The sequence below is a fragment of the Ovis canadensis genome, chromosome 12 (assembly GCF_042477335.2).
Source record: "Ovis canadensis isolate MfBH-ARS-UI-01 breed Bighorn chromosome 12, ARS-UI_OviCan_v2, whole genome shotgun sequence".
Lineage (NCBI taxonomy): Eukaryota > Metazoa > Chordata > Mammalia > Artiodactyla > Bovidae > Ovis > Ovis canadensis.
The window spans coordinates 54,648,911-54,792,106 of NC_091256.1; the positions used below are offsets into that span (position 1 = coordinate 54,648,911).

The following is a 143,196-nucleotide window of genomic DNA, read 5'->3' on the forward strand; positions in this document are numbered from 1 at the left end:
CCCAAATTCAGGTCCATTGAGTTGGTGATACTGGATATACTGGGGGGAAAAAACCCATTCTTGAACATGCAAAAGGTAGGTGGGCCATAATGACCTGAATGTAGGTGGGTCTTGATGAACCCCAGTGTAGGCGGGCCGTGACGACCCTGATGAAGGCGGGCCGTAATGACCCCAATGTAGGTGGATTGTAATGACCCCAAAGGCCGGGCCCAGCACAGCCCTTTGGCATCCTCATCTGGGTAGCTCTGAGGCTTCTACTGAAGACTTCTTGGAACTAAAACAGGGTGGATCAAGGAAAAAGGGAGAAGACTACAAAGATGGAGAAGGCTACAATCTGAAATTGGGCTGCCTGGGTTTAACTTTTCAGCTCCACAAGCTGGGCAACCTTGGGCAAGTGCTCCAACCTCTCTGAGCCTCAAGTTCCTCATCTGTTGACATGGGGATGATGACTGTTCAATCCTACTGATTTGCTTTAGGGATTAAATGAGGATGCCACCACTTAAAAAAGTTCAGCACTTAAGAGCCACAGTGGCCATGTATGTGTAGTTTAATGGTCTGAGGAGGAGGGAGGGAGGGAGAGAGGGAGGGAGGCAGGGAGGGCTTCTTGAGGATGTGTCTCCTCTCCAGGGGTGGAATGCAGCCATGCAAATTCTGACACCCATCCCCCACTGCAAACTCAGCACTCTCCCAGAGAACAGCTGCCTTGGGGTGTCCATGACCCAGCTCTGTGGCCGCCTCTCGCCCCGTCAAGCTCACTAATGGCGACAGAGAGGCCTCCACTGGAAGCTCCCAGGTGATGCTGAAGCTGAGGCTGCTCAAAGCCAGCCATGGTTTTGTCTGCCTCTGCTGAAATCCCCCAGTGCCCCCACCTCATCCCCCATGCCGCTCCCCCCACAATGTGCCGGCTCCAGCAGTGGCGGTGGGTCTGCCATGCCTCTGTGCTCTCTGGGGCCAGGGGGCCAGGACAGATACGTCCGGAGAAGTTCCTTGGGAAAGCAACTTCAATCTGGGGTGAATCTGGTCTGCTTGTCACATATGAAGATACAAAAGGAGGAAAGGGGAAATGGAAAAAAGGGAAATTGGTCCAATAACTATTTAATGGGCTGATCCAGGATGGCAATCAGGGCAGAGGGAGGAAGAAGCCAGATGGAGGCACTGGCTTTGCCCAGCAAGCTTGTCAGCCATACTTCAGAATCAAGTGAGCCCAGGATGGGCCAGTGAAGCTGGACCAGGGCCTCAGTACCTAGCAGGAGTGAGGGCTGCACATGCCTGTTTCATGCGCTCGCCTCTGCAGGGCTGCACTGCGACTCCAGACAGAACACGCTCAGAAAGGTATTTCCTCTGCAAGCTGGACCTTCCATAAAATCACAGCAGCAGCATGTCACCTTCACAGGCGACATGGGGAGCAGGGGACGTGTCCCCCACACTTCAGTGTCAAGGAAGGCAGCCTCGTCACAGCTATGGGGGCACAAGACCACAGACCCAGGCATGGGGACCCCTCCCTGGTGCCCAGCTGGGGCAGCCAGCCCCGGGGCAGCGCCGTCCTGTAACCAGAGGAGGACCTTGTTCCCCCCAACCCACCCAACACACTGCGTGTTTCTAAGGCTGTCCCAAGTTTCCGTTCCCATATCAAAAGCACCTCTTTTCTGCTGAGGCGGCAAGACCTGCCAACAAAACAAGCCTCTGGGACCCACGTTTCTGTAACACGCCTTCCCTTGAAAAGCACTTCAATGAATCATTGAGGTTAAGTAGTATCGGCAGCTGGGTTGGTGGAAGAAATCCTTGTGAAAGTCAGACAGAGGTGCTTGGGCAGGGGTCCCCCTGTGTCCTGCCCACCCCCCAGGTACCCCAATCTTGACTGACAGCACCTCCTCTCCAGGCCCCCAAACGGAAAACCAGACATGCCTGAGATCCTGCACACGGAGCCAGATGATTCCTTCCTTGGGAAGTGATCCTTTTAGCAGCGAAGGAGCCAGTCACCCTGAGTGCCCTGCATCTGGTCATGACCCCCACCCCTCGACCCCACCTGGGGAGCCCATGGGTCTGCCGCTGAGGCATTGCCTGGGAGCTGGTTGGAAATGCAGAGTCTTGGGCCTGGCCCCAGCCGACTGCCTCTGAGCAGCCCTATCACAGGTGATCTCTGTGCCCAGGTGGGTGGGGGCTGTGGCCTGGGTCCTCAAGGCAGAGGTTGGCAGGAAACACATCAGAAAGAAAGAAAACAGAGGCTCATCCAGCCCATTCCAGGAAGCCAGTCCTGAAACATAACGGACTCCCAAGAAAACAAATCTAGAAGCTGACAAGTTAACAGAAGTCACAGGCAGAGCCTGGCAGGGCCCTGTCCTCGCTAGACCCACAAGGGCGAGGGGTGCACGCAACAGGCTATGGATTCCTTGGCCCCCGATGTTCTAGAAGCCCTTGGCTGATCGGGGTCTTGGGAAGCCCAAGGCGGTGGCAACACCTCTTCCAGGCCCTCCTCTGCGTCCCAGCTCTCTCTGCTCCTCCAGATAGCCCCGATTCCCCAACTAGCCAAGCCAGCCCGCAGCCTTCAGGAGCCTCATGCTTTCTTGCAGCCACACCTGCAGCCCTTGCTTTCACTTCAAACAACCCCCACCCGACCCGAATCCAGGCCATCCGAGATCAATCCTGGCCCTCTCGGCCCCGGAGCTGTCCCTGGCTGGCCTCCACGACCTGGGCTATTTCACAGCAGGTCTCCATCTCCCTGCAAAAATCTCCCCCAGAACTAGCTCAGGACCCTGGATCCTGCCGGAATCTAGAATGAAGGTCATCCCTGGCCCCTAGCAGCACCCTGGCCCAGGTCCACAACCCTGGCCACGACCCACTCCCACACAGCCCGCCCGCCAGTATTGGCCTCATGGTCTCTCGGACACGTACCGGAGGATTGGCAGAGTTCTGGAATGTTTCGGGCCAGTGCCCAGAGAGGGGGGAGCTCCAGGAGGGAAGCCCTCGATCCCCGGGCTGGGGGAGACGGAAGTGGAGTGCAGGCAGCTCGCTGGTGCCCCAGGAGCAGGGTGCCTCCCTGCCAGTGGCCGGGCCCTGCGGGTCCCCAGGCCTCCCTCGCCCGGCTGGATCAGCCCTGGCCAGAGTGAGCTCCACCGTCACCAAGGGGAAGCGGCCCTTGGTTACCACTGGCTGGGAGAACACAGAAGGCAAAACAAACACTGGACTGGCTCCTCACTGCTGGGAACAATTACAAGGTAATCGGCCAGTTTTTAAAAGCCCTCCAGAAGGGAGGCTGCTGGCCCAAGGGGAGGCTGGTTTGTAAGCCATTCCCTCCCTCTTGCTGCTGCTGCGTCCTCCTCAAGACCCAGGGACCCTCTCTCCACGCCGCACAGGGACCCCAAGCAGAGCAAGGCTGGAGTCTCAGAGGAAGCAGGGCACACAGTCCCAGGTGGGCAGCGCGCCACTTCAGTGCCCAAAGCATGTTCCAGAATCCTGGCCAGCCTGCAGGGGCAGACTCGCCTCATCCCCCTTCCTAGATCCCTTCTAGAAAGCAACAACCAGCTCTCTTGTCCCCAAGCAACTTGTCATGAAACTAACAGAAACTCACCAGCAAAGAGTAAAGAGCTCATTTGCCAGGCTCCAGCTGGGGCTGATGGACTATCTGCCAGGATGGTGCCCAGACCATGGCCATCCCCCAAGGACTGTCCCCAGGGAACGGGGGTGCTTCAGGTACAGCCTGGGCACTCATCCCCAACTGTTGCCTTTCAGCAGACCTGGGACCCTCAGCCAGTCACAGACCTCCTCTGAGAAGACATCCAGGAGCTTGGGGTTTTGGTTGTGACCCCAGACTCATAAGCAGAAACCGTGGGGAGCCCCCAGTGGAGAGGGGGAGGGCTGAGTGACACCCAGCCCCATCTCCAGGTCCCCCCTGGTGGGGGCACGTGCAGGAAAAGGTTTCCCCCGCCCCCACCACGGATCCTCCATGTCCTGCAGGCACTGGTTTCAAGCTTCCCTCTCCCCTTGCTCCCTCATGGGGAAGGTGAGGCACCTTTCTGGGGCCAGATGGCTGACCTCAGATGGGGAACGTGGCGGCAGGTCCAAACGCCAGACAAACAGGGCCTGTCTCACCCTCTTGAATTCCCCTACCCCACCCCACTGGTCAGTTCTCCCATCCTGTAGAAGCCACGCTGGCCTTGGCTTCACGGACCTCCTAGGGGACAGATTTGGAGAGACAGAGAGAAAGAGAGAAGCAAAAAGAGAGACAGAGACACACAAAGACAGAGAGAGAAACAGAGAGACAAGGACAGAGACAGAGAGAAATATGAGAGGTGGAGACACAGACAAACAGAGACTCAGACAGAGAACAGAGAAAGAGAGACACAGAGACTCAGAGAGACAGAGAGAAAGCGGAGAAAGAGACAGAGAGACAAACAGAGAAAGAAGCTGGAAAGGAAGCAGAGGAATGGGAAGCAGGAGGGTGGAGGCCCCACAGCCTCAGCAGACTTGCTTTGGCCCAGGGTCCCCATCAGGAGGGCGGGGCTCAGGCTCTGAGTGGGAGCTGCACCCCCCTCCCCCGTGGTACTCAGTGGGGAACCCTTCCCCAGTAAGGCACTCAGAGGAGCGGGGCAGGGTGAGAGGTTGGGGTGCACCTCTGCCAACCTCCAGCCTCACCCTGCCCCCTCCCAAAGAGTTTCCTGTCTCCAATCCAGGGAGGTCTTGAAGCTAAAGCAAGTCAGCAACCTCACTGACCAGTTCAGCCAGTGGCCCCAGGGAGGGAGCCTGGGCTCCTACAGGTGCAAGGACCAGCCTGGGCTATGCTTTGGAAGCAGCAGCGGCAGCTTCACCAGACAGGCTGAGCACCTTGAGGAGTCCCCGCTTTTAAAAAAATCAAATCAGCACATTTGGAGGTAAAGACCTGGCTCACCTGAGTACCTGGTCACCCTGCTGCCCGGCCTAGTCTCTCTCTGCTTGTCTCAGAGGGACCCAGGGGCAAGTCCCTGCCCTCACCTGCCCCAGAGGCATAGAACTGTTCTTCAGAGGGTGCTGAGTGGTGGGAGTTAACATTGCGGTTAGAGTCTCAGACGTGGCTCTGAGATGCTGAGAACTGAAATGGAGCATTTCTGGGACAACTGGACAGAAACTCTCAGAAAGACCCCTCCACCTCTCACTTGAGTTGATGGAGAAGTTTCTTCCAGACATCCAGGTTTGACTTTGATCCTAGACAGGGAAGAGAAGGGGCCAAGCATCCCTGGGCTAAGATACCAGACCCCCACTTGGCATCCCCACCTCAACACATTCCTGGCTCCCTTTGAGGATCTGGGCATGGCAAACATGGCTGCTGTACCCACCAGGAGCCTGGTTGGCTAGGGAAGAGGCCACTCAGTGCCACTTTCTGTTTAAATATCCACAAACTGGCATTCTCCTGTAGTCTTTCTCCTCACATGGTGAAGGAAAATTTAAGCCATCAGGAAAAAGTAAAGAGCTTCTTAACACAGCCCTGCTCTTCTCTTACCACTAACGGTCCATTTGGTAAATTTGATGGTCTGTCCCACAAAGCAGAGCCTGGTGGGAGTGGCGGGGAGGCGACAGGCCAGCAAACTGCCTGGTACCCACTGCTTCCCGGCAGAGATGATGTCTTCAAAGAGCTACAGTAGAAGCAGGATGCTCAACCTCGAGGGTTGCTGAGATAGGTGGGGGTGGAGGTGGGGTGGGACTCTTAGGGACATCCCCTTTGAGAGGTTCTGACCAAAGCTGGGATTTTAATACCAAGGGTGAGCTGAGCGAGGAAGCAGACAGACACCACCCTTGCTGTGAGAGAACTCTTCCCCCATCACAAACAGAAGTGAGGAGGTGTATTTGGGACCCAAAGGGTGGTCAGGAGATTAGAATGGCATTTGGGAATTTTGAGCAGTAACTGGAGAGAGGGAGAGAGAGGGGCAGGGAACATAGTCTGGATGACAAAGACCTTGAATGTCATGACGAGATGTCTGGACTCAGGCACAGGCGCCAGACAGGGAGGCGACAGATCAGAAAGCCTGCTCCCAGGACCTCCCTGGTGGTCCGGTGGTCGGGAAGATCCCCTGGAGAAGGGATAGGCTACCCATTCCAGTGTTCTTGGCCTTCCCTGGTGGCTCAGACAGTAAAGAATCCTCCTGCAATGCGGGAGACCTGGGTTCCATCTGTGGGTTGGGAAGATCCCCTTGAGGAGGGCATGGCAACCCACTCCAGTATTCTTGCCTGGAGAATCCCATGGACAGAGGAGCCTGGTGGGCTACAGTCCATGGGGTCGCAATGAGTCGGACATGACTGAGCGAGTAAGCACACACCAGTGGTTAAGAATCTGCCTGCCAATGCAGGGGCATGGGTTTGATCCCTGGTCCAGGAAGATCCCACATGCCTTGGAGTAACTAAGTTCGTGTGGCATTATTGAGCCTGTGCTTTAGAGCCCAGGAGCTCATGGGCCACAATTACTGAGGTCCTTGCACCAGGAGAGTCCATGCTTTGCAACAAAAGAAGTCACCGCGATAAGACTGAGCACTGCAGCTGGAGAGCAGCCCCCGCTTGCCGCAGTTAGAGAAAAGCCCGCAAAGCACAAAGACCAGCACAGACAAAAATAAATAAATACAATGAAGTTTCAAAAAGAAAGCCTGCTCCTAAGTTCAGCCAGCACCCCACTGGATTTCCGGATAGAACCAGAAAACACTGGGAATGGAGAAGTGACATCCCCTCTCTCCACAGAGCAGCTACCCTTGCACAGCTTAACAAAAAGAGCTGTGGGTGCAGATGTTCCGTAAGTACTTCGGGGGAGGTAGGTGAAGAACCAGGAAGAAAGAATTAGAACATTTCTTTTATATAAACAGAAAGCTTGATGTGTGTTTACATTCTGAGAAATATCGCTTTAAATCAACACCATGAGAAAGCAACTGTAATTTTTCACCTGAAAAAATGAGATGATAAATACCTAATCTGCAAAAAGGATAATGAATATACCTGAAGAGGCCAAAAAGTTCCCAGAACATAGTCTGAGCACCTGCTCAGACAATACCTGACGTGTACATGGCCTTCATTGTGTGGGGTGCTTTTGGGCACCTTGCCTTTCACGTGTATTCAGGGTTTCAGTGGTGGCTATAATTATTACTGTTGTTGTTCAGCCACTCAGTCGTGTCCGACTCTCTGCGACCCCATGGACTGCAGCACACCAGGCTTCCCTGTCCTTCACCATCTCCCGGAGTTTGCTCAGACTCATGTCCATTGAGTCGGTGATGTCATCCAACCATCTCATCCTCTGTCAGCCCCTTCTCCTCCTGCCTCCCAGCATCAGGGTCTTATTGCTACATGACATTTGGGTAAGCAGATCTGAACTCTGAAGATCATCTTCCAGCCACTGACCGCAGAACCAGAGAACCATAACCTTCTTTTAAAGCGCAAAAGGGGGACTTCCCTGGTGGTCCAGTGGCTAAGAATCCCACTTTGCAATGCAGGGGATGCAAGTTTGATCCCTAGACAGGGAACTAACATCCCACAAACCTTGAGGGGTGGCCAAGAAAAGGAAGGAAGGAAATTTTGATACACATTGCAAAGTGGACGCATCTTGAGGACATGATACGAAGTGAAAAAAGCCAATTACAAAAAAAGACAAATACTGTGTGATTCCACTCATATGAGGTATCAAGAGTAGTCAAATTTACAGAAGGAGGAAAGGTGGGAGGCACGGGGAAAGGGAATGGGGTGTTAATATTTAATGGGGACATAGTTGCCCATTACATGAAGATGAAAAAGTTCCAAAGGTGGATGATGGTGATGGTTGTACAACAATGCACTGAATGCCACCATCAAGGGGTGTGCTCTTAAAAATGGATAAAATGGAGTAGTGTGGAAGCATGGTGATGGTTTAGTTGCTAAGTTGTGTCCAACTCTTACGACCCCAGGAGCCTGCCAGGCTCCTCTGTCCGTGGGATTCTCTAGGAAGAATACTGGAGTGGGTTGCCATTTGCTTCTCCAGGGGATCTTCCCAACCCAGGGATTGAAGCGGGTCTCCTGCACTGCAGGCAGATTCTTTACCCACTGAGCTATGAGGGAAGCACAGAAGCATATACGCTACCATATATAAAACATATAGCCAATGGAAACTTGCCGTATGACTCAGGGAACTCAAACAGGGGCTCTCTAACAACCTAGAGGGGTGGGAAAGGGTGAGAGGTGAGAAGGAGGTTCGAAAGGGAGGGGACATATATATACCTATGGCTGATTCATGTTGATGTATGAAATCAAACCAAGATTATAAAGCAATCATCCTTCAATTTAAAAAAATCTACAAACAAACAAACAAACAAATCTAAAAATGGTTAAAATGGTAAATTTTATGTACACTCTACCACAATTTAAAAAGTGCTTCATTTTACATGAAAATAAGGAAGGAAAAAAATATGAGATACAAAAAGTGATGAAAAGGGGAGTGGGTCCCTCTATTCTGACGCTACGGCAACAAATGCTGGACAAAGCTATGGTGTTTGACCACCACCTCTGGACCCACCTCATCAGCATCTCTAAGCCAACCGCCAGCCAAAGCTGTCCACACATAGACCTGCTGTCCCAGAAGTCATGCTGCAAAGTCGGCAGAGACAGAATGTCATCGTTTACTTGGCTAATGGGTTCCTTAGAACAGCCTGGCCAATCTCTCTTATTTTTCATTTGGAATAAGAAGGACTTGAATACCCGTGGGGGTGTTCATATGCTGCTTCTCACTGCAGGTGCGTCACAAACCTCATCAGGAGGCAGCGCTGGCGGGAAACAGAGGTGGACTTAAAAAGGAAAGGCCAGGCCTCAAACGGCTAAGAAGCTGGGACAGGTTGCTATCCAGGAAATGACTCATGTCTCCCTTGGTCCCTTGAGGCTGCTCGGGAACAGACACTGAATAGCACACAAGGAGATACTCGAGATTCTCAAGAGGAAGGCAGCTTCTGCTGGACTCCCCCGAGGACCCTGGGACACCTGGGGTGGCAGGTGCCCAGCACGGCCCCCAGGGGCGGCTCAGTCCACACTTACGGGTGAAGCACCACTGAAACCAAACCAGAATGGCACAGAGCTGGGTGCCAGGGCTCTTTTCCTGCAGCCGCCCATACTTCCTGTGACCTCGGTCACCCTCTGTGCACTCAGGCTGCAGAAACCAGCAAGCTGACTTCAGGCCCCAGACACTTCAGTGAACGTGCTCCTCCACATTAGGACCTCCTGATCAATACATTGAATGGCCTGAAAAAGCATCTACCTTGCAACTGCATTTGAAAACCTTGACTGTGACCTTGACCTTGAAATACTGGTTTCTGTGACAGTGTGCTCCCTGTTCTGCAAGGCTCCCACCCAACTCCTTCGCCAGTTTTTCCTCCTCTCCTTAATCACAGATGTTCCTCTCTCCATGGGCTCCTCTGCTCTCACCGCTCCAGGGAGCATCTCCCCTTGAAATTGGCGACCGCATTATTGAACAGCAACCTTACGGCAACCTTGCCCTGCATCCCACACAGCTTCCTGCCAGACTCAAACATGGCCCCCTCCCAGCCTCTACATCTCTGCCAAGTTCTGTCCTCCTTCTCCTGGTCAGTCACCCAGATTCAAACCCCTCATCTTCCTGGATTCCCCCTCTTCTTGGCTTTCCGCATTATCATCAAATGGTAGAAATCCCACCCCCCAGAGTTGCCCAAATCTGTCCCTCACTCTCATGGTTCAAGTCATCATCACCTGCAAAGTTAGTGTAGGAGTCTCCAAAATTGGTCTCCCTGCCCACAACACTTCTCTGACCCCATCAGATCTTCCTAAAACACTCATTTAGATATTAGTCTTTTTTTTTTTTAATTTTGAAAATATGTAACTCAAACATGTACCAAAGAGACACATATTTTCAGCAACTAAAATGAACCACTGTCAACAGCTTGTCACATTTGCTTCTGGTCCTTTTACTGCATAATGGTCAAATGGCCAGAGGACCTGATGAAGCAACTCAGGAACAAAAATTAAATGCAAGTGATAAGCTTATACCAAAAAAAAACACCTGACCTGTCTGGTAAACAGGGAAACAAAAAATTAACTACTAATAAGTGACCCATGACCTTGCACCCCCTGCCCCAGATTTCTACACTGTCAGTAGAGAGATGGCACCTCCTACTGATGGGCAGAGGAGGAAGTTGTGCACCAATGTGGCTCGTGGACTTCAAACCTCGCAGATTTGGGGAAATGAACTGAGGGCTTAGCCAGCAATGCTGCTCCTGGAGCGTGGGCCACAAGAATAAAATCACTTGGACAGAGGATATCTACACCGGTGCTTATTACAGAGGCACTGCCATTTCCTGCCAGTCCAAATGACTGACCAAGTGGCAGGTGGCCAACTCTGTCACATCTGTACCATGAACCATTCGTCACACAGCAATCAAAAGAACAAGGCAGAACCACACTGAAGCCTGGGGGCATCTCCACATGCATTCAGTGGGAACAACAGGGTAGACTATGAAAGGAAAGCCCATTTTAATCAGTGGTGTCCCCCGATTTTCTGATGGTCCGGTGGCTAAGACTCCATGCTCCCAATGCAGGGAGCCTGAGTTTGATTACTGGTCAGTGAACTAGATCCCACATGCTGCAACTAAGCATTTGCATGCTACAACTAAAGATCCCGCTTGCCCTAAGAACTGGTGTAGCCAAATATTTTTTAAAAACGCAAATAATGGTGTCCCCAAAGACACATACATATATGCCTAGGCAGGAAGGAAGGTATGCAGTTACTCAGGGTGTCTTACCCTTCCATTAAAGGTTTGGGTTAAAAGGTTTAAGTTAAATGAATTAGAAAAGAACAGATGTTGGCAAGGATGTGGAGAAATTAGAGCCCTTGTGTACTATTGGTGGGGACGTAAAGCAGCGCAGCCACTATGGAAAGCAGTATGGAGGTTCTAAAAACATTTCATTTCTGGGTATAGACCCAAAAGAATTGAAAGCAAGGTCTCAAACAGATATCATACACCTAAATATTCACAGCAGCATTATTCACAATAGGCAAAAGGTGGAAGCAACACAAGTGTCCATCAACTGGTGACTGGATAAACAAAACGTGTAGATCCATCTGACCTTCAAAAGGGAGGAATTCCTATCACAGGCTACAACATGGATGAACCTTGAGAACATCATGATAAGTGAAATAAGCCAGTCACAAAAAGGCATATACTGCGTGATTCCACTTGCATGAGGTAACAAGAATACCCCAAATTCACAGAGACAGGAAGTAGGATGGCAGATGACAAAGGCTGGGGGACCGGGACATAGGGAGCTGTTTGTTTCTCTAACGGAGACAGTTTCAATTTTGCAAGATGAAAAGAGTTAGGGAGCTGGATGCTGGTGATAATTGCCCAACACTGTGAATGTACTTAACACTACTGACCTAGACACATAAAAATGGTTCAGATGCTGTCATGCTAGAGCATGACTTGAAAAGACACACGCAACCCAGTGTTCACAGCAGTATTATTCACAATAGGTACGACAAGGAAACAAATGTCCATTGACAGAGGAACAGATGAAGAAAATGTGATACATAAATACAGTGGAACATTACTCAGCCATCGAAAGAATGAAACACAATGCCATTTGTAGCAACATGGATGAACCGAGAGACTATACTAAGTGAAGTGAGTCAGACCAAGACAAATATCATGTGATATCACTTATATGTGGATCTTAAAAAACGATACAAGTGACCTTATTTACAAAACAGAAACAGATTCACAGATATAGAAAACAAATTTATGGTTACCAAGAGCTGGGGGAAAATTAGGAGTTTGGATCAACAGATACACACTGCTATGCAAAATATATAAACAAAGACCTATTTATAGCACAGGGAACTATACTCAGCACCTTGTAGTGACTTATACTGGAAAAGAATTCAAGAAAGAAAGAATTGTGTGTGTATGTGTGTGTCTGTGTGCTCAGTCGTGCCCAGCTCTTTGGGATCCCATGGACTGTAGCCTGCCAGGCTTCTCTGGCCACGGAATTTTCCAGGTAAGAATACTGTAGTGGGTTGCCATTTTCTACTCCAGGGGATCTTCCCCACCCAGGGATCAAACCTGCATTTCCTGCATTGGCAGGCAGATTATTTACTACTAGTAACACCTAAGAAGCCCTAAGAAAGAATAGATGTGTTCTTTCAGATATATGGCTATATCTGAGTCACTTTGTTCTACACCTCAAAAGTAACACCACATTGTAAATCAGCTATACTTCAATTTAAATTAAAAAGGAATAAAACCAATACAGTATTGTGAAGTAAAATAAAGTAAAAATAAGAATTAAAAAATAAATTAATTAAAATAAAAAATAAAAAGGAATAAAGAAGACAAAAAAAGATGTTATGGACTGGATGTGTCCCCCCAAAACTCATATGTAGAAACCCTAACCCTTAAAGTGATGGTTTTAGGAGTTGGTTCTCTGAGAGGTGACTAGATCATGAGGGTGGAGCCCTTGTGAATATAATTAGTGCCTCTATGAAAGAAACAGGAGAGGGATGATCTTCTCTGCCACATGAGCACACAACAAGGCAGCTGTCTGCAAACCAGGAAGATAGCTCGCACCAGACACCAGCACTACCAGCTCCCTGACCTGGGGCTTCTCAGCCTCCAGAAGTGTCTGCTGTTGGGAGTCACCTTGTCTCTAGCATTCTGCTTAGACCACACATGATCACAAGGACAGACATCTGAGACGGGCACCAAAGGCTGCTCCCGCACTGACCTCAGCCCACTTTGCCACAGAACTACCTCCTCTAGGAACATTCCCTCCTTCCTCCAGCTGCTCCCTTCCCCCAGTTTGGCTCACACACGTCTCCATGCTACTCCACACCGTCCACTCACCCGGAAGGCTGTCACCACTGAACCAGGCAGACCCTCCAGAGCCCTCTGCACATTCTCCATCACCTTAAACCCCTGCGTCCATGGGCACAGTCCCTTTCCTTTCCATAATCATTAGACCTTTTTTTTAAATCTGGCTGCACCAGGTCTTAGTCGTGGCATGTGGGCTCTAGCTCTGTGACCAGGAATCGAATGCAGGCCCCCTGCATTGGGAGGGCAGAGTTTTAGCTACTGGACCACCAGGGAAGTCCGTCCTGTTATGCTTTGAAACAAGCCCTCCCTGTGTGACTGGTGCCTTAATGCAGATACCCAGGAGCTGATTAAAACCTTGTGTACCCCAAACGGTGATTCAAGACCCACTCAGCCTGTCAGGTTTCTCCTTCTGTCTGCACACCTGTTCCCAGACTATTCTGAACCACCTGTCCATCATCTGGGTCAATTTTCCTCCTTGGACTCTAAGGCATCAGGCCCAGGAAAAAACTCTACAAGCTTCAGAACATCAAAGTTTCAAGAATAAAGTCTGTAGGTGATACTACCCACAGAATGTTCTCCACACACCTTCCATCACACACATTTGCACCCAAGCCCATTGTCCTCCAAGGCCGAGGTCCAAGAGGTCTCCTGGACTCCAGCTGACTTCCAATCAGCTGTCACGCTCACCTCCTGGAACAATCTCCAGCCCACTGTCCTTTGCACCCCCTCATCTGTCCCCTCCACCAGACTCATCACCTTTCCAGAATACTCGCTGCATGCAGGGTCATTCCCCTCCAGCGCTGCGGTGAAGTCCTCTGACCATAGGGCACACACCCTCCATCCATTTGGGATCTCACCTTCGTCTTCACCTGACCCTAATACAGAACTGAACCACCTCTTGTTCCCTCATCTTGCTTTACACACTCAGGACTTTTCCAGCAACTTGCCTGGGACACTTCCCCCATTTTGCCCCATCCACCCCCCCACCCCCACCCCAGCCCTGAGAACTCTCCTGCACTCCCACAGATCTTTCTACCATTTATCAACAATTCCAGCAAATGTAGGCTCCACACATGTTGGCTCAGTGCATCTTAACCAGAGTGGTTTTACCCCCAGGGGACATTTGGCCAGGTCTGGGGACATTTTTCGTGGTCACAGCTGGGGTGACATCTCATGGGTGGAGATGTTACAAAATGCATCTGCCCATAAAGTCAACAGTGCAAGATTAAGAAACCTAGAGACAGAGCAGGCTTCGGATAGAAGAATATAGTGCATTCTTGGGACAAAGTCATCTTCTTGTGGCCAGAAGCACAACCTGGGACACCCATACCTGTGACTTCAGGTCAGGGCAAGGCCACGCCGGGAAGAAGGTGGCTGAGTAGGAAGCCAGCACCCATTCACCAGCCTCCTGTGTCACCCTGAGCAAGACATTCAGCCTCTCTGGACATTAGGTTTCCGTTAGGTCTATAAAACAGAAGGTTGAAGGAAAGCAGCTCTTCCCTAAAGTGATCTGGACAGATTCTGAAAAATTGTTTCTAAGTCTGGGGAAATATTATATTCCCTCCAAGAGAGTCAGAGAACCCATCAGCATCTTCAAGGCTCTGAGAAGTCCTGCAGGCGAAGTCCAGCTTGGCAGGTTTCAACTCTAGTGGTTCCCACCCTGGAAGAGAAGGGGATGTTCTTTACATACTTTTCCCCTCCACATCCCTAGGGACTCCAGCTTGGAGGGCCTCCAAATCTCTCTTGGCTCTGCTACTCTCGATTCTAGGATAAGCAGGGCTCTGCCTCCTCCCAAGGCCACACTTCTCTGGCTCTAAAGAAGGTGTGAAAGTGTGCTGCCAGCTGAGTGCTCTCCAGTGGGATGTCAGGGGCTGCTTACTGCTCCACTGACTCTTGGCTGGGCCACACCCTGCCCCCAAGTCTCCTGAGGGTGGGTCCAGTGGAGCAAGGTCAGAGGCGTGCTTTTTGGTGGGTAATCTTGGCTGGTTCTGAACCTCCATTGCATCTCTCCTCTTAATCTAGACCACAGTTTGACAAACAATGACTCCGTGGGCCGATCTGGCCCACTGCCTGGTTTTGTAAATAAAGTTTTATTGGCATGCAGCCACTCCCTTTGGTTTACACATTGCCTCTGGCATTCCCACTCACCTGCTGTAACAGCACAGTCAAGTAGTTCTAACAGGCCTAAATATTTACACTCTGGCCCTTAAGAGTTTTGGAACCCTTGATCTAGAACTTAAGAAGTGGTGCCACCGGGACTTCCCTGGTGGTCCAGTGGCTAAGATGCTGCTCCCCCAGTGCAAGGGGTCTGGGTTCAATCCCTGGTCAAGGACTAGATCCTGCACACCACAACTTAAGATCCCATGTACCGCAATGAAAATTGAAGATCCCGCATGCTGCAAATAATACCTGGTAGAGGAGCCAAACTTCTCCCACAAACTCCTCCAAGAGCCTGTTGTAGCAGGCCCAGGCCTCCATGTGTACCTGAATGACACACAGTGACCAAAACACAGGAAGGAGCCAAGATCCTACAGTCTGCCCACCCCACGGCCACACCCTCTGTCCCCTGCACCCGCACGTGCCCCACCACAGCCCTCCCTGGGCCCCAGTGATGCCCCCTCCCTTCACAAACCAGAGCTCATTGAATGTATCAGCCTTTTTTTGGTTATGCACCCCGTTTGCTAGCTTTAAAGCAGATATCTCCCCAAAGACATATATTGGGCACATATTAAACTCACATACCTCTGTATCAATAGATGACGTACATTATGAAACGCACACCAAAAACCCAGATATTCAACCAGAGATGATAAAAGTAAAAACAAAGTTACTAATTTCTACCTATAACCCCTGCAGACCATCTTAGAAACAGCCACTCTGGAGGCAGCTAGCTCATGGAACCCCTGGTACCCTCTACAAAGGGTGGACAAAGGGGGTGCTGCTTTCTCTGTTTTTGCTGTTTCTCTTTTTTATTTTTGGCCATGCAGGGATCTTAGTTCCCCGACTGGGGCTTGAACCCAGGCGCTCAGCAGTGAGACTGCAGAGTCCAAACCACTGGTCTGCCAGGGAGTTCCCAACAAAGAGGGCTGGGCTGGTCCGCAGCCAGCAACATCGATAAGGATGGGGAGTCATCCTGACACCCAGCCCTGAGTGTCTGCCCCAGAAGATGCATGGAAGTGGGAGGAGGGGAGGTGGAGGCCTGGGATCTAAGGACCCAGGAGCCTCGCCCACCTGGCTGCGGCAGGAAGGGAAGGATTAGGGACCCCCCCAGAGATGGCGCCAGCAGCTCCCAAGGCAGCGAACACCACAGCGCATCCAAGGGGATTTTTATGTTTTGACTCAGAGGCAACAAGTCTTTCAAATTAAACCAATGCAGACTAAACTGCAGTAAAGAGGAAAGCCCCTTCCAACAGCCAGCCGGGGGTTACCACCGCCAGGCGAGTGGGAGGGAAGACGGCTGGCTGTGGGGCTGGGGAGGTGGGGGCGGGTGGAGCAAAGGGTGACCTTGCCCTGTGGCCCCTTTCTGGAAGGTGGGCACCGCAGTTGCAGGAGAGCCCATGAGCACGGCAGCTTTGGGGTCCTCAGACTCAACCCCCAGTTCCAGGGCTGGGCCTCCCAGCCCTCATTCCCATCCTCCCAGGTCAGCCCGCCCAGCAGGAAACACTGGGCCAGAGGCAGGCAGCAACCACAGGGGAGCAACGTGGCATCTCACCTTCTTAGCCACTGTTCAGGGGGCCATTTGGACCCCACCCACTGACTTTCTTACAGGCACTTTGGGTGACTGAGCGGTGATGCTTCGTTAGCCAAGAAATCTCATGAGCACCGAAGACCCAACCAACCAAAGTCAGGGCAGAGCAAATTCAGCCCCATGGAGAGCATTCCACCAGATGGCTCCAAAGCTGCTTCTGGCCCAGCCACACTCGTGGGAACAGGCAGGGTGCAGGGTGGAGTGGGTGGGTTACTCTGACCTCACAGACCCCAGGCCCCCTGAAGCATCATCTCTGCTCCTGGGATGAGTCAGGGCGGATGAGGGGACCTGAATGTATTTTCCCTTGATTTTTTATGGAGCAAAAAAAATTCAACCACAGGGAGTTTTATGCCAGCCCAGGAAGCCAGGCCACCCAAGTGAAAAGGCGGCCTCACTGGGCAGCCGGCTGCTTTTAGAAACACACCCTGCTCATCCGCCACAAACATTAGCCGGCAGCTAAAAGAGGGAAGTGAACAAAACAGCTCTCCGGATAAGAAGAGGGCTGAGAGGATGCTGGGGGCAAAGCTAATGATAGGATCCAGCTCCGCCACCCAAACTTGTCCAGACGGCCGCGTATGGAGAGGGGCGTGGGGGCCAGCGTGACAGGCAGCCCCAGGAGGAAGCGGGAGTGGGAAGGGGCTCCCCACCCCAGCCCTGGGGGTCGGGGGTGGGGGGGCCAGGCTCTGTCTTGAGTCTGCCCAAGGCCCTGGCCACACGCCCCCTCCCAACCAGCCTCCAGCTCGGCCCAGGCTCTGCCTTCTCAAATGCTTATTTGATTGTGCGGCTTCCCAGATTAAAACCACCTGGGGGCATCCACTAGACACACAGGTCACCTCGGCAAGGTTCCCAAGTGCCCACTATGTACCGGGCACAGAGCCCCCTCAAGGAAAGGTTCAAACTCTCGCGTGCATTGTTGTTCAGTCGTCCAGTCATGTCTGACTCTTTGTGACCCCATGGACCAGGCTTCCCTGTCCTTCACTTTCTTAAAGAGGGTCAGGCATCCATATGTCTGCCCTCGACCTGTTCTGGAATCTCCCCACAACTGATGTGCAGACCCCTCATTTCTTGAGAACTCAGTTCCCAAATGCCCCAACAGCCCACTCCTACACAGCCCAAACCATCCTCAGTGTGTCCGGCCAACTGGTACCCAGAGACACGGCAGCCTGGACCACTTCTCTCCTGCACTGGCTGCTCTTTCCTGGAAATCCCAGGAGCAGCAGCAGCAGTTCGGCCACTTACTCCACCCTGAGCCCTGGGGCCCCACCGTCAAGTGTCTACACAAGCCCTCTATTCAGGGGGCAGCAGCCAGTGAGGGGCAGGGGAGGAGCTGGCTTCCAGATGGGGCTCCCGCGGCCCCCTGCCGCCCACTGGCACAGACTGGCTCACAAGGTGCCTCCTATCATAGTCCTGTCCTGGCAGCCCCCCACCCACTCGGTTTTCCAAGAAAGAATGTGTCTGGTCTGGTCCCAACAAGGCTGGCCTTCGGACACGGAGAACAGACTCGTTGTCCCCAACACAGGGACTGTCTGGACATTGTCTGGCCCAATGTCGGCTCTAAGAGGTCAAGGGTCACAGGAGTTATCATCGCAGCAACTTGTGGCTCCGAGGCGGTCACGCCCATTCCCAGGGAGCGCCTGGGCGCCGGGAGATGCTGGCTGCCTCCGCCGCAGGGAGCCACACACAAAGTTCCCTTTATGGGAATGAGGTGGGCCGGGCACTGGCAGTTTCGGCCGCAGGGAAACCCAGGTTTGGGTTTTCTCCGAGGGCACAACTGGGCCTTTGTCTTGACTTTGCCCATCCCCAGCTGGGCTGGCCTCCTTGCTGGGTACACAGTGTCCACGATCCAAGCCCTTCCAAGCCGACCCTTCCAAGACCAGGCACCTAGACACACCACAGAAGACAGCAAGGGCTGTTTCCCACTGAAACCTCCTGGAGGACCACCTGAGCCACAGAATCGCAGTGGAACCTGGCATAAAGGAGGCTGGCAAATGTGATAAAGCTAATCAGGCCACAGTTCACCAATTCTAGGAACTGGAAAGAGCCCCACAATGTGCTGGTGCCGTGCATGCAGGGGGTCCATGGCACAGCACGGTCCATCTGGAGCCCGTTCCAGCTGCATCAGATGTGCCAACTAGCTCGGAAAAGCATGAACATGTGATTGCCCAGCAGGGATCCAGTCCCCGGCTTTGGCACACAAAAATCACAAGACCTAAAAAAACTAGGAAAAAACCTAGGGACTGTGATAGAACGGAGCAACCAGGCTACCCCGAGGAGGGATTCAGGTGGCCAAGGGGAGATGGTACATCAAGCCTGCACATCATCCCCTCTTTGGGTCTGTATCCTGATTCTTCCTTCCTGCAGGAAAGAATTTCCTGAATTTCCCACTGGCTTCAGGGAGGAAGGATCCAAGAGGAGGAATGATCTGAGAGGAGGGAGGGAAGAGGCCCCAAACCAGCCCCCTGGTTTTGAGATCCTGTGATTCCGAGACCTGACAGTCTACCCCTGAGGTATGCGAGCATCGCAGCAGACAGGTACTGTCTGTCACCAGGGGGCCCCAGTATGAGTGTCAATGGTGTGGACAGCGTCCACTGTCTCGCTGAGGCCCATGAGACCTTAAGGATCGGCAGAGGCCACTTTCCAGGAATCTGGTGCCAGCGAGCCAGGGCAGCCAGGTGTGAGAAGGACACAGCCTCCTTGGAGGGTAATGAACCTGGTGTTCTCCTGTCTCTGCGATGAGCACAGCATCTGGGTTCCATGAAGCCGAAAAATTAAGCCCAAATTAAGGCCTCTGTGGCAGACAGGGTTCCAGGCCCAGGTGAAAGGAAGTGCTGTCCAGTACTGACTCTGGACACTGGTCAATGTCGAAGTGCAGATCTTCGGGGTCAACTTTGTGCCCAGGGCCACAGAGCAAGCTCATCTGAGACCCACCACGATCTCTGAGGGATGGTTCCCCAGGCCAGCCAGGGGGAGAGACGGAAAAACCCCAGCGACTGCAGAACGCACATGCCTGCGTGACCCAGGCAGAGGGGCTGGGGGCTGAGGAGGGGCCCAGTGGAGCCGCCAGCCCCCTCGGCTCCCGTTCAGCAGGCATCCAGTCAAAGCTGCCAGTCCAGCCAGGGCTCTTCATGGAGCGGAAAAGGTCGGATGCTCAGACAGAGGGTCGGGAGTGTTGGATTTCCCCTGTCCGATATGACCAAGGGAAAGAGGGCTGCTGGCCGGCGCATCCGGCAGGCGCATCCGGCGGGCGCTGGTGCTGGGCGGCAAAATCCTCGACCGCTGGAGAGGGGAGAGGCGGCCGCCCTGCCCCCACTCATTCACTGCCCCTCCACAGACAGCATCAAAGAGTGACGGCCAGACACTGTCACCACGGGGAAGGTCACATGTGGGTCAGCGCCGGCGGCACGGGAAGGGAGTGACCTATTTCCAAGGCCCATTCAGGAACCTCCCTGCAAACCCAGACGTCTGACGCAGCCAGACAACAAAGGACAGGGGGCTGGGGGAGGGCTGGAGGTGTCTGAAGGTCCAACTCGGCGCTCCCCTCCCCTCCACACGGGGGCCTCCCCCTGACCACCGGCATGGCTGGACTAGATGGCCGGACCCTGGCCACACTGGCTCTCTTGACCCTCTGAATGACTCTGCCCATGTTCACCCTCAGGGGAACCAGAGGCGGTCCTGGCCTCTCTAGAATTTGGCCCAGGAGCCCATAAGTACCTCTCTCACTGGAAATTATTCCACTTCTCACAAAGTTTTGAGAAACACTTGCCACACTGGGTCTTACTCACAGATGCCCCTTCTCACTCAGTCATCAAGTCAGGGCTTTGACATCCCACTTGCCAAAAGGTCAAGGCATGATACAAACTGGGAAAAAATAACAAATAAGCATAGGCTGACAACTTGTGAAAGTGAGAGACAGGCAAGGACTTGGGAGCTGCCAACCCAGATTTCAAATCCCATCTCTGGCCTGAGACCTTCTGGACTTCAGTTTCCCCAGCTGCGAAAGGAGGACAATAACTCTGTCTCACCAGGATGGCTCGAGGGGCAGATGATGCACATGCACCCCAGCGCCTGGGACATATGGAGCTCTCACTCAAGACAAGCTACAGGGATGGGCCCAGGACAAAGAAGCAGGAGCCTAGGCACCAGGGTCTAAGCCCCAGAGGTTCAGATCTTTAACAAAGAGCCACTCGGGGGTTGCTTGTTGCTGTTCAGTAGCTCAGTTGTGTCTGACTCTTTGCAACCCCAAGGACTGCAGCACACCAGGCTTCTCTGTCCTTAACTACCTCCCGGAGACCATAAAGAAGGCTGAGTGCCAGAGAATTGATGCTTTCAAATTGTGATGCTGGAAAAGACTCTCCAGAGTCCCTTGGACAGCAAGGAGACCAAATCAGTCAATCCTGAAGGAAACCAACCCTGAATATTCACTGGAAGGAATGATGCTGAAGCTCCAATACTTTGGCTACCTGATGTGAAGAGCTGACTCATTGGAAAAGACCCTGATGCTGGGAAAGACTGAAGGCAAAAGAAGGGGGTGGCAGAAGATGAGATGGTTAGATGGTATTCCTGACTCAATGTACATAAATCTGAGCAGACTTGGGGAGATAATGAAGGATGGGGGCCTGTGTGCTGTCTTCAATGGGTGGAGAGGAATAAATAGGGAGATTGAGATTGACATATACACACCACTATATATAAAATAGATAACTAATGATAACCTATTGTATAGCAGAGAGAGCTCTACTCAATACTCTGTAATGATCTAAAAAAGAGTGGATATATGTATATGTATAACTGATTCACTTTTCTCTACAGTAGAAACGAACACAACATTGTAAATCAACTATACTCGAATAGAAATTAATTTTTAAAATGATCAGTGATATTTAATCTGGAAAAAATCCAGACTATTTGAAAAAAAAAAAAAAAGAAGGAGAGAGGGACTTCCCTGGTCCAGGGGAGCCCGAGTTTGATCCTTGGTCAGGGAACTAGACCTCACATGCCACAGCTAAAAGTTAGTAGGCTGCAACTAAGACCCAGCACAGCCAAATAAATAAATAAGTATTTTTTAAGAATGAAAAAAGACCCTCACGGGATGGGAGCTCAGGGAGAGTGGGTACTGAAATCCCCTGCCCGATGCTATTCCCAGGTGTGAGTTACCTGGGCCCACCTTTGCCACTTGTACAACAGACTTATTGCGGCTGCTCCCCCTGAAGTTAAGAGGCTACAGTGAATAAATGAACAGTGAGGGCCCAGAATAGGGCCACATGTTGGTCAGCAGTGTCCACTGGTATCGATCTCACTGCTGCTGCTGTATTCCTAGCCCTACTCTGCCCAGAAACTGCCCCCACCCCGAGGTGCCTGCTGCAGCTGAATGAACCTCTCCATGAACTCCGTGATGCCCTTGGCTAGGCCAGTGCCCCCATCCTGTCACACTTTCCCCATCACGATTCAGTGTGACCCACATCTTGGCATCACCGAAATCGGGCTGGTTCTGGAGCTGACAGTTCGTTACAGTGACAATGGGCAGCTCATGACAGAATGGTAAACTTTCCTCTGCATGCGCCATACATGTGATGAAACACAGCATCAGTTAGCTGCCCGTGTCTGTCTCCTGCCCCGGTTCATGAGCTTCTGCGACAGCCCTCTTATCCATTTTTGGCTAAACAGTAAGTGTTCACTAAAAGTCTGAGAACCAAACTGTTGAAACACCTCTCTGGAGGGTACCAAGGGGATGGCTGACAGGTCAGGCCTGCTCTCCCCTGAGAAAGGGCCCTGGTACTTGAAGGCCACTCTGCGCCATCCAGAATATTTGGAATTCCACCACACACATACACACACACACACACACACACACACACACACTTTCTTTGTCAAGACTTCTGGCTTTACCCTCCACGTACCACTAACCCAGAAACTCGACACTCCAGAGAATCGGCTAAGCCCAAGGAATGCAAACGTTTAAGGCCTACTGTCTGCAAGGCCTCAGCAGACTAAACTGAGGTTTAAGAGCTTTTTATCAGCTGTGTGTGTGTGTGTGTGTGTGTGTGTGTAGAAGGAGAAGGTTCAAAGAGAAATAGGACCGTATCCAGTACCTGTAACCACACTGCTGCCAGGCCCACTGGTTTGGCCTGAGGAGGGGGCAGAGACCCAGGAATTGAGACGATGGAGCAGAGAAGCAAGAGGCCTATTTTTAAAGGAGGGGAGGGTTTTCCATCAAAGCCGGAGGGGTGACTCCTCCCAGTCACACCAGTCTTTCACCACCATAGCTTCCTATAATTCCGTTCCCTGAAAACCAGCCACGATGGGAGATGGGGCTTCAAAAACACCAGTGTCGTAATGAAAAGTCCTCACAAGGGAACAATAGACACGGAGCCCACCCTCTAGGCTACGCTGAAAGGAAGGACATGATCAGCGGGAGTGGGGGGCAGCCACTCGGGGGGGTGCCTACAGCACCCCCTACAGCCCAGATAAAGTGATGGCTAAAAAAGAATTGGCTGAACAAGCCCCACCGTGTTCCAGGCACTGTCTTAAGTACCTTGGCTGCCGAACTAGTTAGATCGAGCCCCCACCTTCGTGGAGACAAGAGTCCACAAACAACCATGGAATATGAGCGGATTGGATCAAAGATGCTAGCTTTCCCATAGTCAGTGAAGAGGTTGGCTAGCTCATTCATTCACTCATTCCTCCAAGTTCTTCCCACTAGCCCGGACCTGGTCCTAGCCAGTGTGCCAGGCAGACATCAGGACCCGACCAGAGAGAACCAAGATCTCGCCCTGGAGGAGGTTTCAGCGACTCCCACCACATCCCAGGACTTCCACAGCACTTCCTGGATTCCTCACACGCCGCTCAGGCCAGGTACTGAGCACAGGGGCCAGCCCCAGTTCTGTATCGCCAGTTCCCAGGGTGACATGAAATGAACCCACCTGGCTGGGGGTGGCGGGGAGGGAGGAGGTGTTGCCAGTGGACCCTGAAGATAGAAACGCACCCAAAACACAGAGGGTGGTCCTGGCCTGACAGACAGTAGTGGTTAATTATCACCCTCCAATCTGTCCTGTTCCTGCTATAACCTCCCTGCCTAGAACAATGGCCATGACATAGTGGGTGCTCAGTAAATATTTATAGAAGGAGGTAACTGCTATGTAAATTTAAGAGGGAGGCAAAGACAAACTAAAGGAGGGAGGAGGGTACCCAGAAACAGTGAGACACAGGCACCAACCTGGACATCCGGAGGGCTTGGCAGAGAACTCTGACCCTGTCCATGCAGGTGGCCCCACTGCCACAATAGAAGTCACTTGACCCAATGGGTTTGAAGCATGAATCCCCCTCTGCCCTTCTGAGAAGGAGAGTCCAACTTCTGACTCCAGAACTGGGCAGGCAGGTGGCCAGCTCAAGGCCAGGTCCAGCCAGGGTCCTCCCATGAGATCCAGGAGACGGGAGAAGTGGGGAGGCAGAAGCTGGGGGAGCCACAGGACCAGTGGGTGTGGACTCAGGAGCTCATGTCAAGGGGGCCATCCTGTCTCCAGGACAAGACACCAGGCTAGATGGTGCTTTGAAACCCTGCCCTTGGAGAGGTGGCCCTACCAACATCACCCCCCACCAAAAACCACACCGGACACACCTGTGTGGGAGAAGCCTGAACATCAAAGTTACAGAAAATCCATCACCTGTTTCCATTGCAATTCAGTCTCACTCTGTCCCTTCCCAGCCTGTGACCGCCCCCCCTCTGATCCGAGGGGACACCTGGGACTGCTCTATGGTTAAGTCTTCTCCCCACTCACAATCAGCCGCACAGGCCAAGACTTCCCCAAGTGCCTAACCTCAGACATCCCCCATCTCTTCCTAAACTCCAGAGGGGTCCCAAGCAGGGAGTGGAGCAACAGGGCCCAGCACTGTCTCCGTCCCTGCAGACAGCCTCCCCTCCTGCTCCTGCATTTCAAGGCCCCAGGAGAGGAATAACCACCAGGGGGGTGCCCTGAGGTAGGTGGGGCTTGTCCCAAAGTCAAGGTCAATAGCATGTGGCTGGGGTGGCCCCGTCTGCCTCTGTCGCCAGCCTGCCGTGTCCACACTCAGCCTGCAGCCCACAAGGTGCTTCTGCTTGTTGTCCTCTCCGCACCAGGCCCTCGGCTCCCACCTCCCAGCCCCCACCTGCTCTCTAGGACTCACTACAGCAACACCCAGCAAGGTGGGCTTCCTGGGCTAGGGGGCCCTCCTCGGAGCTGTGCACCACACCACTCACACTGTTCTGTCTATAGCTCACGCGACTGTCCCCACCATGGACAGAGAATCCTCGGGGGTCCCCACTGTGTCCAGAGCCCTGCCGAGGCACTGACCTGGGCGAGCCGCCTGAACTGCTAGATGACAGAAGAGCAGTTCTCCGAGGCACCACGTAGTTCAGTCCTTTGTTTAGTCCTTGCGGTGATCCTCACACCCACTTTATAGACATGGAAACTGAGACTCAAAGAGGCTAAGTCATCTACCCAGGATCCAGTTCGAAAGTCAGAATTAAAACTCACGGTCCTGAGACTTCCCTGCTGGTCCAGTGCCTAAGACTCCACACCCCCAGTACAGGGGGTCCAGGGTTCGATCCCTGGTCAGGGAACCTAAGATCCCACGTGCCGCAAATAAAGATCCCGTGTGCTGCAACCAAGACCCAGTGCAGCTAGATAAATAAATAATCAATAAATATTAAAACCAAAACCTCCCAGTCTTCCCAGCCTGATGAAAGCCTGAGACTAGAGGCAGGTTGGGGGGGTCTCGGGGACAAAGAGGGACATCGTGTTCTGCCTCCTGTACCATCGATGCCTGGAGATGCTGCACTTCAGGCAGGGCCCACACGGCAGGCGAGGAAGTGTGAAAAGGAGGCAGGGGCCAGGGAGGATGGGCAGCCTAGGTGGCACAGACCTGGAGGGACCAGACCAGGGGAGGCATGAGCGGCCACCTCCCAGGCCAAGGGCCCAGGGGCATCATGGGACTCTTGGTGCTCATATCTATCTTCACCCCTCACCCTGCACCTCCAGCAGGCCACAGGAAGCGCCAGCCCTCCCCCCGCAGCATCAGCCCAGAACAATCTGCCCGGAAAGGGAGAGGAAGGCGGCGGCTTCCTCTGGTCCCCACCTGGCTGTCAGAGGCACTGTTCCCCTGGCTCCCAGGGGAAGCTCGGTCAGACCCTCACGCCTGTCCGGGAGCTCCAGGGAAGGCCCAGGGCTCAGGGAAGTTCCAGAAGAACCTGGGCACAAAAACCCAACCAAGATTGGGACTCCCCTCAGGTCTTCACCTGGGTCCCTGTTTCCTGTCTGTGTGGCTAGGGCAGGCCAGAGCCAGCACACGGATCGAGGCCAGAAGGTCAACGGAGAATAAAAAGCATCCACCCAAGAAGCCCACGGAACTGCGGGGGCTCAAAAAGATCAGCCCCCTTGCCACAGGAAATCAGCTGCACACGGCTTCAAAACTGTCTTCTCTCACCTGGTGGCCTGACACTCTCCAGCTCATGCAGGCGCACACGTGCACACAAACACACACACACACACACACACACACACACACACTTCACCCCTTGGCCCTGGAAGCCAAGGCAATGAGTTTAAATTTTGCCTTCCAACCTGGATCCTGGACAAATGACTTGGCTTCTTTGAGCATCAATTCCCACATCTATAAAAACATCTTTGAAAACCCTGGAGTCCTGCCGATTTTGGTGATGGTATTTATTAAGCATGTATTACACACTGGGGACCATCTGAGCTCCTAAGCATATGCACATTCCCTCCGACCAGTGAAAGACTGCTTTCCTTCTTCTCTTCCTCCTCGCTCTCTAATTCCTACATATCCTAAGGTCTAGCTTCAGTGTCACCTCCTCCAGGAAGCCTTCCTGGATTCACCTGCTAAATCTCATCAAAATCCTCCAGAACTCTACTTGCCCCTCACTGCCTTTATTACCCTCTGTCTAACATGATATTATTTCATAGTTATCAGTATATTTGCCCTGCTTCCCTTCCAAGCAAGCTCTCAAAGGCCAGGATTAAGGACTATAAATTCCAAGGCATGTTCCCTTCTCAGAGAAGGAAAGTGTATGAGCAGTAAGGCCCCGCCCCACCCCAGGCCTTAGAGTTCAGTTACAACAAGGACAGTACCTGGCAGCTCATCCATGTCAACTTATTCCATCCACAGGGTCCTCTGACACTCCCATTTGATAGATGGAAACTGAGGCCCACGTCAGAGATAAGAAGCACTACAGCAGGACTCCGGCCACCTCCATCTGACTCCGAGGCCAGGTTCATAACTGCTCCAGCCCCCAAAGCCAGGCTAGATGCACAGTATCCTCCAGAGATGAAACCCTGGGCCAGAGATGCCACCCAGCAGAGTGCCTACACTTGCGCCAAGGCAACACGTGGGTTCTGAGATCTCCACACACCCCCAGACCTGTTGATAAATAGCGACTTCCCTGAGCCCCTGGAGGCCCTCTCCATCAATCAGCCCCTTGGCTACAAGCCATGCCCCTCATCATCCAGCAACTGAAGTGGTCACCCCCGGTATGGCAGGACCCTCAGGGCCCAACATCAAGGTTAAGTCTGCTCGGCTTGGCCAGTGCCCATGCCAAACCAGCATGCAGACATCACCGGCTGGAGCCTGTGGGGGCAGACAGACACATGCACGTACTCCCTTGCCTATGGGAGGGACTCACTCCTTCCCCAACAAAATCTACTGTTCCCCGGGCACACCACCATCTCCAACTTACCTGAAGCAGGTGGCCTGGCCAGCTGGGCAGTGTTTCTTTCCCAGGCCCAGTCCCTTGGGAGGTGCAGCCAGCCCCATGGCAAGCAAAACTGGTTATCTCACTCACTTGGCACCTTCCCTGGGGCCCCTGTCCCCGCCCTGGGGGACAGGCCTGACCGGGAAGGAGCACAGGGTCCCTGTTCCCTCTGCAGGACCCGGTGGCCGCTGCACCTCCCCAACCTCCCGCACCTGGCCCCCGCGGGTAATGACTAAGCGATTCCCACCTCGGAGCTCGCCTGGCAAGGGGCCCTGCTGGCTGCCGACCGGCACCATGATGCCCGGAGCCGCACGCAGTAAACCCATAATTGGCGAGTCCTCTTCTTGGGAAAGAAAACCCCCTCCGTATTTTGTTTTGTTTTGCCCTTAAATGAAACAAATCCACCCACGTAGTTACTGGAAACTCAAGCATGTGAAACCAAACCGTTTGCAAAGAGAATTAGTCAGCAACCTTGTGAGCCGAGGAGTGGTCCCTCCGTGGGTGGAGCCAACTGTGCTCTCGAGGTTCCCAACCAGGAGGGCAGCAGGGTGGCACCGACCTCCACACCAGATTCCCCAAAGTCCAGGGGATGCCCTGGGGGGTGGGTCAGCTTGAGAACACATTGCCATCTGTGGGAGCATCCCCCGGCTCCAGATGAAGGGTGAAATGTCCTTCTCACTGCTATACACGGGGATGGTTACAAGCCGAGGCTCAGGGTCAGGCTCACGTTCAAATCCCCCCTCCGTGAAGTCAGCTGAACTTGCAGGTCTCAGTTTCCTCATCTGTAAAATGAGGACAACAGATCTCTGCCAGTGCCAGAGAGCCCCAGGGTCAATCTAAGGGAAGTTCTCTGTGCCTGGTGCCAGAGAGGCAGCCGTAAATGCACCTTTTGTAGGGGAGCAAAGGAGAGCAGGGATGCGATTGTCTTAAGGCTCTGTACCTCTTGGTACAAGGGAATTTACTGAGCTGGTTCCCAGCCCTGCTGCTTTATCCAGGATGTGGCACGCCAGGTGGAAACTGGGCCAGGCCAGGTACCAGCAGGTACAGGTCTCATCCCAGCGCCTTAAGCCCAAAGTTGTGTGACTCCACCAGGCTCCCTGGCCCTACCCTTCCCATATGTACAGAAAAGGCACAGACATTCTATTCTGTGTTGTTTCTTTAAGAACAAACAAAAAACCTGGTAAGTTTTTTAAGTTTTTTGTCTACTTAAAAAAAAAAATCCAGATTCCTGGCCTCCCTTAGGAGAGAAAGAAGTGGACGCTGCAGTTCCCTGGACTCCACATCTCCAGGTAAGAGAGCCACCCCCTCGTACGGGACACCCGCATGCCGCTTTGCCACAGTCCTCACCCTGCCCTATAGCCTTCCATGGGCTGCTTCATTTGTGCCTCCTTCCTGGCCCCTGGGGGCATCTGAGTTGGTGACCTAGTTTAAAAGTCTAATTTTACTTAGAAGCATGACCTTAGCCACTTGTCACTTGAAATAGCCACAGGAAGTGTCCTTCTAGAAGGTGATTAAAATCTGAGGCTTAAGGCTGATTTTTCTCGGAGGAAAACACAACAATGTAAGAAGACATTTGTGGCTCTCTTGCTGAGGGAAACCCAGGCAGGGTCCTTTGCGGGGGGCTGGGGGTGCCAGGATGGCTGCTCACAGGATGGGGAGCCCCAGCTATCCAAGCTGACCGGCTATTTTATTTAAGGGACAGGGGAGGTAGGAATCAGCAGACACAGCTGGGCCTACTAACAGCTCAGCAGAGATGCTAAAACTGTCCAGTGGAGTCTGAGGACATTTTCAAGTTGTCTGGGTCCCTCCTGAAGGGAAAAAATTAAGACTCGGGATCTCTCGTTTCCCGGCCTCACCAGTGACACTTGGCATGTTCAGCCTCCACTGCTAAGGGCTGAATGTGCTGACACAGCAAGGCCAGGCTGGACCCACCTCGATCCCACACTGCAGTGTCACATGAACCCCTTCTCTCCTCCCCAGCTTGCCTCCCTCCTTTGCCTGGCTACGGTCTCCTCCAGCATCTGTTGCTTCCAGACCCACTCCCCACCTCCTCCAGCTCATGTGCCTCCTCAGGCTCAGAGGCTGTGTGCAACAGGCTGGGTCTGTATCTAACGTGGCTGTGTGTGATCCCAGGCAAATGATCTGATTTTTCTGTGCTTCAGTTTTCCCAACTGTGAAATGGGCACAATAACCGTCCCCCTCCCACACACACACACTCAACAAGATTCCTGGGAGCAGGATAAGTTAGTGCACAGGAAAGGGCTGAGCATGGTGCCCGGCATATAACAGGTGATCAATAAACATTAAGCAAAGTGGTCTAAACCCAAAAGAAAAAGGTGGTCCATGTATGCAGGTCTGCCAGGAACACACACAGCCTCCAGCCCAGTTGGTACAACTGGCACTTGCTGTTGCTGATCCCCTCACGTTTGCATCCTCCATAGCTCCAAACTCCACCTGGGTAGCCTTCAGTAGGTGCTTCCCAAAACTGTCCTGCTTCTATTAGAGGACAAGTGCTGAGATCACCCAGTCCTCAAAATTCAGCCCATGAGCTGCTCACCTAAGAAACCTCTACGATTGTACCCACCTGCATCTCTACCAGCACCTGGGAGACTCGGCAAACTTACGGAACTTGGCAAAACTGCAGTTCCCCTGCCCCAATCCAGAAAGGTGGGTACTACCTGCTTTGTCTTACAAAAATTCAGGGAAAACAGGTAACCCAAGGCAAAATGTGGTCCTCAAGGAGTCCCCATGATGGAAAGAGGGGAAGCCAGCTCCATTTTTCTGCCTTGTCTAAACACAGTGAACTCACCTGGCTAGGACTTTAGGGTGGTTCAGCCCGAGGAGAAAAGTCCCCGTGGATGTTCCAAACGTATCTTCCTGGCGCATTTTGAAAAAAAAAAAATTTTTTTTTATTGTGGTAAAAGTTTCCCTGGTGGCTCAGTGGTAGAGAATCCGCCTACAATACAGGAGATGCGGGTTCAATCTCTGGGTCGGGAAGATCCCCTTGAGAAGGAAACGGCAACCCACTCCAGTATTCTTGCCTGGGAAATCCCATGGACAGAGGAGGCTGGTGGGTTATAGTCCATGGGGTTGCAAAGAGTCGGACTAAACAACCAACCAACCAAAAGTCACATGATATAAAAATACTATTTTAACCATATTTAACTGTACAGTTCAGTGGCACTAAGTATACTCACATTGTTATGCAGTTCTCACCATCATCATCTCCCGAATTTTTCCTTCCGAAACTGAAACTCTGTCCCCCATCAAACACTAACTCCCCAACCCCCACCCGCTTGCCTCTGCCATTGACCACTACTTTCTGACTCTATGAATTTGACTATTCTAGGCACCTTGTGTAAGTGGAATCAAACTGTATTTGTCTGCATCTACTGTATCTGAAATGCATTTTTAAGGTGAACTTAATGTATGTCCTACAAACAGATTGTACTTTCTGTTTTTTCAATCCCTCTTCCTGTGGCTAAAATCACACCTTGCACCAAATACCAGAGAACTCAGTTATCTCAGGCAGAACCATCTTGGGTGCTGCAACTCACCTTGGTCCTCACCTCTATCTAGTCCTAAGAATTTACTGAAGTATGTTGGGGGGGATGGCAGGGGCAGGAGAGGGTGGAGAAGACCACCCCTAATCTGCCTCTAAGAGAGGAGCCCCGCAAATTATTTCCAGCAGCTCCAATAATTTTCCCCCTAAGTTAAGCCTCGTACAAAACCCCACCCTGCTCAAGAAAAAGGTTGAAGTGCTCTGTTCAAATGGCCTGTCTTCCTGCTGCTCTGTGTGGCATCCCTGAGGCTCGGCAGGAAATCAGGGGCCAAGGAGATGGGGTCCACACAGCCCCGCCCAGCCTTCCTTAGCAGATGGTCATGGGACGCCCCTGAGATGCCCAGTGTCCCTTCTCAGAAACCTCAGTGTCCCCTTCTCAGAAACCTAGGAAACAAGAACACAGTTTCAACTCTCCAAAGCACAAGAGCCCCACCTGACCCTCCTGGAACTTCACTGGCATCCCTTAGTACGATCTGCCTGGAAAGGAAGCTGTCCACTGCGTGCGGTTGAGCCCAGTGATTGGCTGGTGACTGCACCCTCACACCAGCCTCTGCTCTGGCTTGTGTTCACATTTTTTCCATTTAAAAAATACATGTAAACACTGACTGCAAACCAAAACCTCAATGGGGTGAGACACCCTGGGGGTGGAGGGGAGCGGAGAGAAACCCCAGTTATGGCTCAGGACGCGCCTCTTGGGTTGGAGCTGTGTGGGCAGCTCTCAGCGCCGGCCCCATGGTAGCTGAGACAGAGCGGGCATTCAGGGAACACTGGCTGGATGCTAAAGGATTAAACAAAAAAACCCTTTATCCCAAGCTGTCTAGACACCCCTGAGAGCAACACAATGGTGTGGAAGATACACTCTCTGGGAACCTGGAGGGCCTGAGGCAGGGGATGGGGGGCAAAGAGACAAAACAGACAAAACAGCTCAGAAGGAAGTGGGGAAAAGCCCTATCTTTTAAACATCAAAGTTCTCCAAAGATGAGGATGACTTTTTAAAGGGACCCTGACATTTATATATAATTTATACATAATGAGAACAATTCACATTGGTGTTGCCCTTAAGATGATCCTGCCCAGCTTCACAAAGGCAAGGCAACGGTCTCATTAGAGCTTCTTAAAAGCTCCAAACTGAGAGACCCTCAGACAAGCAAGAACCCTCCCTCCCCCAGAAATCCACTGAAGTGCCCCCAACCCCAGCACTTGGCAGGGCCCCGCACCCTCCACAAAAACTGACTCCCTCTGAGTCCTGCATTTAATCTCAGGGTTGTGTGAGGCTTCCTGGGATCAACCCAACAGGCAGGTCCAACAACATGACCCATTGCCTATGTGGCCCTCCCATGGCAGGTGCAGGAGCTCCAGGGGTCTCCCCCAGGAGCCCCTACACCCGAGGGAAGGTGCAGGGCCACAGAGCAGTGGCACCACCCCAGCCAGAAACCCCAGTGTCCATCAGCCCTACAGCCAGATCACCAAGCAGACAGTTAATGATCTGCTCGCCGAGTGTCTAGCACATCCAGGCAAAAGGACTGGGGTGCTGAAGCGATGCTTCCAAGAGGTACTGGTCAGAGTGCTGACCACAGAGCAAACGGGGACAAGATGTCTAGTTTATGCGGGCATCACAGGAACAATGTTTGGGGTAAATGGGGGGAGGGTGCAGGGTCACCCTGTACCCACTGACAACTCCTGAGTCCAGTGCTCAGGGCTCCCTGCCACAGGGCAGCTGGCCCATGATCCTCCTCGTGACAGCCTGCCCCTCCTCAGGGTCACTACTGCAGCCCACCATGAAAACCCACCAGTCTAAAGCAAGCCCCCCTAGACAGTCACAGGAGCCCCCCACCAGGCCCACTAGCATACCTGGCAGCTAGCGTCTCCAGCACATGACTCTCATCTCCACCTGCTCGACCCCAGACTCCCGAGGGCCCAGAGCTGCTTCCCACCCCTCTAGCATGATGTCTGGGAAACAGTGCCCAGTAAATGATACGGTGTGCTCAGCACTCATAGCAGAAAGAACACAGCTGTTGATCAGGCCAACCCTCTATCACCCAAAGAGCCATGTCACCTCTGTGGTTCACAAGACATCTCTGATGCTCACTTTTCTCCTCTGTGAACAGGGAGGTCATGCCTGACTCACAGGCTATGAAATCCATCTATGGTGGCAGGCATGGTGCCTGGCACACGGGGGTGTTTAATGCAAGCTAAGACCATTTCCAGCAGAGCTGTACACTGAGCAGACAGGCAACAAGACCCCCTCAAGGAGGTGTTGGTCCAAGAATGGGAGGAAAAGGCAGGGTAATGTTGTCAGAGTGCTCCTATGACTACCAGGCCAGCGTGCCCTCGGGTGACATCTCAAGGTCCCTCCCAGGCCACCGTCCCCGCTTCTGTGCCTGTCAACACATCAACTCCCTGCCCACAGTCATGGCACCAGGGCCGCTGACTGAGTCAAGGGTGGACACAGAGCAGATGACCCGCTGCCCGTGGACACTGTCAGGGTACCACTGACCCAGAGCAGGGCAGGAAGCTCTTGGTCACACCGCAGATGAGACAGAGAGTCAGGTCTCAGAAAACTGGGAGGAAAGGGGAAGAGAAAGTACCTGGCTGAAGCTAAAGCCCTGCTCCCAGACGGGTCAACAGGATTCGAAAGTGGCACCAAACTGCAATGCTATCAGAGACCAATCCTGGAAAAAGTTCCCACCCCGGGAAACCACCACCCCCAGCCTTGGAGCTGGTCCACAAAAGATACAGGTGACACTGTTGCTTGAGATGGAAGGAGGGGGCAGGAGGGGCTCACAAAGTGAGATCGAGACCAGGTCATGCCCTGAGGGCTGTGTCACGACTCTGGAAATTCACCCTACGAGTGACAGTGGCTGTTGAAGGGCTTTAAGAAGGGAGCTGAGATTTCAGGTGCTCACTTTTAAAAGATCACTGGAAAAAAATTAAGAACAACGAAGAAGTCCGCTGACCACAAGAGGACAGTGTCCGGGTCTTTGGTGGTGATGGAAAAGGAGCCAAAGGCAGGTGTCTGCTGTTTCCTGCCTTTTCCAGGTGGATGTTTTAGACAAGCTCTTGTTTCTACCTTCGAGTGACCCCCAAGCGAGTCAGGAGGGGAAATCCAACTTCCTTCTAGGAAACACTTCAATCTGCTGTGCCCCCACGTAATTAGCCAGAAGCTGGACACAAAAGGCCCCAGAGTGGATGGTTCCATGTATAGGAAATATCCGGAATGGGCAAATCCATAGAGACAGGACGCAGACTGTGCTTGCCAGGGGCTGGGGGAGGGACACAGGAAGGGACTGCTTAATGGGTACAAGCTTTCTCTTTGGAGGGAAAACATTCTGGAACTAGACGAAGCTGGTTGCACAATACTGTGAATGTACTAACTGCTACTGAATTGCTCATTTTAAAAATGGAGGACTTCCCTGGTGGCCCAATGGTTAGGACTCCACATCTCCATTGCTGGGGGTGTGGTTTTGATCCCTGGTCGAGGAACTAAGATTCCACGTGCCGTATGGTACAGCCAAAAGAAAAGAAACTTAAATGGTTAGGTTTATGTTTTATGGACCTCACCTCAATTAAAAAAGAAAACTATAATCGGCTAGTATCACAGAGCATATGGAGACGTCCTGGAGTTAGAACTACCAACCCCATTTACATATGTGTGTGTGTGTGTGTGTGTGCGTGTGGTGGGCATCATTTTCCCTCAAACCTAGGGCCACTTCTGATTCTTGTCAGCCCCCACCACTCAATGTACCAGGCCACAGGTGACATGTGACTCTCTAGCCTGTCTCTCAGCTCCCTTGTTTCTGCTGCTCCCCTTCTCTGTGGCAGAGCGTGGTATTTAAGTGTGTAGACCTGGGAGCCAAGGCTGCACAGTTCAGCTCCTAGCTCCCAGCAGCCCTGAACTGGTCTCAGTTTCCTCATCTGTAAAATGGGGTAACACTGACCTACAGGCCTCACTGACATTGTGAAGGCTGAGCCACTTGGCCACACACAGCCCCAGGAGAGCATCCAGAGAAGCCAGCCTCCATTAGGCGGCTGTGGGTGGCCGTGCTCTGAGCCTAGCACTGTGCCTGCGTTTACACTGCCTCCTCTCCTCCTGATCTCCTGTGTGTGGTTCTTCTTCCTAAAATGGTGACTCCATCACATCCAAACTGTCCAGCTTGGCGTTCAAGCATCCCCACGCCCAACCTGCCTGCCCACCCATGCCCACATCCCCCACACTCCCTCCTGCATCTGGGCTGGAGGGTGAGAGGCACACCCCAGGAAAATGGGTTCTCCCCTGCCTCACATACCAGTTCTGTGGTGCCCAGAGGGCTCTCCACAGTCAAAGCTGCCTAGTGAAAATGTAATGAGGAAACTGGAGCAGGAAGCAGCATGTACCCCACCACGATGGAGGCCCAGGACGCAGCCACCCTGCTGTGGGGACTCATGGCCAAGAAGGTGGAGACAGCCAGCAGAAGCCGTCATTGCCCTGAAACACTCAGTCACTGCCTTGAAGAGTCCACACAAGAGCCCACCCTCCAGGTGCATTCACTGGGTTCCGCCCCTCCCAGTGCGAGCAGCCCCCAAACTCCCCCCTCCCCATGGGAACACCCTCCAGTGCCCTCCCCTCCCCATGGGAATATCCCCCAGTGTCCTCCCCATCCCTGTGGGAGTGTTTCCTGATATCCTGGCCCCTCTCCCCCACAGACTCATCTGGTGTTCTCCATCCTCTCTGCCCTCATTCAGCCCCACTCCGGCCACACACTGGCCCACACTCACCTTCCACACCTGCCATCCTTCCACCTGAAAGGCCCACTTGCCTCCTGACGACCTTCTCTCTTTGTCAGTATCCCTCTACTCCACGGGGTAAGGTCATCAGGGAGACAAGCCTGCATCTCCCGCTCGACAGACAGGACCCGGAGAGCCAGGAACCCCCCTCAACTCCATCCTTTGTATTCTCAGGCCCAGCAGACTGGCCACACATGGCAGGGGCTCAATAAAAGTTTGGATGAAAGAATGAACACGAGTGGGTCAATAACAGTGCATGAGAAGAGGCTTGTTTTGGAGTTCTGATGGTCCACGGAGCCGTGGGGGAGATGCCGATCTGGGAATTGAAAACTTGGCGGTCAGGTCCTATGACGAGAGTCCAAGGGGTGGGGGCAGTCAGCAGGATTCAGATGCTGGTGACTGAAGCTAGGAGGGGGCGAGGGGGGCTGGCATGAGGAGGTGGGTGGCCCAAGAGAGATGTGAGGAGGGGTCGAGGGTGGGGGTGGGAGGGGTCTGTAGGGGAGACAAAGGCCAAGAGGCGGCAGCAGTGGTTTGGGTGGAAGGGGGAGGGGGAGAGTGCTCTGTAGGTGGAGATGGGGCCACGGTGCCAAAGCAGCAGGACGGTGAGTGGACTTGCCTGGAGAGCCTGGGCAGTTAGCACGGGGACCTCCAGGAGCTGCTGGAAAGACCTGTGTGCCAGGGGAGTGAGAGAGTGGAAACCAGGTGTGTGTTGCCCTGGGAATGAGAGGCTGGATGGGGCTGGAGGAGCCTCTTCTTCTGCCCAAACAGCAGGTCTGGGAGCTCTCGGCCAAGTGAAGCCTGAGTCCTGGGGCCCCTCCCCTCTGGCTGTGACCCTGGCTCCCAGGTCCCTACATGACCCCATGAGCAGCCTCATCTACTTCTGACCAGCTGGAGGGCACAGCAAGCTGTGAGGCTGGGCCAGTCACATCAGGGAGGGGCAGGAGCCCCAAAGCCCACCACCAGAGCCCCCTTCCTCTGCATTAGGAGTCCCACAGGGACTCCTAAGGTCCAGATGAGGGCTCCTTTCTGAGTGCCTGTGACTCTCAGGGAGAGCAATGAGAAAGCAGAGACCAAGCGTCCAGCCTCATACGAATGGATAAGCAAGATGTGGTCCATGCATACGATGGAATGTTATTCAGCCCTAAAAGGAAGGAGATTCTGACACGCGCTACAGCACAGATGAACCCTGAAGACAATCATGCTAGGAAAAGTAAGCCGGTCACAGCAGGACAATCCCATGTGATTCCAGTTATCTGATGGGCCTGGAGTGGTCTCATTCACAGAGACAGAAGGTAGAATGGTGGTTGCCAGGGGCTGGAGAGGGGAGGTGGGGAGCTAGTGCTTAATGGGGATAGAGCTTTAGTTTCACAAGATTAAAAGAGTTCTGGAGATGGAGGGGGTGACGGTGGCAGAACAAAGGGAAGGACTTACTGCCACCGAACTGTGCACTTACAAATGGTTAAGACGTGGCCTTCCCCGGCGATAACGGTGGATGGGAGTTCACCTGCCGACGCAGGGGATACGAGTTCGATCCCTGGTCCCGGAGGATTCCACATGCCACAGAGCAACTATGCCCGTGTGCCACAACTACTGGGCCCATGTGCGACAACTATCGAAGCCTGTGCACCTAGAGCCTGTGCTCTACCAGAGAAGCCAGGGCAACGAGACGCCCCATGCACCGCAACCAGAGAGCAGCCCCCACTTGCCGCAACAAGAGAAGGCCCTCGGGCAGCAACAAAGACCCCAAGCAGCCAAAAATCAAACAAATAATTTTGTAAAGGTGGTTAAGACATAATTTTGATGTTATGTACATTTTACCATGATTAAGAAAAGAAAGAGAAAAATCAAACCCTTAAGCCAAGAGAAGTCTTTCCAGACTTCTGGCCTTTGGGCACCCAGGTGCCAACCGAGGAGACTCCAGCACACCCTCTCTTTGTCGGGGTGGACTTTCCCAGGACTAGGCTGAGGGTGTTAGTGCCAGGGTCTCTTCCCCAGTTCTAGCTGAAATGCTGGGAATGAGGGTTCCATGCCCCAGGCACACCTCACCTCATGCCAAATGCTCTCTTGTCAGATGGCACTAACCCACTTTAAAAGAAAGTTCCAAAGTTTCTGTCTCCAGCCCAGACCTCTCTCTTGAGCCCTAGGCCTACCTGCCATCTGGACATATCTGCGAGACCATCTCCACCTGGGACAGGTTCAAGGCATGCCCATGTCTCCTTAGCCCCCAGCCCTCCCTAAAGGGTCACCATCCACTCTGACCTCTCAACAGACACCTGCAACTCTTCCCACTTCTTCATGCCCTACGCCCAACAAGTCACCAAACCTGCCAATTTCACCCTGAAAATGTGGTCATTGCCATCCGCCTGGCAGGAAACAGACGTGACGGAACCCAAGGCAACATTTTGAACAACCAGAGGCTCCAAGGGCAGAGCCGGCAGCTGTGCGTGACCACAAGCAGCTTGTCCCGCGAGGGCTGTTCACAGCTGGGGCACCTGTCAAGACGGTGTCACCAGGTTGACCCTAGATTCCTACTCAGTGTGGCACTGACATCCCACACCCCCACAGCCTGGAGACAGCATGACCCACCACCTCCTTCACTCCTCCAGAGGTACCCCGAGGGCGGCTGAGGCTCCCACGCCCACCATCATCCACAGGGGGAATTCAAGACGGTTAAGCTCAGGCTTAGGTCTGGCACAGCACTGGCGGATCAACCACTTCCACATTCCTGCTGTCCAGCCCTGCCTGAAAGCCAGGCCTGCCTTGCCCAGGCCCAGCCTCGGTAGGGGGGCGCAGCCAGACTTGTGCCTTGGCAGCTCCTCCAAGGGAGGCCCAGGGAGCCTGTGTGCTGTCTCCCAACCAGCAGACGCATTTCTTCATTATGTTAGGCAAGGAACAGAACTTTTAAAACACAAAACAGCAGGAAGCTTCCCAAATGTTTTTGGGGTTGCGGGGGGGTGGGGGTGGCAACAGGACAGATCCCTCTCTAGGAGCCACCCTCCCCTCGGTCCAGCCAGGAAGGACCCTCAGCTCCAAGTCTGGAAAAGCACCTTTACCCAGCTCGCCCTCCAAAGTCCACATCTTGGACATTTACGTGCATGAAGTCACTTCAGTCATGTCTGACTCTGTGACTCTGTGGACTGTTGCCTGCCATGCTCCTCTGTCCATGGGACTGTCCAGGCAAGAATACTGGAGTGGGCTGCCGTGCCCTGCTCCAGGGGATCTTCCCGAGCCAGAGATTGAACTCACGTCTCTTATGTCTTCTGCACTGGCAGGTGGATTCTTTACCACTAGCGCCACCTGGGAAGCCCCTTGGACACTTAATGCTTCCTTCCTCTAACAGCTTCTTAGGAAGAACTTACAAATGACCTGACATTACGTCTAAGATTTGCTTCCCAACAAGCCAGGAAAGGGCTTCCCAGGCAGCACAATGGTAAAGAATTTGCTGCCAGTGCAGAAGATGCAAGAGATACCGGTTCAAACCCTTGGTCAGGAAGATCCCCTGAAGGAGGAAGTGGCAACCCACTCCAGGATTCTTGCCTGAAGAATCCCATGGACAGAGGAGCATGGTGGGTTACCGTCCATGGGGTCCCAAAGAGTCAGACACGACTAAGCATCCGAGCCATCCACAAGCCAGGGACAGTATGTGTGTGTGACGTGTGTTTATGTGCGGGTGGGGGTGGGCGTGCATACACGCATATACATTCCTATGTGTGCATGCTGACACTTGAAGCTGGTGAGGGAACCTTATATTTCTCTCAATTTTGGTATGTTGGAAATTTTCCATAATCATAACAATTTTTTCCTTAAAAACTAACACAGGCTTCCTTAAGAAAAGGCTAAGGTGATGGAGGTAGGAGGCTGTACTGATTAAGGGCTTAGGTGCCAAAACCCCTAACCTTGGCCAAGCCATGTGGATGGTGGAAGAACCCACTTGCTGCCCTGGGTTCTTAGGAAAAAGACAAGGGTTAATGTGTCAAGGATTCAGATCAGAGCCTAGCAGCAGTGCTATAACATTATTTCTCTTTATTATTCTTACCATCATCAGCATCAGACAAGATCTCACCCATAAAGCACTTAGCAGCAAAGCGCCTGGCACCTACTGGAGCAGAATTTTTACTCTTAGATTGGCAGGGGGGGGGAGGGTAGCTATCAGATAACTGAGATATAGGAGAGCATTCGGCTGAAAGTCCAAAATAAAGGTCCTTTTAAGTCTGAATTTCATCAGTCAGGCCTGTGGAGGAACGATGAGATTATGCACCCCTAGGTGGACCGAGGCACGCCCTGTGCTTCTGTCCTGATTAAGACGCTCATTCTCAAACTTTTCAGGAACAAAGATATATCGATCATGAACAACAGCCAGAACCTAGCTCTTGGGAGGAATTGTTGCAAAATTCCCAGATGAAGCTCGTGAACACAGCTTGCAAACTGTATGAATCAGAGGTTTTACTAAATGTGAAAATACAAAGCAGGCAAGTCTCTGCTCACCCGGGAGGAGAGGGAAGGTGGGAGAAGGTACGGCCCTGAGGGAACATGCAGCCATCATTCTCAGCAAAGCAGCAGGCAGTGTGGGCCTCCACCAGCTGGACACCTACCCTCCTCCCCTGCTTCAAAGGAAGATGACTCCCCAGGGCATGTCAGAGTTTTACCAGGCAACCCAAGGGAGCCCACAGAAGGGTGGTTTCAGACTTGCTGGAGCAGCCCAATGAAAGTAGCCTCTCCCAGCTCCAAAGTGACATCATCGGGGACCCCAGGCAGAACCACTTCTCCCTAATAAGCCCCAGAACCCACTGATTCTCCCTAAAGCCCCAACCTCCCTGACGCCAGGCCTGCCCTGCTTGTGACTGTCAGAGCCACTGCGGTCAGTGTGCCTCTGTTTTTATTCTCTCTGCTTCCCTAGTGGGAGCCAGACTGGGAAAGGAAAGGAAGTTTGTAGAGTTATTATTGCATTAGGCCATGCCACTCCATCCCTCTCTCTCTCTCTCTCTCTCTCTCTCTCTCTCTCTCTCTCTCCATCTACTGGGGAAAGCACACTCTGCAGAAGACAAAGCAGTAAGAGAACAAGAAAACTGAAATGATCCGATCCAGCCCATCACTTGACATCTGGGGAGACACGAAGTGCCCGGCCCATGATCTCAGCACTAGCGACAGTAACCAGTGACAGTAACCAACCAGTAACAGTTAGGGCTCCCGAGATTTGGTCCACAAGCTCTGGCTGTGCAGTCTGGGTAAGCCAGCCACCCTCTCTGGGCCTCTGCCAGGAAAGGAAGGGTCGGCCCAGATGAATGCCACATAAGTATTAATAAGACACGGCTTCCCCAGCGCTGTGATTCCTCAGTGGAGGAGCCACTGGGGAGGGGGTGGTGTCAGGAACCAGTTCATCAGAAAGGGAAGGGACAGTCCCGCCCCCTCGCTTGCTTTCTGTCCTCACACCCAAACCAGGATTCCAGGTCTGCCCCCCCTAAATGTTCTACCCAGGAGAGAATTCTTTCAAGGACACCAGGCTTTAGTCACCAGAGATGCTTTTTTACCATCAACACCTGTTAAAACTCAACTCATGACCAGTTTCTGATGCTACTGGCTAGAGCATTTAATTAAATATTACTCATTCAGGAAGCGGCCCCTGCCAACTCACCCCCGAACTGTTCAGTTCATTTTCAGAGAAAAAGAGAGAGGGAGGGAGGAGCCTGCACCCTCCTCAGCTGGTACCAGGCACCCTGCCCTCTTCCCCGTACCCTGGTTCAGGGCAGCCCTGTTTTGAGAACCAAGCAGGGAAAGGCAAGTTAAGTGGATCCAGGAGCCAGCGGTCCCCACTGCCAGGTTACCATGGATGGCACACACACATACACACACTCACGCCACACAGACACACATGCACTCAGAGGTGCAGACACACAGACACATGCACACACATTCACAGACACACTCACCACACACACACTCAGAGGTGCACACTAACTCACACAAAGACACACACTCAGAGACACACGCACACACACAAACACATCACACATACACATTCATACACTTATTCACGCACACACGCAGACGGGCTCACAAAGACACACTCTCACACAGACACATACTCAGCACACACCATACTCACACACACAATTCGCCGTCCCTCCCCGGCATACCAAGCCATCGCCCCGCGGGGCCGTTAGCATTGCCGGGAGCCTCTGCCTTGAACTTGAACAGGACAGCTACCACCGACTGACCCGGGCTGCTCTGGATTTTCTGTTTTAATCGATTTCCCGACAGAACTCTCGGCTCTCCCCTGGTTGCCCGAGCAGCCGCCGCGGCTCCGGGGCGGCGGGGGGGGCGGGGCCGCCTGGGGTGTCGCCCGGCGGGCTCCCCGGGGGAGGCGCCGCCGGCGGAGCTGGCGACCCCCGAGGGTGCTAGTTGGGCCGCCCTGCGGATCCCGGCCCCCGCTGGCGGGAAAAGCGAAAGTAACTCCGTGGAGCGGGGTCGGGCTGCCCCTGAGCGGAAGGGGCAGGTCGGCGCCCCGGCCTCCGCCGCAGGGATGATCCTGAGGCCACCCCCCGGAGTCCGGCCACCTAGAAGTCGCCGGGGGCCGCCGTGCGTCCCGGGCTCCTTCTTAGGTCTGCAGTCGCCAAGGCTCAATTCCGGGTCCGACGGTCTCCGGGGCCTCCTAGACTCCCGCCCCGTCTCGTCCCCGCAGGTGGGGCCCGGGGCCGTGCGACCTGCCCGCGCCTGCACGGGCAGCACCCGCAGCAGCGCTGGGCGGCGCCCCAGGCCCCTCTCCTGGGACTCATGCCTAGAGAAGGGCTCCCCATGCACCGGTACCGGGTCTCCAGGCGAGACGCCACCCCAGCCCCGCGCCCAGGTGCCCACTCGGTCCCCAGGTGCTGCGATTCTAGCGCGCGCCCGGCTGGGACCCCCAACCCACCCATTCCCCGTGCCCGGCCCTGCCTACCGCTCCGGGGAGGCTGCCGCCGCCGCCGCCCGCTCTCCGGGACCGAGGAGGCTTCCCGCCGCAGGGAGCGAAGTCGCCTCCTCCCCGCGGCCCCGGCGCCAGCGCTGGAGCCTGGTGCCTGCTGCGAGCGCGCTGGATGCCGGAGCGCGACTTCGGTGCAAAGAAGAAAATGCAACCGAAGGCTTTAAAGTGAAAAAGGAACGAGCTAGGGGCGGGGCCAGCCCGCCCCCGTCCCGCCCCTCCCCTCCCCTCCCCTCTTCTTCTCGCCTCGCCCCGCCCCCGGCTGGGGCTCAGGCGGCCGCGCGGGGGGCGCCGTGCGCGGCTGGGCCCGCGGCTGGGCCCGCGGCTGGGGCGCGGGGCGGGTGGTGTGTCACGTGCCCGGCGGTCGTTCCACCGCCTCTGCCGCCGCCCCCCTCCTCTGCCTGCTCCATCGCCCCACCCGGAGGCCATCGGGGCGCTCCGGGCGGCGCCGAGGCTGTGGTCCCTCCGGAGGCGTCTTTGGGAAACGCTGGGCAGCCTCCGCTGGGTAAGAGGCCTTGGTTGCAACACCCGGAGGGCTGCAGCGGTGCTGGGCCAGCGTGGGGGCGGGGTGCGGGGGCTTACTAATAATATTTTTTTTGGTCTCTTGGGAGGGTCAGGGTTATTTCAATAACTCTGGCAGCAAGGCTTTGCTTGTTGTTTAGTCGCTCAGTCCTGTCCGGCTCTTTGCAACCCCCTGGGCTGTAGCCCACCAGGCTCCTGTGTCCATGGGATTTTCCAGGCAAGAATACTGGAGTGGGTCGTCATTGCCTTCTCCAGGAGATCTTCCCACCCAGGGATCGAACCCACGTCTATTGCACTGCATGTGGATTCTTTTCTGCTGAGCCACCTAGGAAACCCTCATCTCAAATGATCAGAAACTAAAAGTTCTTTGGCCAGCAGATGATCCAAGGGCTGTCAGTCCTGCTGGAGCCCACCCCCCACTGAGGCATTTCCATCTAGGTGGGCCCAGGGAGGGTGTCTTGGGATTCCCAGACCCTGGGGGGCCAGTACCGGGGCATCACCAGCTTCTTGATGGGCTTGAGCATACAGCTGGTGGTTCCCCATGAATGTTTGTTGAATGAATGAAAGAGTGCCACGTGGGTACCCACCACCCCGACCCCACCAAGACTTGTCCGTGTAAAAGTGTCAGTAGCCAGCGAAGGAGTTTTCCTCCACTCCCCTCAACAGAGCAGTCACTTGCACTCTAGAACTGGGAAGATTTTAAAGAAAGAACTTTTTAAAGAATCTCTTTACATTCCTCCACCCACAGTAGTGTGTAGTAGTGTTCACAAGGGCATGGAAGATGCACATTGGAGAAGCTGTTAAGAAGAATGTTGCTCTAATTTCATCTTTACCATACTGTAAGGGCAGAACTGTTACACTGATTGTAGAGATCAGACAGTGAGCCCTGTAGGGGTTCCTGGGCACAGGGAGCCTTTCCGTTCAGCCTCCAGCACCTCCCCTGAGTTCTAAAGGGCTGTTTCAAGCAGTTGCATATCCGGGAAGAGGGGCGATGCAGAGTCAAGGGAGGAACAACCAAGAAACAGCCTTGGGGTAGGGTCCTCATTCTGCCTCAAGGGACACACTTGAAAGTGAAGTGAAAGTGAAGTCGCTTAGTCGTGTCCGACTCTTTGCGACCCCGTGGACTGTAGCCTATCAGGCTCCTCTGTCCATGGGATTTTCCAGGCAAGAGTGCTGGAGTGGATTGCCATTTCCTTCTCCAGGGGATCTTCCCGACCCAGGAATCGAACCCGGGTCTCCATCTGAGCCACCAGGGAAGCCCAAGGGACACACTTAACAGTATCTTAAAGCCCTTGATGGGGCATGAGTGGTAAAGAATCTGCCTGCCAATGCAGGAGACACAACAGACTCAGGTTCCATCCCTGGGTGGGGAAGATCCTCTTGAGTAGGAAGTGGCAACTCACTCCAGTGTTTTGCCTTGAAAATTCCATGGACAGAGGAGCCTGGTGGGCTGCAGTCCATGGGGTGACACAGAGTCAGACATGACTGAGTACACTGAGTACATAGAATTGAAACCCAACAAATGGAAGATGTCAGCATTCTCCATGCCTTGGGAGACCACCTGAGGCCAGACTGAAGAAGCCAAAGTCCATCAAAAAGATTACCTGGTGGACTTCCCCGGCAGTCCAGTGGTTAAGACTCCTCTGTTTCATTGTAGGGGACTTGGGTTCAGTCCTTGGTGGGGAAACTAAGATCCCACATGCCTGACTGTGTGGCCAAAAATTTTAAAAATAAAGATCATCTGAGACCAGATCAAAGGACTGCAGGCCCTGTACACAGCCTAGGCTTACCAGCAACCCCACCCTTGTACTATTGTTATAAAACTCCTCATCAAATCCTCCAGTGTTGAGACACAGAGTTTTCAAAGACAGGAGCCCACAGAGGCCTCCTTTGCCTGGCAAAGCAATAAGGGTATTCTTTTCTATGTCACCCAAAACTGTAGTTCAGCACCACTGCCCAGAGGCCAAGATTCCGGCATTAGCAGGAGTAACTGGTGAAAGGCCTCGTCGTAGCAGAGCTTGGAGTTCAACTTTATTGTTGTTATTGTTCAGTCATCAAGTCATGTCCGACTCTGCAACCCCATGGACTGCAGCACACCAGGCTTCCCTGTCCTTCACCATCTCCCAGAGTTTGCTCAAACTCATATCCACTGAGTCAGTGATGCCATCCAACCATCTCATCCTCTGTTGCCCTCCTCTCCTCCTGCCTTCAATCTTTCCCAGCATCAGAGTCTTTTCCAATGAGTGGGCTCTTCGCATCAGGTGGGCAAAGTATTAGAGCTTCAGCTTCACCATCAGCCCTTTCAGTGAATATCCAGGGTTGATTTCCTTTAGGAAATTTAGACTGAGGCAGACCAAGGTATAATTCAAGTGGCAGTCCATCCATCTGGGACCTGAGACCCCACCTTTGATGTGAGGACCCTGAAACACACCCTTACACTTTCAGGGTAAGACAGCCTCAGCACTCCCACACATATCAGCTCTGATCCAGTTGGGTAATGAGATCACACTGACCTAAATTTCCCAGAGGAATCCCTAGGGAGTGAGGCTTCCTCTCCTCCAGACGTGGGCAGGTAGGCCGACCGATGCTTGGAAGCTGGTCATCCCGCAGTGACCTGGAACAGTGTTGAGCAATAGTGGAGTCCAGATTGTATGAAAGGGGTGTATACTCATCCTATCAGCACGAACAGTATTGTTTTGTTAAAAAGATACAGGTTGTTGTTCAGTCCCTAAGTCGTGTCCAACTCTTTGTGAGCCCCCTGGTCTGCACCACACCAGGCTTCCCTGTCCTTGAATATTTCCCAGAACTCACTCAAATTCACGTCCATTGAGTCGGTGATGCCATCTAACCATCTCATCTTCTCCCGCCCCATTCTGTCTTGGCCTTCAGTCTTTCCCAGTATCAGGGTTGTTACATATTGTGACATCAGCAGATAACCATCCAGGAATTTGAAGACTGACTCAAGTCTTAAACCACTTATCTGTCATTCCATGGGGCTGAGTAGAGAGGGGGCATGATTCTGGGCTTCTGGTGGTGTCATCTCCTCCCGCAACTGCACCTCCACCTCCACTTACATTTCATCACTTGCATAAGCACAGTCCGCTCCCTTCTCTAATCTGTTTCAGGAAAATTATGGGGAGAAATTGTTAGATAACAAATTAACTGTCAGCTGCTTTTTCTTTTTTCTTTTTTTCTCTTGTGGCCACACCACACAGCATGCCGGATCTTAGTTCCCTGACCAGGGATCGAACCCATGCCCCTTGCAGTGGAAGCTTGGAGTCTTAACCACTGGACCACCAAAGAAGTCTCTCAGCTGCTGACTGTGATGATAAAAGGTCTGTCCAGAGTTATCCCAGACACACTGCAAGCCTTTAGAGCAGACTTCTGCTGCCTTCACAAGCTCCTGCCTCTTCGGGGCTCCCATTGTCTCTGAGTCCCTTTTGCTGTTTGAAGGGAAGGGACAAGAGATTTGGTATTAGACAAGTAATGCAAACCCCAGCTGCCATTCACCAGCTGTGTAGTCTTGATTGATGTTTTTTAGTAGCTAAGTCACGTCCGACTCTTTGCAACCCCGTGGACTGCAACTCACCAGGCTTCTCTGTCCTTCACTATCTACCAGAACTTGCTCAAACTCATGTCCGTTGAGTTGGTGATGCTATCTAACCATGTCATCCTCTAATACCCTCTTCTCCTCCTGCTGTCAATCTTTCCCAGCATCAGGGTCTTTTCCATTGAGTCGACTCTTCCTGTCAGGTGACCAAAGTATTGGAGCTTCAACTTCAGCCTCAGTCCTTCCAATGAATACTCAGGGTTGATTTCCTTTAGCATTGACTGGTTTGATCTCCTTGTAGTCTCAAGAATCTTCCAGTAGTTTACAGAAGAAAAAAAAAAAAAAGAATCTTCCAGCAGGCACTGTCATTCACCAGCTGTGTAACCTTGGGCAACTTACCTAATCTTTTTAGGACCCAGTTTCCTCCTCTGTTGAACTGCTCTACATGTTTCCCAGAATTTGGTGGTGGGGGATGGGTACCAGTCATGCCACAAATATTTTGAGCACAACATGTGCAAGGTATTGTGTTAAAATGAAATGCAGAAAGTTTTGAGGAATGTCAAGATAATAGACGCATTCTAAATATTATTACTTTATTATTGGAGTATAATTGTTTTTCAGTGTTGTGTTACTTGATGCTGTACAACAAAGTGAGTCAGAGATACTATTATTAACAATTAAAAAAGTTCTCTAGAAAAGCATAGGATCCGTAACACAAAAGTGTGACAAAATCCACCAGAACAAAAAGAACTGAAACGTGTTGTTCAGATTTAGACCATTCTGCACCCTTAATACGAGATGTCATGAAGTGAAACTGAAGTAGAGTAGCCCTTACCTTTCAGAACTTTGATCTTAGAGCGTTCGTGAGTTAATGCGCATGTGCACAGTCAGTCATGTCCAGCTCTCTGTGCCCCCATGAAATGTAGCCTGCCCTGCTCTGCTCATAGCGTTTCCTGGGTAAGAATACAGGAGTGGGTTGCCATTCCCTATTCTAGGGGATCTTCCTGATCAGAAATCGAACCGAGTCTCCCGTGTCTCCTGCATTGGCAAGTGGATTCTTCATGTCTCTTGGTTGGCACATTCTCTTTTTTAACTCTTCTGGGGTTCACTCCTGATCACATAATTAGCAGACAGTGACGCCTGCTGGCAGAGTGTAATATTGCAGTGTAGCTCTATCAGACACTGCTGGTTATCAGAACAAAGGGGTGATGTTGAGCAGTTTCCGGGGTTAATTTTTTATTTTTTATTTTTTTTAGCTGCATCATGTGGCATGTGGGATATTAGTTCTCTGACCAGAAATCAAACCTGTGCCCCCTGCATTGGAAGCATGGAGTCTTAACCATTGGACCACCAGGGAAGTCCTCAGCTACTTTAAATGAGATATTGGGTAGCAACCAGGCTTGAGGAGAGTTCCTATGACCTTGAGAAGAAATGAGTAGATGACCTTGGATTTGTCACAATAATTACTGTACAGTTCTTCGAAAACACTTTTAGTGCCTAGAAGTGAGCTGGCTGAGACCTTGATGCCTATCTTGACTCTCCACTGGACATTTTCAATAGTCTTTCAGTGTATTTTTCCCCCATGGGAATATCTTCAATATTATAGTCAAATGCCAATACAAGTGAAGCACCTCTCCAAGTATTTATTCTTTTACTAAATATTGAAGAACTGAATGAATAAGTATTGAGCAGCACTATTCTGCAGGCTGGAGAGAGAGGAGTAAACAAAAGGGACCAGGCTCCTTAGCTCAGGGAATTTCCACGGGAGGGGGAGAGACAGAAAATAAACAGTAAATGAGATCACGTCAGAGAGGAACAAGTGGTAAGAAAGAGTCATTTTATAGAAGTTTGCTCTGTGGACTGTTTTTCTTTAGGAACAAACGTGTATGCGAGTGGACTCAGTTCGACCGTTAAGACTCTCTATATATGGGACTTCCCTGGTGGTCCTGTGGCTAAGACTCCGTGCTCCTAATTCAGGGGGCTCAGATTTGATCCCTGGTCAGGAAACTAGATCCCAGATGATGCAACTAAGAGTTTGCATGCCGCAGTTAAGAGCTCACATGCTCCAACTAAGACTTGGTACAACCAAATAAACAAATATATACATTTTAAAATCTCTATGAAAAGGTTCTAGAAAGGTCACCTGTTGTCCCAAATGACAGAGCAGAGACCTCTGATAGTCAGGGACTCATATTTCCTTCCTGTTCCCCCACAGCAGTTTGCCATGTTTGGTCGATCCCTTGAAAATGAGTCCGGACTCAGCTTTGACCTCTCTATTCCATGCTCATCTCTGGATACCCAGTCTTCCAGCTAGAGGCTCTACTACGACACTCATTAAGCAAGCATTTTAGTGGGAGTGAGCTCCCATCCTGTGCTGCAAGCTTTTAAGATTTAGCATTGATCCCACAAGAGACCAGTTTGGAGAATGAGATGAATCAGCTCCCATTCTGCCTCACTGTTGGCAAAATGCCTCCAAGGGCTTACAGCATCAGTCCTTTTACTTTTCTGCAAAAAGCCTGGCACTTTCTGGCTGGGAATTGGTGATGCTGGTTCTATATGCTCACTGGCAGTGTCCTGAATATGTCTCTCCAGGAGAGAGCAGGTTGGAAGAAGAAAGAATTAAGGTATCCAGGGGCTTCCCTGGTGGCTCAGTGGTGAAGAATCTCCCTCACAGTGCAGGAGGCAGAGGTTCAATCCCTGGTCTGGGAGGATGCCCACGTGCCATGGAGCACCTGAAACTAGGCACCACACGCACCACAACCATTGAATCTGTGCTCCAGAGCCCACGAGCCAAAACTCCTGAAGCCTGCATGCCCGAGAGCCCGTGCTCCACAACAAGAGGGTAGACCCCGATCACCGAAACTGGAGAAAAAGCCTGGGTGGCAACCGAGACCCAGCACAACCCAAAGTAAACAAATAAACTTTTAAAGAGAGAAAGAATGAAGGTATCCAAACCTATAGTGGAGGAGGATTCCGTGAGTAGAAAAGGCTGCCCAGCCAAAGTTCCAGGCTGAGCAGGGAAGCTTCGGTTAGCCTCCTGCCTGACCCTGGGAACAGGGTCTGAGAGGTGACTTCCAGACATAGGAACACGCCGTCTGTCATTGAGAGGAGAAGGGGGAAAGCAGGGCACTGCTGGGTGTGGCCGGCAGGGCAGCACGCTCTCTCCGGCAGCACACCCAGGGCTGACCGCTGGCCGGCTGTGGGCTGTGGGCTGTGGGGCATCTACAGGGTCAGTGTAATGAAAGGAGAAATCACTAGAGCAATTAGGAAAGTGAGGAGAGAGTCCACCCCCAGGATTTCCCTCTGCGGCCATGATGAAATTGGATGGGCAACTCAATACTCTTCCATGGGATCTTAATGTTGACCTTTGCATTAAATCTCCCAGACACTTTCCTGAAGGCCAGCACTGGGCCTATCAAACTTGCAAAGCATGCAGGACCCTCCTGGAATTCTGCATCTGTTTATTCCCATACGCTTGATCTTGCTCAAGCAAATGCTGATTGAAAACTGCTGGAGAGAAATATTTATTGTCCTCTACCCCAGCCACTGGAGATGGTCCCCCCCCCCCCCAACCCCTGTGACCTGGAACTCAGACTTGTTTAGGCCAATGGGATGTGAGCAGTGTGGGATACAGAGACTGAAATGAGCCTGCACCACTGGGCTCTATTTCTTGGCACCTCTGTGATCACCAGGAGAAGAGCTTCTCAAGGGTCTCTGCTACCCCTTCTTCCTTGGGATGAATGCATAGAACAGAGCTCTGAGCCGCTTCAGGGAGCCCGAGATTCCAAAGCAAAGTCACCCAGTCAAGCCTGGTGGGAGCAACTGGCCCCCAGCCATGCTGCAGAAATGTGAGTGAGAAGAAATGATTTGTGGCTGGAAGCTACTGTGTTTTAGGGTGGTTTGTTATGCAGCAACAGCTGACTGATGCAAGAGCCTACAGTGTGCTGAGTTCAGAGTAAAGTAAGAGTGAAAATAACTCCTGTGACAAGTCTACAGAGGAAGGGGTACATGGGACAGCATGCAATGGGAAGACAGAATCGGGTCAGATAGGATGAGAGCTGAGAGCTGGAGAAGAGGCAGAGGATGACTAGCAGGCAAGGAAGGAAAATCCAGGCAGATGCTGGGACGATGCTTCATGCAGGTGGGAGCTTGACACTTGGAGGAGCTGCAGCAGGGAGTTGGAGGAGCCAGGAGAGATAGGGGAGGGGACATTCATGTGGGCTGAAGAGACAGGCAGAAGGCATACTGCCTAGAGCCTTGTGAGCACGTTAATTATTCCGATACACATTTTGCATATATCACTTCCACTGCTGAGTGGGAATCAGATTGGAGGAAAACAATCAAGCAAGGCAAAATAATCATAGTTTAGCCATTAAACAAAGCCAGGGACCTTTAGTTGCTCCTCAAGGACTACAGATAATATGCTTAGCCATGTCCTTTGACATCAAAAAAGCAAAAGAGTTCCAGACAAACATCTGCTTTATTGACTATGCCAAAGCCTTTGACTGTGTGGATCACAACAAACTGTGGACAATTCTGAAAGAGATGGGAATACCAGACACCTGACCTGCCTCCTGAGAAATCGTATGGAGGCCAAGAAGCAACTGTTAGAAGTGGACGTGAAACAACAGACCATTTCCAAATCAGGAAAGGATTATGTCAATGCTGTATATTGTCTCCCTGCTTATTTAACTTATATGCAGAGTACATCATGAGAAATGCTGGACTGGATGAAGCACAAGCTGGAATCAAGATTGCCGAGAGAAACATCAGTAACCTCAGATATGCAGATGACACTACCTTTAAGGCAGAAAGTGAAGAACTGAAGAGCCTCTTGATGAAAGTGAAATAGGAGAGTGAAAAGAGTTGGCTTAAAACAACATTCAGAAAGCTAAGATTATGGCACCTGGTCCCATCACTTCATGGCAAATAGATGGGGAAACAGTGGCAGACTTCATTTTGGGGGACTCCAAAATCACTGCAGATGGTGACTGCAGCCATGAAATTAATTGCTTGCTCCTTGGAAGAAAAGTTATGACCAACCTAGACAGCATATTAAAAAGTAGAGACATTACTTTGCCAACCAAGGTCCGTCTAGGCAAAGCTATTGTTTTTCCAGTAGTCATGTATGGATGTAAGAGTTGGACTATTATGAAAGCTGAGCATTGAAGAATTGATGCTTTTGAACTGTGGTTCAGTTGCACAGAATGGAGAAGATTCTTGAGAGTCCCTTGGACTGCATGGAGATCCAACCAGTCCAACTTAAAGGAAATCAGTCCTGAATATTCATTGGAAGGACTGATGCTGAAGCTGAAACTCCAATACTTTGGCCACCTGATGCAAATAACTGACTCATTTGAAAAGACCCTGATGCTGGGAAAGATTGAAGGCGGGAAGAGAAGGGGACGACAGAGGATGAAATGGTTGGATGGCATCACCAACTCAATGGACATGAGTTTGAGTAAACTCTAGGAGTTGGTGACGGACAGGGAGGCCTGGTGTGCTGCAGTCCATGGGGTCGCAAAAAGTCGGACATGACTGAGCAACTGAACTGAACTGAGCTGAACCTTTGAGCTATTTTGCAGATACACCATGACCTTCCCTGATGGAAAGTGAAAGTCACTCAGTCATGTCCAACTCTTTGTGACCCCATGGACTATAGCCCGCCAGGCTCCTCTGTCCATGGAATTCTCCAGGCAAGAATACTGGAGTGGGAAGCCATTCCTTTCTCCAGGGGATCTTCCTAACACAGGGATCAAACCCAGGTCTCCTGCATTGCAGGCAAATTCTTTACCATCCGAGACACCAGGGAAGCCCTCCCCAACGGCTCAGCAGGTTAAGAATTCACCTGCAATGCAGGAGATCCAGAAGACTCAGCTTCAATCCCTGGGCTAGGAAGATCCCCTGGTGGAGGAAATGGCAACCCATTCCTGTATTCTTGCCTGAAAAATCCCATGGACAGAGGAGCCTGGCGGGCTACAGTCCTAAGGGTGGCAAAGAGTTGGACAGGACTGAGTAACTAAGCACACGCAAAACCCACAGCAGGTAGAAGATAACTATATACTGCCCATATGCATGCAGACCCCAGGCTGGTTGGAACCAGAAGGTTAATGATGCTGACTCCCACTTACCTCACCACTCACCAATCACAACCAATCAGAAGAATGTCCACAAACTGATCACAACCCCCCTCCCCTCCCCTATCTTTTTCTGGATCTTCATTGCTTTGCTCTAGCTTTCTCTAGTTGTGGCAAGTGGGAGCTACTCTTCACCATGGTGCACAGGCTTCTCATCGCCATGGCTTCTCTCGTGGTGGAGCACAGGCTCTAGGGTGGGCAGCTTAGTTGCTCTGAGGCATGTGTAATCTTTCCGGACCAGGGACAAAACTCGTGATCCCTTCATTGGCAGGCAGATTCTCATCCACTGTGCCACCAAGGAAGTCTCACCCTGTCTCTTTTTTTAAAAAAAAAAATATACTTTCCCTGAAAGCTTTTGGGGAGTTCAGGCCTTTTATGCACCAGTTGCCTAGACTCCTTGCTTGGTGCCTGCAGTAAACACTGAACTGTCCTTCACCACAACCCGGGGGTAGTAGACTGGCTTTACTGTGAGTGGGTGAGTGAACTCAAGCTTGGTTGGTAACAGTGGCAACCCTGCTTCTTTCACCAGCTCCCAGGGCACTGGCGACCAAGCTTTTCATCCAAAGACAAGAAACCAGAGGGATCTTTGGGGGAAAAACTAAACCATCCAAGAGCAAAGACCTATAGATTCTCACAGTTGAGGGCCCTCAACAAACAAGTGCACTTCCCCCCGTGGATAAGCAACACTCTCGCTCTCCCATCCCCCTACTCAGGCTTCTCATTCAGTGGTGGCTTCTCTTGTTGCGCTGTGGCATTCGGGCTCTAGAGCACGGGCTCAGTAGTTGTGGAGAAAGGGCTTATTTGCCCCAAGACATGTGGAATCTCCCTGGACTGGGGTCAAACCCATGTCCCTTGCATGGGCAGGCGGATCCTCAACCTCTGGACTGTCAGGTTAAGTCCCCCCCCTCTGCTTTCTAAGCCTCACTTTCAAAGGTGAGGGGGAGCCAAGGATGGCAGATATTTGAGCAGAGCCTCCAACCTGGTCAGGATAGGTGAGATTATGATGGTACCAGTCCCCCAGAGCTCAGAGTTTTGACTTAACACCCACACTCCAAGTTCATCTCACTATAGGGAAGCCCTGCCTTCTCCTCACTAAGGGACCCAGACTAGTAGCATCTCCATCATCTGTGGGCTGCTACAGCAAAGAGAAGGTACGACCACTTCCCTAACAACTCTCTACCTTTACTAATAATTTTGCTGTTGTTTTTCAGTGACATGAAACTCACAGGAAAGTTGCAAGAACAATGTAAAGAATTTTTTTTTCTTGGACTTCCCTGGTGGTACAGTGGATAAGACTCTGCCTGCCAATGAAGGGGGCACGGGTTTAATCCCTGGTCCAGGAAGATTCCACTTGTTGCAGGGCAACAGCAGCATGTGCTGTAATCCCATGCGCCACGATTGAGTCCACGTGCTGCGAGCACTGAAGCCTGTGCTCAGCAAGAGAAGCCACCGCACCGAGAAGCCCAAGCACCACAACTGGAGAGTAGCCCCCGCTTGCTGCTAGAGAAAGCCCTCAGCGAGAAAGCAGCAGTGAAGACCCAGCGGAACAACAATAGTAAAACCAAGAATCATTAAAAATTCTTGAATCACTTGAGAGTTCTGACATGATCCCTCAACGCCCCCCAGAACAAGGCTACTCCCCTACCTAAGCACAATGCATCCATTCAAATCAGGAGCCTCACTTTGGGATGTGAACATATCTAATCCTCAGACCCTGCGAGTTCTGCCAGTCGACCCAATAACGGCCTTCAGAGCAGAAAGACCCATTTCACAACTACCCTTCGTGCTCGTCCTTTCCTACACAGCGAGATGTTCCAGGCTCATTTCATGCTTGCCCTGCTACAGCCATTTTCCCAAGGAGCCCTGGTTCCTTTTGCTGGAGAGGAAGATTTAGAAGCCAGGATCTGGGTGTTCATTCTCATGGCCCTTGCCGATGGTGGAGCCTCGCTCAGGGAGTAATCACGCAGGGTTGGAGCTGGAGGCCACAAGGCTCCAGAAGGAACTGGTGGATGCCTGTGTTGAGAGGGGAGTCACAGTTTTCTCGGGGACTTGATAGAATATTAAAAGACAAGGCAATAATTAACTACAGGAAAACAGCAAAACACACACCAGAAAAGAAATTTAATCATAGTGTACTATGTGGCTCGGCTATAAGTGATGTTTAGGTGCTTGCGTACGTATGTGTTTAGTCACTCAGTCACGGCGGGTTCTTTGTGACTCCACAGACTGTAGCCCGCCAGGCTCCTCTGTCTTGGAGGAGGAATTCTGTCCACGGAATTCTCCAGGCAAGAACACTGGAGTGGGTTGCCATTTCCTTCTCCGGGGGATCCTCCTAACCCAGGGGTCGAACTCTGGTCTCCTGCATTGCAGGCAGATTCTTTACCATTGGAGCCATCAGATAAATACAATAAATACAATAAATGTTTATTTAATCAAAATGGTGGGGACTCCCCCGGTGATCCAATGGTTAAGAATCTACCTAGCAAGGCAGAGGACTTGGGTTGGATCTCTGATCGGGGAACTAACATCCCACATGACACAGGGCAATGAAGCCTGTGTAACACGACTTCCAAGCCTGTGTGCTTGTGTTGCAAGCAGAGAAGCCCAAACACCACAACTAGAGAGAAGCTCCCAAGTGCCACAAATAAAGCCTGAGTGCTGCCGTCAAGACCCAGCACAGCCAAAAATTAAAAAAAAAAAATACAAAAAACATAGTGATCTAACTATATCATGAAGTTGGAAGGAGAGAGTGTGGATTCTCATCTCTCGTGAAAGATGATAATAATAAATGATGTTGATGGCCAACACTTACTGAGAGATTACTTCATGTCAGGCCCAAAGTACATGTGTAAATTATTTACTCCTTACATGAGCCCCATGGGGCAAATATTACTATCCCACATTATAATAAGAAATCTGAGGCATGATGAGATAAATAACTTATTCATTCTTGTTCTACTAGTAAGTGGCAGAGTCTAGATTTGAACCCAAGTAATCTGGCTCGAAAGTCAGCATCTTAGCCATTATTCGATATGGTTTCTTACATTTGGATGATGTCATAGTGAAAAAATAAACAAACTGTTGAGAAATACAGCTGTGAATATCAGCAGAAATAGCTAGAAAATAATTGTAAGTAACCACCTCTTGGGTATAGCAACTGGGCGTAGGGAGGGGTGGGACAGGAAATTGCTGGGGAATTTTGCTTTACTTGTTTTACTTTACGCTGAAATGTTAAAAATTATTTGCATGCACTGTTTTGATTAAAACACAAATCGAGTCCAAAAAAGGAGCTTCAAATGGTACAAAGGGATCCCCCGTCTCCTTTCCCCAAGGCATCCCGCTGGCCAGCTTCCTGTGTTCACCCAGACCTATCTGCGCTCGGACCTGGGGGCCATACTCCTCCACACGTGGTTCTCCCTTCACTCCTCTCTTGGAGACGGTCCAGTCTGAGCACAAGCATCTCTCTGGAGTGTTCCATGGTGGCTCAGAATCAAGACAGGTATCCTGTCTGGAGGGGGCCCTGGGGTAGTTCTTCCCCATGTGCTGAGGACCCACCTGAGCCGGCCACTGAGACATGGCAGCAGGGCCGTCAGGCCCAGGCAGAGCACAGAGCCCAGGGGTCTGAGCCAGAGGGAGAGCTCCTGCCCGGCTGCCAGCTGCCTGGAAGATCTGAAGGAGACCAGGTCAGTAAGCCAGGTGTCCCGGGGCATCGGGTCATTTATGCCTTCATCCTGTGATTCCTAGGTCACAGAGATGCCCGGGGCCTCCAGACTTACGGTGCTTTGGACATTGGGTCTGTGACTTTCCTGATGGTCCAGTGGCTAAGACCCCACGCTCCCATTTCAGGCGGTGTGGGTTCCATCCTTGGTCAGGGAACTAGATCCCACATGACACAACTCAGGGTTCGAATGCTGCAACGGAAGATAGTGCATGCCGAAAGAAACTAAGACTTGGCGCAGGCAAATAATTTTTTTTTAAATGTCAGTCAGGCCCTCCCACCCTGCTCCAGGAATCTGCCCTCAGGAGTGAGCGAGTCCCTCCCTGTCCTCCACCCTGGCCTCGCTCCATCTCCCAGACCGCCATAGCTGCTCAGTGTCGGGGAAGCTGAGTCTGGGTGAGGTCTCCAGGGTGCCACTCACTACCCAGAAGGAGGAGGACTGGGGTGGAGTGAGCTGAATTTCCTTTCTATTTAAAGAAAAAAACCCAAGTCAATATTTTTAGGTGCCCGCTAAGAAGCTGCTTCCTCTGAACAGGGTCTTCGTCTGCCGTGTGGCGGGGAGGTGGCTGACCCAGCTTGCAAGTTAGGATTGGAGGGGGGAGGAAAGGGGGAAAGTAGGGGGAGCCCGCCTCCTGGGCTGGTGCAGTTCAGTTCAGTTCAGTCGCTCAGTCGTGTCCGACCCCATGGACTGCAGCACTCCAGGCTTCCTGGACAGATGCTAACATCTGGTTTCAAGTGAAGGGTCTGTTTTTTTCCTACTCAGCCAGTAGTTTTGCCTGAAGCTCCAGAAGGAACTTGCCGGAAATTGGTGGCAACTTGAACCCAGGCTCCTTCTGGCCTCTGGATTTCATTCTGATACCAGACCACCCAGGCAGCTGGTGTGTACCAAGAGCGGGCTGAGCTCTCTCTGGAAGCCATATCTGAGAGACTCCGCTGCTGATGCCTGAAGCCACATGTGGGATTGTCAACCTGAGTTGGTTTCTCTCTGCCGACAGGGACAGTCGCAAGAATGTTCCCCAGTGACTCTGTAGCTTGTGTGGAGTGAGTACGTGCTCCATCATGTCCAACTCTTTTCGACCCCATGGACTGTAACTTGCCAGGCTCCTCTGTCCATGTAATGTTCCAGGCAAGAATACTGGAGTGGGTTGGCGTTTGCTACTCCAGGGGAGAAGGGAATGGTTACCCACTCCAATATTCTTGCCTGGAGAATTCCACGCACAGAGGAGCCTGACAGGCTATGGTACTTTCGTTTTCACTCCAGGGGATCTTCCCGACCCAGGGATTGAACTGGCATCTCCTGCTTTGGCAGGTGGATTCTTTACCGCTGAGCCATCTGGGAAGCCCTGTGAATGTGTGGAGGTCCCCTCTGTCCCTCAGGGCAGCTGGGAAGGACACAGGGACTACAGCTAAGACCCAAGAGAGAAGGTCCGTCTCCCCTCAGGGGCTTCAAGGCTCCGGGTGATCCCCAGGAGGTGGAGCTGAAGCTTGGGCACGTTGGCAAGTGCAGGAGGAAGGACTAACTGCTGGACGGACAGCTTTGCTGATAAACTGGCCTCCCCAGCCACACTCTCGAAGATTCTGCACTTCCAAGGGGCTTCCAGGTCATCAGTAGGCCCCTGGGGAGGGAGACCTGGGAGTCACATCCCGTCAGGGCTGCCAGGACCCGAGAGAGAACTGTGGTGCCCTATACCAAGGTCACAGGTGTGAAGCCCTGTACCAAGGTCACAGGATAAAAATCTCTGGGACTGACCAAGCTCCATAGCAACTCTCGCCGTGAGCCTCTGGATCTAAACCAGCCAGTTCCCTGATCCCACATTAGGTAAAATACCCACCCTATAACATCCTAACCAATTACCTAATGCTGAAGGCAATGGCACCCCACTCCAGTACTCTTGCCTGGAAAATCCCATGGACGGAGGAGCCTGGTAGGCTGCAGTCCATGGGGTCGCTGAGGGTCGGACACGACTGAGCGACTTCACTTTCACTTTTCACTTTCATGCATTGGAGACAGAAATGGCAACCCACTCCAGTGTTCTTGCCTGGAGAATCCCAGGGATGGGGGAGCCTGGTGGGCTGCCGTCTCTGGGGTCGCACAGAGTCGGACACGACTGACGCAACTTAGCAGCAGCAGCAGCAGCAGCAGCAATGCCACCATTCCAGTAGGAACTTCTCTATCTTGAAGCTCTGAAAATTTGGCTACTAGCTTGTGAAAAGAATCGACTCTCCCTTGAGCAGGCCTGCTGTTCTAACAGCGTCTCCCACTCTAATAAACTCTGTTCGCCTCTCACTTTGTCTCACGTCTGGAAATTCTTTTCCAGACCGCGCACAGACCACAACAGGAACCATCCTCTGGGGTTCTGACAGCTCCAGTGCCCTCGGCCCGTGGATCATGAAACCAAGGCCGGCACACGGTAGGGGCTGAGCTGAGGCCCACAGCAGCCTTTCCTGACCTCCGCACCCGGCCAGGCTCTCCCATCGCCTGAGCCTCGTCTCTTCCACCACCAGATGGGAAGCCCTGAAGAAGGTTCCGCCCCATCCGAGGCCCGTCACACAGTGCCTGGCACACAGTAGGTGCTCAGCAAACATGGGGAGGTGAGTGTGACATCAGCTAGCAGTGTTTCCTGAACACCTAATTTGAGGCTCCCCACTTGTGGAGTGTTTCCTGACACCTTGGCCTGCTCCCCAGAACCCCAGAACTGCCGCCTCTCGGGAACTCCTGCTGGTCCCACCCCAGCAGTCCCACAAAGCACTTGAGAGCCTGCTTTGTGCAAGACGAAGGCCCTGGCACCAGAGCGACCCCTACTGTGTGGTGAACAGGTGTGGTGGGTGCACGCGGCCTGCTCCCGCTGGAGCCCGTGCCTCTGGCCATGGGTCTCTCCTGAAGGGCCCAGGAAACCATGAGATCCAGGCTCGGGGCCTCCTCCCCTCAAAGCTGGGCTGGCCCTCCCAGCCAGCAGTAGAGACCGAAGATCATAGTGGTGACACTGGGCTGCCTCTCTGCCCCTGAGCATCAGGGCTGGGATCTGAACCCAGATGTTTCTAACTCCAGAGCCCAACCCTTAAGCCCATAGCGTGCCATCTCCTCCCAGGGACCCTGGAGAGGCCAAGGACAGTAGGATCTGCCTACTTGCTCCCAGCATACTTCCGAGGGGCGGAAACCATACCACAGGCTACGTTGCATACCCTTGCTGTTTGCATGGGCCTCGGGCCCTGAAGGAAATCACTCTTGGCAGGAGCGCCTCCCGAGGGGGAGCTGCCGTGTGGGCAGAGTCAGAGCCGGGACCTCTTGGAGCCAGTCCTCTGTGCTGATCCAAAACACAGGGCCAAACAACCTCACGCAACGTCCTGAGGCAGTACTGACTCAGTCAACAAGCACTTACAGGCCGCCAACTGTTTGCAAGGCCATGGAGATGAGTAGTTGACCCTTGCTAGGCTAGTGAGGAGGGCATGTGTGCGCGCGCTCAGTTGTGTTTGACTCTTTGTGACCCCATGGGCTGTAGCCTGCCAGACTCCTCTGTCCACAGGATTCTCCAAGCAAGAATACTGAAGTGGGCTGCCATTTCTTCCTCCAGGGGATCTTCCCCATCCAGGGATCAAACCCATGTCTCCTGCACCGGCAGGCAGATCCTTTACCACTGAGCCACCAGGGAAGCCCGCTGGGGAGGGGGCATCACGGGACAGATCACATGCTGGTGTGGAAGAGGGACAGATCACATGCTGCCTGCCTTGTTCACGTCTGGGTCCCCAGCATTCACCACAGTGATGAGTTGTGTGTGGGATAAATGGATGGATGATGGATGGTGGATGGATGACTGCAGGGCTGGGTGGTCTGGGTGATGCCTGTCTTGCTGAGCCTTCACACCACAGCCAGACCCAGCTGGACCCCTCTCCAGTCAGCAGCCCCCTTGATGACCCCACTATCCCAGGAACTGATGCTCCAGGTTTCCTCCCACACCATCCTGACCACCATGAGATATCTCTGGAGTCTCGTGCTTTATATTGGGAAGGGATGGAATTTTACTTTCTGCTCCAGATTCGTTTTAGCATAAAAATATTTTCCTTCAACTTCTGGAGCACAGATTTTGTCCTAGGAGGTTCAAGTTCTCCTGTGGTTCACTCTGTGTAGTGACGTTTTCGAGAAATCTGAAAAGCTGAGATCGACCTGGGGTCATGTCCATATTCCTTGGCTGGCCTTCAAGGCCCAAAGGTCTGGCCTCTGTCGCCTCTGCCGCCCACAATGGTAACTTGGACTATCACCCTCGGCAGCTCAGGATGCTGTGTGGCCCCCCAAACCCAATTCAGGTTGCTTCACCTGCACTTGTACTAACCCTCAGGACTCAATTCAGCACCTCCTCCTCCAGGAAGCCCTCCTGGCTTTGCCAAGACCTTCATCATGCCTCTCATCAGACTTCCAATGTAGCATTAGAATAATCTGTCCACTATACAATGCAGCAGCTGACAAAAATCCAATCCATATTATCTTAAGTTGGAAAAAGAGGTGGGATGGATTGGTTCACAACACTGGGAAGACACGGGTGGAGCAAGCCTAGGGGTGACGAGGATGGTTGGAACTCTGTGCCTCTTGTCTAAGTGGCTTCTTTCTCTGGGACAGGAGGCCTGGCTGCCTGCTCCCCAGGCAAACACACAAACAGCTCTGAGTCACAGGAAAAACACTCTTTTCCATCAGCTCCAGGTAGAAAATTCCAGGGAAAGTATATCAGTCCAGGCACCAGCCCAGTCCAAGCTCACAAAATTAAGACTAATTTGAGGAGAGCTGCAAAGGGGGCTCTTTACAGACGCCTGGGTCTATGAGGCGGGCAATACTGCTTTCGGACCGGGAGGAGGGCTGACTCCATCCCTAGGCCTGAAGGGCTGGTGCCAGGGAACAAGCGCTAGAACCTCAAGGGGGAGAGATACTTGGGGAATCTGGCCGCACAAGCGCTGTGACCTTCCTTTAAGGACACGGCCAGCCCAGGGGACCCTTCACAGCTGGGGTAATAAATTTCTCTGCCGCTCCTGTTCCACAGATGGATCCAACTGGAGCCGGGGGGCCTAGGGAGCATAAGATGCAGTCCATGCAACCTCCTGGGGCCCAGACCAGGGTGGGGGTAGGGCAGGATGCAGAGGTGGGCCAACAGAAGATCCTTCGTGTATCACCTCCTCTCCCTGGACCTCTCTGGGGTGGGGGAGGGGGCCTGGCCTCCTCATGGTGGGGGGTGGGGGGAAGAAAGGGAGAGAGAGGGTGAACCCCATAGTGTTAAGCCTGCTCAGCACCCCAGGCCTCAGGCCAGGGCCTGCCATGGGCCTCCTCTCTCCAGGGCTCAACACTGAAAACTAAATGTTGAAACAGATGAAAGAGGATGTTGCAAAGCCTGGTGCCCACGCATGCTGGGCTGTGTTCAGCCACCTCCTGGGCAGTGAACGAGGCCCCAGGTCCCAGCCTGGAATGCACGTGAAGCAGGCAGAGGGGCATCCCTGTGGGGAGCTGCTGGGTGGATTCTGGGGGGCAGGAGAGGAAGAGGACAACGAGGACTAGAGACTGTGGAGGAGAGAAGAGACAGGCTACAAGAGTCCCTTTTTAGGAAAAATGGAGCCTATTTGTGAGTCACCAGGCCATCCCAGGGCAGAGCCTGTGACACGTGTGACCATGTAGACACGACCCTCAGAGGGGAGGCTGCAGTGGGCCCTGGGCCCCACATGGCCTCCGGGTCACCTGAGGTCCAGCGCAGGGACCGTCCCGCTGAAGGTGGCTAGCGTATGGCACCTGCAGCCACTCACAGCTCATCTGTTCAGTTCGACCAGCTTGGACGGCAGCTCAGATTCAAGAGCTGGCCTGAATCGATAAGCTGACTGCATGTGTCTCCTCTCTCTAACCTGACTGTCACATATAGGAACCAGGATCAGGTCTTCCTTGACTTTTGTCCACTTCACGTAGCACAGCGCTGCACATAGTAGGTGCTCAACAAATGACTGATTAAGAACTCGTGCATGTTCTCTTTGGATAATGAAAACTGCTTAGAAATAGTAAAGAAAGTTAAAGAGAGACCATAAGCTCTGCTCTAATGCAGGATATTTTCTTTCTGTAGCATCTACCTAAGAGCAGTTACAACTCATACATTATCAGAGATTGTCTTCAATTTAAAACAATAAATGTAAATAAAATAAAATAAAATAAAATAAAACAATAAATGTGTCTTTTAATAAAAATAAAATAAAATTCAAGAGCTGGGCAACTGCACCTCTGCTGTCTCTGGTGTCTACCCCGCCTTTTAGGATTTTGTAAAAACCTTCCATGGCAGCCCATGAAGTCATAATATTTGCAAGGAATCAAACCACGGCTAAGACTGGGGAGGCTGTGGTGGCCCTGGAATTTTTGAGGCACTAGGAGTAATTTTAGCATTTGCTGTGGTGGGGGGGTGGGGGGCAAGTACAGCACTCTGGTCAGGGTTATTTTCAGGAGCGAAGGGGACACCCGCGGACACGCCCTCTCGCCTCACCTTCTAACTTTGCTCCTGAACGCAGGTGGGCGGCGGAGAGGATGGCCTGCAAAACTGGTTGTAAACACAACCCTCGGCTTGGGTTTCTTGGGGGATGACTTGCTTCTGAAATAGCTTGATGATTAGAAAAACTTTTGGGTGGATGTTCCCTCTCCAGAACACAGAATAACAACTGCTAAAGTGGTTATTTCTGTTCACTAGACGGCCCTGATTTCTAAGGCCTGGGAAGCACCAGGTGAAAAGTTTGAAGCTCTCCAATGTGCTTTCAGCTCGAGTGGTAGGTCCACATGGGTCTGGGTGCAGCTACTTCTCCTTTTGGGAAAGATCTTTGTGCTGATCGCAACACCCCAGGGATAGACATCTGCCCCGCCACCCAACCTCATCCAGGTATCAGTCCAGAGCTGGGGGCTACCTGAATTCCCATGAGGAGGGGCTTTGGGACAGGAATTTGATTAGACAGGGGAGCACAGGATTTGATGGTCAGTGGTTAAGGGGGCTTCCTCAGTGGCTCAGCAGTCAAGAATCTGCCTATGAATGCAAGAGATAAAGGTTTGATCCCGGGGTCAGGAAGATACCCTGGAGAAGGAAATGGCAGCCCACTCCAGTATTCTGGCCTGAGAAATCCCACAGGCTAAAGTCCATGGGGTTGCAAAAAAGTTGAACACGACTTAGCGACTAAACAACCACCACCACCACAACCAGGGTTAAGAATCTGCCTGCCCAAGCAGGGGACACAGGTTCGATCCCTGATCCAGGAATACCCCACGTGCCACAAAGCAACTAAGCCCGTGAGACGTAACTACCGACCCCGCATGCTCTACGGCCCGTGCTCTGCAACAAAAGAAGCCACTGGAATGAGAAGCCTGTGCGCCGCTAGAGAGTAGCCCTCGCTTGCTGTAACTAAAGAACAGCTCTTACGCAGCCACAAAGACCAGTGCAACCACACACACACACACACACACACACACACACAAATTACCAAAAAGGGGCGTGTAGTCCTTGAGGCTACATTGATTGCACAGCACTTGACAAACATCAAGAAAACTTCAACTGTTCATATCCAAGAATCTACGGGGTGCTCTGATGAGGGGGAGGGATGTGAGTGGGCCCTCCAGGCACCTCCTGGTGCTGACACCACAGTGACCCTTGCTGGACCCAATAAAGTCCTCCCTTAGGGTGTCCCAGGCAGAGCCATGAGCCCTAGGTTCTCTCTCCCCTGGGCATCCCAGGTCATTGAGATGCTGTGAGCTGTTGGCAGCCACGATCCCTCACAGGAAAGGTATGCATCGAGGCAGGAATGAGGCCACCATACACAGCAGAGTCGCCAGATGAAACACAGGACACCCTGGGACATTTGCGTTTCCTGTGTGCATGTGCGTTTAGTTGCTGAGTCATGTCTGACTCTTTGGGACCCCATGGACTGTGGTCTGCCAGGCTCCTCTGTCCATGGGATTTCCCACAAGAATACACGAATGGATTCCCATTTCCTTCTCCAGGGGATCTTCCCGACCCAAGGATCACACCCACATCTCCTGCATTGGCAGGTGGATTCTTTACCACTGAGCCACCTGTATTTCAAGTGAACAACAAATAATGTCTTAGTCTAAGTCCATCCCAAATGTTTCCTGGGACATACTGCTACTAAAATGACACTTGGGGGCCTCCCTGGTGGTCCAGGGGCCCAACTTTGCACTCCAATGCAAGAGGCCTGGGTTTGATTCCTGGTCAAGGAACTAGATTCTGCATGTCACAACTAAGACTCAATGCAGCCAAATAAATATTAAAAAAAAAAATCTTTAACAGTCAACTAGCAATTAAAATCATTTTTAAAAATAAAATGGTTATTTGTTCTTTACCTGAAACACAAACTTCACTGGGTGTCCTGTGGATCTATTTGCTAAATCTGGCAGCCCCAATGAAGGAGGAGCCTAGCAGCTTACTGGTGACATTGGCTGACTTCCCTGACTTCAGTCCCACTGAATCTGCCCCACCCTTGCCCTTCCGAAGAGCGGAGCCAGGACATCCTTCTTTCAGATCTACTTTGAGTTGGGTTTCTGTCACTTGCAACCGAAGGAGTCTGGGTTAAAATAGCAAGTGATGGCCACCATTCAGGAAAAAAGTAGCCTGCAGCCTGGGAATCAGGGGGCTTGGAAACCCAAAGTGTGGAACCCGGACTCAAGAACTCCTTTTTTTTTAAATTGGTCTGTGCCAGGCCTTAGTCGCAGTAGGCAGGATCTTTTAGTTGAGACACGTGGGATCTAGTTCCCCGACCATGGATCAAACCCAGGCCTCCTGCATTGGGAATCTTAGCCACTGGGTCCATCACCCTGGCCTGCAGCCTCTTCTCACTTCTCTTTCAGGGTTGTGCTGGGGATACAGCCTGTGATCATACTGACCCCGTGGTTCCCTCCTCTCTCTTCTGCCCTAGAGGCTTCCAGCTTCCTTTTACATCTTTCCTTCCTCAGTTCAGTTCAGTCGCTCAGTTGTGTCCGACTCTTTGTGACCCCATGAATCGCAGCACGCCAGGCCTCCCTGTCCATCACCAACTCCCGGACTTCACTCAGACTCATGTCCATCGAGTCAGGGATGCCATCCAGCCATCTCATCCTCTCTCGTCCCCTTCTCCTCCTGCCCCCAATCCCTCCCAGGATCAGAGTCTTTTCCAGTGAGTCAACTCTTCACATGAGGTGGCCAAAGTACTGGAGTTTCAGCTTTAGCATCATTCCTTCCAAAGAAATCCCAGGGCTGATCTCCTTCAGAATGGACTGGTTGGATCTCCTTGCAGTCCAAGGGACTCTCAAGAGTCTTCTCCAACACCACAGTTCAAAAGCATCAATTCTTCGGCGCTCAGCCTTCTTCACAGTCCAACTCTCACATCCATACATGACCAAAGGAAAAACCATAGCCTTGACTAGATGGACCTTAATCGGCAAAGTAACCCCACGTCCAAGGAGCGGTGGCTGCGCAGGCGCAGGAGGGCCTAGAGGAGCTATCCCACGTTGAAGGTCAGGAAGGGCAGCGGTGAGGAGATACCCTTCATCCAAGGTAAGGAACAGTGGCTGTGCTTTGCTGGAGCAGCCGTGAAGAGATACCCCACACCGAAGGTAAGAGAAACCCAAATAAGATGGTAGGTGTTGCAAGAGGACATCAGAGGGAAGACACACTGAAACCATACTCACAGAAAACTAGTCAATCTAATCACAGTAGGACCACAGCCTTGTCTAACTCAATGAAACTAAGCCATGCCCACGGGGCAACCCAAGACAGGCGGGTCATGGTGGAGAGGCCTGACAGAATGTGGTCCACTGGAGAAGGGAATGGCAAACCACTTCAGTAGTCTTGCCTTGAGAACCCCATGAACAGTATGAAAAGGCAAAATGATAGGATACTGAAAGAGGAACTCCCCAGGTCATTAGGTGCCCAATATGCTACTGGAGATCAGTGGAGAAATAACTCTGCAAAGAATGAAGGGATGGAGCCAAAGCAAAAACAATACCCTGCTGTGGATGTGACTGGTGATAGAAGCAAGGTCCGATGCTGTAAAGAGCAATATTGCATAGGAACCTGGAATGTCAGGTCCATGAATCAAGGCCAACTGGAAGTGGTCAAACAAGAGATGGCAAGGGTGAGCGTCGACATTCTAGCAATCAGTGAACTAAAATGGACTGGAATGGGTGAATTTAACTCAGATGACCGTTATATCTACTACTGCAGGCAGGAATCCCTCAGAAGAAATGGAGTAGCCATCATGGTCAACAAAAGAGTCCGAAATGCAGTACTTGGATGCAATGTCAAAAACGACAGAATGATCTGTGTTCGTTTCCAAGGCAAACCATTCAATATTACAGTAATCCAAGTCTATTCCCCAATCAGTAACGCTGAAGAAGCTGAAGTTGAATGGTTCTATGAAGACCTTTCCTTCCTAGGCCATTGCTTATTATTGTGGTTATAATTATTGTCACATCAGGGTTTATTTCTTGATTACAAAGCGGTTCACAAGCACTTGGTCATTTTAAACCTTACTGCAGCCCACCAGGCTTCTCAGTCTATGGAATTCTCTAGGCAAGAATACTGGAGTGCATTGCCACTTCCTCCTCCAGGGGATCTTCCTGACCCAAGGATCAAACCCATGTCTCTTACCTCTCCTGCATTGGCAGGTGGGTTTTTTACCACTAGCGCCATCTGATGAATGCTAGAAATAAATGTTCAACAGCAGAGGAGGGGATATGCTTCCAGGATGCTTCCTGTCAGTGGATTTCACACTTGTGTGGAAACCAAGTATGAAGACCACGGGGATGTGTAGAGAAGGCTCACAATGAAATAAACATAAAAAATAAAGGCTACAAAACCATGTGACACAGAGATAGAGCATCTCCTGAGGGAGGGAGGTTGCTGAACATGAAAAAACTACTAGGTGGGGTGGCAGGCACTGCAGACAACTTTGTTTTTAATTTTTTAAACTTTTTTGGCCATGCTGTGCAACAGGCAGGATCTTAGTTCTCTGACCAGGGATGGAACTTGTGCTCCTTGCAGTGGGAAGCAAGGAAGGAGTCTTAACTCCTGGACCAACTGGAAGTCCCTTAATGGTGTCTTTTTTATACATAAATGAAAATCAAAATGAGAAAATTCAGTTTTTCCAAACTGCCTCCCCTCTTGATTGGAAGTGAGAATAGGGACAGACCTCAGCTTTGGGGGCCCCCCAGTACTGACAATCACAAAGAGAATCAAGGAAGACAAGGAGTCAGCAGTGAAAGCCAGGTGCCCCGACCCCGGCCAGCGCTTTGCTCTCAGGACCGGCAGACTCTGTCCTGGGCCCCAGATTTGGTGGTAGCCGACAGGTCTTGACGACAGTTACCTCTTGACCGTCAGTGAAATGAGGTCTCCTGTCTGGGCTGTGTTGGACCCTGCTGTGGAAGTGTGGACTCTTAGCGGTGCGTGGCGGCCACCTTGAGGTATGGCTGTGTCCAGTGGATCAGAGGTGACCTCGGAGACCACTTCTAACAGAATGTGGGGCTAGAAGTGACTGGAAGGCCAGAGTAATCTGCTAGTGAAGAGGACGTGGAGGAGAAAGAGGAATTTGAAGAGGGGTGGACAGTGGACCTCCCAAATAAAGGGCAGATGGAAGGATCAAGAACATGAGCAGAGGCTCAGTGAGGACATGAGTTTTGGTCACCTCTGCTAATATTGCTCTGCTAATATTTCTGCAGTGGCGGGGACTGGACTGCAGTGATTTAACATTTATTTGTGTGCCTTTTGGCGATGTATGAATTCACTTATGAGTATGCGTTATTTTACCAAAATACTGATGCTTCCAAAGGCGCCCCAACTGACACCCACCTCAGACATCACAGTGAGTGCCCTCCAGGCGAGGCCTGCTGCATGAGTGATCCGCCAGGTAGACTGACGGGGAGACGACATCCCTCAGGCTGCTTGTGAACTTACGAAACCCAGTCGTCTTGCCCCTCACTGTCTCTCCCAGGAGCCCAAGGGACCCTCAAGCAAGTCGGGACCGGCTGGTTGCTCAGATCCACCTGTGATAGGTGCGGGGTAACTGGGTCTGCCTCGCCACAACCTCTCAGAGCACACACACAGCCCATCACACTCGGTCTCCCAGGAAAAATAACGAGCAGGGATTTTGGGGAAACAATTTTATTGTTTAAAAAATAGATGGTACATTTGACATACAAAAAAGGCATTTTAAAAACTCTGATCTGAATATGTCTCACTGTCAGAGGCATCATTAAAAGTGTCCAGTGTTTCGTACAAGCCAGGAGCAGTTGCTCTTTCTGCAGAAATGTGTGGCACGTTCACGCCATTGGCCAGGTCATCGGTCTTCCACCATCCGGGGGAACAGTCTCTCCGAGGTAACAGCTTGCCTGTCTCTCTTCCCTCCCGACAGAAATCCTGTTTGGATTTCTGTTTCCCCGCACGGGACAGAATGCATGGACACAACCCAGATTGCAACAGACCATGATTTCAGAGCCCACACCCCCCATCCAGGGCTCTTTCTGGCAATAGCTGCTAAGCACAGCACCAAGAAGGCTGGAAACCTTCAGTCTGGCTCGGGAAGCGGTGGCTCTCGGAGCCGGCAGAGGCCCCTTGATGTCTGCTCTTACCCTGTCCTTCCAAACCAAGGAGGGGTGGGGCAGACTGTACAGGTCATGCCTCAGAGATGCGCATTCAGCCTTGATTACCAGCTTCTCCAGGGTCCTTTCCTTATACTCAAGTACCCCATACCATTTATAACCAACCTGTCTAGACGACTGTGGGGTACAGCCAAGGACCCAAACTGATGAATATATGTAATTCTGTTTGCACTTCTGTTTCTAAAGCTGCCAGTCGCTCAACCATATTCCATGCGACTTTTAGTGAATGGAAATGTATCTATCCCTTCCCATGCCAGAGGGACAGAAAAGATGCAGAGATTTACTTTAGAACACCTGACAGCAAGGGAAAGACCATCAAGGATAAAGAACCACCACGAACAAAAGCAGCATACTTAATTGAGATCTCCGCCCCTCCCCATCTACGCGTCCCATGCAGATACAGCACTGGTGTCTGCTTTACAAGAGGGGCTTCTGAAAGTTGGCTGGAGAGGACAGTTCATCAAAGGGCTCATTCCCCCCAACTCCCCCAGCTTGCTGTGAGACCAGAAGCGCCTCCTCTAGTCTCAGGCTACTTTTCTCCTGTGCTGACAGTGTTCATGAGTGTGCACCTTGCTTTGCAATGAACTGAGGAATCCTTAAGAGTTCCTCACTCCGGCCCCACCTGGAGTGCTTAGAGCCGGAGGCCAGAAGCCTGAACCTCTGGAGGGGGGTCCCGGGATGCTCTGGAAGACGCACATCTTCCAAGAACACAGGCTGGTGTGGTCCCCGCTGGCTTCCTCTGGTGAAGATGCCTGGCACTGGGAAGGCCTCTAGAGCAGGAAGAGCGTGAAGCAGGATTTTCATCTCACGTGGAGGCAACAGTGTGCAGCAAAGGACCACAGAGGACATGCTGGTGCCCAGCTCCAACCTCCAAGTGAGCAATGGAAGATGGACCCTGGACTGGTAGGCTGACGCCCGGCCCAATGTTGGCCCGTCAGTGGGGTGCAGTGGGGGGGGCAGGCGGGGTTCTTGGAAGAACAAATCCATGACCTCAGTCAAAACACTCAGGGCCTCCTTGAGAGCTGACCTCACTGCAGATCCCTCCCGATGCTGTCCCTGGGCACAGACCAGCTGCCAAACAGGGAGGTTGGAGGACCCACCCTATTCCTCGTGGGAATCTCAACTGCCACCTGCACAGCTGCAGCCTCCAGGGGAAGTGGGAGGTTCCCAGAGGGGAGGTGGAGGGCTGGGAAAGGGATGCTCTTCAGTTCAGCGAATCGATAAGGGGGGAGCGGATGGCCCCTTCTGGGCCATGCAGGCAGCCACCGCGAGACACAGCCGCCTCTCCAGGCCTCGGCCCCACTGGAGTTTGCCTTTTGTGGGGTGGGCAGGCACCAAGCTTGGGGACCTGCCACCACGGCCCCCTCACCCTGCTGTCACCACGGGCCTTTCCTGTGACCTGTTCATTCTCGGACACAGACACACTGCCCGGCGTGGACTGAGGTCCGTGGGTCCCCGTCTGCTTAAGATAAAAATAGAGCTGGTAAAGCTGATGCAGAGGTTGCTTCTGTAAGACTGTGTGTATTTTTGTCAAGAAAAAAAAAAAGTCTGTTTCTGAAAACTAACTTGTAGGAAACCGCCCCTTAAGTTTCTGCGGAAGCGTCTCCCTCCCTTTCTCAGCCACACTGTCTGGTTCTCTACACAAACGGGGAAGAGGAAGGGAAGAGGAAGGTCCCAGACCGGGGAGACTGGACCCGTGAGCTCTGGAACAAGAGTCCCCAAGGGAGTGTTCTGAAATACCGCCTGCTGGCAGAGCTCGGGTTGTGCTGGTCCCTGGGAGGCCCAGGACTGGGAAGAAAGCACTGTCGGCAGAAGAACAAGAAGTGGGGCAGGAGGACAGGACTGTCCTAACTTGCAGTTGGCAGGAAACTTTGCTCCCGGAGCAACATCAGAATCTAGCTTCTAGCAGCTGGGAAAGTCCCTAAATCTCTCCCTGCAGCAACTGGTAATAAACCTGCTTCAGAGAAGAGGATGTGAGCCGGCCTCCAAGAGGAGGGGCCGGTCTCCTTTCACAGGCCTGCAGAGCCGCTCCAGCTGCCTGGGCTCTGTCTGGGAAACGCTGGGAGCTGCACTGGGCTCCCTGGGAAGGAGGTGGTACCGCAGGATGGCTGGGAGCACATGTCTACAACCCTGCGGTCCACGTCCGGTTTAGAACTGGCCTGCTGTCGTCAGACAACTCCAGTTTCAACTTCAAAATCATCGGTCAATTAGGATCCCTCCACCTTCTCACAGGGTTGTTGTAAAGACGAAACAAGACCATACAGCAGAAAACATTTAGTACTCAGCCTGCCACCCTCTGTATAGGACACATCATCACCGCTTCCAGAAGCCCTGGGGCTCCGATTGATGTGTCTTCCATCACCCACCCCTCCCCTCCCTTGTGATGGGAGCGGTGAGCATCCCACCACGGAGGCTGTAGCAGCATCAGTGGAGACCAGCCTGATGCATGAAGCTGCAGGAACAGGAAGCCTGGGTACCAGTTCCAGAGTGCTCATGAGCATCCCTGTGTGAGCTGGGTGCCCGTGCTCCTTTCCAACCCTTGGGACCTCGGTTTACCCAACAGTGTAAAAGTCAGATTAGAGCAACACGTTTCAAACTATGGATCAGCTTGATTTAGTGAATTATAAGCAGCATTTTTTTTTTTTAAAAAAAGAAGGTATCCAGAATTCTCAGGATGAGAATTCATTTATGGAACTTTGGCTTGAGATGCAGATTCATACATGAGTGCGAGCGCTGACTCATGATGTAAAGTGTGTTTCTTGCTGTGGATCATGACCCAGAAAGTCTGAAAACCACCAGCACAGGATAGGAGAGAGAAAAGAGGAAGGGGAGCGGGAGGAAGCGGGACTGTGACAAGGGCTCCCAGTGGACTACGCTGGTGTGAGTTTAAGACAGTGCTTCCTAGAGGGGTGGGATTGGGGGTGGGGAGCTTCGAGGGAGGTTTAAGAGGGAGGTGCACGTGTGCATGCTCTCTGCAACCCCTTGGACCGTAGCCTGCCAGGCTCCCTGTCCATGGGATTCTCCAGGCAAGAATACTGCAGTGGGCTGCCATTTCCTTCTCCAGATCTTGCCGACCCAGGGACTGAACCCACATCTCCCATACTGGCAGGTGGACTCTTCACCAGCGAGCCACCAGGGAAGCAGCGCAGGAGGCAGGGGATGTGTGTACAAAGAGCTGACTCACTCTGTTGTACGGCAGAAACTAACACCATAAAGCAACTGCACCCCAATTAAAAAACAACAACCAAAACCCCAGAGCACTTGATTCTGGGAAGGAAACCCTGGCACTTCCTGCCCCGCCTGGCCCCTACACACGCTCTCCAAAGATGAAGGTGCATTTTGAGGCAAGGTGCTCCTCTCAGAACAGGACATGCCCGGCTCAGGCCTGTGGTAACTTGCTGTTACTCAGAAATGGTGGCATCAGAAGTTTGCTGGCCCCTTATCCTGCAGCGACACTTGGGCACATGCAAGTCCCTCTCTTTCTCACAGAAGAAGTTCCTAAGGAACAGATTGGGGAGGGGGAGGTCCTCAGTGCTAGGGATCCGGGGAGGCTCAGGAGCCTGGGGGCGGGGAGAGATGAGCGGCTCTGTGGTCCAGACAGCAGGGATGGTCTGAGGGCGCCCCCATGTGGCCAGACGTGACACCTGCAGTCACGTGTCCATTCCCGCAGTCCACTCCCATCAGCAGCCTCAAAGCTAAAAACGCTGATTTTCAGAAAGGGAGGAAACTTTCCCACCTGGGCACTGTGCTCTGATCGGCCAAGGTGAGTCTTCTGGGCATTAATATTGATGTCCTGTCTGGATGGGGTCTCTGGAGGCTGGGGGAAGCCAAATGTTATTGGGAGCCTTTATGTGCAGAGCCCCCTGCCAGCACCCACCTCACAGGCACACATCTCCAAAGCAAGAATTCTTGTAAATTCTTAAAGAAGTGTAAACAGCCTTGAAGAAAGTGCAAACAATCAAAAGTTGAAAGACACATTTCATGATGCTCCTTCTTGCCCAGGAAAGCTCTTGGTGTGACCTTGACACTTTGTATCTGCCTGATCTGATACAAACTGTGCCTATCAGATGGGGAAGCTGTTCCACAGAAAACCCTGCTTTACCCTTCACATCTCCAAAGCAAGAATTCTTGTAAATTCTTGAAGTGTAAACAGCCTTGAAGAAAGTGCAAACAATCAAAAGTTGAAAGACACATTTCATGATGCTCCTTCTTGCCCAGGAAAGCCCTTGGTGTGACCTTGACACTTTGTATCTGCCTGATCTGATACAAACTGTGCCTATCAGATGGGGAAGCTGTTCCACAGAAAACCCTCCTTTACCCTTCACTCATGTAACTTGGGCTGTGTGGAAAGCTGAAATCAAGCGTTTTGAGAATTTTCACTTTTTTATAAAAGAATCTTGTAGATGCCTCCCACCGCTTGGGGGTTTCAGAGAAACAGCTGTTATTGGCCCAGGACTTCTTGGGAGCACCTGTTTACTCTAAATGAGAAGCTCGACCGGGACTGCCTCCCCCAAGTCTTCAGCGTTGTGTTAGTGGTGAAGTGAGCGGTGGCAGAAGGGGCTGGCACATAAGAGGCCACTGCCTCCATGAGGTAGTGTGAAAGGGTGGGCAGCAGTCGCCCTTTCTCGGCACTGACAACCAGCGAAGGCCCTGGGACAGCGGTGGACTGCCACTGCTGACGTGGGCTGCAGCCGCTCCGCCAGGGAGGCCTGGCTCCAGCTGGGTGAGGGTCGGAGCGCCTGGATGGTCTGGGTGCCCTGATGTCACATCTCACTCCCCCTAGATGTTACCATAGGAGAAAGATTTAACTGGATTTTTTCAGGAAAAACGAGGAGACGCTGAGAGCGGAAACACTCACTGGAAGTCCCCTGAGACAAAAGGGTCCTCTTCAGTGTGGATCCCAGGAATGGTCTGACCAACTCTGTCCAGTGTGTTTCAGTGCCTCACGCAGAGCTGTCTGGCTGTGGTGGCAGGTTCACGCTATCGGCACCCGCCCCCCACAAAAGACAGGCTCCAGCAGGGCCGAGGCGGGAGACAGCGGCACGTGCCTGGGGCAGGGGTCCTCCCTGATGGAGCTGGGGAACCGGCGCCTCCTGCCATTGGTAAAGTCCACCTACTGAGAAAAGGAGCTCCACAGCACAGCCACAAGATTCTTGGATCCATTTCCACATCCTAGCGTTTGTTGCTAGGGAGTCTGAGGGACAGCAAAGCAGAGGGGGTGGGAAGACCTCCCTGGTGGAGGTCCAGGAAGGCGGGACCCGAGGCGCAGAGCAAGCGGAGGTGGCCCTGGAGGGGACAGGACAGCAGGCTGAGCTGGAGGCTGGAGGAAAAAAGGACGGAGGCGGCGGCGGGTCCTAGCAGGCACTCGTGGCTCCAGGTGGGCACCTGGGCTCCAGCATCCACACTCTGCTTTTCTGCTGGAGGCAGTCCAAGGCTCCTGGCCCACAGGTACCTTCTGGTTAACCACCCCCCGACTGCACTCCTGCTCTGGCTTTCAGACTCTCCTGTTTGCGCTGGTGGATGCCCACATGTAACTGCTGCAGGTCTTTTCTTAAAGTGGACGTTTCTCCTGACTTGGATCTGTAGATTTTTGAGAGCAGAGCTGCCATCTCTTCCTTGTTCCATGGGGGACCTGCCATCGCTAGACAGGGACTGCTCCAGTGTTGGGACCGGGTCTTATCCTTCCCTGCTGGGGGCCTGACCCTGAGATGTCAGATTCCAGAGAGGAGGGCACGCATGGGCAGGGGGCAGGACTGAGAGGGTAATGAAGAGGGTGAATGAAGGAAAGCACGGGGGTGAGCAAAGGGCCAAGATTCCATCACCCCAGAAATGCATCGTAGTCCATGTACCACACCAGCTGGCCAGAGTCTGGCAGGACGCCCGAGATGGGCCACTTCTTGGGCTCGTGGCCCACGCGGCTGACCAGCATGGCGATCTCACGCTTCATCCTGCCCATGACCAGGACGGCCACCTTCCGCGCACGGTTGATGAGGGGCAGGCTGAGGCTCATGCGCTGGTGCGGGCTGGAGGGGCTCGTGGTCAGCACCACCAGCTGCTCGCCATCCAGGCCAGCGGGCGACTGTGGGAAGAGGGAGGCTGTGTGCCCGTCAGTGCCCATGCCCAGCAGCACCAGGTCGAAGCTGCCGTTGGTCACGAGGGCAGAGATCTCCTCAGCGTAGGCCTGGGCGCCCTGGTCCTCCTCGGCGCAGAGCCGCTGGCGCCGGTGCACGGGCATGGGGTGGACGTTGTAGTGGGGGACCCGCACGTGCTGCAGCAGGTGCGTCTGCAGGCCCTGGAAGTTGGACTCGGGGTCCCAGAGCGGCACGCAGCGCTCGTCCACCAGCCACAGGTGCGTGTGGGCCCAGGGGAAGCTGTAGTGCCCTGCGGCCAGCTGCTGGAACAGGGCCACTGGGCTCGAGCCACCCGAGAGAGCCAGGTGGAACTCGCCAAAGCGCCGCACGGCCCGCACAGCGGCGGCCTCGATGTCACCCGCCAGCCTGGCAATCAGCTCCTCAGGCCAGGCCGAGATCAGCGGGCTATCTCGGTACTTGGCCGTGAGGACCTGGAAGTCGCTGGGCAGCGGAGCAGAGTCCGGCCCCGGCACTAGCTGCTCCGGCAGCAGCTGGGAGAAGGACAGGTGGCTGCCGCTGAACTCAAAGTCCAACAGCTGTCCATTCTCTGCTCCTCCTGGGTAGAAGCGTGGGACCTCGTGGGCCAGGCTGTCCAGCAAGGGTGTCCAGAAGACCCAGGAGGCCAGCAGGTTCTCCGTGGTGACAAAGGAGTCCTTCCGGCAGTGGAAGATGTGAGAGATGAGCAAGGAGTAGGCATCCTGCTCCCGCACGGGGCTGTAGGCATAGTAATCGGAGAGCGGGAGACCGAAGAGGCGCAGGCCGGGCTGGCCCTCCACTTCCTTCCAGCTGGCGGAGGGCAGGGTCGGCCGGAAGAGGTTCCTGCTGACCAGCACGGCAGGGCTGTCCAGCTCGCCATGGCCGATGTAGAAGATGATCTGCCGGGGCAGGCAGCGGCTCTGGGCAGCGACCCAGTGCTTCTCCCTCTGGACGCAGAACGCCTGGTTCTTAAACAAGATCCGCACGTAGCTCACTCTCTCGTCCAGGGCTTTGCCCGACATCAGGATGAACGGGACACCCTCCCAGCGGAGGTTGTCTATGTGAACGAGGATGCCTGGGGTAGGTGACAGGGGGACAGCAGGAGTGATGCTCCAGCACAGGACCCAGACCTCCCGGCTGGCTCACCTTCCCCTCTTTCCTTCCTGCTGGCCAGCCTCCTTTTCTGATTCCTCCTCTGGGAACCTCTGGCCTTGCTATGCTAGCCTCACCCCCACCTCACCTCTTCTATTATCTTCTCTTCCCAGTCAGTGCTCAGAAAGCAGCCTCATGGGCCACCTCGGACACCCACTGCCCTTGAGGGGCCTCTCAGTGCCATTGTCCCCAAAGGAGGGCTGGGCTGAGGGGCTCCAATTGGGAGATTCTGCGAGAAGTCTCATGGGGCAGGGGTGGGGGTGCAAGGTGGCACTGATGCTGAATGGGGGTGGGGAGAGGTGTTCCTAGGGAAAGGTGCTTCCTTCCTGTCTGTAGAGCACTGAGGATGCGCTGAGGCCATCAGATATGGGGGTAGGGGGGAAGGAGAGGGGGAGCCAGGCGTCTCAGCCACAGGCCTGCAGGGAACCACTGTGCAGCTGAGGAGGCCTGCAGGGGGCCATGGCGGTGAGAGTCAGACGCAGAGCGCCCTTCAGACTGAGCTGCAAACCTGGTTTTCCCATGGCCTATCTCTGTGTGACCTTGGGCAAGTTTCTAGGAACTTCACCGAGCCTCACAGCCCCTCACCTCTAAGTGACGATGACGACACCTTCCTGATGTGTTTGCACGGGAGGGTTAAATGAGATGATGTGCACACAGTGCTGGGCACGCGGTCAGCGCCCAACCAGCAGCTGCTGCTCTGGTGCTGGGGGTTGGGACGTCAGTGTTAGGGAGCCGGCCACTCCCAGAAAGCTCTGAGCCTGTGCAAGTGCCCCAGTGGGCACCTGCCTGCCTGGCGTGCTGCGTGGCAGCCAGGTGTGCCCCCGGCCTGCAGCCTCTCTGGGGGCTGGATAAGCTCCTTAAGGGCAGAGCCAGGTCTGAGCCCAGCTGGGCAAGCCCTGGAAACATCCATGGACTAAACAGAGATCACCACTGAGGTGTCTACCCCTCTGTCCAGAGGGAGCCAGCAGGTGACCCACTGCTTTATGCTGGCAGAAGGCCAGGGAGGCAGGGACATCTCTCACTCGCCTCTAAGCACCTTGACAAAATCCCACTTCCAGCCCCTCCTGACCCACCCTGAAGGGGTCTGTGTTGGGAGGACTGCCTCCACCTGGGGGCGGGTAGGGGGCGGCCCAGCAGCCCGTGCCCGGCCCTGGGGGCCCACCTGCGAAGGTCGGCGTCAGGCTGTGGAAGTTGTCTGGCTTCTGCAGCTCCCTGCGCACCTGCCCGCTGTAGGCCTGGTACTGGCCCAGCACAGCGCTGTGCCTCTGCAGGCCCCGCAGCGCCTGGAAGGCCTGGAGCTTGTGCTGCAGCACAGCCTCCGGGCTGCTGGTGTTGACAGGCAGCTCCATGGCCACCAGTGTGAGGACCTCCGTTAGGTGATTCTGCAGGACGTCGCGGATGACACCGTACTCCTCGTAGAAGCTGGTGCGGCCTGGCGGGGGTGGGGGGTGGGGGAGGAGTCATAAGGACTGGGCACGTGGCTGACCTCTGCCTGTGCTTCCTGTGCCCACAGCCACACTCCCTAGTCTGGAGTGCCAGAGCAGAACTGGGCAGGAAGGGGGCTGGCGGCCCTGAGCCAACGAGACCCACCCCACCAGGTGTCAGACCCCGTGGGCCTCTCCAGGGCTCTGCCTGGGGAAAGTTCTGGTCCCAGGAAGCTAGGCATCGTGGTGAGGGCCTGGGCAGCTTGCTGGTGCGTGACCCTGGGTGAGTCACCTGACTTCCAAGTCTCTGCTCCACATCCTGCCATCAAAGGGGGCTCACTGTCACCCCCCTACCAAGCCCACACAGGTGCTGGGTCCTTGCCCTCGGCTTATAGTCGGGGAGAGGGGGGAAGATGGGAGGGAGGAAATGCCAATGAAGACATTATAGACAGAGTTCATGGCAGAGGGTAATAAGGAGTCCGCTCTGAGACGTGCAGGGGCAGCCCTGCAAGAAGCCAGGCGGAGACAAAGGGAGCTAAGAGAGGAAAAGCCTGAGGCTGGACGAGCTTGGCTGCCAGGCGCCAGAAGAAGGGGAGCAGGAGGGCGAGGCTGGGAGGGCGGGGCTTGTAGGATGAGGGGCAGAGGCTGCCTTGTCTCCAGGTTCAGGGGAAGCAGTGCAGGGGCTGAAGCAGGAGACGGCAAGACCTCCACACAGTCACGCCCCGGCCTGCTGTGGGGGTCGACCGCAGGAGACCAGGTGGCGGCCCAGAGGTGGCGGGGGGTGGGGGGAGTGGAGGGAAGTGATGCTGGGACCTGGGGGTGGTGATGCTGGGACCTGGGTTGGGGGTGATCCTGGGATGTGGCGGGGGGGTGATACTGGGACCTCAGGGGGGTGATGCTGGGACCTGGGTGGGTGGTGATGCTGGGACATGGGCGGGGGGGTGATATTGGGACCTGGGGGGGTGATACTGGGACCTGGGGGGTGATACTGGGACCTGGAGGGGGGTGATGCTGGGACCTCTGGGGGGTGATGCTGGGACCTCTGGGGGGTGATGCTGGGACCTGGGTGGGTGGTGATGCTGGGACCTGGGTGGGTGGTGATGCTGGGACCTGGGTGGGTGGTGATGCTGGGACATGGTGGGGGGTGATACTGGGACCTGGGGGGGTGATACTGGGACCTGGAGGGGGGTGATGCTGGGACCTGGGTGGGTGGTGATGCTGGGATGTGGTGGGGGTGATGCTGGGACATAGGGTGGGGGTGATATTGGGACCTGGGGGGGTGATGCTGGGACCTGGGTGGGTGGTGATGCTGGGATGTGGGGGGCAGTGATACTGGGACATGGGGTGGGGGATGATACTGGGACCTGGAGAGGGGTGATGCTGGGACCTCGGGGGGGTGATGCTGGGACCTGGGTGGGTGGTGATGCTGGGATGTGGTGGGGGTGATGCTGGGACATGGGGGGGGTGATACTGGGACCTGGGGGGGTGATGCTGGGACCTCAGGGGGGTGATGCTGGGACCTGGGTGGGTGGTGATGCTGGGACATGGGCGGGGGGGTGATATTGGGACCTGGGGGGGTGATACTGGGACCTTGGGGGTGATACTGGGACCTGGAGGGAGGTGATGCTGGGACCTCGGGGGGGTGATGCTGGGACCTGGGTGGGTGGTGATGCTGGGATGTGGTGGGGGTGATGCTGGGACATGGGGGGGGGTGATACTGGGACCTAGGCAGGGGTGATGCTGAGACCTGGGTGGGTGGTGATGCTGGGACATGGTGGGGCGTGATACTGGGACCTAGGGGGGGTGATGCTGGGACCTGGGTGAGTAGGGATGCTAGGATGTGGGGGGGCAGTGATACTGGGACCTGGAGGGAGGTGATGCTGGGACCTCGGGGGGGTGATGCTGGGACCTGGGTGGGTGGTGATGCTGGGATGTGGTGGGGGTGATGCTGGGACATGGGGGGGTGATACTGGGACCTAGGCGGGGGTGATGCTGAGACCTGGGTGGGTGGTGATGCTGGGACCTGGGTGGGTGGTGATACTTGGGCCTGCAGGAGGTGGGGGGTGATGCTGGGACCTCGACGAAAGTGATGGAGTGCAGCAGCTGGAGAGGGCGGATGGCACTTCTGGAGTCAGAACTGACTGGACCTGCTGACCCAGGTATCACTAGAGGTAAACAACATGCCTGCCAATGCAGGAGATGTAGAGACGCGGGTTCCATCCCTGGGTTGGGAAGATCCCCCAGAGAAGGAAATGGCTACCCACTCCAGTATTCTTGCCTGGAGAATCCCATGGACAGAGGAGCCTAGTGGGCCATGACCCATGGGGTCACAAAGAGCTGGACATGACTGAAGCAACTTAGCATGCAAGCTGACCCATGCGGGCGAGCACTAGTGAAAAAGTGAAGCCAAAGCCAGCTTCAAGGACTCGGGGTGGTGGAGGGGGAGTTGGCTCCTGGGAAGGTGTCTGCTCAGGCCTGAGCAGAAAACGGGCATGGTGACATTATCTGAGATGAGGGGACCGGGTAGAGGAAGGGGTTGATGGAGGGGAAACCAGGTGTATTTAAGCCTAAAACATACAGGTGGAAATGGCAGGTGGCCAGTGGATGGGGTTACCGAGAAGGTAAAAGAAGGTGACACATAGGAAGAACAGCAACCACAGAGCTTGGCACTGACATCAATGCTCACGGCGCCTGGCACAGCGTGGAGACGCCAGGCACCCCTCCTGTTACACCCACAGGGTCTGGCACGGCGGATCCACCACCATCCCTGTCTACCTGAGAGGAAGAAGTCAGAGGCCCGGGGCTGGGGTGAGCAGTCAGGAGCTGGTCAACCACACACGTCACACTTCCTCCTCCAGGGCTCAGAACCACCTGACTATCAGTGACTCAAATACATACAAGCCAGTGGTCAAATGCCACAACCCCTCACATGGCACGGCTCATATTCTTCTGACTTGCCAAGACTCGGACCAATCCACAGCCTTACGTACAGAAAAAGGTGACATCACCACCAGAAGAGCAGCTGCTTATCGGAGGTTTGCGTGCGTCGCCTATAACCTGGGATCAGCTCTGTCGCCCAGCAGCTTCTGCTCGTCTTTCAGGTCTCAGCTTCCGGAAGGTTCTACCAAGCTCTCAGCCTGCCCTCCTGGAGGGCCCTGTCTTTGGCTGCTTCCCCTGACTAACTTGGTGCTGCCTGTTCTTCGCTCTTCCTGCCACCCTGATGCTCCATCAGGCTAGGACTGCATCTGCCTGCTCCCTGCAGCATCTCAAGCATCAGATACGGCGCAGCAGTCACTCCGCAGAACACTGTGCAGCTGGGAAGCTGAACACACACGCCACCAGGGACCCACCTCGGAGGTTCCATGTTCAGAGAAATAAAGCTGACGATGTGATATAAATATGTAAACTGCTTTGAAAATATAATATGACCAGGATAAACAGAATGTCAAATCAATGAAAAATACAGGAGGAAATAAGAAATTCCATAGACAGGTTTTATGGATTACGAAAGGTCGGCGGTAAAAAAGAGTCAGTTATTAGAAGACAGATCCATGCAGATTATCCTGCATGCAGGTTCAAGAGACAGAAAAGACTCAACACACACACACACACACATAGCATGATGACTCTTCCAAATTAGACAGCATGTTTTCAGCAACTGGATCCACACAGAAACGATAAAGAAGCAAGGGGAAAGTCCACCTAAAGCCTGGAATGTAGAGAAGAGGAACTGGGACAGGACTAGCGGAGGGACCCAAGATTGGCAAGTTCACTGGTATCTGTTATATCAGTTCTGTATGTTACCTAGATTGTGTGTGTGTGTCCGTGTGCCTGCTCAGTCATGTCTGACTCTGTGATTCCATGGACTGTAGCCCGCCAGGCTCCTCTGTCCATGGGAATCTCGAGGCAAGAATACTGGAGTGGGTTGCCATGCCCTCCTCCAGGGGATCTTCCCGACCCAGGGATCAAACCCAGGTCTCTTGCATCTCCTGTGTTGGCAAGTGGGTTCTTCACCACTAGTGCCACCTGGGATTGTGTAATCATTCTTTTTTTTATCTGATCAATACTTAATTCAAACCAACACAAAGAAATGGCCCCTGGTTCAGACCTGCCTGGCCCACCTGCCCTGGCCAGGCTCGGGCCAGCTGGACAGTGAGCAGGGACCACCTGGCCCCAGTTCAGCCCTACAGGCCAGGCGTGGCAGTGGGGCCAGTGTCACAGGGCAGGAAGTGGGGCCCACAGTCGGCTCCTGGGAAGGTGTCTGGTCCTCGGGAGTGGAGCGTGAGTTTGCAGCTCTGGTCAAGGACGCAGAACCTGGGACACACAGGACAACCAGCCCGGCTGTTGCAGCCAAACTACCCCAGGTACCCACAGCTGGGAAACCAAGGCTCAGCTCCCAGCCCCATGGGGGTCTGGTCTCCAAAGTCCTCACAATATCACTGAGAAGACATCAAGAAAAAGATAAAAGGATAGCAATAATGGCGGATGTGTATCAGTCCATTTACCCCTCACAGTAACAACATGTACAGAGGTCCTGTTACTACCCTCATTTTAAAATGTAAAAAGGAACTTCCCTGGTGGTCTAGTGGCTAAGACTCTACACTCCAATGCATGGGGCAGGGGTTTGATCCCTGGTTGGGGAACTAGATCCACAACTAAGAGTTCACATGCCTCAACTAAAGATCCTGCCACAATGAAGACCTGGCACAGCCAAATAAACAAATACATATTTCAACATATAAAAATAAATACAATGTAAGGAAATTGAGGTTCAGAGAAGTCAAGCAACTTGCCCAAGGTCGCACAGCTGAAATTTGAACCTAGGCAGCTGGCCCCAGGGGCTTCCCTGGTGGCTCAGCGATGAAGAATCCATCTGCAATGCAGGAGATGCAGGAGACACAGGTTGGATCCCTGGATCAGGAAGAGCCCCTGTAGAAGGAAATGGCAACCCACTCCAATATTCTTGCCTGGGAAATCCCATGGACAGAGGAGCCTGGTGGGCTACGTCAATGGAGTTGCAAAGAGTCGGAAACAACTTAGCAACTAAACAGCAACAAAGCAGGTCCCAGAGCTTGCCATTCTCACCACCTCCCTGGCTCCCTGTAACTTCCCACCCAAACAGCCGCACGGCAGAACAGGCCGCCTGGCATGGGGCTGAGCAGCACGGGCTCTTGGTGGCTTTCAGAAGTGGAGGCTGGTGGCTGAAGCAGGAAACTAAGCTGGGCTTTTTGGTTGGGTGCGGGGGGTTGACACAAGGGGTTAGGGGCTCAGCACCTCATGGGCCAGGAAAGGTGTGAGGAGGACAAGGAGGGCCGTGTCCCTTGGCTGCAGTCAGGCCGGGAGTGCCTCACAGGTATGTGGGCCCACTGTGACCGAACCTTGTCATTTATACAGAGGACATGAAAAACTGGATCATTAAGTACAATCTCAAGTGTACAAATATTTCAGATTTTTTAAATTGCTGTGTGTCTCAAAGAACTGTATGTGGGGGGCCGACTCTGCCCCTGAGGCATGTCCTGGTTGGAGTGAGAAGCGTAAGCCAGAGGGCAGAGGCCCCGACACACAGGTCAGATGATGGATGGGGGTGAGCCTGGCTAGTCTGGCAGAAGCAGCCAGTCTGTGATTCGGAAGAGCAGAGATCGAGAACAGATGGAAAGGGCTTTGGAAAGGAGATTGAGGGGCTTGAGGAGCTATTAAACGTCCTCGACCTCACCAGTTAAGCAGAGTTACTACACGATCCAGCAGCTCCAATCCTAGGTGGACACCCGAGAGAAAAGAAAACGTATGTCCACACAAAAACTCGTACACGAATGTTCACAGCGGCCTTATTCATGACAGCCAAAAAGGAGAAAGAGCTCAAATGTCCACTAACTGATAAGTGGATAAATAAAATGTGGTGAATCCATCCACACAGCAGAATGTTATCTGGCAATAAAAAGAAATGAAGCGGGTAGCACTGAAACATAGACATCACCCTGTGTAAAAAAGACAGCCAGTGGGAATTTGCTGTATAACAGAAGGAGTTCAACCTGGTGCTCTGTGATGACCTAGAGGGGTGGCATGGGGTGGCAGGGGGAGGGGACATATGTATACTTGTGACTGATTCATGTTGATCTGTGGCAGAAATGAACACAATATTGTAAAGCAATTATCCTCCCATTAAAAATAATTAATAAAAAAAAGAAATGAAGCACCGACACAGGCTATACAGTGTGGATGAACCTTGAGAACATTCTGCTCAGTGAGAGAAGCCAGACCCAGAAAGTCACAGACTGTACATCCTATTTACATGAAATGTCTGGAACAGACAAAGCCACAGAGATGGGGAGTAAGTTCATGGTTTCCAGGGCTGGAAGGATGAGGGGCATAATCAGAGGGTGGCAGCTAATCAGAGTAGGGGGGAATACAGAGCTTCTTTTGATGAAAATGTTCTGCAATTGATTGTAGTGATGGATGCACAGCTCTGTGAATATACCAAAGCCCGTTGAACTCTATACTTAAGTAAGTGAATTATATGATGGGGGCTCAGCAGTAGAGAATCCACCTGCCAGCACAAGAGACCTGGGTTTGATCCCTGAGTTGGGAAGATCCCCTGAGATGGAAACGGCTACCCACTCCAGTATTCTTGCCTGGAGAATCCCATGGACAGCGGAGCCTGGTAAACTACTGTCCATGGAGTTGCAAGGAGTCAGACACAACACAACTCAGAGGCTAGACAACAACAAATTGATATGTGAATTATCTCTCAATAAAACTCTTTTTTTATTAGAGTAGGGAGGTGGAACCCTGAGAGAGGTGCTGTGAGAAGATTAAGCCACCTACGATTTGCAAAATGAACAGAGAGGGGACAGGTGGGAATGAAATCAATGAACAGCTTTGGCTGCAACTGAAGGAAGTAACAAGGGCTACAGCAAACAGTGAAGCATAAGGACACTGAGTGGATGAGGGAAAACTGCATGATGACTGGCTGGATCCATGAAAGGCCGTGCAGGATTATGGTCTGCAGTCTCTGCAACCAGGCTGCGTGGGTTCAAGGACCTGCTGTGCCTTCTTTTAGCCCTGTGACCTCAGGCAAGTGATTCCACATCACATATAAAAGAGGACTGGCCACAGTGCCTGCTCTGTGGGGCTGCTGTGAACATCAATGAGCTAACATGTACATGGGGCGTGGAGCAATACCTGGCATGCAGAAAGCACTGATACACACTGGCTAGCATTTTTATTATCACAGGGGCTGCAAGAGAAGGTCTGTCAGAGACAACTGACAACCCAGAGAACAGCCACTATTTGAAAATGAAGAAGTTAGAGGGCTTTCCTGGTGGCCCAGTGGTTAGGAATTCACCAGGTGACACAGGTTTGATCCCTGGTCCAGGAAGATCCCACATGCTGTGGAGCAACTAAGTCCGTGTGCCACAACTACTGAGCCTGCCCTCTGCAGCCCTCGAGTCTCAACTACAGAGCCCACACCCTGAAACTCCCGAAGCCTGCTCGCTCTTAGAGCCTGTGCTCTGCAAAGGGAAGCCACTGCAGTGAGAAGCCTACACACTGCAATGAGGAAAAGCCCCTGCTCACTGCAACTAGCAACGAAGACCCACCACGGCCAAAAAAAATTAGAAAAAGCAGACAGTATTTCATGAGAACAATGCAGTGATGATTTAAGTTCCAAATCTGCTGGGTCTGACATGGTGATATACACAGTGAAAATATTAGTATCTCAGAGGCAACTAGAGATTATATATATAAGACCAGGGCTTGGAAAGGCAATGAATGCTGGAGATAGACTAAATTCCATCAAATCAAAAATGAGACAGAAACTAAGATCTGGCTTGAGGGAGTTCACATTTTAGCTTCCCAGGTGGCTCAATGGTAAAGAATCCGCCTGCCAATGCAGGAGACAAGGGTTCTATCCCTGAGTCAAGTGATCCCCTGGAGAAGGAAATGGCAACCCACTCCAGTATTCTTCCCTGGGAAATCCCATGGACAGAGAGGAACCTGGCAGTTTACAATCCATGGGGTCACAAAGAGTCGGACACAACTAAGCGACTGAAACAAGATGGAAACTGGCTGCCAATTCAATTCTATCACCCCATCCATGGTAGACCCAACTTCAGAGAGGCTCGAATATGTAAAAATGTGTATCTTGGAATCAATGAATTGGAGTAGATTTAGGAGCGTAAAGAGGACAGTTAAAGCTTTGAGAGCAGATGAATTTTTGATGGAGAGAACACAGCAGAGTCTTAAAGAGTCCTGTTATCTGCTTACTAGTCATTAGCTCAGCAAATCCCTAAGTGGCCCTTTTCCTATTTTTATCCGCTCTCACTCCTGGAGAGGAGGCATTCATAGGTTTACTACCCGCTGTGTAAAAGAGAGCTTCCTTCATTCCTTAATTTCAAGCTTGGGGGTGGGAGGGGAAGTGAGCCTGTGTTTAGCACAGCCCATATTTGGGGACTTAGATCCTTTCCTGCGGAGCTGTCTTTCCAGTTAAAATGGAGTGATCAGGCCCATGGCTGGCACCTCATCGGGGAAAGGCAGGGTGGTAAAGCCCAGGTGGGGGCTGGTCCTCCTGACAGCATCCAACAAGGTGATTTTTTTCTGGTTACCACCAGTTATTGTGGACTGACTTTTCCTGAAAGTGACACATACGACTCCTAGTATCTTTCCTAGGTTGAAAATTGAAGGGTAAAATCCCATCGGTATGTGAACAAGGGGGACTTCCCTGGTGGTATAGTGGATAAGAATCCACCTGCCAATGCAGGGGACATGGGTCCAATCCCTGGTCGGGGAACTAAGATCCCACATGCCGAGGAACAACTAAGCCTGAGAGCCACCACTACTAAGCTTCCGTGCCCTAGAGCCTGTGCTCCACAACAAGAAAAGCCACCGCAACAAGTCCACGCACCGCAACCAAGAGCAGACCCTGCTCACCACTAGAGAAAGCCTGAGCACGGCAATTAAGACCCACCGCCACCAAAAAAATTGATTCTTAAAAATACATGAACAAGGACAGAATAAAGCATGCATGTGCGTGCCAAGTCACTTCAGCTGTGTCTGACTCTTTGTGACCCTCTGGACTATAGCCCACCAGGCTCCTCTGTCCTTGGGATTTTCCAGGCAAGAATACTGGAGTGGGTTGCCGTGCCCCCCTCCAACGGATCTCCCCAACCCAGGGATCAAACCCCCTCCCTTAAATCTCCTGCATTGGCAGGTGGGTCCTTTACCACTAGCACCACCAACTAGCTTCAGGGAGGACAATTTTTCCATGGACCTGGGGTGGGGGAAGACAGTTTCAGGATGATTAAATGTACATTACATTTATTGTGCATTTTATTTCTATTATTATTACATTAGCTCCACCTCAGATCATCAGGCATTAGATCCCAGAGGGTGGGGACCTCTGGAACAAAGCACAACCAGACTGGACAACAGGGAGAAAAGACCAACTTGGCTCCAAAACTGTTCAAACACTGAACTCATCCGAGTCACAAGACTGCAGGTATGGGAGACCCATCACTCTACTCCTGGGTCATGTTCGCCTTCACAGCCTCCCAGGCAGCACCCCATGCAAGGTACCCTGAGAAGAGCAGCTGCAAACCCACCAGAAGAGCAGGAACAGGGAAGACGGGGGCCCGATGTGGACAGAGCTGTAGGAATGTCACCAATGATGGATGCAGCTGTTGCGAATTTTCAGTCCAGTAAGATGTAAAAACAGCCATAAGGTCATGTTGACCCATCTGGTCTCGTCATTCCACTTCAGAAGCACACTTAAAGAAAAAACACTTCGCAGAACGCTCATAAGTGTTCTATAATTAGATAATGGTTGCGTGACTGTGTGAATATACTAAAAACTACTGAATAGCACACTTTAAAAAAGGGTAACTTTTACGGTATGTGAATACCTTAATTTTCTTAAAAGCTCGCAAAGTACTATTTAAAACAGCAAAGAGTAGAAACAACTGAGATGCCTAATAATAGAACAATTCATATTCTGTGATATAAACAGGACTGAACAGAAACACACAGAGACTGAAAGGGATACATTATGCAGGCTGTCAATACATGGAAATTTAGGTACATGTATAAGTGTGAGAGAGAGAAAATATTAGGTGAAGAATGGACATGAGAGAATTGGAGATCACTTACCGTCTTTATATAACCCAACAAAGTCACCTACAAGTCACCCGGTGCCCAGAGAGACGGACACGCTGCTGCTTCCCCTCCCAGCCCACTTGGAAGGAGAACAGCAGTCTCCATTTGTAGAGCGTTTCCATGCGCATTATCTGACCTAATCCTTAAAACAGTCCCAAGGGAGAGGCAACAGGGGTGGCCATCACTATGCAGAGGCTGCCCAACATGCAGCCTTCAGATCTTAGGCCAGAACCCCCTCCCGGTTGCCTCCCCTCAGTGGGAGATTTGGACTTTCCCAGCAAAGCAAAAACAAAATGAAAAGCTGGCTGCCATCTCTACCAATAGGTTCTGGGACTGCTAAGAATAAAAAAGGGGAGAGGGCCGAGGACAGAGCGGGCCCACGGGCTGGAGGCCCAGCAGCAGCTCTGGGCTCACCTTGCGGACGCCGGGTGGGGCGCCGGCCCTGCTGAGCAAGCTGCCAGCACCCCCTTTCACCGTCCCCCCAGACACCAGGCCAGGAGACAGGACAGCTGCCATGTACCTGGAGATGCTGGCTGCCTCAGCGAGGCATATGGTACGGTCACTCCAACCCTCAGGGTGACCAATGTCAGAACAGGGAGCCCCCAAAGCAGGGACAGCCACACAGTCCTTAGGAAAGCTCCCTCCTTCCTCTTGCCAAAAAAAAGGAGAGCCTTCCAGCCAGAGGGGAACCGGGGTGGGAGAGAGACACCTGGGACACCTCCCGACAGGAAGGCCAACTGCTGAGGGCTTGGACAGACTGAAGCTGAGGGCATAGTGGTTAAGAGCCTGGGTTCTGGGGTGCCACAGACCTGGGACCCCCTCCCTGCACTTCTAGGTGGGGGGACGGCAGCTCAGCCTGACAGCTGAACCTCAGTCCATGAGGACAGCCCCCCTTCCAGCAGAGCCCATCCCCATGGCCGTGATGAGGGCGGGTGGGGGTCACCTCCACACACGGGCTAGTGGCCCAGACAAGGTCACTCCCTGGATGGCCCAGAGGGCTGCTTTGGGAGACCCCCCCAAGGGAGTGGTTGGCCAGGGCTTCTGTGACTCTCAGGATGGGACTTCCAAGAGGGGTGGCCCAGACAAGGGTGAGAGGGACCTGGGGCTGCAGAAGGACCGCTCCCCTCCCCCCACCTCCTTTATTCCCCGCTCCTGTCTCTGCAGCAGCCTCGACTGCAGAGAACTCCTCTGGGCCAGAGGCTGCGGCAGGAGAGGAGAAAAAACCTCACAGCAGGGAGGGAGGCATGGAAAGAGGGAGCCAGGGGATGGGTTGGGGTGGGGCGGGGGGTGGAGGAGGCATCCAAACCCCCGTGCTGCTCAGAAGCCCCCACTCAGGGTCTGTCTGGGACCAGGCCTGGCCCGTAGCCCCCTCCCTTCCAGCACTTAGGCCACAGTCTAGGAGCAGGGTCCCTCTGGGACAAGGCCTGGCCCGTTAGCCCCCTCCCTTCCAGCACAGTCAGGAGCAGGGTCCCTCCAGGGCTTCCTGGCACAGGAGGGAGTGAGGGGGGCAGGGGAGGGGAGAAGGCCCCCACACTCTGGCCTTCTGCTTAACGGTCAGACCCCGGGGCTGGGACTCCTGCCTGGATGCTTGCTGGCCGCACTCAGCCTCACTGCAGCACCTCGCCGGCTAAGCTCACAGGACAGCAAGACGCTGTGACCTCCGGCAGCGCAGGCAGTCTTTCCCCCTGCGGCTTCCCACCCCCAACCCCAGGGGGAGGCACAGCCATGGCCATGGTCTGCTGGGCAGAGGGTTACTGGCCATGGGGGGTGACTGCAGGGTCCCCAGCTCCTGTCCTCTCTCTCTAGCCTGAGCTTGAGTCCAGCAGGGCCCTGAAGCAGATTGGGAGGGGAGAGAGAGGATCAATGCTGGGGACGCACAAGGCCCCTCCCTGGGGATGCAGACACCGCTTGTCCTTCTGGGTCCCCTAGGCCCAGGAGAGAGAGACAAGACAGAAGGAGAGGGAAGGAGAAGGAGAAACGGATAGAGGCAAAGGGAAGAGAACCCCCAGTTCTGGCTGTTCCTGAGAACCCAGGTCCACAGCTCCTGGCGGAAGGGATGAGCACAGAGGCGGGAAGCCATCCCACCCTACACCATTAGGCCAGTGCACACACCTGGCCAGGGAGATGCGGCACCCAGGACAGTTGCTGTGCAAGTGCCACCTCGGACAAGGAGAGCGGTCTGAACCAGCCCCGCCCTGGCTGTGAGCCCCGCACATCTGGTGGGTCCCCGAGGCCTGCCCTGCTCTGGGCCCAGTGAAGCAGCATATACTCTGGAGCTGGCAAAAATAAGACCCACTCTTGGAACCCACACCCTGAAGGCGACCGGGCCGGTGCTTTGGTCCCACACAGCAGCCCTGAAGGCAGAGCCACGGGCCGCCCTAGCTCTAAACCTCAGCCGTCATACTAGCAGTCAAACCCAAGATTCTCCCTGCCATGGGTTTGCCACAGCTAACAGATCTGCTCAGGCCTCGGCCTACCTTTCTGTCTTCCTTTCTGCTTTCCTTTCTCTGACATTCAAAGGTACCTTTGCAAGGAAGGGTCTTTGCCCAGCTCCTGGCTTCATATAGATTCTACAAATGACATCAAATATCAAGAAGGATGGTTAAAACACTTTGGCCACCTGATGCAAAGAGATGACTCATAGGAAAAGACCCTGATGCTGGGAAAGATTGAAGGCAGGAGGAGAAGGGGATGACAGAGGATGAGATGGTTGGATGGCATCACCAACTCAATGGACATGAGTTTGAACTAACTCCGGCCGATAGTGAAGGACAGAGAAGCCTGGTGTCCTGCAGTCCACGGGGTCAAAGAGTCGGACAGGACTTAGTGACTGAACAACCACCACCAAGAAGAATGATGTGGCAGGGTGGAGGAAATATGAAGCAACACCACCAACTGGTGACTCCAGACATCACAGTGTAGGACTGGGGAAGGAGCTGCCAGAAATAGGGGAGGAGACCCAGTGTCACATCCAGGCAGAGAAGGGCTGGCCCCCACTCACCCCCAGCCAGGTGCTTGGCACCAGATCTGCAGGTCATCTGTAGGTCATCTCTCTGCGGATGAAGCCAGGGCATGGCCCAGCCCTCACTCCTGCTAGGGCAGGAGGCACACACAGGTCTCAGGTGGAAACCCACAGCCTGAGCCCCTGCTGAGGACAGGAGAGGAAATCCAGAAGGCTTGAGGAGAGCCATGAAGGCCCGCTGCAGTGGGGAGGGCACCCTTTTCTCACACAGGTTCCAGACAGAGAAGCCCAGCTCCTCTTTAGGACGGCAGGGCCCTTGGAGGCTGGCTCCTGTCTGGTGCCCTAGCCCATTGTTCCTCCCACCTGGCCCTGACAGCACCACCTGCAATATTCACTCTGGAGTCTGTCCCGATATATATCCCCAGGTGAACCCATGAGACATCAAGGGACAGCAGGCAGCTGGGTCCCCATCCCTGAAACCCCCCCACACCCACCCAGAGCTTGTAGCACTAAACACACTTCAAAGGGGAAAGGGGAGAACACCGAGGGGAGGAACAGAGCAGAAAAGAGACACAGACCTCCTGGGCCCCATCCAGGCCCAAGGGATCTGGGGCCCACCTTTCTGCCCAGGCCCACACCGATGGGTGGGATGGTGGCCTAGGGTTGCAGCACGCAGTTAGGGGATGAGCTGGCTGCAATGGTGCAGAGCCCGGGGCCGGAGCCAGACTGCTTGGACAGGGACCTGGCTACACCATATCCGGCTGTGACCTTGGGCTCATCAACAAACCTCATCCGTAGGTGGAGGCTAATAATAGCGCCCTTCTCATTTGGCTACTAGGGCCTCAGGACACGGTAAGAATTAGTTTTTATCATTGGGGTAAAAGAACCAAAGCTCAGAACACATACAGCCAATGCTCACGAGATGTGATAGGAGTCACAGAAAGCCAGGGCTCAAGGGGCCGCAGCTGCTGTGGTCGACACAAGCCACACAGATGAGGGACAGGACGCAGTGAGGCCACTCGGGGGGAAGAGACGGGCCTGACATGCAGGTATCCCGACTACCAGGTCAATACTGCTGATTCCTGCAGTGTTTGGTCAGCACGTCCCAGGTGTGTGCCAGGTGCCAGCGAGGAGGTGGCCTGAAGCCTCCAGTCCAGCGGGACAGACAGAAAGACGGGGGGATAAGACGAGGCCATGGAGGGACAGGAAAGGGAGGTGTGTTCGCTTGGAGTGTGCAGCAGGAGTGGACCTTGTCGGGACAGTCAGCAGGGCCTCCCCAACACTGCAACCACTGAGCTGAGAACGAATGAACGGGAAGGACCGGAGGTAAAGAGAAGAGAGGAGATGAAAGCAGAGGGGGCCGCTGCTGTAAGCAGAAGCCTGATGGTCTCCACCACACTCAGCAAGGAAGCCAGCTTACCTCCCAGGGTTTACTGCCAGCCAGCGTTTTCAGTGCCTGGGCCAAGTCTACATAACCCAACTACATGCTCCCTTAGGGGCAGCTGTCACCATCTGGGGCTTGCCTGCGGGCACCCTGGGGTATAGCATGGCCCAGAACTGGGCACACACAGGCTCTGAAAGGAGACTGCACACCAGCAAAATCTTCTAAGCAAGCACTGGAGGGGAAAATGGCAACCCACTCCAGCACTCTTGCCTGGAAAATCTGATGAACAGAGGAGCCTGGCCGGCTACAGTCCATGGGATCTCGAAAGAGTTGGATGCACGCACGCACGCAGCACTGGCACCGGCACGGGGGGCAGGCAGACCCTGCAGCCCTGTGGGCCGATGCCAAACCACTGATGCAGGGCGGGGACCATTCACGTACCTTCCGCGTCCAATGTCTCCTTCATGACGATCTCCACCCGCTCCACGTGGTGCCGGTTCCAGAGGCCATCCAGGGCCGCACGGTTCTGGTCTCGGAAAGGCAGGATCTGGGCCACTACCTGCCAGGGAGGAAGACTGCGGAGCTGTGGGTTTCTCCTGGGACCAACAGGGAATCCTGACCCCACGAAAGGGCCTGCAACCTCTATCTCGCTCAGAGGAGACACTCTCAGGAGCAACAGTCCCCGGATGCCAGGCCTTCACAGCCCAGTAAGGACTCGAGAACCTCTCAGTGACCTCCACAGGGTTAGCAGCCTTTTTTTCTCTTTGCCAAGAAAGAAAACATTTAAGATTCTCCACCTTCTATTGATGCTTCTGAACTGTGGTGCTGGAGAAGACTCTTGAGAGTCCCTTGGACTGCAAGGAGATCCAATTAGTCGATCTTAAAGGAATTCAGTCCTGAATATTCATTGGAATGACTGATGCTGAAGCTGAAACTCCAATACTTTGGCCACCTGATGGGAAGAACTGACTCACTGGAAAAGACCCTGATGCTGGGAAAGATAGAAGGCAAGAGGAGAAGGGGATGACAGAGGATGAGATGGTTGGATGGCATCACCAACTCAACAGACATGAGTCTGAACAAACTCCAGCAGATAGTGAAGGACAGGGAAGCCTGGTGTGCTTCCCTGGGGTCGAAAAGAGCCTGGTGTGCTTCCACGGGGTCTAAAAGAGTGAGACACAACTGAGAGACTGAACTGAACTGATCTGTTACCATCCATTTTTAATAAAAGAAAGGTGTTTTAACACTAAAAATGGAGCAAGAAAAGTTTCAAATTGAATACCATCCAGTATTTTTTTTCCTAATTTTCCCCTAAACAAGTGAAAAGGACAGGCACTGGTCTAAGGGCTTATCTTTGGAACACTGCAGCTCCAAAGAGAGCTGGACACAGGGCGATGCCTCCACCCCAGATGACTCCGTGGTGCCCCCCATGTGGCCCTGGGCCCGTGGCCTGGTCAGGGCCAGAGAACACACGTGCTTGTGTGTCTTCTGCTCTGGTTTCCAGGAAGAGGTGTCCTGAGGGGCCCTGAGGGTCTGTTCAGATTGAACTGGCGAGCTGACCAGCCTCACCCAGGAGGCCAGCCCCTTCGCCACAGGGCCTGGATGAGAAGCAAGGACTCAAAGAGTCCCTATCCTGTTTTAAGATCTCGTTACCAGGCTTCTGGCTCAAAACAGAACCTGGAAAGGAAAAGGTGTTGAGAAAAGGCAGATAGGTGCGGAGTAACGTGGTTAATTCTAATTCTCAGAGCATGCCCACCCAAAAGCCAGGCCCAGACACGAGAGTCTCAGAGCCCCCTCGGGACAGAACACGGGGCCAGGCTAGGAAACAGAAGCCATGATACACAAAAGAACAGGACGCACGGACAAGGGCCAAGCAGTCCTGCCGTTGCCACTCACCTCCTGCCCAGAGTCAAGACCACCAAGGGAGCCCAGATCTCACGATGGCTTTGGGGCCAGTTCCACAGCCAGTGGTGGCGCCCTGAGGTCGGGGTCTTACCTACCCCAGCTCCCCCCACCCTGCAGGCTCCGGGCTGCGGCTCACCTGCTTGCCTAGGTAATGGTCCACCCGGTACATCTCCTCTTCCCGGAAAAAGCTCCCCAGTTCTGCGGCCAGCTGTTGGGCAGAGTGGAGGTCATGACCAAAGGGTTTCTCCAGCACGACGCGCAGCCAGGCGCTGGGGCCTGGTCGGCAGCTGCTGTTGATGTTGCGGGCGATGTCCACGTAGGCAAAGGGCGGCACCGAGAGGTAGAAAATTCGGCCAGTCTCCCGGAGGCCTTCGTGCTCGACCTGGGCCTCGATGTCCTTGCTCAGGGCCAGGTAGTCCTCGGGCGTCTTCAACCGGCGGTACTCACTCAGCTGCTGGAACTGAGCCTTTAGTTCAGCACAGTGACCCGAGGCCATGTCCCCGGGGCAGGACAGGGACTCCAGGACCTTGGCGATGGCCTCCTGGCCCTGCTCGGTGCTCGTCAGAGCAGTCCCGTGGAAGCGAAAATGGTGGCCCTTCCCCACCTCCTCCAGGTACAGATGGAACAGGCCCTGCCACAGGTACTTTCTGGCCAGGTCCCCGGTGGCTCCCAGCAGGATGATGGAGACCTGTCCGGGGTGATCCTGGGCCTGCAAGCCGCTGAGCAGGGCCACACACACGGCCGCCATGAGCATCTTCCAGACACCTGGGCGCCTAGGAAAGACAGAGAAGCAACAAGGAAGGATCAGACATGGCCCGGTGGCTGCGATGTTGGGGGGTAACACATTCGTAGGTTATCAAACATTTCCTGCCTGGCAAGGAACAGCCACCTGTTTCGCAGGAAAATGTTTCGGTTGCACAGCTTCCCTCTCCCTCCTCACAGCCTGGCTTCTGTGCCAAGCAGCCAGTGGGCCGGGAGCCTGCCCTGTGAGCAGAGATAACGCCACTTGCTGGAGGGGTGCCGTTCTGCGCAGGAGCGGCAGCCCCCAGCGAGGCCCCAGTGTGGTCGTGCGCTTGGAGCCGTCCACTCGACGACCAACACCAGTCTCATCCATAAGCACAGGTGGCCGGGGTCATCAGAGCAGCAGGCCATGGTCTTAGATGATGACCTGGAGCTGGGGGGACGTTGTCGCCCCCTCACTTCTCCGTCTGCTCTTCCCAAATCTATTGGGCTCCAAGCACAAAATGACCACTAACATTTTTTTTTTTTCTGGCCACTCGGCATGCAGTATCTTCCCTGACCAGGGACAGAACCCATCCCCCTGCACTGGGAGCACAGTCTTAGCCACAGACTGCCAGGGAAGTCCACAAAATGACCACTAATCATTGCTGCTGCACTGTGATCAAAAACTCGGATTCTGGAACCAACTGAGTTTGAGTCCCAGCTCAACCCTGACCTTGAACAATTATCTAACCTCTCTGTACCTCAGTTTCCTCATCAGAAATGATGGTATTCATGGTCCCTACACCAGAGAGCTGTTAAAAGGAGAAAATGAGTGACTGCTGAGAAGGTCTTGGACAATGCCTACCACCTATTAAAGCACTAGATAAGTGGTGGCTATCATTATGGGACTAGAATGGGTTAGCATACATTATAGTGTATGTTAATAGCAGCAAACACTGAATGCTGGCATGTGCCAAACACTGAGCTAACTACTTCTGTGCACAAGATTTCCCTGAATCCAGACAAGAGCCTTGCAAAGAACCAGTGGAGGGGGGACTTCCCTAGTAGTCCAGTGGCTAAGACTCTGGGCTACCACTGCAGGAGGCCCAGGTTCGATTCCTAATCAGGGCACTAGATCCCATACGCTGCAGCTAAGAGGTCACATGCTGCAACTAAAAATCCTGCATGCTGCAACGAAGATTGAAGATCGCAGATCGCATGTGCCACAACTGAGACCCAGCGCAGCCAAATAAATATTACAGAAAAAAAAGAACCAGTGAAGGAGTGCTATCACAGTCCCCCACTTCTAGAGATAGACAAGCTAAGGCTCAGGCAGGTGAAAGTCCTGTGAGAAAGTGGGGGAAGCTGGGCAGGCATCTGGCTCCTTGGCTCCAGAGCTGATGGGCAGGAATTACACACTACGGTCTCCCTGAGGTTAGTCTAACTTCTTGGGTAGTTTTCAGTCTCATCTGAAGCAGCTGACATGCAGGAGAGGTGAGGCACCAGACCTGTCACTGATGCACCAGAGGGTTTGACTCCCAGCTCAGACTGAGGCTGTAGGGCTGAATATGTTCAATTCTTACTCCCTGGCTCTCCCATTCTCCAAATCCCTGCCAAGGTCAGTGCTTTGAAGGAAAGACAGAAGGAATGGGCAGGAACATGACACAGCTCTCAGACCTAGGTCAGGGGCCTGGGGCCCAGCCTGGGGTGTGGGAGGACTGAAGAACGAACGAGGATGACTGGCTTGGCACAATTATATGGCAGGTGTTCTCCCAATAAAGGGTTAAAACAGTCTTCAACAATGAGGCGCTGGTCTAGTTATACAGATGGGGAAAATGAGGTTTAAAGAGACAGAAGGAATTCTGAAAAGGCCCTGCAGACCTCCCCTCACCCCAACACCATCTGCTGTATTGAGGGACCAGATCTGCCCCCAACTCTGACATCAGACCCCTTCCCCTCACTCTGCCTTTTCCTTCTTTCCCCACCTCTCTTGAGATTCATCTCCAACACGGCCTGGGTTAGTGGCCAAACCAAGATAGGACCCAGCAACAGTGTCTGCACCAGAATCTACAGGCACCAGACCTTCCCATCATGGGAGGTCTAACTGAAGGACCAAGGGACCACACGCGCAGCACCCCCAGCCTCCTCTTCCACTGTCCATCATTGGCACTCGTGCCCAAATTTGGACTACAGGGCCATTCAGCTTTCCGATCCCTATCCCTGGCCTGTCAAGCACTCCCTTCTTAACTGGCAAACCGCCCCAGTCTGGAGGGAAGGAAAAGCTGCAAGGTCAGTGCGGGAAAGAGGCAGCGAGAAATCTGAAGCCCAGGCAACAGCCTGGAGAAGGAGCAGCAGCCAGCTGGCAGCCGCGTCTCGGAGCTCCTGATCGGACACTGGCAGCCAGAGGTCTGGATGGGCCTGTCGTGGCAGGTGAGGGAGCTCCAAGGACCAGCACTGCTACCCCCACCCCAGGAGACGGCAGAAAACCTGAGCTGACCCCCGGGCCTCCATTTAACCCTGTTCTGACTCTGAAGTCTGCTGCAGTCTTCTCTGCCCAGCCCTCTCCGGGCTCCCAGAGCTCAGGTTAGATGCCCTTATCTCTTGCTTACGTCCCCAGCCTCCTTTAAACAAATATACATCAGAAATATCAGTTATTGCAACACGGCCGCTTACTCTGTGGTTGCTAAACAAGGGAACAACCCTTTCCTAAATGAGTCAGGAGGGGAGCAGTCCTGAATGTCTGGTTTTCTTATTACCATGTCTTTTAACCTTAACAGCGTTTCTCAAACTTCAGTGTGGTTATGAGTGTGCTTATGAATCTCTTGGAGAACTCTTTCAAAAATGCAGATTCTGGGGCAGAGGATCTGGGGATGGGGCCTAAGGTGCCAAGAGCCCACTGTGAGAAGCAGGGTCTGGAATGCTGAGTGGTGAAGCCGAGTCAGGGCCAGTGTCAGAGGGGAGCATCAGGTTTGATTCGGCTGCAGGGTTGTTCAAAATGCATGTGTGTGTATGTGTGTTAAGTAGCTTCCATCATGTCTGACTCTTTGCAACCCCATGCACTGTAGCCTGCCAAGCTCCTCTGTCCACGGGATTCTCCAGGCAAGAATACTGGAGTGGGTTGCCATGCCCTCCTCCAGGGGATCTTCCCTGACCCAGGAATCAAACCCGGATCTCTGGCACTGCAGGCAGATTCTCCAGGAAAGTCCCTTCAAAATGCACATTTCTGCCTCCTACTGCCTTCACCTCGGACCCCAGTGGGACCAGGGTGGGTGCACACACGGGCATTTCAAAGCCACCTTGAATGTTGGCGATGGACCCATCCCCCTGCAAAACCTGGTTACTAATGACCTCAAGACTAATAATACCTGACATCTACCAAGCAGTCAGCGTGTGCCAGACGACGTAAATGCATGTTCTCAACCCTCCCTCCACACAGCGCTGGAAGGAGTCCTGCAAGGATCCCATTTCACAGATGAGCAGACAGCAGGCCAAGTCCACTGTCCAGTTCCAGAGCCCAAGGCCCCAGGCACGGTGTGAAATGGCTCCCCAAGTGGAATGGAGGAAGGTGGCCTTTGGGTCAGAGGACCTGGGCTTAAGGCCATGTCTGAGCTCTGTGTGGTCCAATCAAGTCTCCTTGTCAGTCCTCACCTATCAAATGGGCTAACACCCCTCAAACTAAATAGAGGTTTGCAAAGACTAGCTGAGATGATACCAGTGACAAAAACCCTATACAAATGCGGAATTAGGGACTTCCCTGGTGACCCAGTGGCTAAGACTCCTCGCTCTCAAAGCAGGGAGGCTGGGTTCGATCCCTGGTCAGGGAACTAGTTCCCACACGCACAACTAAGACCCAGCGCGTATGTGCGTGTTCAGTCACTGCAGTCCTGTCTGGCTCTGTGTGACCCCATGGACTATAGCTCGCCAGCTCCTCTGTCCATGGAATTCTCTAGGCAAGCATACTGGAGTAGGTTGCCATACCCTTCTCCAGAAGACCCAGTACAGCCAAATGCATATATATATATATTGGTTTCCCAGGTGGCGCAGTGGTAAAGAATCCAACTGCCAATGCAAGAGATCCAAGTTTGATCCCTGGGTAGAGAACATCTCCTGGAGGAGGAAATGGCAACCCACTCCAGTATTCTTGCCTGGGAAATCTCATGGACAGAGGAACCTGGTGGGCTACAGTCCATGGGGTTGCAAAGAGTCAGGCATGACTGTGCACATACACAGCATGCATACACATACACACACAAACGCCAAGTTAATTAATGTACAGTGGCCCCTAACCCCGCCCAGCATGGCATGAGGCTGCTGCAGCTGCCAGGAAAACCTGTGCTGCCTCCTCCTCTCAGAAGCTCCAGAGCCCAGCGCTGCAGACAGTACGGGACACGCCCAGATGTCTATATAACACCCCCCTGCTTGCCCTTACACCCTGAGAAGAAGGGTACACAGGTATACAGATGTCCTCTCTGTTGCCCCGACAGAGGAATAAACAGGCTCCGAGAAGTCCAATTCCATCAAAGTCACGACCAGGCTCCTAGCCCCTGGAGAAGAGGTAACAGGGATCAAGGCTCCACGGCCACCTGTGGCCTAAACCGCTCTCGAGCTGCAAGCCTCTCCTTCTGAAGGATTTTCTGAAAAACTTTCTCCTGCTTCCTTGCCTCCTCTGAGAGCAATGGGCTATGAAATACATCTCCTAAGATCACATACTTGAACTTGGCCAAAAAAACACGGAAGTGGCATTCCAACGGCCAGTCCTGCTATGAACTGCATCTGTGTTTAATTAATAAATAAGAAAACCATGAGTGCAATGTATGAGCCACTCCGGGACAGGAGGACAGTGTATTCAACTGTGGACTGGAACACGTGGTGATTAGTACACAAAAGTGTCTAAACACCTTGTAACCTTGAACTTGCATGTTCCTTGCTGGGAACTGCAGTTGCCCCGCCTGTGGAGAGGCAGCTAGAGGAGCTTGACAGCACTTTCCTCCCAGTAAACTCTGTTTTCCAAGGAAAGGAGATAACCTCTCTATTACATGGGAGATGGCCATCACCTTTCTGAAGGCAGTTTAGGCCAGGAAATACAGGACTGAAGTAGGAAGCACGGAACTGATAACTGAGTCACTCAGAAATTAAAAGACCAAGCTCCCTGAAGCTCTAACTTCAGTGTGTGGAGGATGCAATCTCATTTACAATTATTATTCCAAATACTTGCCAGCAGCATGCACATTCGTGCATGCGAAGTCACTTCAGTTGTGTCCAACTCTTTTTGACCCTATGGACCAGACCCTGCCAGGCTCCTCTGCCCAAGGAATTCTCCAGGCAAGAATATTGGAGTGGGTTGTCATGCCCTCCTCCAGGGGATCTTCCCAACCCAGGGATCGAACCCACATCTCTTACGTCTCCTGCTTTACGCAGGTGAGTTCTTTACCACTAGCTCTCACCTTGCTACAAAGTGAGGTGGGGCAGAGGCTTCTTCCAGGGTATGACAGGCTCATCCAAGAGTCGGGACGGGCCAGCCCACATCCAGAGTCCAGGGCAGCACTCGCTACCCCCAGCTCCAGGGTGAGGGGCTCCTACTGGGCCTCCTGGGAGACTCACCTTTTAAAGTGCGGCTCTGCTGACATCCCCAAAGCTGCGAGCATGGACGTGGCCAGCCAGAGGGTACGGGCCAGAAGCGGGGTTCCCAAGCGAGAGAGGCAGACGTGGGGCGCACCCAGGACCAGTCTCAGCACAGCCCCGCCCTGGACAGGCACTCGGGCGGCAGAGCTGGTTCTGGGAAACCACGGGAGGAAGCAGCTCTGACCCTCTGGCCCCAGCAGGCAAGGGGCGGGAGAAAGGAGCCGGGAGGTGGACGCCAGCGGCTATTGGCACTCTGTCCCTTCCCTGGTGCCACATCCACATCTTTGACCTCTGCCTTCTATTTGCCCGGCAGGGGGAAGAGGAATTTTCTTCAAATCACAGCTCATGAGCTTGGTATTTTTTACAAGAGCGTGTGGGAGTGAAACGAAAGTTCAAAGTGCAGAGGAGTTTTTGCTGAAGTACAAAGGGATGTGCTGGTCCCTTCTACACTGGCCAGCTCCAGTAGGTTTCCCACACTCTCCTCTGTGCTCTGAGCCTTCTGCACAGACACCCCCATGTGGAGGCAAGTCAAACCTGTCATCGTCAACTGTGACCTGCATTCAACCCCTTGGGGCTAGACAGGGGACAGAACCCCAAGATCAGCTCTGAGACCATTTCCCCCCCTAAACTCATATAATTCTTGTTACCATCACCTCGGGGGTCAATATTTGGTCCCTACAATTCAAATGGTGTGTGAGAGCCATCACATATCTGCATGAGAGATTCAATTCCTAAATTTTCAGGAATTTGTCAAGTCAGTTGTTAAACACGGCCCCTATTAGAACCAAATTACATGAATTTAGAATCAAATAAGCTATATTAAAAAACAAAGATATTAAACACTCAATACTCCCTCATTGATTTACTTCATATTACTATTATCTCTGCTCTTGACATTATTTAACCTATTCCATCTGTTGTTGTTCAGTCACAAAGTCGTGTCCAACTCTTTGCGACCCCATGGACTGCAGCACACCAGGCTCTTCCATCCTCCACTCTCTCTCGTAGTTTGCTCAAATTCATGTCCACTGAGTCAGTGATGCTATCTAACCATCTCATCCTCTGCTGCCCCCTTCTCCCTTTGCCTTCAATTTTTCCCAGCATCAGGGTCTTTCCCAAAGAGTCAGCTCTTCACATCAGATGGCCAAAGTATTAGAGCTTCAGCATCAGTCCTTCCAATGAATATTCAGGGTTTGTTTCCTTTAGGATTGACCGGTATCTATAAGGTGAAGATATTCTGTAATGGTGTGCTTGAAACTGGCCGGCGTGGGAACATTTATTTATGCGGCAGATGTCGGCAAATGCTATCAAGCTGGCTCCTGGCCACCAACCGCCATCCCTTCCAGAGGTTGTTAAACATTTACCAATACACAACTGCCTGTACACCAAGCTGCTATTTCGAGTCTGGACTTTCTCCCCCTAAACTCCCGTCTCACACAGTCAACTGTGACTGTGACACCAACAGCTGGATGTCTACAAGACGTACCACATTAAAAAAAAAACTGACTTATCTCCCAAATGCTCCAAACGCAGGTCACCCATTCTCAGTAAATGGCAACTCCCCCCTTCCAGGGGCTCAGGCCAGAGATCTTGGGGCATTCGATCTGACAGCAAGTCCTATGGTTTCTATCACCAACATTTACCTAGAATACAACTACTCACCATTCTCACCACCTTCCATCTCTCCAGTCTGCTCCTAGCCACCATCACCTTTGTGTGGAACCACCTCCCTGGCCTCTCATTTCTATCTCTGCCTGAACCCAGGAGTCGGAGTGCTCTGTTCACAGCATCAGTCAGATCCTGTCCTTCTGTTCGGTGGCCGGCAGGGTCTACACACTCTGGTCTTCCATCTCTTACCTCTTTGATCTTTTCTCCTACACTCTGTCCCTCTCTGGGCTCCAGCCACCCATCCTCCTGCCCCAGGGCCCTTGTACTTGCTGTTCTTGCTGCCTGACCTACTTTTCCCTGCAGATGTCCATGTGGCTCATTCCCTCCCTAATTTCAATTATTTGCTGAAATGTCACCTCAGTGAGGCTTTCTCAGCTGACTCTGTGTAAAACTGTAAACCTCCAACCCTCATCTCATCCTCTGCTTTATGTCTCCCCATAGTACATACCTACATATGATAAGCAGATTTACTTTATCATCTATCACCCCTCCGCTCAAGAACCTATAAGTAAGTGCCTATGAGGACATGGGTTTTTCTGTTTTGCTCACTGCCTATCTCCTATCCAAAACAAGGCCTGGGGCTTCCCTAGTGGGACAGTGGATAGGAATCTGCCTGCCAAAGCAGGGGACACAGGGTTCAATCTCTGATCTGGGAAGATTCTACATGCCCGCAGGGCAACTAAGCCTGTGCTCCACAACTCCTGGGCCCTCTCTCTCTAGAGCTCGTGCTCAGCAAGAAGAGAAGGCCCTCGCCCAGCAATGAAGACACAGCACAGCCAAAATCAATCAGTTAATTAATATTTTTAAAAAGCGGGGCCTGGCTTTGCAGAAGGTATGCAATAAACATCTGCTGAATGAACAAATAAACCCCATTCGCCCAAGACCACTGTCGACTCTGTATGGGCGGCCCCGTGTGGATGATGACTCTCTAATGGCCACTTCAAGCACTGCGACACAGCACACATTAGCGGCAGCTCACTATCTGAAATGATACTATGAATAATAAAAGAGATATTTATAGAGCATTTAACTAAATGCAAAACACTGGGCTAAGAGCTTCACACGTGTCACACCATTTAGTTCTTGCCACAGCTGATGAGGCAGGTGGCTTCCCTGGCGGCACAGTGGTTAAGAATCCCAATGCAGGAGACACAGGCGATGCGGGGTCGATTCCTAGGTTGGGAAGATTCCCTGGAGAAGGAAATAGCAACCCACTCCAGTACTCTTGCCTGGCAAATTCCATAGACAGGGGAGCCTGATGGACTACAGTCTACAAACGAGGTCGCCGAGAGCTGGACGTGACTGAGCACAGCGCAGCATGAAGTGGGTACTGTCATTATACCAGTTTCTAGAGTGAGAAGAGAGGAAACTAAGGGGCAGAGAGAGAGAATAGCTCATTGAGGGCCAGGCGGCTTACAGGCGACAGCACTTGAATACAGGCAGTCTGCTTCGGCACCTTCCCACCTACCTCTAAAATGTGTGACATGCAGTAGGAAACAGCAACCCACTCCAGTTGTCTTGCCTGGAAAATTCTATGGACAGAGAGGCCTAGCAGGCTACAGTCTATGGAGTCACAAAGAGTCAGACACGACTGAACACAAACAAGGGCCCACCCTAAATCCAGGGTGATCTCATCTAAACATCCACAATTACATGTGCAAAGATCACTTTTCCAAATCAAATCACCTTTGCAGGTTCTGGGGTTATAAACTGGGCACACTTTTGGGGACCACTATTAAACCTACTGTAATGTGATAAGAAAAAAAAAATGTGTGACTACAACCCCAAATGACAAACTTAAAACACTGTTTTAGAGGAACTTCCATGGTGGAGTGGCTAAGACTCCACAGTACCAATGCAGGGGGCCCAGGTTCCACCCCTGGAAGGAAAACTAGATCCCACATGCTGCAACTAAGAGTTCGGAGGCTGTGATGAAGACTGAAGATCCAGAGAGCTACAACGAAGACCCAGTGTAGTCAAATAAATATATAAATACACATTTTCCAAAAAGACTGAAAAAAACAAAACAATAACAACACTGTTTTAGTGGACACAGATTCTGCTCCCTTCCAAGATCGGAATTACAGTGGTCTAAACGCTCCTATAAGTGACTCAAGCTGGTCAGCAGCTCTGCTTCCTGAGGTCAGGTTGCCCTGACAATGAACTGCTGTGAACGGCCTTGGCCTCTGATGTTCACTCTAACAGTGATTCACTCACCTTATTTCTGACATCATGAGGACACTGTATTTAAGGCTGAGTTGCTTTGTTAAAACCTGAAAGGCCCTTACTGGGGGAGGAGGGAGACACTAGTTTCTGGGATCTTAGCTATTTAGTAACTGTGTGACCTTATATAAGTTATTTAACCTCTTCCAACCTCAACTACAGATTATACTTAGGCCAAAGGAACTGAAGCATGGCAAAGCCTGGTGCAATCCACAGGTGGAACATTTGTGCTGCTAGGTATCTGTCTCGTTTCAGATTGCAGCCGTGTCTGTGTCATGGGAGACTTCTGCAGAGGTGTCCTGGTGCCATGGCTCCCTTCCCCAAGTCACGTGAGAGGCATGGGAGAAGAGAAGCTAAAGGCAAAGGAGAAAAGGAAAGCTATACCTATCTGAATGCAGAGTTCCAAAGAATAGCAAGGAGAGATAAGAAAGCCATCCTCAGTGATCAATGCAAAAAAATAGAGGAAAACAACAGAATGGGAAAGACTAGAGATCTCTTCAAGAAAATTACAGATACCAAGGAAACATTTCATGCAAAGATGGGGACCATAAAGGACAGAAACAGTATGGACCTAACAGAAGCAGAAGATGTTAAGAAGAGGTGGCAAGAATACACAGAAGAACTATACAAAAAAGATCTTCATGACCCAGATAACCATGATGGTGTGATCACTCACCAACCAGAGCCAGACATCCTGGAATGCAAAGTCAAGTGGGCCTTAGGAAGCATCACTACGAACAAAGCTAGTGGGGGTGATGGAATTCCAGTTGAGCTATTTCAAATCCTAAAAGATGATGCTGTGAAAGTGCTGCACTCAATATGCCAGCAAATTTGGAAAACTCAGCAGTGGCCACAGGACTGCAAAAGGTCAGTTTTCATTCCAATCCCAAAGAAAGGTAATGCCAAAGAATGTTCAAGCTACCGCACAATTGCACTCATCTCACATGCTGGCAAAGTAATGCTCAAAATTCTCCAAGCCAGGCTTGAACAGTACATGAACCAAGAACTTCCAGATGTTCAAACTGGATTTAGAAAAGGCAGAGGAACCAGAGATCAAATTGCCAACATCTGCTGGATCATCAAAAAAGAGAGTTCCAGAAAAACATCTACTTCTGCTTTAATGACTACACCAAAGCCGTTAAGTGTGTGGAACACAACAGTGGAAACTTCGTCAAAAGATAGGAATACCAGACCACCTTACCTGCCTCCTGAGAAATCTGTATGCAGGTCAAGAAGCAACAGTTAGAACTGGACATGGAACAATGGACGAGTTCCAAATTGGGAAGGGGGTACATCAAGGCTGTATATTGTCACAATGCTTATTTAACTTATACACAGAGTACATCATGCGAAATGCCAGGCTGGATGAAGCACAAGCTAGAATCAAGATTGCTGGGAGAAATATCAGTAACCTCATATATGCAGATGACACCAAGGTTATGGCAAGAAGTGAAGAGGAACTGAAGAGCCTCTTGATGAAAGTGAAAGAGGAGAGTGAAGAAGCTGGCTTAAAACTCAACATTCAAAAAACTAAGATCATGGCATCCGGTCCCATCACTTCATTGCAAACGGATGAGGAAACAGTGGAAAACAGTGACAGACTCTGTTTTCTTGGGCTCCAAAATCACTGCAGCCATGATATTAAAAGATGCTTGTTCCTTGGAAGAAAAGCTATGACCAACCTAGACATCGGATTAAAAAACAGAGACATTACTTTGCCAACAAAGGTCCATCTAGTCAAAGCTATGGTTTTTCCAGTAGTCATGTATGCATATGAGAGTTGGACCATAAAGAAAGCTGAGCGCCAAAGAACTGATGCTTTTGAACTGTGGTGTTGCAGAAGACTCTTGAGAGTCCCTTGGGCTGCAAGGAGATCAAACCAGTCAATCCTAAAGGAAATCAGTCTTGAATATTCATTGGAAGGACTGATGCTGACGCTGAAGCTCCAATACTCTGGCCACCTGATGTGAAGAACTGACTCACTGGAAAAGGCCCTGATGCTGGGAAAGATTGAAGGCAGGAGGAGAAGGGGACGACAGATGATGAGACAGCTGGATGGTATCACCAACTCGATGGACATGAGTTTGAGCAAGCTCCGGGAGTTGGTGATGGACAAGGAAGCATGGTGTGCTGTAGCCCATGGGGTTGCAGAGTCGGACACAACTAACTAACCAACCTCAACCACAGAGTGGGAAAACAAGTCAATAAGAAGCACAAAAGGAGACAATCCAAACAAAGCACCTGGCACAATGCTTGGCATATAGTAAATGTCCAAAAACTGTTAGCCACTGTCATTATTAAACCAAGAGCATCATGAATAAAGTGGCATTTCTTGCTTGTCTCTTGGAACTGCTGGGAAACCAACTGACTTCGCACAGCAGGAAAAAATGTCAAGGAACAGCTCACTGACAACTTCATGACCTTCCAGTCATACTGATGAAAAATCAAAGGGCTATAAAGCTTAGAGGGCTTCCCAGGTGGCTCAGCAGTAAAGAATCTGCCTGACAATGCAGGAGACGAGGGTTCAATCCCTGGGTCAGGAAGATCCACTGGAGAAGGAAATGGCAACCCACTCCAGTATTCTTGCCTAGGAAATCCCATGGACAGAGGAGCCTGGTGGACTACAGTCCACGGGATCACAATAAGTTGGACATGACTTAGCAACTAAACAGCAACAGCAGCATAAACCTGAGATGGTTAAAAAAGTCTCCACCCCAGCCCATAAGGGGTTTATAATCCAGGCCAAAGAATACAGCACTAGAGTAAATCTCTAACTCTGCAGCCCTGGGACTTTCACTTAACTACTCAGGGCCTTTTCTCCAGCTGTAAGATGGGGAGCATTCACCTCATTTTAATGTCTGGCCAAAAGAAAAAACAAAACAAAAAAGCCCAGATCATGGCTGTGAAAATACTTTGGGAGGTAAAGATGGTAAGAGGTCTCCTAGACAAAGAGCCACCCAGCTCCCAGTTCAGGGCAACAGAAAGCAAAACCAGACTTCCTGCTCTGCCTGTGGGTTAGGGACTGGCAGAATCCATGGTGAAATCTGGCAACAAGCAATGACATTTTGCCTTGTTCAAATTCCATCAATAAAATGAGAAGTCGGCAGGGACTTTCCTGGTGGCCCAGTGGCTAAGACTCCATACTCCAATGCAGAAGGCCACAGTTCCATCTCTGGTCAGGGAACTAGATCCCACATGCCATGACTAAAGATCTAGCATGCTTCAACTAAGACTTGATGCAGTCAAATATTTTTTAAGAAAATGAGAAGTGGATTGGCCACAGATGACCAAAGGTGCCTCTTGGTTTCCCTTTGCCCACAGATTTGACGGTTTCCTCTTTAAAGGGCCTAAAACCATCCCACAATAGTAAATTTTATTAGTCTTCGAATAAAGTAACTTGAATGCCTGCCTGGAGTGTTTATCCGCTGAGCAGCTATACCTCAAAGAAAGGGTTACATTAAAAAAAAAAACATTGCCTAAAGTGAGCTCTGTTCATGCCAAACACTGAGCATTTTCCTCTCAGGTGCTCCTAAAACTTGCCAGAAGATTAGCCCCCTAAACTCAAACACTCTATCCATCACTATAGAGTACGTACTAACTAATGTATCTGACTGTTTTGTGACCCCATGGACAGTAGCCCACTAGGTTCCTCTGCCCATGGGACTTCCTAGGCAAGAATACTGGAGTGGGTTGCCATTTCCACCTTCAGGGGACCTTCCCTACCCAGGGATCAAACCTGTGTCTCCTGCATTGGCAGGCGGATTCTTCATCACTGAGCCACCTGGGAAGCCTCAGTTAGTGTACAACATAGTTTAAAATACACCCAGTCTTTGAAGGTTTCCTGCTTTGACTAACTTTCAGGAGCCACAGGCCTTCCTGGGGGACAGTGGGGTGGGTGGGCAAGGAATTTCAGGTTATGACTTCTCCAGAAGTTCTCACTACCGTTTAAACACTCAAGTTTGAGTGAGCTGATTTTCAGAGACCCAGACAGGTCTGCTTCTGGAAAACCATTCATTGGATGGATGGATTTGAAACGCTGATGGAAACCTGAGCTCTAGTGCCAAAGCTTAAGCAGATTCCCAAGGGAAGTGGGAGTGGGTTGATGGGAGCCTCTGGTTTCTCCTCTCACTGAACTGAATTCCAGAAAGTCCAGGAAAAGGAGACGCCGCTGGCCCGTCCGGACCAGCCTCGACGGGGCTTGGCTGCCTCCAGCCAACCGGCCACCACGCAGCACTGCCGCGCCAAGGCATCTGCGAAGCAGGAAGTGAATAATTTATTTTGCGGAAGGAACGCGGGGAAGGAAATTGGGGCGGGTGGGTGGTAGCTGGGGTGACTCTTCCCAATCAAACGCCCGAGGATTTTACAGCGACGCAGGGCTGGCCTCCGGGACCGGCAGGTTCGCAGGGGCACAAGCGCGCAGCCCCAATCCGGCTGTAAAAGACTCCTCCTGCGGCTCAAGAAGCCGGAGAGAAAGCGGGGGAGGCAGCTTACTTCATCACGCCCGTCAGAGCCGGCAGCTTCTCCGGGAAACGTCGGGGGCGGCGCGTGCCGCGCGGTGCTGCTGGCCGGGCTCAGGCCAGGTCGGGGCCCGGCGCATTCTCTTCCGTCAGCCCGGCCACCCCCGACAGGTGCGCGTCACGCGGCCCCGCGCCTAACGCGCGCTCGGGTTTCGCCAGCGACGCCGGGGGCGGCGAGCGGGGGAGGGGGGGCGAGGCCGAGTCCGGCCGGACCGCCCGGTCCCGGCCCAACCCGAGACGCGTCAGTGTCCGGAAGCGCGGCTGACCCCTCTGGGCCTGGGCCTCAAACCCCTGCGGCCTCGGCGCGCGCGCAGTGAGGCCCCGGCCCTGGGACGCGCGCGCGCAGTAGGGCCGGGCCAGGGGCGCGTGCAGCGGGGCCCCCGGGCCTAGGACGCGCGCTCGCGCGCGCGCAGCAGGACCGGGCGAGGGGCGCGCGCAGTGGGGCTGAGCCGGGACTGGCGGCGGAGGCGGAGGCGGAGGCGCAGGCGAGACCACGCCCCCTAGCTCGGGTTGTTAGGGGTTGGCGGGCGGGCCCCTCTCAAATGTTTCCCTGGTTCGCGTGGATGGGCTGGTCTTAAGAGCGAAGTGAGCGGGCCTTTTTCTGCGTCTCTGGAATCTCTTGTGCGTCGTAGGGGCCGGGCCGCCTTCTTGGACACGGGAGGGCCGAGGGAAGTCGTTGTGTCGTGGAGCCGAGTTGCTGGCTCCTCGTCAGATTCTGGCACAAGCCGTGGGACCTGGAACTGATCACTTGACCTCCCTAGGGCTCGCATTTCTCCATCTGTAGAAGGAGCGGCGTGGTGCCCCCAATTTTTAATCTCTAGAAGAAGTGATTTAGGGGAGAGAGAACAGGCTATGGCCGTGTCTCCACCAGACAGCTTCAAAAGTCTGTCTACGCTCGTGTGACCTTGAAGACACTGCGTGCTGCGTGCTAAGTCACTTCAGTTCGGTCGCTCAGTCATGGCCGACTCTGCGACCCCATAAATTGCAGCACGCCAGGCCTCCCTGTCCATCACCAGCTCCCGGAGTTCGCTCAAACTCATGTGCATCGAGTCGGTGATACCATCCAGCCATCTCATCCTCTGTCGTCCCCTTCTCCTGCCCCCAATCCCTCCCAGCATCAGAATCTTTTCCAATGAGTCAACTCTTCGCATGAGGTGGCCAAAGTATTGGAGTTTCAGCTTTAGCATCATTCCTTCCAAAGAACACCCAGGACTGATCTCCTTTAGAATGGACTGGTTGGATCTCCTTGCAGTCCAAGCAAGGGACTCTCAAGAGTCTTCTCCAACACCACAGTTCAAAAGCATCAATTCTTCAGCACTCAGCTTTCTTCACAGTCCAACTCTCACATCCATACATGACCACTGGAAAAACCATAGCCTTGACTAGATGGACCTTTGTTGGCAAAGTAATGTCTCTGCTTTTGAATATGCTATCTAGGTTGGTCATAACTTTCCTTCCAAGGAGTAAGCGTCTTTTAATTTCATGGCTGCAATCACCATCTGCAGTGATTTTGGAGCCCAAAGAAATAAAGTCTGACACTGTTTCCACTGTTTCCCTATCTATTCCCCATGAAGTGACGGGACCGGATGCCATGATCTTCATTTTCAGAATGTTGAGCTTTAAGCCAACTTTTTCACTCTCCTCTTTCTCTTTCATCAAGAGGCTTTTGAGTTCCTCTTCACTTTCTGCCATAAGAGTGGTGTCATCTGCATATCTGAGGTTATTGATATTTCTCCCGGCAATCTTGATTCCAGCTTGTGCTTCTTCCAGCCCAGGGTTTCTCATAATGTACTCTGCATAGAAGTTAAATAAGCAGGGTGACAATATACAGCCTTGAAGTCATTTCAGTCGTGTCCAACTCTTTGCAATCCTATGAACTGTAGCCCACTAGGCGCCTCTGTCCATGGGATTCTCCAGGCAAGAGTGGACTGGCAACCCTGGACTGGGTTGCCCTGCCCTCCTCCAGGGGATCTTCTCAACCCAGGAATCGAACCTGTGTCTTCTGCGGCTTCTGCATTTCAGGCGTATTCTTTACCGCTGAGCCATCTCCCTGTGATAAGTGCTCAGCAAGTGGTAGCTTGCATCTCTGGGGCTTTATTAGCAAGACAGTGGATGGGAAGAAGACCTTATCTGTAGGATGATGGGGTGATGATAAAGGAGATGACCAGTGAGCTGCCTCTCAGCACTCAGTGGATGGTATGCCAGTCCTTTGCCCCATTCTTCGCCATGATCGCATGGTGCCTACCCTCACCCTCACCTTGGTGGTCACTTTTCTCCCAGCTCTACACTGCTGCCAGTGCCCCCAGTGGGGCCATGGCCATCAGAAAAGCAGCTGCTTCTTCCTGCTTCCCAGCTGACCCTGGGTGACCTTGAATTAACGCACGACCACCAGGACCACCTCCCAGACATAGCTCCCCCACCCTTTGCCCATTCCTGAGCCTCTTAGCTCTTTCCCTTCTTCAGACCCACCTTTCTCCCACCCCAGACACAGGAGAATACTTGGTCACCTATGCTGGGGAGTGCGGGACCACCCAAGAAGGGGCATTCTGACCAGAAAGAAAAAACTTTTAGTAACTTTTTATTTCATGAAGGTTCCACTAGAGGTAGGAATGTCAGGAACTAGCAGAAGGAACTTGGCAGTGGCCAGCAGGACTAAGAAGGGCCAACAGGCATGATTAACACACAGGATATTAGGCAAGAGGGTTCCAGGAAGGCTGGGGAGCCAAGGGGGGCTGGGCTCCACTGTCACCAGGGCCAGGGGCCATCTGGGGCCTGCAGGGAGCTGCTGGATGTCAGCAAAGACTTGGCCATGCTGGGTTTGGAACTGTGGGGAAAGTTAAGGAGCCAGGTCCCTGCCAGACTGCCTCCACAGCTGGAAGTGGGTAGGAGGGTCTAGGGAAGGGGCCAGCCAAACCATATTGGACAATGCCAGGACTCAGTCAAGAGCTCTCCCCACATTCATGGCCCCAGGTGCACTGTGCACTCACATACCATGTAAACCCAAGCCAAAGGAGGTACAGATAGAAGAAGGCAGGTGCCCAGAGGCAGAGATGAACGGAGGGGACGTTTCCCAGATCCCTGTACAGACATCATGAGAGTGATCTTCAGTTACCTCTAGAACATCTTTAAAAACACTCCATGGGCTTCCCTGGTGGTCCAGTGGTTGAGAATCCAACTGTCAATGCAGGGGACATGGGTTTGATCCCTGATCGAGAAACTAAGATCCCACATGCAATGGGGCAACTGAGCCCAGGCAACCTAGAACCCGAGCTCTGCAACAAGAGAAGGCACCACAATGGAAAGCCTGAGCTCTGCAACTAGGGAGTAGGCTCTGCTCACTGCAACTAGAGAAAGCCTGCACACAGCAGTGAAGACCCAGCACAGCCAATAATAAATAAATTCATTAAATAAAATTAAAAATCTTTAAATGAATGAAGACATCCCAAAGCCAAGTCACCTATAAGCAGCTTATTAAGAAAATGCTTGTGTCCACATAGGAATCAGTGGGGTGGATCAGGGGAGTAACGTGAGGTGAGTCTAGAGCATCACAGCACTTCTCCCTAATGAGAGAAGTACTTCCACACCCACACATAGTTGAGATGTTTTCATTTCTCTGCCCTCCTCCCTGTCTTGGAGTCCTATCTCAGTCTCCTCCTGACTCTGTTCCTCCTAGTCTGATCTGAACCATTGCTTTACTTTCTTTCCATCATGAAAACAATTTGGTCCCATGATGCTTTCAAACTGTAGTGCTGGAGAAGACTCTTGAGAATCCCTTGGACAGCAAGGAGATCAAACCAGGAAATCAACCCTACATATTCATTGGAAGGACTGATTCTGAATCTGATGTTGAATACTTTGGCCACCTGATACAAAAAGCCAACTCATTGGAAAAGACCCTGATGCTGGGAAAGATTGAGGGCAGGAGGAGAAGGGGATGACAGAGGATGAGATGTTTGGATGGGATCACCAACACAATGGACATGACTTCTCATGTCCAAAGGACATGGTAGTGAAGGACAGGGAAGCCTGGCATGGTGCAGTCTGTGGGGTCACAAAGAATCAGACATGACTTAGCGACTGAACAACAGCAAGCTGTGAGAATATTGCTCCCCCCAAACCAAAAATCTCAAACTTTGTCCACGGGACTTTGTGATGAGCTTCAGCACCTTTGGATACCTGAAGCTTTTCTCACTTCTGTGCTAACAGCAGCTGCAAGGCCACATGACAAGGTACTCCACATCCTGAGGGACCAGGTGTGCCCAAAATGCTCTGAAGGAAGCCAGAATAAAGGCATGATACCCCATGGAGGGGAGCGTGTCCTGTGACCCAAACTGTGTCTGCCAAGGATCTCCCTGGAGTTCTGTTTGAAGCTGAGCTTTTTTTTTTTTTTTTTTTTCTTTCTTTCTTTCTTTCTTAACTGTGGGGTAGGCAAGTCAGGGTTAATTCGGCCTGCTTCCCAGATGTGGAAAGTGAGACCTGGAGAGATGAATGATTCACCAGAGAGGGCAGAGGAGTTAGAAATAAAATCATGTTACAGTTTCTATATTGGGGCCGCTGCTGCTGCTAAGTCGCTTCAGTCGTGTCCGACTCTGTGCGACCCAGAGTCGGCAGTCCACCAGGCTCCCCCTTCCCCAGGATTCTCCAGGCAAGAACACTGGAGTGGGTTGCCATTTCCTTCTTCAATGCATGAAAGTGAAAAGTGAAAGTGAAGTCGCTCAGCCACGTCCAACTCTTCGAGGACCCCACGGACTGCAGCCTACCAGGCTCCTCTGTCCATGGGATTTTCCAGGCAAGCTATTTTGGGGCAGCAGTCACTAAGTGAGCTCTATTCCTTCAGTCTTTGCATGGGGTAGGAAGGAAAGAACAGGTGTGTGGATTTTCAGCCACGAGTATACCTTTTCCTGCCCAGCCATGAGAAAGACGAGCACTCCTTGTTTTAAATATTGGCTTATTAAAGTCTACATAAAGTAACAGCTACATGTTGGTTTTCTATTGCGGCCATAACAATTGACTACCATTTAGTGGCTTAAACAAAACAAATATATTATCTTACTGTCCTGTAGGCCAGGAATCTGATGTGGATCTCACTGGGCTAAAACCAAAGAGTTGCAGTGCTGTGCTCCTTTTATGAGGAGCCCTTTCCTTGTTCATTTGGGTGCAGAAATCAGATCCTTGTGGTTTTAGGACTGAGATTCCTGTTGCCTTGGCGACTGTCAGCTGAGGACCATTCCTAGCTTCTAAAGACTAGCACATTCCCTAGCTTGTGACCCCTTTCCTTAGTCTTCAAAGCCAGCAATGGCAGGTCAAGTGCTTAGCATCTCTCATCCTTCCCGTCAGGTTCATTTCTCTGATGGATCTGGGATTGGACTTCTGTTTTTAAGGATTCATATGATTAGATGGCCCATTTGTGTAAACCAGGATCATCTACCTCAACTCAGAGTCCATACCTTTAATCATACCTGCAAAGTCTTTTTCGCCATATAAGGTGACATACTCACAGACTCCACACATTGGGGCCTGGACAGCTTTAGAGAGTCACAATTCTGCCTACCACAAATTATGAATTCACAGATTCTCAAACCCTCTTGATTTTCCAGGGTTTTCATCACATGATTTTTTTGGTAACAGTTTTACTGTGATATAATTTGCATTCTACACAGTTCATCCATTTAAAGTGTACAATTCATTGTTTTTTAATATAGCCACAGAGTTGTGCACCCATCACCACATCAATTAAGAACATTTTAATCACCCCAACAAGAAACGATGTACCTGTTGGCACTGACTCCCTACTTCCCCTCAGTTCTCTCAACCCTAGGGAACCACAAATCTACTTTCTGTACCTGTGGATTCTCCTACCCTGTATATTTCATATAAATGGACTCATATAATATGTGGCCTTTGGGGCTTCCCTGGTGGCTCAGCTGGTGAAGAATCTGCCTGGAATGTGGGCAACCTGGGTTCGATCCCTGGGTTGGGAAGATCCCCTGGAGAAGAGAACAGACTCCAGTATTCTGGCCTGGAGAATTCCATGGACTCTACAGTCCATGGGGTCTGCAAAGAGTCAGACACAACTGAGCGACTTTCACTTTCACATGACATTGAGCATTTTTTCGTGTGCTTATTGGCCGTTTCTTATTAGAGAACTATCTAGTCATATTCTTCACCCATTTTCAAGTGGGTTTTTTTTTTTTTTTTACCATTGAGTTGTTAGAATTCTTTATATATGCTCAACACAGGCCCCATACCAGATTTGCAAAAATTTTCTCCAATTCTTTGGGTTATATTTTCACTTTCCTGATGATGTCTTCTGTAGCATAAGAATTTTTTTTATTCTGATGTCCGGCTTATCTATTTTTTTTGGTTTGTTGCTTGTGCTTCTGGAATCATATCTAAGAAGGCTTTGCCTAGTCCAATACCATGAAAATGTATGCTTGCATGTTCTTCTAAAAGTTTGTTTTAGCTTGTACGTTTAGGCTTTTGATTCATTTTTGGTCAGTTTTTGTAGATGATGTGAGAGGAAGGAGGTCCAATTTTATCCCTTGGCATGTGGCTATCCAGCTGTCCCAGAATGCTTTGCTGAACTGTCACATGATGGGTTCCAAACACATCTTCTTGGATCGCTCTACAATATGGACATGATCCAAGTCCCTCCCCAGTCCAGTAAGCAAGACTCCAGCGGACCAATGCCTGGCAAGCAGCAGATCCTCAAAACATGTTTGTCAGATGAATGTGGTGAAGGTGGGGAATCAGAGCCCCATGTTCAGGGGTTGGAGTCCCCTTCACTCTGCACTTAGCTGTGACTCTGGCAATATTTTCTCCCAGTGGCCACGTGGCCAGAGTCTAAAGAGGTGCCTTGGTACCCTTGAGTGAAGGACGCAAACTAAGCTGAGTCTTTTTGTTTGTCTACTTTAGTCATGCCACATGGCACAGCTTGCAGGATCCCAGTTACCCAACCAAGCCATGCAGTAACAGCACCAAGTCCTAAACATTAGGCCACCCGGGAACTCAAGGGGCCATACTAGCAGGGCTCTTACTGCCTAAACACAGACCTCAGGGGGAAAAAATCCCAAAGCTTGTTTCAAGGCTGCTAGGGAACAGGGAGGCCAAGGGAAAGGAAAAGAGAAGATTGGGAAGCAGCTGGCTTGAATGTGAACCAGGGCAGGGAACCTTGAGTAATGAATCGAGACGCACCTGTACTCAAGGTCAGCATTCCTTGCCTTAAGCTTCAAGAGGCAAAAGCAGGAAAAAGCTCTTGGCTGGCAGATGAAATGAAAAGATAAAAGTGTTGGCAGCCACCCCAGACATCTCTGCAGCAGCAAAAGCCGCATGAGATCCTTTGGGCCAAGTGGAGCCGCAGCCTGGGGACAGCCAAGCCTCTGGAGCGGGCGACAGATGAACCTGGGGTCTGCGGAAGGACAAGGCACCCTTGCCGGGGAAATGTGATGGTCAGCAGAACCTCACGAGACAGAGGCCAGCTTCCGGATGGCTTCTCCAGGAAGCAGATGCTGTCTGCCTTTCCCAGCCCTGACTCTGCAGTGGCCTGGTCTGGAGCCAGGAGCTGGGAGCCTCTGATGAAACAGCAGCTCCCAAGTGGCGGCAGGGTCATATCAGGGGACAACCGCTCACTCCTCAGCCCCTTCCACTCCCCTCTCCAGTCCTGGACACACAGGTAAGGTACCCCTTGGTCATTCATGCATCTAATACAACATGCCAGGCTGTCTAGGCTCAGGGAACGTAGCCATGAACAAGGCTCCTGTTCTCAAGGAGCTTATATTCTACTCCAAGTCGGGGTGTGTTGTGGGGAGACAGAAGATCAACCAGTAAAAGAATAATTGTGTGCATTCTCAGTCGCTTCAGTCATGTCTGACTCTGTGTGACCCCTGGGGCTGTAGCCTGCCAGTCTCCTCTGTCCATGGGATTCTCCAGGCAAGAATACTGGCGTGGGTTGCCATACACTTCTCCAAAGGATCTTCCCAACCCTGGGATAGAACCTGTGTCTCTTGTGTCTCCTGCATTGGCAGGCAGGCTCTCTACCACTAGCGCTGCCTAGGAAGCCCAAAAGAATAATTGTGCTGTGTTGAGCTTAGTCTCTCAGTTATGTCCGACTCTGTGCGACTCCATGGACTGTAGTCCGCCAGGCTTCTCTGTCCATGGGATTCTCCAAGCAAGAATACTGGAGTGAATTACCATACCTGTCTCCAGGAGATCTTCCCGACCCAGGGATTGAACCTGCATCCCTTACATCTCCTGCATCAGCAGGCAGGCTCTTCACCACTAGCTCCACCTGGGAAGCCCAAAAGAATATTACAGAATCACAATTGTGATGAAGAAAATAAAACAGAATAATGGAATAGGATGTCTGACTGTATGGTCAAGAAAGGCCTCTCCAGGGGTGACATTGGACTGAGACTAGAGGGAAAAGGGCCAGTTGCACAAAACGGAGAAGAGTGTTCCAGGCAGAGAGAACAGCACGTACAAAGGCCCTGGGGCAGGAAATAGCTTGGCGTGTCTGAAAGGAGGCCAGTGTGGCTGGAGCACCAAGCAGCGGGAGGCCTGAGAACAGGTTGTAGAAGCTGGGACACATGAGGCCTTCTAGGCCATGGGAAGGAACGTGGATTTTATTCTAATGTTCAGTGGAGGCCCCTGGGGAATTTTAAATAAGAGAACTGACAAAATCAGTTTTCATTTTGGAAAGTCCCCGGGTTCACGGCTGCAGGCCTGGAGGAGAAGCATATTGAGTAGGTGGGGGTTACTATAGAGTCCAGACAGCCTAGGGCCACAAATCCAGGATGGATTAAAATGTAGATGCAATCACTGTTCAGATACGGCAAGGCAAACAGATCAAAAGAGGACTGCTGCTGAGAAGGTAGTCGGTTGCAGTACCTAAGAAGAGTGGGCATGCCCTGCCACCCATGCAGGGTCATGAGGATGCACCAGGGTCAGCCAGGGGACAGAGGGAGTGAGGGAAAATGTGTACAAGAGCCTCAATAGTGGTTTCCATGGGAAGGCATGGGTGAGACAGGGTCAGCAGGCTTAGGATTGGCCAGTTTGAAGAGTATCAGTAGGCTCTAGGGCATAGGGGCTGCCCCCTACTTGTCTGTCTTTGGTCCAGGGTAATGGGGGCAGGTTGATAGTGGCCCAGGGTGTGAGAGCCTGATAGAGAAGGAGGTTGTGGCTTAGGGATTGGATCAATTTGTTCGAATATGAAAGGCACACTCCAGAATCTGTCACTGTATCTAGGAACTGGCCAGCCTTGGGAGGGGCGGTCCCTCCACAGTCAGCAAGGCCCCAGACATCAAGGGATCAGAAACACATGGTTAAAAAAAAAAAAAAGAAAAAGAAACACATGGTTGACACACAAGGGACACCTGTATTCTGTGGAGAGAGGCTCTGGAGAGGAGAGGAAATTGATGGGATTTGCTGATGTTTTTAGATGTAGGTGATGAAGGAGGAAGAATCAAGGATGTTGTCTGGCTGTTTGGATTAAAGCCACTGGTCCCCAACCTTTTTAGAACCAGGGACAATTTACCCACGGACTGGGAGCTGGGAGAGGGGATGGTTTCAGGATGATTCACACGCAGTAGGGTTCAAGCTCCTGTGAGACTCTAATGCCACCACTGATCTGACCGGAGGCGGAGCTCAGGCGGCAACATAAGCAATGGGAGTGGCTGTAAAGACAGATGAAGCTTGGCTGGGCTCACCTCCTCCTGCTGTGCGGCCCAGTTCATGGCCTGGGAGTTGGGACCCCTTGGCTTAGGCAGTTGGGTCCCCTCACTCTCAAAAAAGTCTCTGAAGGCTCAGGAGACACAGCTACCTTCAAGAAGCTTAAACTCTCATAGGGGAGCCAGGCTACAAGTAGGGACAGTTTCAAATCAGTGGCATTCGGCTCCCTGAAGAATATGCCTTGCCTTAAGTAACAAATGTTACTGAAAAACAACATATGACTCAGATATAGTACATGAGGGGAATACTGTATCTGAATTATATGTTGTTTTTCAGCAACATTTTTGTCACTCAAGGCAAGGTATACTTATCTGCGTTTTAAGGCAAGGTATACTTATCTGCCTTAGAAAATCTCTTCATAAAAATTTAAGATGAAGGCTTTTAAAAATATACGCTCTTTTGATTGTATAAATAACAGCCTTTTAACTTTTTTGTTTTGTAAGATCTACATTTCTTTTGTAAGATCTATTTAACATTCTGTTAAATTCAGTGGCATATAACCATAAATAACTTTTATTATTATTATTTTAAAATTAAGACTAAGAAAAGAGAGCATGCATGGAAACATATACACTAACAAATATAAAATAGATAACCAGTGGGAATTTACTGCATGACTCAAGGAACTGAACCAGGGCTCTGTGACAACCTAGAGGGGTAGGATGGGGTGGGAGGTGGGCAGGCGGTTCAAGATGGGGGGGACATATGTATACCTATGGCTGATTCATGCTGTGCTGTGGCAGAAATCAACACTATATTGTAATCATCCTTCAATTAAAAATAAATAATTTTTTTAATGATCTAACCAAAAAAAGGAAGGAGAGCGCTTGTGACATAAAAACAGGCTTCCTTGATGACTCAGTGGTAAAGAATCCGCCTCCAATGCAGGAGACTTGGGTTCAGTCCCTGGGTTGGGAAGATCCCCTAGAGAAGGAAATGGCAACCCATTCCAGTGTTCTTGCGTAGGAAATCCCATGGTCAGAGGAGCCTGGAGGGCTACGTCCATGGGGTGGCAAAGAATTGGACACAACTTAGCGACTAAACAACAACAAAATGACATAAAAATAGGCACTCAATAAAACATGTTTCTGCAATTTTGATGGTGTAGCCTCCATGAAAGGAGGGACTGGTGGTGTATTTATATCTATTGCAAAGCTACAAAGAAGCTCTAGCCCCAGAATATAATCATCATGACCTGGCTAGGGACTAAGCTGGGGATGCTGTAACACCTAAGGTTAATGTTCCCAAGTTCTTGCTAGTTTAGATGTCACCCATCACCCACTGTGAGCATGGAAATATTGATTGCTGGTGAGAAATGTGATTGTGTGCTTCCAGGCAAGTGATGTGAAGTCGTGTGGCTTTCCCTGACCACCCTCCCTGGCTGCAGGAGCACTCCCATCACATCCGAGTGGAATTCACATGTTTGAAATGATCATATGTCACCTGCAAACATCCATTGTTTTCCAGCCTCTGGGAAGTGTCTTGTCAACTAGGCTATAAATACTTTGATGAGGAGCTGCCCAGTGGCTACTATATCTTGTAAATATAAACCCCAGAACAAGGATCTCTTTATTACATGCTTACATGTGAAGTCACTTCAGTCATGGTCTGACTCTTTGCAACCTTATGGACTGTAGCCCTCCAGGCTGTTCTGTCCATGGGTTTCTCCAGGCAGGAATACTGCTATGGGTTGCTATCCCCTCCTCCAGGGAATCTTCTGGACCCGAATTTCCTTTGGCTCCTGCACTGCAGGCAGATTCATTACTGCTGAGCCACTGAGGAAGTCCTCCTTAATACATACTTGTTAGTTAAATAAATGAATTAATTAATATTACATAGATGCCTGGTGGGCTACAGTCCATGAGGTCACAAAGAGTCAGATACAACTTAGTGACTAAACAACCACAGCAACATAGCTGCCAGCTGGCAGATCTTTGTCTGATCAAACATTTTTTTAATGTATGTAAAAAGTTCCACCTGATTGTGCATCAAAAGATGCTAGTGAGTGAAAAGATAATCCACACAATAGGAGAAAATATTTATAGTATTTAGAATATATAAAGAACTCTCGCAACTCAAAAACAGTAAAGCCAAACAACCCAGTTGAAAAATGGGCAAAGGATTTAAATAGACATTTTTCTAAAGGAGATATACAAATGACCAAAAAGCACATAAAAAGATGCTCAACATCATTAGTCACTAGAGAAATTCAAGTCAAACCACAATAAGCCACCACTTCACATCCACTGAGTGAAAGTGAAAGTCGCTCAGTCCTTTCTGACTCTTGTGGGACCCAATCTGCCAGGCTCCTCTGTCCATGGGATTCTCCAAGCCAGTATACTGGAGTGGGTTGCCATGCCCTCCTCCAGGGGATCTTCTCCACCCAAGGAATGAACCTGCATCTCTTATGTCTCTTGCATTGGCAGGCTGGTTCTTTACCACTAGTGCCACCTGTGAAGTCCTATGCTGTGTATACTTTTCACAACTTTAAAAATCACACACACACAAAAAAAGATCACATTGGGCAGCCTCCTGTGGATGAAGATCTGAGAAGGGTCTAACTTGCGTGGTATTGGTTAGGCCATGATACCCTGCCTGCCTGGCTCCTCTGTGTCCTAGGATTAGGACAAGCTGGTCATCCTTTTTTAAATTTATTTTTGGTGGCGTTGGGTCTTTGTTGCTGTGCATGGGATTTTTCTAGTTGCGAGTGGGGGCTACTCTTTGTTCCAGTGCCTGGGCTTCTCATTGCAGTGGCCTCTCTTTTTGCAAGCTTCAGTGGTTTTGGCACTCAGGCTCAGCTACTCTGAGGCACACGGATCCTTCTAGACCAAGGATGGAACCTGTGTCCCCAGTATTGGCAGGTGGATTCTTCACTCTGCTGCTGCTGCTAAGTCACTTCAGTCGTGTCCGACTCTGTGTGACCCCATAGACGGCAGCCCACCAGGCTCCCCCGTCCCTGGGATTCTCCAGGCAAGAACACTGGAGTGGGTTGCCATTTCCTTCTCCAATGCATGAAAGTGAAAGTGCACCAGAGAAGTCCAGGTCATCCTTTTTGATCTTGTATGGAGAGTGCTGGATACACAGAAGTTTATCCCCAAGGCTGACACTTGTCAGAGCTGGGACCGTAGCCGATGTTCACACAGCAAAAACCTCTCCAAGGGCACAGATCTTCTCTCTTACTTCTGCATCCCTTTCAACGCCTCCTCAACTGTCCGGCTGCAATCTTATTGTAAAGGTTAATTATGTGTTAGCTAAAACCAGACATTTCATTTTGACCGCTAGTCCAATTTGGGAGAATGTTGAGTATGTGAGTCCCTATTACCAGATAAAAGGCAAATGAAACTCAAACATATGCCAAGGTATCTGAAATACTTTGTTCTCAGAGCCCATGCATTGGGGTGTGTGTGTGCCCAGTCCCTCAGTCCAGTCCAACTCTTTGCGACCCCATGGACTGTAGCCAGTCAGGCTCCTCTGTCCTTGGAATTTTTCAGGAAAGAGTAGTGGAATAGGTTGCCATTTCCTCCTCTAGGGGATCTTCCTGACCCAGAGATCCATTGAACCTGCCTCTCCTGTGTTGACAGGAGGATTCTTTACCACTGAGCCACGTGGGAAGCCCCCATACAATTGGGTAACACACTAATAACATCCACCTAATTCCTCTAGAGTTAAGTGCCAGATGGATGAGACCCCAAATGAGTTTTTCTGTATTAAGTTCCAGAAAGTTGGGAAATGTTAGAGCATGGCTCCCAGGTACTTAAAGAAAATCTGAATTACAAATACAGCACAAATGAGGCAGCTGTTAGAAGAGCCAATGCCACATAAACAAGTATTTAGAGGTGAGACAGGAAGTGTTAAATGGAGCCCTAATTAATGCACTGCTTATTGTGCTTCCTGGCAACTAGGAGATTAACCCTGGGATATTTTTAAAGCTTTTGCATGTAGCAAAAGTTGCATTGAACAAGTGGGGCTCATTGGATGCAAAAGACAAAACTTCATCTTGCCCTTCTGTCAATTCAAATCTGCTGGAATGTTTCCTCCACCTTTGGATGAAATCTGAAATGGAAATCTGACTTGCCCAGCCTCTCTCTCCAGCCAGGATTTTAAATGTCCTGTTCAGTTGCTAAGTCATGTCTGACTCTTTTTGACCCCATGGACTGCAGCATGCCAGGCTTCCCTGTCCTTCACCATCTCCTGGAGCTTGCTCAAACTTATGTCCATCGATCTGGTGATACCATCCAACCATCTCATCCTCTGTCATCCCCTTCTCCTCCTGCCTTCACTCTTTCCCAGCATCAGGGTCTTTTCCAATGAGTCAGCTCTTCACACCAGGTGTCCAAAGTATTGGAGCTTCAGGTTCAGCGTCAGTCCTTCCAAGGTACAGCATCTTCCCACCCCCAGATCCTGTTTTCCCACTTGGGCAGCCCTGCAGTTGCTAGCTAGGATCTCTGCCTGATCCAAAACTGCAGGAAGAAGACAGGAGAAGGTGACAGACAAGGTTTACCTGGACTGGGAGGTCAGGCGCTGGCTTCGCTGCTTGCTGGGCTCAGTGAATATTCAAAGCTTCTCTGGCCAGGCACTTTGGCAAGTCTTTGGAGATTTCAACAGGGAAGAGGTGACACCTGCTGTTCTTTTTGACTACTGTGAAAACACCTTCTCTGGCTGATGTTTTGTGATTTGTAATTCCATCCTCAGTCCCCAGAGATCAGACCTCTCCCTCTGAGGGCTCCTTTCCCCTCCAGGCAATCCCTTGGGAGGATCTAAGACTCTCCCAGATGCACAGTGGTCCTCGGAAGCTCCCACCTTGCACTGGCTCGCAAGGAAAGAATGTCACCACCAGGGGGTGCTGTAGTCAGGTGCCCCCTCCCCACCTTTAGATTTCTCAGATGGGAGTTGCACCTGGCCTTGGGAGTCAGGTGGGGGACCTTTGCCAACAAAGGTGTGTCTAGTCAAAGCTATGGTTTTTCCAGTAGTCATGTATGGATGTGAGAGTTGGACCATAAAGAAGACTGAACGCTAAAGAATTGATGCTTTTGTACTATGGTGGTGGAGAAGATTCTTGAGAGTCCCTGGGACATCTAGGAGATCAAGCCAATCAATCCTAAACTAAATCAACCCTGAATATTCATTGGAAGGACTGATGCAGAAGCTGAAGCTCCAGTACTTTGGCTACCTGATTCGAAGAGCTGACTCATTGGAAAAGACTCTGATGCTGGGAAAGATTGAAGGCGGGAGAAGGGGACGATTGGATGGCATCACCGACTTGATAGACATGAGTTTGAGCAAGCACCGCGATAAAGTGAAGGACAGGGAAGCCGTCCATGGGGTCGCAAAGAGTCGGACACGACTGAGCAACTGAAAAAAAAAAAAAAACCAACTAGGGTACTTTGTTGTCCTCTGAGTTGTCTCCATAAAGATTCCTTCAGCCAGCTGGAGATAAGAAGAAGCAATTCCCCGATCCTCCACGTGGGGGCGATACTTGCAGGACACCGACCACTGAAAAGCTTTCTTCTCTGCAATCTTTTCTCCTCCAGGTAGTTGTTGAGCTGATGGATGCAAAGCAGTCGCTTGATCTCTCCCGGAGTTGGGAATTCTGGCCTCTCAGGGCTGGACCCGTGGCTGAAATCAAGCCCATGAGTCCCTTTTGAACATCTCAGTACACACTTTTAATGATTGAGGGCAAAGCAGAGATTTCTTCCCCCACCCCTCACCCATCTTTTAAGAGAGTTGCTTCCTACTAAAGCTAAAAGGGGAAATATTCTCAGCAGAATTCAAGGGACTCATGCAAATCAGAGTGGTTTCAGGAGACAGAAAATTGCCCCAGGGCTTCCCGGGTAGCTCACTGGTGAAGAATCCACGTGCCCACGCAGGAGACGCAGATTTGACCCCTGATTCCGGAGTATTCGACAGGCTGAAGAGCAACCAAGCGCGTGCGCCACAACCACTGAACCTGTACTCTGGAGCCTGGGAGCCACAAGTACTGAAGCCCACATGCCCTAGCTAGGGCCTGTGCTCTGCAACAAGAGAGCCACCGCAGTGAGAAGACAGCACAGTGACGAGGCGCAGCCCCCGCTCGCCGCAACTGGAGAAAAGCTTCAGCAGCCACAAAGACCCAACATAGCCAAAAAGTAATACTTAAATAGAATTATCATTTAAGAAAAGGAAAACAAAATGGCTCCCAAACGTGAGTCACTAGGAAGAGCGCCAGTGGATAATGAAGATCTTTACAGCCTACCTGGAGCATCAGTGGACCAGAATTCTGCCCCACTGGATGAGTTTTGTCAGGAATGTGAGTGATTTCCCCATATAATCCAACCAGGAAGGAACCCAGGCACCATCTCAGACCATTTCATTCACATATGTAACCTCCATGAGCAAGTAACCCATTGATGGGCCACATTCCCCCCTCCTTTTGTCCCTTGGGCCTACACCATGCCGGGCACAGTAGGATCTATCTGGGCAAAGCCTGAATTGAATCATAATCTAAGGATAAAGTGGGGAGATACAGAGAGACCTGGAATTTATTCTTCAAGGAATTTACTCTTCTCCTTTAAAAATTCTTTTTAATTAGATTTGAGATATAAAAAGATCAATCTGCTGCTTTATTTTATTACTGTTCTATTATATTAAACTGTAACCCTTGGTGGCTTTTAGAATTATAACGAGTAAAGTCTATAAAGCAAGGTATCAAGCATGTTAAAATTGCCTATATTTTTCAAAAGTAGGCCCTTAAAGTCCTCCTACAGAAAGGCCAGGTGCCCTGATATGTAAGGAAAGAGGATATAGTGTTTTATGGTCTACTTGCCTACCTAATATCCATTCTCCCCTTCTTCTACTAACAAATCCTTAATTTTTTATCATGTGGCAATGTATGTAATTATTAACACATTTACAAGCTTCTCTTGCTGCTAAATATGGTCATGTGATTAAGTTCTGGCCAAAGAGATATAAGTAAAAGTTGCCAAGTAGAATTTATGAAAAGGGGGATAGACAGTTGGCATATGCTTTTTTCATATTCTTCCTCCACCTGCTCCTTGCTTCTTGCCTGGAATGCTGATGTAATAGCTAGGGCTCCAGCAGCTCTCTTGGCTCATGAGGTGACAGTAAGACTGAAAGTCACATGCTAAGAATGGCAGAAGAGAAAGGTAGGAAAAATCCAGATTCTAGCTGACACTGTAGACCTTTGACACCTGGAATTTCTTATATGAAAGGGAAATAAAACTCTATTTTAAGTCTTTATTTATGGCTTCCATCATTTACACAGTTCTTATCTGTAACATCTGTGATAAAGAATCACTTAAATACCCATCATTTAATTTTATCCATTTTGGAAGGGAATTCCTCTAGGATACATTGTATACCCTCTTCCTTTTTAAAATGAAGCATGTAGTGTATGTAGTGAACACAGTTGAGAGATAAAATACAGAACACCCAATCAACTTGACTTCCAGACAAGCAAGAGATAGATTTTGAGTCAGTTCAGTCCAGTTGCTCAGTCGTGTCTGACTCTTTGCGACCCCATGAATTGCAGCACGCCAGGCCTCCCTGTCCATCACCAACCCCTGGAGTTCACTCAAACTCACATCCATTGAGTTGGTGATGCCATCCAGCCATCTCATCCTCTGTCGCCCCCTTAAAAGCATGCCCCAAATATTACACGGGACATACTTATACTAAAAAATAGCTGTTCGTCTGAAATTCAAATTTAATTGAGAGTTCTGTATTTTTATTTGCTGACCCTGCCAGTCCTAATTGAACAGGCTCTTTTCTTGCTGTTACCTAACCTATGATGAGGTGTATGGTGATGCACTGGGGACCTACTGAGGTATGGAAGGCTCTTAGGCATTGTGGAAATAGACCCAGATCACCACACTTTTTATTCCTTTTTAAAATATTTTTATTTAGTTAGTTATTTGGCTGCACCAGGTCTTCATTGTGGCATGAAGAATCTTTGTTTTGTTTTTGTTCTGATGGGTTTTTTTAGCTGTGGCATTTGAACTCTTAGTTGAGGCGTGTGACATCTAGTTCCCTGACCAGGGACTGAACCCCAGGTCCCCTGCTTTGGGAGCAGAGTCTTAACCACTGAGCCACCATGGAAGTCCCATGCTTTTTATTCTCCTTCTGCTCTTTCTAATGTTCCCATTTCTTAGCGATCACCCTGTCGTTTGCTCTCTAAGTGACTCTGCCTGTCTCAGCCCCTCTCCCCATGGATGACGTGCTCTGGAAATCTGTGGGCAAACACGGCATTTGGAACACGGAGCTGGAAGTCTGGGTCCCACTCCAGGTCCCCCTACTTTCAATTCTATGACCTGGGGCAGCTCATTGACCTGCGTGAGCTTGGTTCCTGCCTATAATATGGGGGGTAGCCAGAGCCGCCTCCTGCGTTATGTGAGGCTTAAACGTGGGCAGTGCTGGGGCAGCACCCAGCCCTGAGTAAGCACTCAGCAAATGGAGTAATTGCTGTGTGGTGGGCTGAGCAACCGGATAACCAAGCCCGAGAAACAGGATCTGAGGAGAAACCTTCTATGAGTAAAACATGAGCAACAGGGATGCTAAGGTCACCGAGAGGAGGGGTGGGAGTGAGACTGGGGGCCGAAGGTCAAAGTCAGAGGAGAGTGGGAGAGCTTGCACAGGGCAGCTAATGAGGAGGGCCAGGGCAGGGGGTGCATAGCCTATGTGCTGATAGGCGGCCCCCCAAGATTTGTGTGCTGATATCCCAACCCACAGAACCTCAGCATGTGACTGCACTTAGAGACGGGGTCTTTAAAGAGGCAACTACATTAACAGGAAGTCTTTAGGGGTCCCTGACCTGATCTGACTGGTGTCCTTAAAAGATTAGAGCACAGGCACAGGGCACTTCCCTGTGTTCGAGCTGTTAAAACTTCACCTTCCAGTGCAGGGGGTGTGGGTTTGATCCCTGGATGAGGAGCTAACATAACATGTACTTCTCAGCCAGAAAAAAAAAACAGAAATAAACAGCAAAAGCACTATTGTAAAGACTTAAAAAGTTGTCCTAATCAAAAAAAAAAAAAGCACAGACACACACAGAGGGAAGACCAAGTGAGGACCCAGCACCAAGGAGAAAGGCCTCGGGAGAAATCAACTGCCTACACCTGGATCTTGGACTTCCAGCCTCCAGAACTGAGGGAATACATTGCTATTGTGCAAGCCACTCAGTCTGTGGTGTTCTGTTAAGGTGGCCTTGGCCAATTCAGACAGGTGTGGAAACAGAAGTCTGTAGGAACATGGCAGCAAGTGCCTGGAGCAGTTATGCAGCCCTTGATTCAATGGATGTTCTTGTTGATGTTGACATCAGTGGTGGTATTGACCCAGGAATTTTTCCTGCACAGAGAATCAGGGATGAACGCTGTCATTCTCAGAGAACAGAAGAACCAGAGAATCACAGACGGTGACAGACCCCAGGCTGAGGCAACTGACTGGAAGGAAGCATGGAGCTGAGAGCCATGCCATTGAGCCCATCAGAAGAGGCTGTTCAAAGAGGGGAGCTGGGCTGACACCTGAAGAAGAAAGAGCCATCAGAGGGATTTCCAGAAAGACCACAAGGAGGCCAGGGGCTGCTGGGGTTGAGCAGGAGAGAGAGGTAGGCCAAGAGGAGGTAGGAGGCTGGAGGCAAGGGTCAAGGCTGGACTTCACAACCTCCTGGGCCTTAGTAGGGTGTTTGCAAGTTATTTTAAGACGAGAAGGCAGATCCAAGGAGGTGTACGATCACAGAGAGATGGCCAGCTCTGCCAGCCCTTCCTCCTGGCCTGCGTCTCCAGGAAGGACAGCCGTAACTTCTGTGGGCCATGATGTGCAGGGCCATCCTATGGGCTTGGGGAAAACCAGGTTTCACTGATGGGGGAAAATTAGAAGTCCCCAGGTGCCGACAAAGGTCCATAGAGTCAAAGTTATAGTTTTTCCAGTGGTCATGTACAGATGTTGAATATTGGACCATAAAGAAGTCTGAGTGCCGAAGAATAGATGCTTTCAAACTGTGATGCTGGAGAAGACTCCTGAGAGTCCCTTGGACTGCAAGGAGATCAAACAAGTCAATCCTAAAGGAAATTAGTCCTGAATATTCATTGGAAGGACTGATGCTGAAGCTGAAGCTCCAATACTTTGGCCACTTGAGGCAAAGAGCCGACTCATTGGAAAAGACCCTGATGCTGGGAAAAACTAAATAAAAGGAGGAGAAGGGGGCAGCAGAGGATGAGATGGTTGGATGGTATCACCAACTCAATGAACACGAGTTTGAGCAAGCACTGGGAGATAATGAAGGTCAGGGAAGCCTGGAGTGCTGCAGTCGATTGGGTTGCAAAGAGTCAACTTAGCGACCGAACAACAACAATGTGGTGGTGATTATAGGTTTGCCCGAAACTGAAGAATTCCACTGGGTGCAAAGAGAAAAGAAAGAGGGTATGTTTGCTCATCCATTCATTCATTTACAAAAATACAGGGAGTCTCTCCTGCCTGCCAGGCTCTGACCTAGTGCTGGGGACACAGCCATGAGCCAAAGAGCCAACCTCTCTGCTTTGGGGGAGGGGTCTTCCCAGTGTGGGGCGACAGATACTAACAAACAAGTGGACAATGTCAAGTGCTGATATACCTGCTCACAAGGCAGGGAATAGAGTGAGGAGGTGGTGCTGGTGTGCTGTTTTGAAGAAGAGAGTGAGTCTGATAAGGGGACATTTGGGCATAGGCCAAAAGAGGCAGATCCCATGGACACAGTGAAAGATGTTCATGGCTGAGGTGGCCATTTCAAGGATCTCAGGTAGGCTTCCTTGCACTGGAAATATGTGTCATCAGGCAGCCGGGGCCTGAAGATGCCCCCATCATCACTTGGCAGTTAACACAGACATCTTGGGGAAGAATCTCAGCTCAAGCTGTGAACCTCTGATGCCTCAGCAAAGATACATTAATGATCTACGGAGCGCAAGCTCGCCTTCAGCCCAGTGTTGACAAAATGTGTGTCTCTCCACCACTCTGCACATAGTAGGTGCTCAATCAACACTTTTTTTTTTTTTTTTCCGGCCATGAGGGATCTTAATTCCCCAACCAGGAATGGAACTCTCACTCCCTGCAGTGGGAGCACAGAGTCTTAACCATTGGACCACCAAGGAAGTCCCTCAACCAAGAGTTTTTAAGGGAACAACTGAGAAAACCCACAAAATGCGTATGTGAGCTGGCAGATCTGATATCTGAGCATTTATGGTTTTATTTAAATAGACTCAGAGGCAGATCAAGAGGGTAGGAGACTGCTGTTCCCCAGCTGACCGTGAAGAAGCAGGAGGAAGGAACAGTGTGACCGTGTAGGGTGGAAGTGTTCTTCCTAATCGTAAAATGCACTTGACTCTGCCCTCCCTGTGCCCTCACATGGCATTGCTCAGAGCAGAACAAGCTGCGCTCAGCGCAGCTATCAAACCTGTAAGAAATTCAAGGCAGGCAAAGACTTTGTCTTCCGCTGAACATGAGAGCCACCCTCTTGGACCCCTCCCTGGTGATGGTGGTTTTGTGTTGACAGAGAAAAGGCCAAGCACATGGAAGTCATCACAGAAAGCTTTACTCATCCGGAAAGAAAAGCCACTGTGATGCACTCTACAGCGTTCTCTAGTTCCAACCCAGATGCTCTGCTATGTAAAGGTCAAGGGACTTTTTATGATGTAAGAGGCAGAGAATCTCCTGAGTCAGATGGCCATCTAGAGTTTATCTCCAGGCAGCTCTGAGCCTTCAAGGGTTCTGCCTTCTCCTTAAAAGGGAAAGATCTGGGACCTCCCTGGCAGTCCAGTGGTTAAGACTCTGTACTTCCACTGCAGCGGGCATGGGTTTGATCCCTAGTTGGGGAACTGTCTTAGTGCAGACAAAATAAATAAATTAAATACAAATAAAATTGTATTTATATAAAAAAAGAAGGGAAAGATATGATCTAGAGTAATACTTTAGAACCTAATGTATTTAGTAGTATTTGGAACCTAGACTTCTATTACTGCTACTGAACACATAAGAGACAGTGGGACTGTTGCATATTAGCCCCGCGTAAGGCAGCCAGTGAATAAAACTGGAACCGTATCTGCTTTCTACCCCTGTGCATGCAAAACCGCTCCATGCCAGTGTAGGAAACCCAAAGAGGAACTAGACAGCCCCAGTTATTTCTCAAAGTCTAAGTCATAGTCAAAGCTATGAGGACTTAAGTTCTGAGAAGAAATCTAACAGGGATTAGAACTCTAGAAGAAAGGGAGAGGCTCACCAAATTCACTAAAGCAGCCTGAGAAAGAAGACCCAACAGAAGGACCCACAGTGTTGGCAGCTCCCAAAGACCACTGTTCTTACCAAGTTTCTTCTTTCTTGTTGATTTGAAAGTGGATGCTTGTTTCCGTGTTAATTACTGACCTGACAGCTGTTTTGCTAATCAGGAATGACAATTTTAGATGTGCATTCCATTCTTAGGATGACCGCGTGGGGTTATCCACATAGTTAATGTTCCTGAGTCCCTCCAGTGTGTCTAAAGGCTGCAGAGGTGTTCCTGGTTGTTGTTATTGCTCAGTCATGTCTGCCTCTTGGCCACCTCATGGACTGCAGCACGCCAGGTTTCCCTGTCCTTCACCATCTCCTGGAGTTTGCTCAAACTCATGTTCATTGAGCTATCCAACTGGTGATGCCATCCAACCAGTCTCATCCTCTGTCACCCTCTTCTTCTGCCCTCAATCTTTCCCAGCACTAAGGTCTTTTCCAGTGAGTCAGCTCTCCACATCAGGTGGCCAAAGTATTAGAGCTTCAGCTTCAGCATCAGTCCTTCCAGCGAATATTCAGAGTTGATTTCCTTTAGGATTGACTGGTTTTGTCTGCTTGTTGTCCAAGGGATTCTCAAGAGTCTTCTCCAACGCCACAGTTTGAAAGCGTTTCTTTGGTGATGCTCAGCCTTCTTCACAGTCCAACTCTCACATCCATACATGACTTTTGGAAAAAACACAGCTTTGACTATAGGGATGTAGGGATGACAAAAGACATTGACCAGAAGATGGACCAGCACAGAGCACACATCCAAACATGCTCAGAAAATATCTGTAAAAGAAACCAATTGGAGATGTGGACTAGACAGAAAATCAATGATGTCAAGCTGAGAGAGAGAAGAGTATGTGCAACCCCAGCACAGGGGAGCAGAAGTAGGATTAAGAGCAAGGGCTCTGAGCCGGAGGTCTCCATCCTGCTGCTCAGTAGCTTGTGTGACCCAAACCTCTTTGTGCCTTAGTTTGCCTCACAGTGAAATGGGGTGATTGATCCCTGAGTTGGGAAAATGCCCTGGAGAAGGGAATGGCAACCCACTCCGGTATTCTTGCCTGGAGAATCCCATGCACAGAGGAGCCTGGTGGACTATGGTCTATAGGGTCACAAAGAGTCAGACACAACTAAGCGACTTGGCACAGCACACAAAATGGGGTGATAATGACAGTATCTGCTGCAGTGGGTTGTTGAAAGAATTAACCAAATTGACACTTAGAGGCCAACATTCTGTACACATAGCTTTTAGCTTCTTTTATCAAAAATTTAATTAAAAAAGTTTTTGATATGATGCAGGCCATTTTTAAAGTCTTTATTGAACTTGTTACAATATTGTTTCTGTTTTAGGTTTTGTTTTTTTTGGCAAATCAGGTGTGATCTTATCTCCCTCACCAGGGATTGAACCCATACCTCTTGCATCCGAAGGCGGATTCTTAACCACTGGACTGTCAGGGAAGTCTCTTAATTTAATTTTTATATATATTGCAGCATACTTGATTTAAAATATTGTGGTCAGTTTCAAGTGTATAGCACAGTGATTCAGTTATACATATACATCTATCCAATCTTTTTCATATTCTTTTCCCATATAGGTTATAACAGCGTACTGAATATAGTTCCCTGTGCTATACAATAGGTCCTTGGTTGGTTATCTATTTTATAAATTATAGTGTGCATATGTTAACCTCAGATTCCTAATTTATCCATCCCTCCCTTCCTCTTTGGTAACCATAAGTTTGTTTTCAAAGTCTGTTTTGTAAATAAGTTCATTTGTATCCTATTTTTCAGATTTCACACACAGGAGATAGCAAATGATATTTGTCTTTCTCTAACTTACTTGACTTAGTAGGATAATCTCTAGGTCCATCCATGTTGCTGCAAATGGCATGATTAACTTCTCATAACTTCTTATTGATGCCTTATAACCAAAAGGCTCTGTGTTATGGCACCTCCAGCAATTGTGGTGGGATCAGCGCTGTGATATTCCATTGCTGTTGGGTCTCACATGAAAACTTTCAGCAGACAGTGCAGAGCGGTGGAGCACAGCCCTTCCCCCCTGAAAGATGTAGAACCTCTGAAGTTGACCTTACAGGGGAAAAGTGACTTTGAAGATGTAATTAAGGATCTCAGGACAAGATGATGCTGGATTAGAATGGGGCCTAATTCCAATAACATGTGTCCCTATAAGAGAAGAGACAAACAAGAAGGGAAGAAGTTACATGGAGGAGATGCCACTCAAAGACAGAGGCAGGGGTTGGAGTGATGCGTCTACAAGAAAAAGACCTGGATGCTGGGAAAGATTGAAAGCAGGAGAAGGGGATGACAGAGGATGAGATGGTTGGATGGCATCACCAACTGGATGGACGTTAGTTTGAGGAAGCTCTAGGAGTTGTTGATGGACAGGGAAGCCCAGAGTGCTGCAGTACATGGGGTTGCAAAGAGCTGGACACAACTGAGCAACTGAACTGAACTGAACTGAACTGAACTGAACAAGGAAGGGCCAGCATCACCAGTAACCAGCAGAAGCCAGGAGAGATGCATGGAATGAATTCTCCAGAGGGAACTGCCCTGCTGACATCTTGATTTTAGACTTCTGGCCTCCAGAACTATGACACGATCGGTGTCTGTTGTTTTAAGCCACCAAATGTGTGGCACTTTGTTTCAGTAGCCCTACTGTTTCAGATGGCCCTGTAGGTCTCAAAATAAGAGAAGACTGAAAATACCCTTGCTTTGGTTCCTAGGCCTTACGTATGGTCTTGCCTCTGAAAGTGAGAAAATGACTTGGTAATTTTCCCACTTCCAAAGAGTTGAAACTCCTTGGCCTAAGTCTGCATACCATCTAGGGAGGGGAGACTGACCACAGAACAGAGGGGTGATCCTCAAGGTCACGTGAGGAAGGGGCAGAGGAACATGGCTCCCCTACAGGGCAGGGGAAATGGCAAATATGGTGAGAAACTCATAGGACAAAGGAGCTGAGGACCCCAATTCTAACCCTGGCTCTGCCTCTCATTGGCCAGGTGACTTTGGGAGAGGTCCTACCATTTCCTGGGTCTCAAGATTACCCATCTGTGAAATGGGGGCATGGGGCTGCCTGCTCTCTGGGGTCCCTTCCACTGGGACCTTCCATGAGTGTGTGGCCACCCCCTGCCACAACCAGGGGTGCACTGTGAAGGGGGCCCCTAGCCTGACAGTGGCAGGTCCTTGGCTCTGTCTGCCAGCATGGCCCATTCTGCACAGCCCTACGTGTCTCTGCCAAAACCCGAGAGCCAGGAAGGTGGGTGAGGGCGGCCGGCGGATGCGGTGCCCATGTTGTTGCTGGTTTTACTGCAGCAGTGTGGCCCTGTGTGGCCCCGGGCAGAATGCTGGCTGCAGAGCCTTCCCTCGGGGTCTCTTTAGAAACCAGTCACACACCAGGCTTTACTTTGGTAATGAAGTGTACATGAAATTGATGCAGTCGGTCCTTCTGACCAATTTATTTAGGAATCTCTGTTCCCCTCCCTTCCTCCACCCTTTCTCCTTAATTGACCTTTCTCAGACTCTGAGTTTGCATTAAATGCGAAATCTGGGAATTCCTTTTTCACCCCTCACCCTGCTCTCCTTCTCAGTTTACTCTTCTGCTTTATCTCTTGTGGATTATGTTAGGATGTGCTGTTTTAATCATATCTGCATTTAAAGGGCTTCTGCTCCTAGAATTTTCCCAATTAAATCCCCATCTCCATTGTAAATGATATTAATTTGCACGGAGGTAGGAGCAAAAACTTCAAGAATCCTAGACGTGGCAGGACAAAATTTACACTTTTGTGGCCATCTTTTACATTTTAGGTGCCTGGTAGTTTTTAAAATGGGATTTTCTTGAAGGAAAGCAAAAATAGAGGTTTCCCAAACTGTTGAAAATTTGCCAGCAGACAGAGAGGAATTTTCCTATATTTTTCATCTTAGGTCTACCTCTGTCCCTTTTTTGGGTAAAGTGACGGTGTAGACTTTTGCCCGAGGCAAAGCGGGCTTGTCATTCACTGCCTCTGCTCCTTCCTGGGCATCAGGCTGCAATTCTCAAACTTCTAAACAAGTCACACCTCCTCCAAAATGTAGTCCCAAGAAGGAAAGAATTAAGGATTTTCCACAGTCCCTGTCTTCTTCTTCTTCTTCCTTTTTTTTTTTTTTTTTTTTTTTGCCAGAAAAGCATCTTCAGGTGAACAAACGCAGAAGGTGGAGCAAAAGCCTTGGACCTTGCAATGATGAGGCTTTTTGGAGATGTGACTCTGTAGAAGCAGGCATCTTGCCGTGTCAGGGGTTTAAATTAAAGCCGTGTGGGGGAGGGAAAAGGGGAGAGACCATCCCTGCGCCTGCAGCCCTGCAGCGTTGACTCCTGGCATCATTTCGGTGCAGGGACCCAGCTGACACTTCTTATTTTGGGTCCTGCCTCCCCAGCAGCAGTCTGCAACTTGCCGGCATCCTGGCAGGACAGCAGCCGGCAGCGGCTGAGCAGAGGAGAGAGAGGTAACTTTCTGGGGAGGGGTGTGTGGGTTTCTGGATGCTAGATCAGCTCATTTCAACCCGCTCCCTAGATCGCCAGGCAGAACAATCCCCTTTTCTTGGGGTTTTAAAAAAACTTTCTTTTCTAAAAAGCTGAAACCCTCTCCCTGCACTTTGAGGAAACTCTGGCTACATGAAGTTCATCCAGGTCTTTCGCTGCATGGCTTTCTGTGTAAGGAAAGCTGAGTCAGTTGCTCACAAGAGTAGATTTTTCCAAAATAATTGTTAAATGAGGTTCGAATTCTTGTTTTTAAAAAAATCGGATTTGTTTCTTATGTTGGTTTCATGTTTGCACCTTGCGTTTTAATTCAGCTATAATAAAATTAAGTTTGTGGGGAAAATTTTGGTGGGGGTTTGGTGATTAAAAAAAAAAATTACTCCATTGCAGTCTGCTGCAGTCCCAGCAACCTGGTTTAACTGCAGAGGCTCTCACGGTGCAATCTGCCTCTCCTCTTTACCCTTGCTAGAGTCTGAGTCTCTGATTCCCACCCGCCTGGCTTCTCCAAGCCTCCTATCCCTAGTCTCCTGGCCCACCCACCTTCTGCAAAGGACCCCGGTAAGTGAATGGATGTCCGTGACACTTGGGGTTTGAAGGAAAATTTGGACACTGCAGCTTTAAGAATGCCGTACTGCGAAATCTTTCTCCTTCAAGTGACTGCAGAACCTCAGCGGCGGGAGGAGGCAGCAGAAGGAAGAGGAAAGAGAGGGACTCCCACTCTCGGGTCAGCCCGTTGTGTAACTCAGCCTGGGGAGCGCTCAGCCCTGGGCAGAATCCAAAGTGCGTTCAGGATCTGACTCTGGGTTGGTCCACACGCTTGGGCACGCGGGGAGACCCCACAGACTCACTGATGAGTTTCAGCTTAGTCCTTGCCTCCGTGCGTGCCTGCGTGCGTGTGTGCATTTGTGTCGGGTTAACTGGCTCTTTAAACCGTGTGGAGAATTCTGGTCTGATCTCTATTGTGATCTTTGCAGCCTGGCTTGAACCCTGGGAACAGAGGCAGCTTTCGCTGCCTTGTTCATTGAGGATGGAGGTTTTCTTCTTGAGGGTTTGTTGAGATGAGCTTTGGTGGGAAACTCAAATGATGATTTGCGACCGCAGGGCCGAGGTTGCAGCATTTAAGAAAGGATGTGTTACTAGTAGGTTTTGAATGGTGATTGATGCATGGGGTGCCAGGCAGTTGTGGGGGGTCCTAGAAACCTCATCTAGATGAGGAGGGGGACTGCACAAAAGCAGCTGAAAGCACTCGTGGGGCAGCAGCTCTTTCTGGGGAGATACACAAGCAGCCCAAGGCAGCTAAGCTCTGTCTCCAGGACCAGACTCCTCCCTGTCTGGCTGAAAGGCCACCCCAAAGGCAGTTGCTGCCTCAGTAGGTGCCGATTGGAGGAGTGCCAAGGCTGGCACTGCTGGCATGGCATTCCGGGACATGCAGTGCCCGGATCCAGGTTTGCATTGGGGGTGATGTCACGCAGGGCCAATGTGCCCAGGTGGTCCTGGGTACTAGACAGGCTGAGCTCCTATGTGGTTCTTCCCAAAGCAAAAAAGTATCTTTTTACAAACAAACAAAAATAACTTTAGGTCTGGCAATAAATCTGCTCTAAGAAGGCACAGGAAACCTCTCAGATATGAAGTATCCAGGCAAGTCCCTGAAGCAGCAATAGACTAAGGCTGGCCATGTGCCATGACCTCCTTGGGTTGCTGGGTGTCAGACTTGGGGGCTCATCTTTAGAAAATCCTGCCTGCGCTGTGGCAGCGGCTGTAGCAGCCATAACTCCTCAGGATGTGAGAGGTGGTCCCATCAAACCCTCCACAGGTCTTTGGGGAAATTTGGGCTCACAGACAAATATTTTGTAGGGTCTTCCACTCCAGTGTTCTTGCCTGGAGGATCCCAGGGACAGGGGAGCCTGGTGGGCTGGGGGGCCTGCCGTCTATGGGGTCGCACAAAGTCGGACACAACTGCAGCGACTTAGCAGCAGCAGCAGATTGTATAATTGCCTAGACTGGAAAAGCCCTTGGCGGGTGAAAACAGCTCCCTCTCCCAAATTAGGGGCATCTTGATACTTCTTCACTTTTAATACCTCTGTCCCTCTGTCTTGCTCCACCCATTTTTATACATTTCCTGTATATTTAACACCATCTTTGACCTCTGCTCATAAATCTGTTGTGTGGACTTGCAGAACCCTCTGAGATATACAGCTACTTAATTTTTCCAGACTGACATCCTTGGATGTGAAAGACTTCGAGCCTGGGGGCACCCAGACGAGCCACAGGGGTCCCACACACTAGGGTCTTTGATGATCAGCATCATGTGGGGCTGACCCTGGAGCCTCACTGGTGCATCAGGCAGAACTTGAGTCCCCACCCACCGCACAGCCCAGAAAGCTGCTAGGATGTGCTGTTTGAACAAACCTTGATGAATTTTTCCCTCATCAGTGTCATAGAGGTGTCAGTGGCCTTCCCACCCTATGGAGCAAGAGACTAGAGTTGGCATGCCCCAGGCAAACTCCTCTTCAACTCAGCGCCTCCCTCCCCTGCCTGGATTAAAAAACAAGCATCCTTTACATCGGGAATTAATTCCTTTGTATCTGGAATTTGCCAAGAAGAAGGCCACCCCTCCATGGCTACAGAGAAAATGCCACTGTTGATCTCAGCATCCCACCCATGTCCGCTGGTCTTTGGTTCCCAAAGGGGAGGTCAGGTGAGGCAGGAACTTCACAAATGTGCCCCGAGGGGAGCAGATGACCCCAGAGCCGCACTCATAACTGGGGCTTGTGAAACAAATGACATGTGCTGCCAATACAAGATGAAATGGTGGCGGGGGGTGGGGGGGGTGCGACGGGAGTTTCTACAAGCTTCTCATGGTGAGACCTCTCCTTCCCTCACGTGGGTGCAGTCAGGGTCGAAGCGACTGAACTGAGGCAGTTGGGGAAGAAGTAGGCAAAGTGATGCTGAGAGCCTCCGGGATGGACAGGTGTGCAGGGTCTTAGCCCTGGCAGGCCCCTGGAGGCCCTCATCTCTCAGGAAGTAGGATGGGGAAGCCAGCTGCTGAGGAGCTGGTATGGCGAAAGCTGGCCTCACTCGCTGGACAGCCAGGGACCACTTTCTGCAGGGAGAAAATCAGTGCCATCGGTGAGGACCACCACCCTGCCTCCATCTCCCCCACTGTCAGACCCACTAGCCCAGGGGCTGCAGGAGGGTGGAAACAAGAAGCAACTCTCCCCTTCCCTGCCGGTGGACAAGTTCCAGGAGGGGACGTGGGACTGGGCTCATCTTTAAAAAGAATTCTTTCTTTCCACCTCACAGACCACTTACAGCAGGCGCATCCCGGCCCGGTAATTGTTTCGGAGAAACAGTAAGGCTAGAGCTGGTCCCTAAGTTAGGTGGGGGGTGGTGGGTGGAGGGTGCCTGGAGGGGCCGGGAGGGTGGTGTGCGTCTTGGTCCCAGGCTCCCCGGCGGCTGGCGATGCACCAGTGCTGACTCAGGGCTTCCCTCGCCCTCTTCTCTCCCCGCGCCATCACCTGCCCCGGCCTTGGCCCGCGGAGTCCGAGTTGCTGGTTCTCTGGGTCTCCTTGCGCAGGGGCGGTGGGGACCCAAGCCGCCGCACGCCCTCCCCCGCCCTCCCCGCCTCCCGGGGCCAAGTCAGCAGTGCTGGCCGCCGCGGGGGCTGCAGCAGCGGGCGGCGCAGAGGCCCTGCACCACTGCTCCGGGCTGGCGGGCGGCGCGCCTCTGCCGCGCTCTCGTCCCGACGGCCACCTCCCGGCGGCTGCGCGCAGCCAGCGCCGAGACAGTACCCGGCCTCTGATTGGTGCAGTGAGTGAGTCTCGGGCTTTATTTATACAACCTTTTCTGCACGACTCGACTTCCTCGGAGTTGAGGGCTGGAGCCGGAGGCAGCCTTCCTTCCCGGCTGAGAAGGATGACAAGCCGGGCTCTGGTACCAGCGACTGTCTTCGTGCATCCTTGGATGGATCATCTTCACCTGCTTCTGTGCGGAGCAGCCACCAAGTGTGGGGCGCGATTTGCGGAAACCTCCATAGAAGAACAAGACTGTGTGGCACCTCGGTAGGGCTGGGAGGGCGAAGGCTTTCAGACGAGCCCAGGGATGCTGTGTTTGGGCCCTGGCTTTGGACCTCCTGCTCTGAATCGTGGACACCGGTCTGGAAAGTGAGGCTGCCTTTCCAGCTGGGGGTAAGAAGGGATTCTCAACTCCGGCATCCTCTTGGGTGATGGCAGAGGAAGCTTCTCGGACCATATCCTTGAATGCTCCACTCAGGATGTCTGGGAAAGCCGGAGACGGACTGAGGCACAAAGGTGATGGGAGAAAGGTTTTTTATTCCCAGTGTCATGGAATTAGTTGAAGAAGGTTAAAGTTGGATGAGGAGGGAGTCCAGCTCCCCTGCAGAGGGAAGCTGAGCCAGCAGGTATGGGTGGTGTCTGGTCGCTGTGGGCCCTCCTGGGTGAAGTGAGGGTTGAGGGGGCAGGAGTCAGGGACCCGGGGACAGAGAAGTTCCCCAGGGGGTCTGGGCAGCACTTTCTGCTCAGAATAGAAGCCTCCAGTGCAGGTCTTCGTTTATACCAGGGGCATGAAAATGCTGCCCGACTCGTCCCCTGGGACCTGTCTCCTGGCAAGATGGGAAGTGATGTCAGGCTGCCTGCTCTTCTGGGGCTGAGACAGTTCGGAGATTGATGCCTCTTACTGTCCTGGGCCCTGGACTTCTGCGGGGAGAGCCTGGGTGCTGGGGGCCGCTCCCTCCCATGGCTCGCTTGAGTGTCTCCACCTTGGAGACTGCCCTTGAAGCCTGCATTGCGCTGGGAGGAGAAGGAGATGGCAGAGGAGGAAGAGGAGGGGGAGATGGCAGGGGTCGAGGGGGAGATGGCAGGGGTCGAGGGGGAGATGGCAGGGGTCGAGGGGGAGATGGCAGGGTTCGAGGGGCCTGCAGACCCTGTTCCCTGCTGATGTCATCAGTCTGAGGGCCTGCACCAGCCGGAGGCTGCCCCAGAACTGACACCAGGAGCCTTCCTGCTCAGTCTGGGACAGGCGCAGTGCTGCAGCTGCCAGTATTCCTGCCAAGGACGCAGGGGCAGGTAGCTCTCCGAGGGACTGCCTGTACCCTCCAGGCAGAGCCAACTGCTCAGCCGAGTCCCCGGGCCTCCTCTAGGAACTGAGGTGTAAGGCAAAGGTGAGGGCTGTGAGAGCCAGTGGTGGGCCTGGATTTCAGCTGGAATGGGACACTGGTGGTGCCCACCTGGTTCCGAAGACAGGGAGGACAAAGAGGCAGGTGATGGTGGCGGGGGGTTAGGGGGGCCGATGGAGAGGACAGGAAGAGGCTCCAAGGTGTTTCTGGGATCCGGGGGTCCCAGGGCCAGATCTTGGCCCAAAGCGCCTTCCCCACTGACCACTTTTGCTTTTCCCCCAATGCAGAGTCAGCTGTTTTTCTGCTGTGCCCATTCTCAGCAGATCTGGTTAAGGATCAGAAGCTACCTTTCCTCTGATGCATGCAAACTTTAGCCCCATGCATGAAAGATACTTTGAAATCATCTGATGGCAGCCCAAGCTCAGAGATGAGGACCGTGAGGCCAAGAGGTTAACTGATTTGCCCAAAGGAGACAGGAAGCATAAGGGCAGGTCTGTGAGTCCCTGGGATGTGTTTCAACCAGCACGTCAGACAAGGACGAAGTCATCAGCGCTGGACCCATCGAGCACCCTGACTCCAGTGAAATAGGACAAGGTAAGGAAATTGGGGACACTGATCTGAGGTTCTAAAGACCACGGGCAAAACTTACTGGACATCAGGCATTGCTGTTCTGGGAACTGAACGTTGCGTTTGAGCAGGTTTGCAGCACCTCTTGTTTACAGCTTTCACTGGGCAAAGTGTCCAGGGGAGAAAACGTAGGACTTCTTTTCTAGTTGTTTCTCTTTAGAGTTCTGGGAATTTGGGGTCACTGAAGCCTGGTGGCTACCAGTTCAGTTATTAATTCTGTAGCTTAGACTTCCTCCAGTAGAGGGCAGCCCAGGACTCAGGAAGAAAACCCAGCCTCTCACTGCAGTCCTGGCGGTTTGGGGAAATGGGATATGAGTTTTTATTTGGTCCCATGCATTCAGGCCGGAGAAGGAAATGGCAACCCACTCCAGTATTCCTGCCTGGAGAATCCCAGGGACAGAGGAGCCTGGTGGGCTGCCATCTATGGGGTTGCAGAGAGTTGACTGAAGCAACTTAGCAGCAGCATGCATTCAGGCAGAAGTTTCTCAGGATTATGTTTTGACCAATAGAACAGAAAGTTTACCTAGAAATTTCCCTGCCATTCAGGATGTGTGTCATCTCCTGGGTCCTCCCACATTTCATTTTGGCTTCTTAGAAAGGTCTTGGGGAATTCAATACCGAGGGGCATGCTGTGGTTTTCTTTGTTCACAGTTCTTAGAGTAGGCTTAATGAGTCATTTGTGACTCTGTTATCTGAGGAAATCTCACAAAATTCTCAGAGAGAGCTGGCCATCCTTGAACAGGCTGGCAAAGGACAGATGGCCGGACCACCAGCAACCCTGCATTGGGCATGCTGGTCCTTTTGCAGGAGCTTCAGCCCACCCTGGGATTTCAGGTGGGTCCTTATGCCCTCCTCTTGTTTGCAGAATGTTACAGAAGGACAGTAGCAAACCCAGACAGGAGTCCACGTGAATCAACCACTGGGTTTGGCTTCATTTTTTCCCCACTGATCTCTCCCCTGATGGTCTGTCTTTCTGTCCTTGTTTGGGGATTTCTACTCGACATCTCAGCTCATCATCTCACGCCCAGTGAATTCTCTGGTTCCCCCAGTGGTCCCACTTGTTTAATGCTGATTTGCAGTTGTGAGGAAGACCAACCTGAATACCCTTGAGACTAAAATGTTTCTTGCTAATAACCTTCAGCTACTCAGAGGTGAATTACTGCAATTATCTAAAAGACAGCTCATTTTCTTGTGTCATGAGATGACCTTTGCTCTCTGTGGTAAAATATGCTTTTTAGATGGCACGCTATCCTGCCCAGGGGTTCTGGTGTTCTTAGTTCTCCAGTTGGGGGTGGGTGTAAGACTGTGCCATTAGCTCACTGCATGGGCCTGTCAATGTAACTGCCGCAGAGCAAGGGAGCTGCCAGACCCCTTGTTAGGTGCAGGTTAACTTGACAGAAGTGGAGAAATTTAACCAAGAAATGTGACTGGGGGCATCTCAAACAGGACCAGTAGACAACACATAACTTTTTGACTCTAGTGGTATAAAATTATTTCTCCCAAAGAATTATTTGATAATTTGGTTCAACCCAACAAGCATCCACCGACGTGAAAATCTGAGCTGTGAATAGGTACACACAATAGAGGGTATGATCCTTGCCTTTGCTTATTTATTTTTAAATATTTACTTATTTGGTAGCATTGAGTCTTAGTTGCAGCACACAGGATCTCTGTTGGCCTCGTGCAGGATTCTTCGTTGCAGTGCTTGGACTAGTTGTGTTGTGTGGGATCCAGGATGCAAGGCCTTCAGTGGTTAACATAGGAGGGCTTAGTTGCTCCGAGGCTTGTGGGATCTTACTTAGTTCCTCTACCAGGGATCAAACCTGCACCCCTTGAATTGCAAGGCAAATTCTTAACCCCTGGACTACCAAGGAAGTCCCCTGATACTTGCCATTAAAAGATAAATAGAGGGATTTC

General features: G+C 51.7%; 1 protein-coding gene and 1 long non-coding RNA gene across 3 annotated transcripts; one reads left to right on the forward strand and one right to left on the reverse strand.

Moving 5' to 3' along the window:
* Nucleotides 1-42,834: 42,834 nt before the first annotated feature.
* On the forward strand, nt 42,835-56,080 carry LOC138416510 (uncharacterized). Its single transcript, XR_011247702.1, has 3 exons — nt 42,835-43,090; nt 46,323-46,442; nt 54,006-56,080. It is a non-coding gene; the product is annotated as an uncharacterized lncRNA (long non-coding RNA).
* A 12,562-nt stretch (nt 56,081-68,642) lies between these two features.
* On the reverse strand, nt 68,643-109,448 carry H6PD (hexose-6-phosphate dehydrogenase/glucose 1-dehydrogenase). 2 transcript variants are annotated; one of them, XM_069545768.1, is made up of 5 exons: nt 108,963-109,448; nt 94,372-95,008; nt 92,772-92,889; nt 77,577-77,846; nt 68,643-76,337 (listed from the first exon to the last, which is right to left on the reverse strand). In XM_069545768.1, the coding sequence occupies exons 1-5, from the start codon at nt 108,965-108,967 to the stop codon at nt 74,974-74,976; spliced, it is 2,394 nt and encodes a 797-aa protein (XP_069401869.1). In that variant the 5' UTR covers nt 108,968-109,448; the 3' UTR covers nt 68,643-74,973. The 2 variants fall into 2 exon arrangements, with proteins under 2 accessions (XP_069401869.1, XP_069401868.1); XM_069545767.1 differs by lacking the exon at nt 108,963-109,448 and adding an exon at nt 100,560-100,913.
* Nucleotides 109,449-143,196: the final 33,748 nt, after the last annotated feature.

Coding starts and splice junctions, on each gene's coding strand:
- H6PD (XM_069545767.1), bottom strand. CDS start 100,603: ATGCTCGCAGCTTTGGGGATGTCAGCAGAGCCGCACTTTAAAAG. Junction 77,847..92,771: donor GGAGACATTGGACGCGGAAG/GTACGTGAATGG, acceptor CACCCCCGCCAG/GCCGCACCAGCTTCTACGAG. Junction 76,338..77,576: donor CCTGACGCCGACCTTCGCAG/GTGGGCCCCCAG, acceptor CACCTACCCCAG/GCATCCTCGTTCACATAGAC.